The sequence below is a fragment of the Syzygium oleosum genome, unplaced genomic scaffold, assembly GCF_021117445.2.
Source record: "Syzygium oleosum isolate NSW1041296 unplaced genomic scaffold, Sole_v2.1 Sole_v2.08, whole genome shotgun sequence".
NCBI lineage: Eukaryota > Viridiplantae > Streptophyta > Magnoliopsida > Myrtales > Myrtaceae > Syzygium > Syzygium oleosum.
Window position 1 is genome coordinate 3,783,275 of NW_026607492.1, and position 142,712 is coordinate 3,925,986.

General features: G+C 41.5%; 10 protein-coding genes and 2 long non-coding RNA genes across 15 annotated transcripts; 7 read left to right on the plus strand and 5 right to left on the minus strand.

Annotated features, from left to right (window-relative positions):
• Positions 1–14,932: 14,932 nt before the first annotated feature.
• LOC115684589 (putative methylesterase 11, chloroplastic) lies at positions 14,933–18,957 on the plus strand. 2 transcript variants are annotated; one of them, XM_056313917.1, is made up of 5 exons: positions 14,933–15,379; positions 16,202–16,438; positions 17,495–17,638; positions 17,939–18,070; positions 18,274–18,957. In XM_056313917.1, exons 1-5 carry the CDS (start codon positions 14,969–14,971, stop codon positions 18,541–18,543), a joined length of 1,194 nt encoding a protein of 397 aa, XP_056169892.1. In that variant the 5' UTR covers positions 14,933–14,968; the 3' UTR covers positions 18,544–18,957. The 2 variants fall into 2 exon arrangements, with proteins under 2 accessions (XP_056169892.1, XP_056169893.1); XM_056313918.1 differs by having other exon boundaries at positions 14,933–15,334; positions 18,274–18,902.
• LOC115688042 (uncharacterized) lies at positions 15,417–97,252 on the plus strand. Of its 2 annotated transcripts, XM_056313919.1 has the most exons (8): positions 15,417–15,632; positions 95,407–95,490; positions 95,616–95,737; positions 95,877–95,929; positions 96,081–96,144; positions 96,243–96,285; positions 96,397–96,444; positions 96,756–97,252. In XM_056313919.1, exons 2-8 carry the CDS (start codon positions 95,410–95,412, stop codon positions 96,981–96,983), a joined length of 639 nt encoding a protein of 212 aa, XP_056169894.1. In that variant the 5' UTR covers positions 15,417–15,632; positions 95,407–95,409; the 3' UTR covers positions 96,984–97,252. The 2 variants fall into 2 exon arrangements, with proteins under 2 accessions (XP_056169894.1, XP_030469634.1); XM_030613774.2 differs by lacking the exon at positions 15,417–15,632 and having other exon boundaries at positions 95,305–95,490.
• Positions 20,812–25,460, plus strand: LOC115684579 (uncharacterized). Its single transcript, XM_030609365.2, has 10 exons — positions 20,812–21,049; positions 21,498–21,627; positions 22,563–22,701; positions 22,777–22,989; positions 23,083–23,221; positions 24,193–24,343; positions 24,435–24,544; positions 24,621–24,718; positions 24,804–24,873; positions 25,185–25,460. Exons 1-10 carry the CDS (start codon positions 20,957–20,959, stop codon positions 25,272–25,274), a joined length of 1,233 nt encoding a protein of 410 aa, XP_030465225.2. The 5' UTR covers positions 20,812–20,956; the 3' UTR covers positions 25,275–25,460.
• On the minus strand, positions 26,574–32,789 carry LOC115684567 (ABC transporter B family member 27-like). The gene is made up of 17 exons (XM_030609344.2): positions 32,631–32,789; positions 31,822–31,896; positions 31,695–31,730; positions 31,540–31,614; positions 30,698–30,822; positions 30,340–30,439; positions 29,884–30,055; positions 29,678–29,796; positions 29,192–29,302; positions 28,937–29,081; positions 28,604–28,736; positions 28,209–28,284; positions 28,055–28,120; positions 27,808–27,915; positions 27,464–27,571; positions 27,170–27,367; positions 26,574–27,064 (listed from the first exon to the last, which is right to left on the minus strand). The coding sequence occupies exons 1-17, from the start codon at positions 32,712–32,714 to the stop codon at positions 26,858–26,860; spliced, it is 1,938 nt and encodes a 645-aa protein (XP_030465204.2). The 5' UTR covers positions 32,715–32,789; the 3' UTR covers positions 26,574–26,857.
• Positions 52,993–57,702, minus strand: LOC115683685 (ABC transporter G family member 1-like). Its single transcript, XM_030608260.2, has 8 exons — positions 57,399–57,702; positions 55,356–55,435; positions 54,755–55,219; positions 54,569–54,655; positions 54,356–54,481; positions 54,046–54,240; positions 53,844–53,930; positions 52,993–53,754 (listed from the first exon to the last, which is right to left on the minus strand). The coding sequence occupies exons 1-8, from the start codon at positions 57,700–57,702 to the stop codon at positions 52,993–52,995; spliced, it is 2,106 nt and encodes a 701-aa protein (XP_030464120.2).
• Positions 78,239–79,375, minus strand: LOC130138791 (uncharacterized). The gene is made up of 2 exons (XR_008817077.1): positions 78,935–79,375; positions 78,239–78,569 (listed from the first exon to the last, which is right to left on the minus strand). It is a non-coding gene; the product is annotated as an uncharacterized LOC130138791 (long non-coding RNA).
• Positions 88,683–90,039, minus strand: LOC130138792 (uncharacterized). The gene is made up of 2 exons (XR_008817078.1): positions 89,770–90,039; positions 88,683–89,560 (listed from the first exon to the last, which is right to left on the minus strand). It is a non-coding gene; the product is annotated as an uncharacterized LOC130138792 (long non-coding RNA).
• Positions 97,253–97,387: 135 nt separating the features above from the next.
• On the plus strand, positions 97,388–99,794 carry LOC115688036 (probable methyltransferase At1g29790). Its single transcript, XM_030613762.2, has one exon. It carries the CDS (start codon positions 98,163–98,165, stop codon positions 99,585–99,587), a length of 1,425 nt encoding a protein of 474 aa, XP_030469622.2. The 5' UTR covers positions 97,388–98,162; the 3' UTR covers positions 99,588–99,794.
• Positions 99,795–103,195: 3,401 nt separating this feature from the next.
• LOC115687734 (uncharacterized) lies at positions 103,196–104,053 on the plus strand. Of its 2 annotated transcripts, none has more exons than XM_030613397.2 (3): positions 103,196–103,343; positions 103,650–103,738; positions 103,848–104,053. In XM_030613397.2, exons 1-3 carry the CDS (start codon positions 103,320–103,322, stop codon positions 103,993–103,995), a joined length of 261 nt encoding a protein of 86 aa, XP_030469257.1. In that variant the 5' UTR covers positions 103,196–103,319; the 3' UTR covers positions 103,996–104,053. The 2 variants fall into 2 exon arrangements, with proteins under 2 accessions (XP_030469257.1, XP_056170029.1); XM_056314054.1 differs by having other exon boundaries at positions 103,316–103,437.
• Positions 104,054–123,387: 19,334 nt separating this feature from the next.
• LOC115683783 (cytochrome P450 85A) lies at positions 123,388–126,933 on the plus strand. Its single transcript, XM_030608394.2, has 9 exons — positions 123,388–123,673; positions 124,417–124,741; positions 125,177–125,323; positions 125,416–125,661; positions 125,759–125,845; positions 125,947–126,025; positions 126,121–126,227; positions 126,356–126,480; positions 126,606–126,933. The coding sequence occupies exons 1-9, from the start codon at positions 123,483–123,485 to the stop codon at positions 126,694–126,696; spliced, it is 1,398 nt and encodes a 465-aa protein (XP_030464254.2). The 5' UTR covers positions 123,388–123,482; the 3' UTR covers positions 126,697–126,933.
• Positions 126,934–132,598: 5,665 nt separating this feature from the next.
• LOC115688003 (probable UDP-arabinopyranose mutase 2) lies at positions 132,599–135,765 on the plus strand. Its single transcript, XM_030613737.2, has 4 exons — positions 132,599–133,237; positions 134,267–134,517; positions 134,598–134,766; positions 135,255–135,765. Exons 1-4 carry the CDS (start codon positions 132,902–132,904, stop codon positions 135,594–135,596), a joined length of 1,098 nt encoding a protein of 365 aa, XP_030469597.1. The 5' UTR covers positions 132,599–132,901; the 3' UTR covers positions 135,597–135,765.
• A 164-nt stretch (positions 135,766–135,929) lies between these two features.
• Positions 135,930–137,744, minus strand: LOC115683730 (scarecrow-like protein 3). Its single transcript, XM_030608330.2, has 2 exons — positions 136,276–137,744; positions 135,930–136,131 (listed from the first exon to the last, which is right to left on the minus strand). Exon 1 carries the CDS (start codon positions 137,533–137,535, stop codon positions 136,276–136,278), a length of 1,260 nt encoding a protein of 419 aa, XP_030464190.2. The 5' UTR covers positions 137,536–137,744; the 3' UTR covers positions 135,930–136,131.
• Between the last annotated feature and the right edge of the window lie 4,968 nt (positions 137,745–142,712).

A 142,712-nucleotide genomic window follows, 5' to 3' on the forward strand; every position in this document is an offset into this window, starting at 1 on the left:
TGCCACCTTCTTTTTTTCCTGATTAGTGCTAATATCTAGGCTGGCAATCTTGATTAAAACATGGATTATCCGTTGTTAGTGCTGTTGATTTGGTAGGTGGTCCATTAATTAGCTTCATCCAGAATTATCGTCAGAAGGAATGGCTCTATCAAGTACAGGGTGGAGTCAACCAAATATGACGCGGCCTTACTTGAAACTCTACACATAAAGTGAATTTCCAACTCATGTAGAATCAAATTACCTACTCAATATTTGGGCGGTGTACTATGCTCTCGGACGCGCAGTAAGTCTCATTAAGGTTAAGGTCCGAGTCCTAAATGCTTTCTGGCTCCATTTGCTCAACAACTACCGATGACTCAGCCGCATCGCCAGCTCAGTAGGGTCTCCAGCGGTATCCTCGTTTCGCTAAGGTCAAATAATATCTCCAATCGGCTTGCACAGACGCTCGATCGCGACACCCACCGCCTCGATCCGGCCAAACCCGGAGGTCGCGTTCGTAGGACGTAAATGTCTATAAATTTTCATGCTGGCTAGAGGACATACATTGCACTCAGTGGGCAGGACAATTTCACCATTATCTGCGGGGAAATGCCGAGGTCTTTCCTCGGTGCAATTGGGTGGTCTTTAAATGTCTAAATTGCCATGTCGATGTTACTTTCCACCCAACGGACCACGCAACAGCCACGTCCAAATTCGACGGTCCACTTAAATTAGAATTCGTCTCATTTTTTTGCCCTTTTTCCCTGCGTGGCGGATGAAACTTCCTATACTTTAAAATTGACGAATGATTTCTAAATTTTTCCTCTTGGTTTTTGGGCAGAAACGGTGGCAGCATTGATGAAACCAAAGCACAAAAGAAGAAGAAGAAGAAGAAGATGAACATGGACAGCGATGGACATCAACGAAGCCCTAGAGACATAGTACTTCGGACAGCGATCCCACATGGTGCCTGTACCCGTACCCCAATTAACGCGAATGCGATGTGCTTCTCACTTATCTTTAGATCATATGTGATTAAGTACATGCAACCTAGGCCACATGTTCACACGATGTTTTCGATTTTTAGTTTTCTGGGACGCAATCGGTTCTTTTTTCTTGAAAAATTATCTTCGTGCGGTTTGTAGTACTCACCGAATCTCACTTACTCTTGTACCCTCTTCTTCTTGTTTTTTTTCCGTCCAAGAATTTTTATTTCTATCTTTTGGAATCGTGTGCTGGTTTATGGATGATCTCTCGAATTATTCTTTTGTGCTAAACAATGCGAAGTGATCTAGTGTTGGGTCCGGTCCTAAATTCTTTGGAGTGCCAACTACTATTACGTGCTGAATTAGATGCATTGAATGCATATTTTATTATGCCTTGTTTGCGCTACAGTTGCCCCTCGATGGTGATCATAGAATTTCCAGGAAATTCCTTCAGTGTCAGAGGTAATGTGGAGATGGTGGTGGGTGAAGATCGATCTTGTACCATCTTGCCTGGCACAAACAAAAAATATATATGCAAGACAAGGTGAGTATACGAAAGAAGTACGCATGAAATGTATAGCGATATGGTACAATAATTTCTCATCGCCAATTCCACGCCATATCTTTACGGTTTTCAAGCCCGATATATTCTGTTAGCGACTGAACACAACATAAACTTGCTCTAGGCCCTCCGAATACGTGCATTATTAGGTACCAAGAAGAAGGGCGAAATAGTCGTATGGCACATTCATATGAGCCGCTTGATGCTTGTATCGAGCTGCGTTCACATACGGCATACATCGAGAACCTTGATTGGACTTAGAAGGTCCGGAAAAGTTGGAATTGGTAGGCAACAAAGTGTGACCCTACAACCACATTGGGTGTTGGTTCCTTTGTTGACATGGTTATCCGGATGACTTAGGACTCAAAACCCTAGTGGATCCACCGTTTCGAACCTCTTATTCCCTCCCCCAATTTCCATCATGAAATTGGCCAATGATTTTGATTGAGATGGACCGTGGATCTTTGCATTCCCATATGATTATTTGTTATTTATATGCAATTTTGTTTTGTCCTATGGGATTATCACTTCCATTTCCTGTCTTGCCGGAGCGATGCAGCCGAAGAATATTGTATGTGCAATTGTCACATCGCTGCCCTCTCATCTTTACAGAGAATAATTGCAACAATCTTCACCGAAAAAGTTATGTCTAAGCTGGTACGACATTTACTTCAAAACCCACTATCTCCTCCTCCTCCTCCCCATCTTCAGGATCATCAAGAGATATCGACCCCCAAGACCAGAAATCACATCGAATCCGAGATTACAAAAGATGAAAATCTTGAAATATTATAAGAATAATGACACAAATGATCTTTTAACTTTTACTCAATATGCAATGTGATCGCTGATAAGTGCAATTCAAGGTGAGTCTGGTCACATGAAAAGCTATCATAATCGAATCAATAGTTAGATGCTATATATAGGAAGTGCTTTGAGGGAAAATGGATGAAAACGCAATCATCCTATCTTGATGAGGATGGAACATTGAATGGGTTAAACAAGAATTTGCTATCGACGGGCTTGTTCATCCCCTTGTCATGTCGCATTCGATGATGCGTATAATTCCATGAAGACCCCACCATCCCCAATAATCGGGCCGATTAGAGTTGGCGAGCCCCCACTTTTCCTTGACGAGGAAAATCATTTTCACGACTTATGTCTCTCATCTTCAAATAGGAAAAGTCCCACAAGTCCAGTCGTACTCATACGGTCATACTCGTGTAGAATAACGTATTTGTATGTTCTTTATATTTTTCGGGTGGTGTAGTTCGATTACGTATACTATAAATCATTTCGAGCGTATGTTTTTTGCTAGATTTTATTGGGTGTAACTTTTATCAATTAGTGTAGACCACATTATTGTCTGAATTCTCTCAAATCGCCCTCGGTTTGATGATTTGACGACGTGGATCTACAGATTGTTGAAGGAAATGAAACACTACATGCATGCAATTGGACAAATCTAAGAATAAATTGGCAAGTTAGTATGACTTCAATAATATTTTTCCAAAAATCCAGCTTAGGGTTTAGAGTATCCTAGCTAACTCAAGCTTGGCCTACGCCTACATGTTCTCGATCTCATGCATGTTGAACCATTGTGCTAGATTCTTTTCTTTCTTTTGTTCTTCCTCTTAAAATTTCAGTACTTGCGCTAGGCTAGATTTCATGTCTACATGCATGGCTAGAGTCAGACCTAGACAATAGATGGTGAATGAAGTGCTGCATTAGGGTAACATAGGGATATCTGAGAACTTCATTTAAACAAAGGAAGATCGATGAGCAAATTCTATCACATTCCTCGTGCGAAAAAACCCATTGCCGCTTCGCTCGATGGTTTGAATTCGTAATGTACGAAAGCATCCTTCAATACATAGGACATATACACTCATAATTGAGATAGAGATTCGCTGAAAATGATGTGTCCTATCAACATCCACCCCTTCTTTGAACTTGCATAAAGGGTATATCTTCATGCACAACCCAAGTATTTGTACACGAAAAAAATATATACAAACCTAAATCTCAAGGGGGGAACATGCAATATGATAAGAGGGAGTGCGATGGTGATGGTTGAAGATGGAAGGAACGCGGAAAGAGAAAAGGGCGAGGGCACAAGACCACATGGATAAAGTAGGAGCATCACATGAAAGGTTCGCCTTAGCTTCACAAGGCAGGGACCAAAGCCACCCCCACACAACCATCTCTGTCAAATACACTAAGCTAAACCAAAATTAAATAAAATAAGTTTGTGATGTAATCCATGTACATTTTATTGGAAAGGTGTTATATTCCAAGAGCATGTACGAGTGACATTTCATCCAATGAGTCGCCATGATTGGATTGGGCACGTGATATCCCGCATCACCTCCCTCCTCCCCCCCTCAATATGCCATGTGATTTGAGCAATAGAATAACTTGGGGGGAGGGTTTGTGGGTCAAACCCACATCGAGGATTGATAATGCGATCGAATTGAATAACATCCAAAAGAAAATTTTGAATCTCACGCCCATAATAAAAGAAATTCTTGGTCAGAGATGGAGGGAACGAGGGAGCAAGGGTGAAAGTTTGAATGCTAAAATCTCTAGAAATATGAAATTTCAAACTCGATCGTACAATGCGTGATGTGACATACTTTCTCGTAGTCAAAACGTTTGATTAAACTATAAACCAAGGGGGAGTATGGGAAATTTCTTAGGGGGATAAAGGGTACTTGATAACTCTGCAGCTAACAAGGAAGAACGTTGATTCAAATTTGAAGACTCTGAAAATTTTTAATGCATCGAAATCGCAACAAGGAAGAGATTTTGTGGTGCATCAACCATTTATCGGTCAATTTTAGGTACCGAATTGCATGGTACCAAAAGGGTGAAACGTACGCCATAAAGAACGAAGAGATCCTTTGAAGATTTTCTTGTGGAAATAGGAAGCGCAAACGAAGAAGAAAGAGGCAAGTTAGCGCAAGAACCGTATAATATTTCGGCGCTTTTGAAATATTTGAAGCAATTGTTTATAATGGATTTAATGGATATCAAGATAGCGATCAATTTGTAACGGCTATAACGTTGATTTGATTTATTTCTTTATTAAATGCTCATTTATTTGTCTATAATGAGAATTTTCTCATCACGATAAAAACATTCTAAAACTAAGAAAATCTCTTTTTATCTTTTCATCTTAGTTAGGTCTTACGCGACGTTGTTGTTCTTATTCCTTCTATTTATTTTGTGCCGAATATAGAGGAACATCTGTTATATCATAAGAGAATAGCAGCTAAAGCCTTACGCACCAAGTTTAGTACTCCCAAAGGCGGAATTCCTCAAATATTCATTCTTATTTTCTCATCCATTTCAACAAATTTACAACAATTCTTATTTTTCATATTATCTAATATTTTTCCAACACAAACTAAAAAGCACCCAAGTCATGGAAAAGTCCCAGCTAGGAGCGCAATTGGAGGATATTATTGCAAATGACCTTAATATTGTGGAAACCCCATATTATGGCAATGTTAATCGAGACAATTATTTCACGAAAAAAATTAAGATATAGATAGGTCGCCTGTACAAAGTAAATTGAACATTGAAATTTTTTTTACTCGAGTATAACATGTGTTTAATACATTATGTATATGCGTGCAATTTACACATAATATACGAGTGTTCTACCAGTAAAATTGAAGTTTTAAGAAAAGCTTTATCAAAAACTCTGTGGCGGACTCATATCAGGCGTCGAACACGACCGGTTTACTTAAAAGATCTTTCACGGTTTACCAACGTCACCTAGTCTATCAACTTCATAAATGAATTTAGTGAGCCTAGCTAGCATTATATAAATAAGGGATAATGACACAAATAGTCTCTAAACTTTGGCTCAATGTGCAATTTGATCCTTGAACTTTTAATTTGTTCAATGTAGTCTCTGAACTTTTAATTTATCCAATGTGATCCCTGAACTTTTGATACATATTCAGTTTAGTCCCTAAATTATATGAAAATATACAATATAGTCGCTGAACTTGAATGAATGGAAGGACTACATTGACCATTTTTATAAAGTTCAGGGACTATATTGAATATGTACCAAAAGTTCAGGGATCACATTGAACAAATTGAAAGTTCAGGGACCATATTGAACATTGAATTAAAGTTCATGGACTATATTGAATACATTAAAAGTTCAGAAATCAAATTACATATTTAAGTCAACGTTCAGGAGACTTGTTTATGTCATTTTCCGTATAAGAACTTGTAAACACGTAACATCTTGCCTGTATCAATTGGAGCTTCACAAAGAAGTGGTTGTGTGACCATCAACCAAGGGATGATGCTTACCCCCCAAAGATCCACAAACCCATATTAATGAGGGTTAAGAAGTCAAGATTCCATCCTACCCCCTTTTTTCTACCAGTGGAAAAAGATCCTCAAGATCTCACAGATCACAGCTTGGGGTAGAAGAAAACCACGCATTAAATGAAGTTTTCAATGTTCTTTCCCATTTCCCACCCCCTTATCCATCTCGCAAGCCTCGAGCACATTGTAAGCCAACAATTAAACCCTAGTTTTGTGTTTTCTATGGCTAATTCGAGTAAGGACATGGTAATTGCTGATTGGTGGGATGCCCTCAGCTAAGCAATTAGCCCTTCGAAAAAACAACCAAAAAAACCATTATACTAATCGTTCGCTCGAAGTTGAACTGCACACGCAAAGCCTCCAATCATTCAATGGGATGTCACTAAAATATAGCTCCCGTCACGTGTATCAAGAAGCATTTTGGCAGCAAGACAACAGTGGCCCTAATTAATTATAATGAGCTGGACTAAATATTCCCTTCAACCCGATCGACACTTCCACGATCCTCAGGGAACAAACCATGCAACGCAAGCTTGCCTGTTCAACTCATCCGTCACATGCCGACCTGTGGAAATGGTTATGGAGTTTCTGGTGCACTCACTATGTGAGTTGTACCTGGCTAAACAATTAGGCAAACATATATTTACAAACTTTAGAGATATGCAATCTCTCTACATTAATGAGTTTTTTTATGCTTTCCCATACGTTTTACATGCCCTCCTTTTTGTTTTCACTGCTAGCTGGCTAAGAACAAACCCTAGCGAGTGGGTATGTTCTTGATTTGGGTGATGGGTCCAAACTATTTTTGAAACACGTCCTCGTGGTCATCATGTGCTGAGGATCTGTGAGATACCTCGCACCAGATAAAAAGAACCCATCAGCATCTCACCAAACTCCTTTTGAAAAGATTTCAACTTTGCTGAGACAACCCTTTTGAAATCTGGGCACAATCATGTATGCAGCAGTACAACCATACCACGATAGCCCACTTTGGACCTTGTTGTGTTCATGGGGCTTGATTGATCATAGTGGGAAAGGTGCGTGGGGTTCTTCTGTGGTGGTACAATGAGAATATGGGCACTAGGTCCCAGAAAAGGAGTTGCAGAGTCAGAAACACGTCTCTGAGCAGAGCAAGGAAAAATGATGAGGAAATCACATGATGGGACTTTGACAAAGTAGGGAGTTTACAGAGAGTTTTAAAGAATAAAACCCCATTTTTTGCATAGTCAGAACTCAGAGGCCGTGTCAGACGGTAGATAGGACTTTCTTGTGGCGAGGGAGGTGCATTCAATTATTAGCAAGACCTTTCTGGGGTTTTTCGTGTGTCGACGATCCTATGATTTCGTACGTTAACTTGTTCAGAAAAGGGAGGAAGAATCGATCAAGTGGGGGGTTTGCGTGGACCAAGAAGATGATGACGACGATGATGATGCCCAATATGCACAAGGTCGCATTCCAAAGGAAGTGAAGGTGATAACTCGTACTTTATGAACAGATTGTCAATTCTACGTCTTGCCAAAGTCATATAAAAGAAGAAGCAGAACTAATAAATGACGGATGCAATCTTCGACATGGGAATTTGTGAATTAAGGGAAGTTGTCTTTGTTATAAACTAGTAGACGTATTAGGGATGATCGGTTCCCAGATAGTCCGATTTTCACCCAGAAATTGGCCCACTTGATCCTGGAACCGGACCGGACCAATCGGTCCGGTGCTTAGGTGGGCAAATGGAACCGATGATATTTTTGTTGTACAGCTTTTTGATCATAGATATTAATCCTACTTCTCCTACAATGCATGTAGGTAACAGCTATATGGTTTATACTGAGTAACAATCAATTCAGGTACTAAGTATAAGAATACTCCTAAGATTTGTATACACATTTCATTTAGACATTTTAAAGAACACACAGTCAAGGCCGATCTCATCGATCCTCGCCTCTAGCCGATCGCCGAGGCCCAGCAACCGGCTAGAGCAAGAAGGGAAGAAAAAAAAAGAAAATAAAAATAAAATAAAAAATAAATATATTATTAAAAATTATCAACGTCAATACCACCTGTGCCACGTAGGATGGGCTAATATCCATATTAGCAATTTCCGACCAAAATTAGCTGGATGGATTCAATTGACAAAACGGGAAAATGTTTAGAACTTGGCACAACGGAAAGGTTTATGACCGAATTAGCAAAAGTACAATAAGTTTAGGACTTTTTGGATAATTTTCCCAGTACCAATGAATATCTTGTACGTTGGATTCACATGACACTTTTCAGAGGAACATTGGAGATTTTATGAATAACAACACACTAAGGTAAACAAACTAAGTTCAACAAAAGGACTTCAGACAAAATCATGGACAGATTTAATGAACAATCCTCAGAATATTGTTTAGGATATGATATGTGCAAGGAGGGAAAATGAACCCACAAAGAAAGAAGGATAAATACCCTTCATATTTACATAATAATTCAACTAAATAGAGAATTTACATCATTAATGTACTTAAATTAAAAAGCTGTTAAGCTGCAAATAGTCAATATTAGCATGATATATTAGATTATAATCAAGTGACAGAGCAAGAATGGCTTAGTTCCCCTACGAGATAAAGGCATGGCAATTCTATTTCTGATATACACTAAAGTGCTACGTTGCTCATCCTCTTCTTAGCTCATTTAAGAGGTCTTCCCATGTCAACAGAGAGAACTTCTTGAGTGCTCCGATATGACTATAACAGAGATTCGTGGAGAGATCCTCGTCACTAAAAGCAGTATTATCCAGCACGATAATGATTCGATTCTAGGACCACGCGATTTCACCGTGACTATCAACATTCGAGAATTTCAAGCACTGCCGGAAAGAAGTGATGTGGTCGCAGCGACCTTGACGACTATCTACTTTGGAAAACTTATGGTGTGTTGATATGCGTTTTCAGATCAAAATGTTTTCGATACGAAGTACTGCGTGCCAATACTTTGATCTGAAACATCGATTTTGCTTAATAGAAGGCAATATTTCATTTTAGATTGGACACTCAATCCATTGTTTTTTTATAGGGATGTTTATAAATGACCAAAAACCGATGAAGCGAACCGAACCAAATTGGTAAGTTCGATTTATCAGTTTATTAATTTGGTTTTGGTTTTGGTTTTGGTTCTATTTTGTTAGTGGTTTATTGGTTTGACCCTCTCCATCACTGGAAATATATGGGCCTAAATGGGCCATGGGTGGGTTAGGCCCGTTAACATGAGCTGCCTTTTGGGCTTCTTTGAATTCAGCCACCCTTTGGGCCAACGATAATTCAGCCCACAGGCCCAATGCTGTCATTCCAGCACGGAAGAAAATCATTCACAAGTAAACAAACCCAATCCGATCTCATCGGGATGGGTCATCGCTTATCTCCGTTCGTAGACCGTGTTTGGCGGGTCGGACACAATATCGAACTGGATAACCTTCGTCCCGCCCGATGTTCAGGCAGACACTCAAAATCCGGATATAACCAACCGGATAAGAGACTTCCATCGAGGGCAGCAACACAAGCCCGACATGTCCCGAACGACAAAAGGGGTCGTTTTTTTTTTTTATGGTAGATCATACTCAAGCTGTTCTAAATAGTGATGCTTAAGGGTATAAACACTTAGTAATTGGTTTAATTGATTAGAGGATTTGAAGGTGGACCACAAGCCCACTAAACCCTAGACAACCATATATACAATTGAGGGGGGAGATCATCTCTACAATCATCATGGCAAGGAATCGGATGGATCGACCATCTTTTCCATTGGCACGCATGTGACTTCTCCCCTTCCCCCCATCTTTTTCAGCCCGCGAAGCGAAGCGTGCCAAAAGGAGGTTCCCGCCGCCACGTGTCGGTATCGGGGGACAATCAACTTTGGATCATGTGCACATATCACGCATGCCATCATTGTATTCTCCACATGCTTGCAAAGATGGACACGTGTGTAAGGGACCAAAGAACACAGACGTGATGATGCCACACTCAATTCTCTTCACTTAGCAAAAGCCCAATTCAATCATTTTCCTGCTTAAAGCGAAATTTAAATAGGGGAGTGGTACCGGGGCACGTATGTCCACAATCATGTGCGCTCGGAATTGAAAAGGTGTACGTACAAGTTGGAGAGATACGTAGGTAGTATTAGTCGAGAAAGCATGTCATGTAGCGGCGGACAACTCTTATTCGAAATGTGAGTTAGTATCTAAAGTTGAAGTTGAATATGTCGACATGGGGACCGGGCAGTTATGTCGATACTTGATACCGCCATTATGCATGGTACTAGCTTAACTACTCGGGAAGGGTGAAATGCAATGCAACCCTAGTGTGTGCAAGGGCATGCTTCAGTTCCGTCTCTGATTCTTCTTTTATTTTCATCTCGACGTGAAATTCATCTCGTGCTAACTCCCCAAAAGAATCCCCAATTATAAATCCAGTCCCATTTTTGTCCCAACATTTTATAGTCTTAAAACAAGATTGCAAACTTTCACTCTAGTCCCAGATCTGCCCACGTATTCTAAAAACCGCCACCGGTTTCTTTAAAGATGATCAACATGAGCCTATTTATAGGCTTTACGGGGTGTTGATGATGAAGACGGGGGTTCTGATAATGAACCCCTAATCGGCCCTGATGATGATAATTTTGAAGAAATTCGTGGCGATCTTTGGGTGCGTGAGCAGATTTGGAACTGCAATGAAGTTAGGAATTTCTTTTAGACAGAGAAAAGATCGGGACAGAATAAGGATTTGACCCAAAAGTCGACGGTCTTTTAAAGAATTAGGCCGATCCGTCTCTTTCATTCTCTTTTATCTCTGTCCTCGTGGTGCAGGTGGGGAGAGGGAGAGAGAGACGTGGATGGTTGGGAGGGTGGTGATGGTATTGAACACACTATACAGTTTTAAAAGCGTGGACAAGTTCTCGTCCACTGAATCTTGGTGGAAGTTGGGCAACACACATATCTACTTTCTGTCCACCGTCCTCAGGCCGATCCCCTTAAAGATGCAGAGGAGAGAACAGGTCCGGGGCATTTAGACAGCAGGAAAGAACACATTTAGGGCCTGGTTGGTAACCGGCTAAATAATACCTGATTTTATTCTTTTGTTTTTAGGAATAAAAAAAGAACAGAAATCCGTTAGGTAAATTTTTTGTTACTAGTTTTGGAGCAGAATCAAGAATAAAAAAAAAAAGGCTGATTCTTGATTCTAGAAATAATAATCAAAAATAGAAGAAATTTTTTTTTGCTTTCTTGGCTGGTTCTTCTTCTCCTTCCTTGCCCATGGTCGCCAGCCACAAGCCAGGGCCGGCGAGGGCGAGGGCTGGACCCTCGCAACCTGGGCGAGGGCAGCCTTGGCCCAGGCCACAAGCGGCTAGGGCAACCCTTGCCGGCCTCTTCCAGCCCTCGCCCAGGCCGCTAGGGTCCAGTCCTCGCCCTCGTTGGCCCTGGCCTGCGGCCAGCCATCCAGCCATGGACAAGGAAGGAGAAAAAAAGAAAAGGAAAAAAAAGAATAAAAATTTCAAAATATTATTAATAAAAAGAAATTTTGCGCAATTACCAAAAGCATTTTTATTTTTTTTTATTCCAGAAATAGAAATTTTAGGCTTTTACTAAACGCCTTCAAAATGGTCAAAAATTATTTTCGGGAACAGAATAAAAAAAATCATTTCTGAGCAAAAATTATTTTCAGGAACAGGATGATTATCAAACGCATCCTTAAAGAGCATGCTAAAGTCTGGAATCGATGATGCTTCTGTCCAGATTGAATCGGGCCAGGGACCATGACTACTCAGCAAAATTTATGGAACTCATCAACCCACCCTACCCAGAATACAGCAGCCCCAAGCCCCCCCTCTTTATTTGTTAGCCTTTATATCCGTCCCTTGTCATGAGAACCTGAGGATGGAGAAGCGAGAAGGTTATCTGGTAGAAAAGATGCCTTGACCAAGACCGACTGTAAATGGCATTCGGTCCACAGACTCTTTCGAGAGCATTTATTGGGTGACTGCCTAATCGAGGAAGCTTCGCGAGTTTTGGGCACACGCCGGCCGTCTAGTAGTTACTCGTTTAGCGTGCTTAATAAGTGACTCGGGGACTCTCATTGATAACGTGTCGGTTTAGAGTGGAGTTTGCTGCTCTTCTTGTAGTCCTGAGTTCACGTCTTGTTAGGAGTACTTTAGGGGTAAAATCCTAAATACACCCGATCGATACGAGGGAATGTGCCTTTAACATTACTCAGAAAGGTGGACCTGCTAGCCTCGATGCCACCGGATCACTATAAACAACCCAAGAGAAAAATGTACAGTGCCTTTGTTTTGAAACGACAATTTGAAATGAATTTCTTTGTTTTGAAAGAGGAAATGAGTAAGGTCCTAAGTAAGATCTTAAAAGGTTTTTTATCTTTTTTTTTTTTTTTTTTTTTTTTTTTTTTTTTTTTTTTTTTTTTTTTTTTTTTTTTCCTAAAATGTACAGTGCCTTTGTTTTGAAACGACAATTTGAAATGAATTTCTTTGTTTTGAAAGAGGAAATGAGTAAGGTCCTAAGTAAGATCTTAAAAGGTTTTTATCTCGTGTCTCGTCCGAATATCGGAATCTTCGGGATATAAAACTTCCGGAGGCTATTTCCTCTTACTTGGAGAAGATAGACATACATGTAGGAATTGGGGGCAGAGTGTACGGGTAAGAAATGCATTCGCGAAGCCCGCCATCACTACATGCAAACGGACAGGCTGCAGAGGCTTTATCGAAGCTTCGGCTCTCTTCCTTTGGTGAAATTACCTCTTAATCAAACGCCAATGATCTAAGGGAAGCCCCTGATTAAGAGGAGATGAGTTAGACCGAAAGCCAGACTCAGGGATTATGTAAGGATTTCGCAATCAAGCCCTTGCTTTTTAGCTGGAAAACTCCTTTTCCTCTCCACCAAACTAGCCTGTTTTTTAGCAAGATTTTAATCACTTTTGAAGTTGCTTTAAGTAGCTCAAATCTTTTTCCCTCCAATATTTTACGCAGCAAATTAACCTATTAGAATATTTAATAATTACCTTTTTTTTTGTCCCTTGATGGTGGCTTGAAAAGTGAAGGACTTTATGCTTCGTGGTCCCCAATCTTCCTAGCACGTGAGGAGCAAGTTCTTCTGATCTGAGAAAGTCTTAAAGGTCGTAGAATCGATGTGATGCTTTTCGGTCAATTTCTCCTTTTGTTGTCAATTATTATAATTGTCTAACTAATTTAATTCAAATTCAGAAAAAAAGAAAAAAAAGAAAAATACGGTGTGTGTATATATATATATATATCTTGGGTCTTGCTGTTTTTGTGAACTAATGGGTATACACGAGTTGATTTGTTGATTGGTTTTCTCAATCAATTGCTTAAATACACTCAAAAATTGAAATTAATTCATGAGCATATGGAGTTATTATTATGTCCGTCGCCGGTGGAAAATCAAAATTTCACGTAGGGTCGGAGCATCTCATCTCCCGTAAATAAATTTTCAACTTTACAGATGAAAAGCCTCGACATCTTATTACGTAATTCGTCAATTATTGTAAACGTGGCGACCCGTTGGTTCCCTCGAGACACGACGCATCAATCACTTCACTCCCGGTCCCAATCGGTGGAGATGATTGGCATGAATGAAAACATTTCACAGAATTATCAAGTCTTGGGTTGAATTTGGAGAAAACTCTCTCGATGTAAGAACAAAAAAAGATCAGATACTCTCGATGCTCGAAAGAGTTTCGAAAATAACCCCAAACACAAAAACAAAAAATTCAGAAAATAACAATTCATAACAAATGGGATAAAACAATGCAAATTATATATGATATATATACATTATATATATATTCCATGGCTAAAACAAAATTTCTTAAATTAATAATGACAGATTAAAAGCCTGTGGGGCTATTGCATTCAACGCCGAATATGCTAAAGTTTGCCAATATCGCTTATAATCACAATCAATCATAAAAACCCCCAATATTATTCTGTCTAGTGTTATGTCACCCGTCGCATTAATCATTATAACCAAACGTTATTGCTCCTAGTGTCGTGTTGGTTGGAAGAATTATGTGGACGGATAGGTCAAATCGAATGAAACGGATCGAAACAAAGCAAAAAAGAAAAACCAACCAAAAGCTCACTTCAGAAGCCGAATTGATCTCTCATTTTTTTTTTTCTTTCAACGACAAGGTGATATGGATTTCGCCCGACTAATCTTCCGGGACTACTAAATCCCCTAGCCAGCACATGGCCCGATTAAATCGGCAGATTTCTTTTGGCTAGATGGCCTGCGAGCTATTAGTAGCACTCCACGGGTATAAAGGATTGTACTCGTTTGCAGCGGCCCGTTCCCACATTCAATCGAGCCGAGCCCCCCCGAAGTTACTCGATCCCTCTCCTCAGATTGGATGAACTGATCGATTTCAGCCCGGTTTATTAAAAACATCTTATTTAAAAGAAGATATGCGATAATTATTTATAGGGAAAACATCACTAAAAATTCCAAACTATGTCACTTGCGACAAATTTACCCTGAACTTTTTTTCGTGACATGAAAAACTCCAAACTATGCCATTTGTGACACATTTACCACATAACACTTTGGCCCAAGGGCGTTTTCGTCTTTTTCCTCTTTCTGTTCCGGCGGAGGGAAGAGAGAAGAAAGAAAAAAAAGAAAAAAAAAAGAAAAAGGAAAAAACGAAAATGCCATTGGGCCAAAGTATTGTGGAGTAAATGTGTCACAAGTGGCATAGTTTAGGGTTTTTCGTGTCATAAAAAAAAAGTTCAGGGTAAATTTGGCATAATTTAAAGTTTTTTGTGGTATTTTCTCTTATTTATAACCGAATTAAAATTTTTATCAAACTGACTTTTCATAATATATATTATTTTTTCCCGAAGCAGAAACTATAAATACCTCCCCCATCCTTTCTCTCTCATTCTCTCTCTCTCCCCAACTTTCCCTCCTCTCGCCACTTTTTCTCTCGCTTTACCACACGTTGCCGCATTTTCTCGCGCTTTCTCACCCACCCACCCACCTTTTTCCTCCTTCTCCTTCTCCTCCTCCTCTCTACATGCAACGAGCATGGGCAACCTCTGCACCTGCTTCTCCCGCAAACCGGTGAAGAAGAGGCGCCCCGCGGCGGCGGCGAAGCGCATCCCCCACCACGGCCACCCGCCCCCGCCGCTCCCCGGCCCGGCCGGCCGGTGGAGCCGCGCCCGATCGTCGCGCCGGGACAGGGTGGAGGCCCTGACGCAAGAGCAGGCCGCCGCCGCCGCGGTCCTCCTCCGGCGGCACCAGCAGAACGGCGGCCCCGCGCCGTTCGATCGCTCGGCCTCGCTCAGGTACCCGAGCTCGGGCGCCAAGAAGCAGGAGCTGCCCAGGAGCTCGAGCTCCCGCCCGCGGTCGCTCACCGATCCCCTGTTGCAGCCTCACCAGATCGTCAGCCAGGTTTGGGCCCGATGCCTTGGCGCGCCTCGTGGAGTGTTCTTGGTGGTGCGATGACGTTGTTGCTTTCTGGGTTTTGCTAATGTGCAGTTTGAGGGGTGAGATTGGTCGGGGGCGGCTGGATTGTGTGCTTTCTGATGTGAACTTGTCTTATATGTAGTTAAGTGAGTTGCATCATGAAGTTTACATGCTTTGATTGGTGGTAGAGATCTTTCCCCACATCATTTCTCTTTTTCTGATGATTTGGATGAAGCCTGGTTAATGCGTCCCCTTACTTGGGCTCGAAGAAGAAGAAGAAGAAGTATTAGAATCTGCCCAGTTTGGTTAATGCGTCCTCTTATCAATGGTTGCTATAATTGGGGGATTTGGTTGCTTCATTAATGAGCTCGATGTCATTGACTTGCTACATAAAGGAGGTGAAAAGTGAGTTGATACTCTTCACAGCTTTTTACGGGAAGCGCAATGGTGTAAAACTACTTTTTTCGTCCATATTGAAATGTGGTTGAATTCATGATCAATCAATTCTGGGATGGTTGAGGCATGGAAATTTTTGAGCTTGGTGTTTCAAGTCGTGCCATAACAAGTGTTCTGGCTTTAGAGAGGTTGTCTGTGACATCATCCAGCTGTGGGATTCCAACAGTAGTCCTTGAGAGGGCCGTCTTGAATATTAAGTTCGAGTATTCAGTTATATTTTCATTGGGTACCTGTTCGCGAGCTTTTGTCCTGTTGCATGAATTAATGAACTTGAAAGAGTAATTTTTCATTTATCTTGTCAATTTTTCTGTAAGCAGATCAGAGAAAGGGGATATTTTTTTTAGTCATTTATAAATTGTTGGGAGAATGATTCCTGAGAAGTTCTTTGTTTTACAGGAAATAAAGATTGATGATCTAGAAACAGACCATTTCATCCTTGTTCATGGAGGTGGTTTTGGCGCCTGGTGTTGGTACAAAACTATAGCACTCCTAGAGGAAGGGGGTTTTAAGGTTACTGCCATAGACTTAACCGGTTCTGGGATTCACTCGTTCGATACAAATGGTGTCACTAGTCTATCGCAGTATGTGAAGCCATTGACTGATTTCCTCGAAAAGCTTGCAGATGGGGAGAAGGTTTAGCTCTAATCTGATTCTCTGCTTTCTGCGACAATGATGACTTACCTAACATTACATATTCTTGGGACGTATGGGGTGATTGTGGGGACATCCTTTTACATGGTTCCATTCTGTTCACTTCTATTATCTTCCTTTTATGTGGCTTAATTCTGTTCAATGCTATCGTCCTTTTACATGGTGCCATTCTGTTCTACGCTGTTACATATTCTTGAGATGTACAGGGTGATTGTGGGGACATCCTTTCACATGATTTCCTCAGGCTGGCTGACATTGTAATGATGCCTGCTAGATTTCACTGCTATTATCCTCCTGGTGCTGAAATAATTCTTGTTTTACTTGGACTTGCATATTGAGTACCATATCAAGATATTTTTTAGCAACATGGCAATGATACATTGTAGGCCAGTTCTCTGAGTTCCGACAGCTTAAGTTTTTGGAGGAAACATTATGGTTTAACATTTTATCAGAAAACAAGTCGACAGTTCGAATCTTAACACTCCCCCTTACTGTTATTCTGACTTGTTTCATGCTGTCATGTCTTCGTCCTCCACTGTCTGTTTATGTTGGTCACTTCTACTTACACATCCTCAAACTATATGATGCATGCAAGGTCTGACTTACGCGCGAGGAGTGTTAAGAAATGTGTTAGAAATAAAAAAGCAGACTCGTTTCTTAATAGCTTAAACTTTCAGAAGAGAAATGGTTGTCGCACTGATGTAATAAAGTACCAATTATGATCGCTTATGACTCAGGAGTTCACCTTTTTAGGACCCTTTATTTGGGTTGAATTTGCATAAGGGAAGGGAGAGAGTTAAGAAGAGGAGAAGGAGAACAGTTAGATGTGACAGTAACGCATGAATATATGTGGTCTTGTATCTGAAAATAGGATAGGAGTCGGTGTGGAGGTCTTGTTTCAAATGCTTGATGATTTAACTCGTAAATCGAGTTTAGTATTTGTTTGTTCTTCTTTGGAAATTATGAGGTGCTCCACAAAATTGACTAAACTCTGTAAAAATAGTGGATGCTTACTTTCTTATTTTGAATATCATGCAGGTAATCCTGGTGGGACATGATTTTGGGGGTGCATGCATATCATACGCAATGGAATTGCTTCCCTCTAAAATTTCAAAAGCCATTTTTGTAGCAGCTGCCATGTTAACCGATGGTCAAAGTACTTTGGACATGTTTGCAAAGCAGGTGTGGTTTTAATTGGATCTTTACTTTGATTTACACATATGCCATGTTATTTGTTTTCCCTTTCCTTTTCTCTAGTTAGTTAGGGGAGTGAGATGTTAGGGGCTTGAAAACAGGGAAGTTTTGGTCTTGATAAGGCTGCCCACCGTTGGGAAGAAAATGCTGTGCATGGAGAGACTTCAGTAACCTCAGTCATAGATATAGACTCGAATTTGCATCTTTTATGGTTAATTGTGATATGAAGTTGAAGAAGCTTGGACAGTCTCTGTTCAATGAGCCTGAATTATGCTTAAATACATGCAGGCTGGCACAAATGATCTAATGCAACAAACTCAGGTATTTTTGTATGCCAATGGGAATGACAACCCTCCGACTGCTATTGACCTGGACAAGTCACTGTTGAGAGACTTGCTGTATAACAGGAGCCCTGCCAAGGTTTTTCTTCATTCCTAATACATGAAACTTTGGCATCTAACATTGTTCTGCTTCAGAAATTGTAAACAGATTTTGGTTTTGGAAGCTATATAGTAAAATCATGTTAGTTTTTGTGCAGACGTTTTTCTAATATGTCTATTGGTGTGCTAAGTCTGACTCCACACTGATTCTGATAATCACCTTTTTGCTTTTGTTTGTTCCAGGATGTCGCATTAGCATCTGTTTCGATGAGACCTATTCCCTTTGCGCCAGTGCTTGAGAAGCTCTCCCTTTCAAACAAGTATAGCATCGTGAGGCGGTTTTACGTAGAGACTTCTGAAGATAATGCCATTACTCTTGAACTCCAGGAGAGCATGGTGAAGGCAGACCCCCCAGAACGCATATTTCTTCTGAGAGGTGCTGATCACTCGCCTTTCTTCTCGAAGCCTCAAGGCCTGCACAAGATTTTGGTAGAGATTTCGAGAACTTCCTGAACTCGGATAGACTTGTGAGTTGATCTTAGATTAATCCGGTCCACGTAGACCCTGCTAAAATGCTCACATGGGGTAGCCGCTCGAGCCGAATGCAGAACTTGCCAATTCAGAAGGAGATCATGCACACATATGTACACGCTCCGGATTTTTCCCAGAATCCTCCTGAACAAAGCTTGGGCATCGTGTCAGGGGCCAACACGCTCCTCCGGTCCGTGACAACTGAGCATCGGCACATGGCACAGTTCTGTGCCTTTCAAGGTGTAAGAGATGTTTATATGAATGTTGCAGTTCTGAAGGTTCACAGAAACAGGTCATGGGAATTTTTTATCCAAATAGCAGAAAATGTATGGTTTGCTCCATATTCTGGCAACATTGCCGGTCGATAAAACACGTACACGGCTATGACCAACGATCTATGATCTGACTGAAGCAGAAACAAAACTGTGACGGTGAACCTGAGTCACAATCACTTTTGTGATTTCTCAAAGGAGCCTGAAGAGAGTTGGCTGGAGAATTTCATGTCAATCTCCTTCCCTGCTTCTACAACATAAACTTTAATGTGCGTAGTTATGTCTCCTCATAGAGTGGGCCATGAAGGAAATGAAATAAACCAGAAAGCATCCTTTAGGATGGGGCTGGGGGTTTACGGGACTGACCTACCATCCTAAAATCGTCGTACATCGCGTGCATTTTGTCTTTTGTCGTACCTCCTAAATAAAATGCCAAACGACTCGTACCTAATAAACACTTAAAGTGTGTTAAAATGTTTCCAATGAACGATTGCAAATTGTTCTCTTGACGATCTCCGAGCATCCGATCCTCAGGTTTGCAGAAGTGCCCTAGTTCATAAAGCATTTCACAGAAACAGAGCAACACAAAGACCCGATTTCCGAGCTTCCTCTGTGTTATTGGCCCTGGCTCTTCGTGGCGTGCCATCGAAACACAGCGAATGACCAACATGCACGTATTCAGTAGTGTATAATTCAAGCTTCTTTGCAGGTAAGTTTTTATTTATGGAATAAATCATGTTCATGCAACACAATAAATGATCACAATCAATTTTTTGGATGAAAAATCTGAAAATATCAATTCTTTTAGCACAAATTTAAGTCAGTAAATTGAATAGAATAATAGAAAACTGAACTGTACTAGCGGTTGAACTCTTGCAAAGATTAGACAACAATTTGTAGCGTGTTGAGTTTCTAGAATATTTCCTATTCAAGGTTTAAGTATACTCAACCAAATGTTCGGCTTTTTCTTTACACATGTAAAAATGGGCCATTAACGCATTTCTTAACCCGTATTGGATGGACTGAGTTGTTATATGTGTAAGTTATATTTACTTTCTGACAAAAAAAAAAGTTATATTCACTAAATAGGTTATAAATAAGTTTTGAATGGTAAAATATAATATAATATAAGTGTTAAATGAGTTCACAACTTACATCTAACAACACTCTCGTGCTTTCTTCACCCTTTTCTCACCCTCATTTGATCTCAAACTCTTTTGCTCACTGTGTGCTCTTACCTTAGTCTTGGTATGAATTGTCTTGGCTTGGGTTAAATATGAAAATGTTTTAGCAATATAGATCGATCAGATGTGTTGGGTCGAATATGAATCACTATATTTATAGTGCATGGAATTGGGTTAAAACGGATTTAATAGGTCAATTTGGGTCGGGCCTTTTTCAACCCAACCCAAATCACCCATTTGACAGGTCTAATCACCAGGTCAATCGGAAACTTAATGCTAAGCATTATGGGAAATTGACAATTCACTTAGGTTGAAGTGAAAACTACTTGAATATATACGTGAAACCTTGAAGCATTAGATTTCGGTGCTCGATTATATGTGAGGTACACTTAACAATTCCATGATACTTTTCTGATAACCTCGCCATTTCATTTGTAATGCTTAAATTGGGAAAGTATTACAAAAAAAGTCATAAATCTATTGTACATTAATCAATTCAATCCTAAACTTTTCAATTTTACCATTTTAACTCTAAACTATTTTGATGATTTGCCAATATAGTCATTCTGGCAAATTTTTGATCGGAAATTACTGACGTGAATGCCAACCATTTTATCTGGCATGGTCGGCTTTGGCGCGTTTTTACCATAATTTTTTTTTTGGTCGAAACGTTTTTACCATAATTTGAAAAGTTTCAATTTTTGGCCTTTTTTTAAGGTAAAAAAAGATCTGTTATTTCTTTTTTCCCTTGGGGTGAAAAAACACCATCTTCCGATAAAACGCACGCCGTATCTTCACGGGCAATCCCCCCACCACCCTCGCATCCAGATCACCTCGCTAGGGTTTATCGCGCGCGCTCTCTCTCTTACCCACCGCTACGCTCCTCGACCGCGAAAACGCTCCCGGAGACTGCAGATTCGCGGCGGCGATCGAGGGAAGATGACGACGGTGGTCCCGACTTCCGAAGACGACCTCTCCCTCTCGGTCGTCCGCTTCACCTCCGAGCTCGCTTGGGCCGACGCCGGTCCCGAGGTACGACGCGCGAGATTCGCGCGCGGGCCGACCCGCCTTCCTCCGTTCTCGATTTCTTTCCGCGTCTCCTTCGTGGATTGCCGAATCTGAATGCACCCGGTGACCGTAGGAGTAGGCAGCGTTCGTCTCTCGATTAGGCTTAGGCTGTGTGAATCGAGTGATTGGCGGAGCTAGAAGGAGCTTCCAATCGTTGTTCTGATAGGTGCTGCATTAGCCGTCTGATTTTCGAGCGAGAGAGAGGATGAAGGTGGAAGAGCTTGGTGTTTTCGTTAGGTTTAAATTGTTCATCGGGAAGCAAATCTGAGAGGAGGGCTATGAGGGTTTATAATGGCGGTATTTATTTGTACATGGCTTCTGCTTTTGATGTGGTCTGTGTTTCGGCTGATTGAATTGGGTGATGGGGAATTGGTTTTAATCCCGTGTTTAATGTTCTTCTTGGTATGTTCAGGTTGCGGAGCCTCAAGTCGAGAGATTGTGTGTGGAAGCACAGGAATGCATGGTGAGGGGCAGATGGTTGGACTTGGTCTCGCTGATGCTCACATCTGCCGACTTGATATTCTCAAAGGTCTCAGATAAGGGTAAAACTTATTCATGTTTCTGTAGTCTCCCTTTCTTTTCCCTTAATCATGCGGAAGATATGGCATAGTATTCTCAGTTTTCTTATGAACATCTTGCTTGTTTAATTCCTTGGACATGTATGTAGTTCCTACGCCTTGAGTTTCTTCCTCTCAACTCATTTGCGGAATACCCTTTTCAACCCTTTTGGCTAGGACCTAGTATAAGACTGCTTGTCTTGGATAGACAACTTGAAACTGGAAGACTGGAGACAGAAGTGTCGGCAACATATAATGTAGTGTATTTATGGAGTTCATCTAGGAAATCAAATTTCAGGGGTGGACTTTTTTGTTAATCAGCCTTTGCATTGTTCCTACTCATTTTTGTCCTTTCCTGTGGGCACCATTCCAATGGCTGCCAAGTTTTTTGCCATCAACCATGGACAGTGTAATTGGATGGCAGATACCAGAATTCACTCTTGTCTATTTTACCTGTGCTTATTGCAGCTTGTTATGGTCATGATTTCAATAAAAATTGCGGCAGTACTTGATAGACTGTGTTCTGGGGCCTTGGTCTTCTCGAAGAATCAGAAATAACATGAGACGCCTTTGTTTGCTGTATAATATAGAATGCGCTCATTTCCAAGCATATTGCACATATCTTTCAGCATGTGCGAATCTGCCAAAGGTGGTACCAAGAGTTGGGAACATTAAAAGGACCAGAAATGCATATTGTAATCCAATGATATTGCACAGTGGGAAATCTGGTTAAAGAAATACATTATACTTTCATTTATATATTCATAGTAGACTCTGAACTTGACTTTTTTTTATCATCCTCTACTTGGCTTCATTGTCGTATGGTGGTGTTTCATGTTGTGTGCGCTTATGCTATGTAAATGATAGTGACTAATACATATATGGCATTTTTATGCTGACTTCGCTGTCTTATATTCTAGATCTTGAGTGTGTCTTTACCGTCATCTGCAATGCTGTGACAACATCTGAAAATCCGGATGAAATACTTGAGATGGCAAAACTTATATCTGCAAAGATTGTTCAGCAACCGAACGACAGGCCTGCACTGCGTTTGAAGATGTAATTGAATGTGATGGTCAGTTAAGATTATTTGCAACTTTATTCCTGTCTCATTCTCGTGCCTTTTGTTTCCAGCCTGTTCAATCTATACAACCTCCTGAGCATTCCGGATGGCCGATTTCATGTATATATGAAATCCCTCAATTTGGCTATTAATGGGAAAGTTGCTGAGCACGTTGTACCTTCTTTCAAGAAGATTGATAGTTTTTTAAAAGAGTGGAGTATTGGCATCAAGGATCAGAGAGAACTCTTTCTTACCATCTCCAATGCGTTGAGAGAAAATAAAAGGCATGAGTCATCTTCTCGTAGCTCTATTTTATCCATTTGCCTTGTCTTCTTTTCAGTCGGTATGCTTAAGTTTTTTCATATTTTAAAATCCAGTTCGGCGAAGGATTCTTTCAAGTTCCTGACGAAATACTTGGCCACCTTTTATGGTGAAGATGCGCATGAAATGGATGAGGCCAAGGAGGAAGCTGTGCGAGCAGTTGTGGAATTTGTGAAGGCACCCGACATGTTCCAGGTATTTTCTGCTCGCTGTTGGAAATTGTCTTTGATTATGTCTGCGAGCACTCCTCCCAGGCATCTCAAGTTGTATTTGGTTGTGACTTGTGAGCTTTACTTTCAGAGTCCTTTATTTCACTTGGTTTCCCCATGCTTGCTACTTCAGTTTGCATCATGATGCGCAACTGTTTTTAGTTTTTTCTTTTCCATGTGTCTTGGTGACTTTGTACCCCAACATTCCCCCTTCCCCCTGTTGATGATTTATTTACGGCATATTTATATTATTGCTAGAATGAGAAATGGTAATTAGCCATTGTTTTATTGGTGCCATCCAACTGAATCCTAGTCATTTTCTTTACTTATTCCATTAGTCATTTCATGGAGGGAATTCTCATGGTTGACCAACCCTTTTCAAAGTGCCAGGTGGATCAATAAAAATCTTGAGCTTGAGAAAATCATTTCCATATTGTCTATGGAATTCAAACACAACTCTATTTACAGCTAATTATTTTTATACTCATTCTGCCTTATATTAGCGATGAATGAGTTGTTTCTTAGAATTTCTAAACTAGATCTAAACTGCTCAGGATGGTGGACCCTCAGTGAATGTCAATTGAGGTCAAATAGGGGTTTTTTTGTGTGTTATTAATTTGGTAAGAAGGTGACTGTCACCATGGCAATACTTTGTTCGTTGACTCGATTGTAGTGATCCATATTTTTTTGCCTTACCTGAGAAACAGGTTATATTGTTGTACTACCTTGTTGTGACACTGAGAGCCACTACTACTGAACATTTGAGTGGCCTCTAATTAAGCTGTTCTGTAGAACCGTTTCCTTTGGGTAATAGGTCTCTGGGAAAATCTTTGCTCTGGTGCTTTCCATGCGTGAATATATGATATCTTGACCTATCATATTGCTAATTTGCATGTGCATATTGGTTTCTTTCTTTCTTTTTCTCCCATATTTTTAATGGTAGTTTCTGTATTGCAGTGTGATTTGCTGGAGATGCCTGCCGTAGGGCAACTAGAGAAGGGTGCTAAGTATGATTTGGTTTATCAGCTTCTGAAGATATTTATGACCCAGAGGCTGGATGCCTACTTGGAATTTCACGCTGCAAACTCTGCATCATTGAAAAGCTATGGTGCAACATTTGCTTCACTTTTTTGTTTCTCGAGTTAACTTTGAACTAAAATTACATATACTAAATTTAATATACATCTTAAACTGTCTAGGCCTTGTCCATGAAGACTGCATAACGAAGATGCGACTAATGTCATTGGTGGATCTTGGTTCCAGTGATTCGGGACAGATTCCATATGCTCTTATCAGAGATACCCTCCAGGTAGATTTGCTGTTCCATAATGTTTGTTCATCTTTTCCTTTGGAACAATTGGTTATCCTTTTAGTCTCCCTTGCAGATTAATGACGATGAGGTTGAATCATGGATTGTCAAGGCAATATCTGCCAAGTTAATGGATTGTAAAATGGACCAGATGAATGAAGTTGTTGTAGTGAGGTGAGTACTGCTTTCTATTGTTTTGATGATTTGATTGCCATGCTACCATTAACTCCTGGGTTAACAAGTATCGATTGATATGTAGCCGTTGTACTGAGAGGGTGTTTGGAAAGCAACAGTGGGTAGCACTTAGAGGGAAACTAGCGACGTGGAAGGTACATACTCATTGAACCTTCTTGGTTTTCCAACTTCTATTTGCTCCCCAAATATTTTAGAGAAGAATTGTTTACATGACATTTAGTTGATATAACCACAGTAGACGATTTCCCATTTATGTCATTTTTTTGGGAAAGACATTGAGTTATCAATTCAAAGCCTCCAGACTTATTTCTCGGGAAGCAGGGAACTCCTATCATTCACCTGATTTTGCTTATTGACTACTACTTAATGAAGAAACGTCAATTAGTCCACCATGCAACTAGTCTTTTTGAGGCTAAGTTCATATTTCTGTGATGTCATTCTCCAGGAAAATATTGCAAACGTAATCACCACTATTCAAGCAAACAAAATTACCGAAGATGCTTCTCAGGCGATGCAAGGGGTGATGTTCCGCTGAAGATATTTTTGGGACTAGGGTTAGCTTTTTGGTCTCGAGCAATACTTTTATGTCGAGACGAGTAACATCATGTGGAGATAAATCATAGTAACTGTAATACCGATCGGTTTTTGGTGGGGATGGTTGGCTCATGTGTTGGACTTTTTGGCCAAGCAATTCAAATTGGAGAGTGAATGTTTGTTTTTTCGTTTCCTCCCTCCAGCTGCTCTGGTATTTCGATTGAATTTATGGTGGATGCATTCACACGAGACAGGTCCTTAAAAGTAGTTGGCAGAACTGAATCAGCATAGCAGACAGGCTCTCTACTGATTCTTTAAAACAAGGAGTTCAAATTAGAATTAGGGTGATCGGTTCCAAGTGGGTTGGTGCCCACCCTGGAACTGAACTGGATAGGGTCGGTTTTCAGTTTGTGGAACTGAAAAACGACCTTGTTGATCCTGAACCGGACCAGACTGGCCGGTCCTGGGCTGATTAGCTGGTCTCGAGTTGTTTTTTGGTTTATTTTATCTTAACACCTGCCACGATATGTTGTGTTGAACTCATAATAGCTGGCACTCGAACTCCACTCCCCCAAAAGGATCCAAATGAGCTGCTTAGCCTGTAATCGGGTGACTCATGCTACAAGGTAATAAACCTGGCACTTGAACTCCACAAAAGGATCCAAATGCTCTGTATAGCATGAGAGCGGAATCGAGCACGAGGATGAGGGCAAACCTTAGAAGAGAAACAGAAACAGACTTGAGCACGGCATAGTTAGGGTGGTGGACGGCGAGTGCAAGGGAGGGAGGACTGAGAGTAAGAGGCCGAGAGTGAACTGAGGATGAGAGCTGAAGGTGGGTGAGTCCAAAAGAGAGTCGGAGGCGCAAAAGTGATTGAGGGAGGTGGGTGAGTATACTTGAACTTTCCACCATCACCGCCATTGTTGTCTGAACTTTTAACCATCACCGCCGCCATTGTTGTCAACACACCACCACGGCAGTCATTTTTGCCACCAACACCACCATTGCCACCACTTCTGCCATCACCATTACCATCACCTCCATGACGGCCTCCGATGCTACTGCTATTCCCTCCAAACAAGAAACTTTCGTCTTCATAGACAACTAGCATAGAATAGTATAATGGTGGACTGTTTTGATCGGAAATGGCACTCTGGGTAGAATCCCTTTTCATTTTCAGGACAATAACGCACCCTGATCTCGGTTGGGATTGTAATACTGTTTGGACAATGAACATTGGAAAAAAGAAGAATGCCTAAAGGTACTTGTAAGACTCGTTGATCGTGCTTTACAAAAACAATTGTTCCTCCCGAAAGCGGGTAACTTTCTAGATTAAAAACAAAGAAGTGCTCTCAGTAAGTCGGATACATTTCCAGATAAAACTTAGCTGTTGAACCTCCTAATCACATCAAGAAGTAGTTTCAACGCAAGTGATTTGTTGCCCAAGAGGCGTTTTGACAGCAGGAATTGGGATCCTGTGATTCCCAGTTGATCACATCGGATCAAGTAACATTAGGGAACTCAGAACAGAGGGCGATTCATAAAGAAGAGGACCTCTTACATGGATAACACAAAAAGAGCACACTAAACTTCGGTTCTGGGACCTTCCTGTAGTTGTCGTCTTACGAGGGCGGAATAGATACCATCCTGGCGAAGAAGCTCTTCATGAGTGCCGCTTTCGGCTATCTGCCCATCAGATATCACTGCCACACTATCCGCACTCTTCACCGTCGAAAGCCTGTGAGCTATGACGAGTACCGTCCTTCCCCTCATTAGAGAATCCATGGCATCCTGAAGTTTTTTAACAAAAGATGAGGCACCAAAGGAGAAAGTTAGACAGCAGTACAGAACACTCTCGGAGTAATGCATCTCTAAAACATGTGAAAGATCTATAACCTGAACAAGGAACTCGCTCTCAGCATCCAGAGCGCTCGTGGCTTCGTCCAACAGCAAGACTCTCGGATCCATCAATAGCGCTCTCGCGATAGCTACCCTCTGCTTCTGGCCTCCCGACAACCTCAGTCCGCGTTCTCCTACCACGGTTTTGTACTTGTCGGGGAAACTTTCTATGAAATCATGGGCATTGGCCATTTTCTGCAATCATCATTAAACTCCGCGTGAGGAACATCTTTTTGTGAGGATGAAAAAGCAAATACATAGGAAAACCGCTAGGATCCATAGAGAGCTTACTGCTGCATTCTCGATGTCAGAAAAGCTAGCTCTCCCATTTAACCCATAGGCGATGTTTTCTTCTATCGAACAATTGAAAAGAACAGGCTCCTGGCTTACTATACTGACCTGTTGTTTGTTCCAATATTTCAGGCTGTTATCTTTCAATGATTTAAACAAGAAAACTGAAATAACAATTCTCAGACATCCTAAGCATTCATGGGTACGCCAACGTGCTAACACAAGGCGGACTATGAAACTGCTAGCAATCTCTTCATGTCCACAATGGAGGCCATCTTCACAGGGACAATTGCACATCCTAAGAGCACAAGAGTAGGAAGTGGGTATGGGTGTAAAATGATTACCTTTCTGTGGAGGTATTCATGTGATATTTCGACAAGGGGAATCCCATTAAGCATAACCTTCCCTTTCAGAGGATCATAAAATCGTTCTATCAGGTTTGCTATAGTAGTCTGCAAAAATGCAAAAGTCCGTCACATTTCAAATGAACTAATGAGTGCATAGTATGTTTAAGAAAAACCATCCATAGAAAGTAACAGGAAGAGAAGGGGACAAAGGCAAACTTAGACAGGAATAGATGTTAAAAATTACTTTTCCGCCACCACTTGGACCGACAAGTGCTACTTTGGAGCCTGGTCTCATTTTCAAAGTTATTCCCTGCAGTACAAAGCAGTTGTGATGATGACACGAGCAAAGAAGCGTTAATAAACTCGGGGAATTCCAGCACCATGAGATTTTGCATTACCTTGAGTACCATATGACTTGGACGAGACGGATAAGCAAACCAAACATCATCTAATTCCACATCTCCGTCTGGATTTCTGAAATAGAAGACCAAACCTCACTCAGATGTATAAAATCAAATGTTTAATAAGAAAGCTTAAACTGACCTATGTTTGCCCCTAATTGCCAGTGCTAGAGTTAACTAGCATATCAAGATTTTTAAGGTAAAACATAGAATTAGAATTTACAAAAGAGGACATCATGCACTGATCCCTCAGATGAGGGTTCAGGCCACCTGATGGTGGTGGTAAGGAACATGTGCACGTCAAATGCGGAGAGAGAGAGAGAGAGAGAGAGAGAGAGAGAGAGAGAGAGAGAGAGAGAGAGAGAGAGAGAGAGAGAGAGAGAGAGAGAGACCCAATAGGGCATTTATCTCCTGATTTTGGCATGGTTGAAACACGATCCAGGAGCTGAAAGACTCTCCTACTTGCACCTGCAGCTTTCATGGCGGTCGTGTATAGTCCCGATAAAGAGGAGACTGAGGATCCAACTGCAGGCAAAGAAATTAAACAAGCGAAAACTTAGATTAGCGAGTGTAAATACTTTTTTTCCTTCCAAAGCAATAAGCAAATACTTTGATAGACACTCCAACAGGAGTGTCAGTTCACATAATGGAAGAACATTTGAAGCCAATGAAAAGTCTGATGCTTTCAATTAACCAGTAGTTTGCAGGAAGCAACAGATATTTACCTGTCAAGCTGTAAAGGATGAAGGATGTAAGTGAGCCTGCAGTCATAGTGCCCGTTATTGTCAAGTATGCTCCATATACGACCACAATGATGACGGATAAGGTTGATGCTGCATTTAGACCTCCGAAAAATAGACCAATTAATCTCTGCAAAGACAAAAATGTAACTTTACAGATGACAAACTACCTTAGGATTGGCAATAGTGCCGTCTTATAGCCCACAGACGGTGGAAGGGAGGGAGGAAGAGAGGACTTACAGCTTGTTTGAGCCCAAGTTTTAATGTTTCATCTACTTTTTCTGCATAATATGAAGTTGCATAACTTTCTTGAGCAAAGGATCTCACTGTCCGAATGGCTCCAAATGATTCCTGAAGACAAAATTTTGTAAAGGCGTGCTGTTAATTGTAGAAGCCGCGCAATCGACCAATAAAGCCTCTCTGTTATACTAATGCTGATGGTCAACTTGTTAAAAAAAAAAAGGCAAACATGTTTGAATTATTTGTCTACTAGAGCTGCAGATTTTACTCATTTATTTTTCCAAGCATGATCATGTAAAGATTTGGCAGTTTAGGACGTAAACTATAAAGTAAAGGTTGACAGGGAAAGAAGCTTCTTGAGGGGCAAAGAACTCAATTCCCTCATTTAAAATAAATACAGGAAAAAAAACGAAAGACAAATCCATGACCCAAAAGCTTCCCAGACAGGGAAACAAGTAAAATATGCAAGAGTATATAGAGAGAAACCTCAGCAATTGATGAAGCAACTGCAGCGGCAGCTTGAGTTGCATGTGAAAGTTCACGAAGATAGCGCCCAAATTTACGTACAGCAACTGAGATGACTGGAACTACTGCTAGTGCCAGCACTGAACAAGCATGGTAAACTTCAATGAGCCCATACACGACTCTACTTGGCCTCAGCAACTCAAACCACTAGTCCAAGAAGTACTTACATGCCAACTTCCATGATGACGTGAACATGAAGGAAATACCAATTAATGCGGTTGTTAAGTTCCTGAGTGCCTCTGAAAGATTGTTTGTCGCAGCATTTTTTATGACTTGGGTATCTTCTGATAGCCTGCTCAAGAGTTCTCCTGTCCGGGTGACATCAAAAAAGGCTATTTCCTGATGGGTTGACAAAGAAAGGGTCAAAACATGTCCTCAGGGATTCATGCTCATAAAAAAATCAGGCATAAAATATCATAAAGTCATATTTGTCTCCAACACCACTGAACCAGCAGTCCTGCGTGTTTCAGTCTCACACTTAGTGAGAAAACCAAAATGCCAGAACAAGATTTAAATACAGTATGATGCTAGTTTAACCAATAATTCCAGATGCTAGACGAAACGTCTCCAGGTGTTGGATACTAGCACTTCAGTATGTCATCAAAGAAAGAAGCATGCCTTACCTGATTGATAAGGTGACTGAACAAATCTTTTCTTAAACGAGCCACCACCCTTTCACTAGCTGAAGTGAACAACCACGTTCGAAGAGCAGTGCAGAGAGCTCTGACAAAAAATCAGCTGATTAATTCCTCTTAAATGACCTCACACATAAGGGGAAAAGCAGAGCACATATTCTGCATCTCAGAAGCCTATATGAAGCAAAAGCAACGGCATCAGGAAGATTCTTCCTATGCCTCAAACCAAGCAAGATCAACAAGAGAAATGTTTTACTCAGCATGAGAAATAAGAACAGCCAAGAGGCAGAAACTAAAGCAAACACACAACAAGAAACACGTACAAAAACTTAAAATTTTGACCTACCCGATTACAACTATGAGCACTATTTCTAATATAGTGTTCTTGACAGCATTTAAGGCCTCAACTTGATCTTCTGGGCTCTTAATCTCTCTGGACACAATGTCTATTATCATGCCTCCAAATCTGGGCTGCATTGAAATTAATGCCTTTCATAAAATTTCGAAAGATAATGATGATACGGAGGCCACAGCGCTGCCACAATTTCAGTATTTATTGCACAGCTACAGTCCCACTGCAATTATGTCTTATCTTTCAGAATATTGGATGAGAGAATGGAACTTTGCATCAAAAGGAATCTCCATTGCCTAGTGCGCACAAAGAAGAGAGGAATCTAATCCTCTCCGTTAACATCCTGCTTAAGTTTAAAAAACTTGTGCCATAAGCCTCGACTGCCACAATTTAATGCTCTTTGACAGGGAGCTATGAGATCTGCCACGTATCCGGATCAAGATGTCGAGTAAATTTAAAATTTTCCACCTCCTCAACATTTAGAAGGTAACAGGTTTTATAGTCTCATGTTTATCAATGGAACTACCAATTTAGTCACTATAGCATCATTCTCTTTCCATTGCTAATGACAGAGTTCGATGTACTATGAAGTCATGTGACCGGGAATCATTGCAGAGCCAACAGAGGAAGATGAATCATCCACAGTCAAGTGATGCTTAGGAAGCACCGTCTTTTTTAGGCTCTTTGTAGCAGAATCATACACAGATGATATTTGAATGTAGAACCAGATGACAAGCTAGTCCCCCAAAAGCAAGAGCACTTAAATAATAGAAAGATTTGTGTAGAATGTGAGATCAAGATGTGCTTGTAGAGCCGCATATAAATGGAATACATACAATGAGAACGCTCGAAGTTGATGCTATCAGTAGGGCAATGGTGCCAATAATCAGCTTTCCTGCCTCGGGTTTTGCCTGCAAGGTAAAGATAGAGTCAAACAGCATCAAAATTGGAAAATTTCTTTGGAACCTTAAATGACCACAAGTCCACTTACAAGTGAAAATACCCGAAAGAATCCAACATTAGCTGCCTGAGATTTCCAAAACAGAATTAGATTTATCAGAAGAGTGTCTCAAGAGAAAGAACAGTTAACCAAATGAAATTGCATGAATATCCCTCACCTCTACTGCATCCCCGAGCTCAAGGTCTGACACAGGACCCTCAGCCGCCTGGTCTTCATTTGCCTTCTTTTTAGCCTACATGAATAAGACTTTAGAAGTGAAGAACAATCCTCAAAATTTAGAAGCGCAGATTGCATTAGCATCGCGACAAATTTGACCTATGAATCCCTAGGTTACTAGTCTGACCACGACTGAAGAAGATCAAACAGGCTTGAAATCCCAACCAACTCCAAGAATCAGAAAAAGCAACAATTTCAAGATTTTCGAAGAAAGATTAAGCAAATGCATGCCTGATAGGGCACACAAGCACTCTCGGCTATTAACGCATTTCGAGAGTTGGATTTAATTCATATTTCTTTCTCTTGGTAACTAGTAATCATGTCAATGGTCCACGCCCAAAGTTCCATTTCCAACCATAACAAGAAGAAGGGCAAAAAGAAAAAAGAAATAAAGAAAGGAAAGCAATCACAGAGCACAACACATCCAGGCACACAAGTATAAGATCAACACAATTTCGTCCTCCACAACCAGCATACACACAAGGAGCTCAACAGTTCGAATTTCCTAACTAGCCCGAGCAGAATCTACAGAAGAAAAGAAACCTGGGACAAGCGGAGGTGACCATGAAAAACAACAAGAACAACAACAAGAACCTAAACCTCAGACGTGCAAGGAAAAAGGAACAAAAGGGTATCCCTGAAAAGGCCCGAAACCGCTAGAAACCATTCACCGGGCTCAAATCAAGAAACCACAGAGACACAGAGAGAGAGAGAGAGAGAGAGAGAGAGAGAGAGATTGGCGCGGCGTACGTTTTTGTTGAGGAGCGAGACTCTCTCGCTGCCGGCGCTCATGATGGAGCCGGAGGTCCAATCCATGTGCCGCTTCTTCCCCATATCGGATGCAACGCTCCACGATCAGACAAAAGATGACAAGAAAGAAGCGCCTTCGCGGGAAATGAACGGAAAGAGAGAGATCGGTTGGAAGATTATATGGGCGAACCAACCGAACTTGGCTCAGTCGATATTTCCTGGTTGCGCCTCCTCGAAGTCAGCTCTCGCCACGTGGCCACGTTCCTCGTACACTTTTCCTCTTCATCACTCCGTACCATGGTGTGCTGCTTTCGGGTATTGGGGTGCACACGGTCCATACGCGCCTAACAAGTTTACCGTCGGATCACATGAGCCCCTGTATCTCATCCGGCGGTACGTACGACCTCCTCGTCTATTCGAATTAATTAATGAGTGTCGAATTCGGACGAAAAAATATCCCCATCTCCTACCATGTATCCGTGTCCGTTGAGCTTTATATACCATATTCCAAAAGATTATGATCTTTCTTTTTATAGGGTCAAGTTTTTCGACGGTTACTCTGGTCGACGAATTGTGAACACGAGTATCGCCCAATTTTAGTTTTAGCTAAGACCGAACTTGAACAGTGTATCTTACGAACTCAATCAGACGTACGGTCGAAGGAAATTTCTTTTGATCTAATAAGGGATGGAGCAAGACACGGTCCTCTTTAATATTCCAGACGCATAAGCGCAAATGTCCGACCGCTTGGACCCTTCTGTCCCGTGCATGCGAACCCGACTCGGAATAATTTGTTGTGAATACCTAACTTTAGATCGAAAATCTCCCGACGCCCTAATCAACTGCGACCGCGTTCTTTTTGTTCACGGATGACATAATGCTCGCTCCCCCACAAATCACTCGGCCCAAATTTTTATTATTAAATACTGAAAGAAAATTAAAAAAAAAAAATTTCCTTCTCTTCCATCTGCCTCAGACTATATAGACCAGGTGAGACCTCCACCGGACAAATCGAAACCAAATTTTGGGGATCTGAAAGAGACGAACGAATCCCGCCTTCCTGGCTATCAAACGCCACTCGCTGCCACTCGCTACCCAACAATTTATCCTCTCCATGTACTTTCCAATGAAACAAACATTATGATATAATAATATTAATGATAATAATACCACAATAATAATAATATTTTTAAAACGTGTCGTGGTGGGATGCATTCCATATCAAATCAAGAGATTGAATTCAGTAGACACCAAATATAAAGGACAATTTAAGCTAATTTCAATGCCATGCATGTAATGACTGTTATAGAAAAAAATTATATTTGGCGTAACTTGAACTTGATATATATATAATGACGGTATTGTTCAAATTATATAGGAAAAATAAAAAGATTCTAGATATGAAATGGCAATCGTGCCCTCCATCTAAATATATATGATGACCCAGTATGTTTTGAGAGCAGTTAATAGTTATTCGGCATGTCGATCCCCGGGCAGGATGATGCCTTGCTTAGTTTGCACGACCTAGCGTAATAACTTCCATACGAAGTGTAGGCATCGACAGAAAAAGGGACGGTTCCGAAGATTCAAATCGATCTTGTGCAGTAGGTTGACGATGGATGGAAAACATTTTCCCCCGAGTTCGAGCTTGTGCAGTAGCAAGTCGACCTAACCTTATCTTTTCCAAAACCGACCTATGCGAGAAAGAGACATGTTTATTTTTTTAAACGAATAAGGAAGCAATTTCTTGTGGACAACAACAAACGAGAGAGGCAATCCGTAGAAATTGCCCCCCGTCGTTATCACTCGCAAGCAAACAACAATGTTTCTGCAGACAGACTTCAGCAAAATGCAGGAGTGAGTGCATCCACAATCTCCCACTGCATTTGCCGATGTAGAAGGGAGAGTTTTACTTTCTCGATAAGATGTTTGAGTGATCAGCTTCGCACCCAATAGGGATGAGAAAAGAGATTAAAAAGTAAAAACGCACCCGGGATGCAAAGTATGGATTTTTACCAAAAAAAAAATGGAAGAATGGAAAAGGACCCCTTGGAAATTCAAGATTCTTTAACCTAAAAGTGGGGGAGAAAGGAACTGCTGCGAAGTTTTGTGTTTTTATTTTTGTTATTTCAGTGGCGGTCGAGCGATACCTTGTGTCGGTCTTGACGCTATCTAAAGTATTAATCGGAGTTCCTGTAGGTAAACGCTCACGTGATCGTGCTCTTTCGAAAAGGACCGTGGCGTGTTACATCCTTTTGCATCACAAAAAAAGTGACATAAATGGCCCCGGAGCTTTGGCCAAATATGCAACGTGGTTCATAAACTTTTAATTTGTTCAATATGATCTTTAAACTTTAGTCAAATGTGCAATGTGATCCCTTAAACTTTTAATTTGTTCAATAAAGTCCATATATTTTTAGTATTGTTCAATTTAGTCACTGGATTATATGAAATTTACAATATAGTCCCTGAACTTAAATTAATGTAAGGATATCATTGATCATTTTCATATACTTCGAGGATTAAATTGAACATGTATTAAAAGTTCAGGGACTATATTGAACAACTTAAAGTTTTGAAACTATATTGCATATTTGATTAAAGTTCAAAGATCATACCGAATAATTTAAAAGTTCAGGGATTACATTGCATATTTGGCCTAAGCTCAGGGACCCTTTATGTCATTATCCCAAAAATAATTTTGATTTTGCCATTGGGGTCTTTCTTATTCCTTTTAGAAATCTTGATTTTGTGAGTAAAATATTCAGTTTTTTTCCATGTGCGTAAAAAACTCTTCAAGAATGCAATTTATGTTCATCATTGCTACATTCCCCGTGGGGGAGGGCGAGAGGACTAAATCTTCATTGAAAAATAGAACATGCACGTTCTTTTTATAACAATTCAGGGCATTTATCTGGAGGCCCATGAAACACCCTGTAAATACTACGAATCAGTTAAGTCTTTGTGTTAACTAAGGCTGCGAATGACAATTATTCTGTTTCAGAAATTAATTTCTGGCCAGAAATTGATTTTTCTATTTCTGTTCCTAGAGGAGTTTCTGAGCAAAAAAACACGTTTGATAATAATACAAAATTTATGTTCCAGAAATAGAAATTTGTTTGATAGCAATATAAAATTTCTCTCTCGAGTGGCCGGAGAATGGATGGCGGGTAGCGGACGGTGGTAACGGACGGCGGATGGCGGGGGGAGGCGGCGGCGGACAGCGATGAGGCCAGTGCGGAGGATGGCGGCCAACGACGGGAGGCGAGCAAAGGCGAGACGAGGGCGACCAGTAGTGGGAGACTATGGCTGGCGGCCCACGGTAGCCGGCGGTGAGAGGTGGACGGTGGTTGAAGGTGGGAGGTGGGCGGTAGCTGAAGGTGGGAGGTGGGCGGGCGGTGGCCGGCGGTGGGCGGCCGGAGGCGGGTAGCGGTGGGAGGAGTGAGGCCGGCGCCGGGAGACGGTGGCAAGCGGTGGGAGGCAGGCAGCGGCGGAAGGAGGGTGGCTGGTGGCGGGAAACGGTGGCCGGCAGTGGGAGGCGGGCAACGGCGGGAGGAGGGCGGCCGGTGGCGGGAGATGGTGGCCGGTGGACGGCCGTGGGAGACGGTGGACGGCGGTGGGAGACGGTACCCGGTGGTGGGAGGTGAGCGGCGGGATGAGAGCGGCCGACGGCGGAGACAGTGGCCGGTGGAAGGCGGCCCACGACGGGCGACAGTGGGAGGTGGGCGGCGGCGGTGGGTGGCGGTGACCGACGGCGGGGGGTGGCGGTGATCGGCGGCGGCGGACAAGTGGGCGGCGATGGGCGGCGGGTGGGCAACCGGCTAGTAATGAGGACGAGGGATGAAAAGAATTTATCTCATTTCTGTTCCAGAAATAAAAAAGCAAAAATTTTAACTTCTGATTTCTGTTTCAAACCTATTTCTTGAACAAAAATTTGTTCCAGAAATAGAAAATGGAATTGCATTACCAAACGGATTTATGTTCCAAACCTATTTCTAGAACAGAAATAGAGAAACATAATGGTTATCATTCGCAGCCTAAGAATGTTACGTAAGAATACATTTGTTGTGGAAAATGCGGAAAATGAATGATTTGAAAAATATTTTCCTAAAAATCATCAATGTATCACTTACCAAATAAATAAACAAAAATTATTTACATCATATATGAAAATTAGATATAAATTGTTATCGATAATGAAAACATTTTCATTGATTAATTATTTCAAAAAATATAAATAATTATTTTTAGGAAAATATTTTCCAAACCAATAATTTTTCGCGAAACAAATGAATCCTAACTATTATTTGAAAGTATTGGCCCTCAAGTGCACATTGTATCTGACCAAAAAAAAGTGCACATTGTGCATTGGATAGGCCTGATTATATTTAATCTATATCGGACATTGGTTTTCTATGAAATCTTTCATTTATACAGAAATTTCAAATCCATGAAAAATTGTGATTAAACGATTCGAAATCTGTTTTTAATGAATGTCCACTTTTACATATGTTGAAAGTTCACGATATAGAGTACTTTGTTGTTCTTATATGAACATATTCCCTCGTTTTGAGCAGCTACTCCAGTTTTTGCATGCTTATGTTGAGAGAGATTGAGAATTTAAGTTGTATTCCGATGACATTATCGCCTTGAGAAAGCGATTCAACATGCCTCTAGCCAAACAATTCTGTTGCCCGGCATCATTTTTCCCGACAGAGCAGTTTACACGTAACTTGTATATTTGAACAAGCGACCTCCAATTCTGGAGCTGAAAATCCCTGCACTCCAACCGACTGCGTCGACACCGTGGGTATAAATTTGTCTTTTGTCACTGTTTTTGATCAATTCATTCATCTTTACCATCATAGTTATTGTGCATCCGTATCATCCTCCAGTCTGGTATTTTCTTTTTATGAGTATAGAATATAATCTAGTGCAATATAAACAATCAAGCAATAATTGGTCGATTCATATATTCTGAATTATCTAATCATGTTCACTCATCTTTTGGGATTTAAAGCATGAGGAATAAGTCCAAGGGTATTGGTTTCGATAAGTCTCGATTCCCCACCGATCAGACAGAGGCAGAGACAAAATCTTGGCAGGTCACGCTCCCTCTTTCAAAGCATGATACCATTTGCATCAATAATTTTTATTTTTCTTGTCTGCTTATCATCAAAACAAAGCTTCACATGAAGCCCAAAAAGCCAGATGATAAGTAGCCTTTAATATGAAATTCTCTTCTTTTGTACACACTGTAAACCTAGGAAAGAAAGGATGATCTGGGGGGGGGGGGGGGGGGGATCAGTACCGAGCTTATCTTAATTAATCACTCATCTGAGTACGAATATACATTTTAGCAAGAAAAAAATATTGAAAATGCCACGTATTTAACTATTATGCTCGATAAGTCCTCGAACATATTGTTAATTATGTTGCTGCCATGACCTAGGTTTTCTTTTTGTTTAAAAGCATCCCTGGAAAAATATGTCTTTTTGTTCAACTTGCAGATAATCATGTGCGCTCCACGCGAGGACACGGCGTATTTTCTTCGAAGCATGTACGAGAACCACGTGCTTCCTTCGGCAACTAAATTTGTCTTAGTGTGGTATGATGATTCTACTGCAGCAGCCTCGTTGCTCCTGGTTCTCCGCTAAGAACGAAACCTTTAGTTGCTGCTTGTTACACTTTTGCTGCTCATTTCGGAAAACCAACACACCACCATTAGACTCGCCGCTCTTAGATGAGCCAAATCCTAAAATTTTGTAGCCAACAGACACTGGACGTCGCTACACGCGCCGCAGCGTCTTGGGCCTGGGGAGTCCGCTGCTGTTTAGTGTTGATTTGGATACCTTTCGCTGCGCATTTCGAAAAACTAACACCAACCCAACCCACGACTCATTGCCCTTTGCCAAGGCATCTCGTGAATTTTTGCCGCCAACCGCCGCCGAACATGCCTCCACAGCGCGCGCCAACCGTCCTCCGCGCTTCTAACGTCATTTTCCATGTCATCTTTGACCGTTCCTAGCATTGACGAAACGTCTTGTAATTCCAAACTTTTTCGGCCGTGCATGCGACCCTAGCCCGAAATAATTCGCGCACGATTAGTGAAATGTGTGGAAACATAACTTTAGATCGGAAATCTCCTGACGCCATAATTAATTGAGCCGAGGACGCATTCTTTTTGTTCACGCATGACGTAAAGCTCACTCCCCCACAAAGCACTCACCCCAAAATTAAAAAAAAAAAATGTTCTTCTCTTCCATTTGCCTCAGCTTATAGACCAGGTGAGACCCGCACCGGACATATCGCGACCAAATTTGGGGATCTGAAAGACGCTAACGAATCCCGCCTACCTGGCTATCAAACGCCACTCGCTGCCACTCGCTACCCAACAATTTATCCTCTTAATGTACTTTTCCAATAAAACAAAGATTATGATATAATAATAATAATAATAAAACATGTCGTGGTGGGATGCATAATCAAGAGATTGAAATCAGTAGACACCAAATATGAAGGACAATATAAGCTAATTCCAATGCAATGCATGTCATGAAAACTTATATTTGGTGTAACCTAAGCTTGATATATATAAAAAAAAACGACACCGTTAGAATTAAATTGGAAAAATAAAAAGATTCTAGATATTAATTGACAATTGTGCCTTTGGTCTAACTATCGCTTATGACGATCCGGTATGTTCTAAGGACAACTCATAGTTATTCAGCATGTCGACCGCTGGTGGGATGATGCTTTGCTTAGTCAGCACGAGCTGGCATAACAACTTCCATACGAAGTGTCGACATCGACAGAAAGAGAGGCAGTTCCGAAGATTCACGAATCGCGGAGGTTGACGATGCATGGAAAACATTTTCCCCCGAGTTCGAGCCTGTGCAGTAGCACATCGATCTAACCTTATCTTTCTCAAAGCCGACCTATGCAAGAAAGAGACATGATTGTTTGTAAATGAAACGAAGGAATTTCTTGTAGACATCAACAAACAAGAGAGGCAATTCGTAGAAATTGCCTCCGTCTTCATCAGATCGTAAACAACAAGCTCTATGCAGACAAACGGACGATTAAATCTGCCGTTATAAAATCAATACGAATAACGGACGATTAAATCTGCCGTTATATTATCAATACGAATAACGGCCGATTAATTCTGCCGTTATAAGATCAATACGAATAACGAACGATTAATTCTGCCGTTATAAGATCAATACGTACGGGAATAACGGCTGATAATCTATCGCACGTTATGAAATTCGTAACTATTTGAGTTGAAAGAAAAATAAATCAGAAGGCAAAATTGGGGAGGCCCACTTTTCGGTCCTGCAATCGTGTACGCGGGATGTGCGCTCGCGCCCAAGTTTCAACTTGTCGGGCGTTGGATTTGCACCCCCCCTGCACCTGCGCGCGAGGCAGAGAGTTTGTGCTATGATAATTACCACTTCAAATAAGTGTAACTGTATATAAAGCACTCCATAGCCTTCTTTCATTTCCAATGTGGGAATAGTATTTTTCCACTTCCCACTTCCAACTCAATGGTGTTCTTTGAGCATCAATTTCTCATTCATTCACCCATCAATTTATCCCATATTTCCAACAATCCCCCACATGAATGAAAATTGTTTTAGTTTTGACTCTGTGATAGTGTTCAACAATTGAAACCTGCATAGGATAGGTAGGTGTTACCCTTTGAACCTTTCCTTGTGAAAGTATATTTACTTTACTAGTTGTCCAGTAGACATGATGTCCTTGAACTGTCCAGCTTTCTTATGTAAATGAACCATACACTTCACACAGGAATCATCTAAACGTTTGTTCAGTTCTCATAGTTATGTTCGTTTTGGCCATGAACATCAACCTGGTTCTGCAAGAGTTTCTAAAGAATTTAGCCCTTAAATAATTCTCCTTTGAAGCGGCCCCACTTCTCTCTCACATAGGTGATTACTTAATTTTGAGTAATTTGTTTACTCCACTTAAGAATCATTAAAGCAAAATGCTATCCTTTCCATTACAATATCACTGTTATTTTTATATAGGAATGGTTTTAGGGATAACCCCCACAGTGACATCACTAAGTTTATATAATTAGGTTGTCCCTTTGAACCTAGATCTTGGGATCTCCAGTCAACTAGGTTGGGTTTCCTTTATACTAACTTATTCTTTCATGGGCTTCAGTCCCATTCCTCTTGTCGATTTCTCAACTAACTCTCTGTTTAACCCTTTGGTTAGCGGATCCGCAATATTATCCCTTGACTTTACGTAGTCAATAGAGATAATTCCTGTTGAGAGTAGTTGTCTAATGGTATTATGTTTACGACGTATATGTCTAGACTTACCATTATACATATTACTCTGTGCTCTTCCAATCGAAGATTGACTATCACAATGTATACTTATTGGTGGCACAGGTTTTTGCCATTTTGGAATATCCTCTAAGAAATGGCGTAGCCATTCAGCCTCTTCACCACATTTATCTAATGCTATAAATTCAGATTCCATTGTGGATCTGGCTATAACAGTTTGTTTACAGGATTTCCAAGATATGGCTGCTCCTGCTAGTGTAAATACATATCCACTAGTAGATTTTGAGTCTTTTATATTAGATATCCAGTTCGCATCACTATATCCTTCCAGAACAGCTGGGTATCTGGTATAATGCAGGCCATAATTCCGAGTATATCGTAAGTACCTGAATACTCTCACTATTGCTTTCCAATGGTCAGCACTCGGATTGCTTGTATATCTACTTAATTTACCAACCGTATAGGCAATGTCTGGTCTAGTACAACTCATTAAGTACATTAGACTTCCAACAACTCTAGAGTACTCTACTTGAGAAATACCCTCTCCTCTATTCTTGGAAAGATGAAGACTATTGTCTAATGGTGTTCTAGCAATACCAAAATCATTCATGTTGAATTTTTCAAGAATCTTGTCCACATAGTGTGACTGGTTTAAAATAAGACCTTCTGATGTTCTTGTGATTTTAATTCCTAAAATCATATCAGTAGGTCCCATATCTTTCATGTCAAATCTTGAATTCAACATATACTTGGTAGATTTGATCATTTTATCATCACTACCAACAATTAGTATGTCATCTATGTAAAGACACAAAATGACATAGCCATTTGTTGTCTCTTTAATGTAGACACATTTATCACATTCATTGATCTTAAAACCATTGGTAATCATTGCATTATCAAACTTTTCATGCCACTGCTTTGGTGCTTGTTTTAGGCCATACAATGATTTCACCAATTTACAGACTTTCCTTTCTTGTCCTGGAACTATAAAACCCTCAGGTTGTTCCATGTAGATTTCTTCATCCAAATCACCATTTAGGAAAGCTGTTTTTACATCCATTTGATGTATTTCGAGATTTCGCAATGCTGCAATTGCAAGTATCATCCTAATGGAAGTTATTCTCGTCACAGGATAATAAGTATCGAAGTAATCTAAGCCTTCTCGTTGTTTGTATCCTTTGATCACAAGTCTGGCTTTGTACTTATCAACAGAGCCATCTGCTTTCATTTTCTTTTTAAAAATCCATTTGGACTTTAAAGGCTTACAACCAGGAGGAAGATTCACTAGCTCCCAAGTATGATTCTGCAAAATAGAATCAACTTCACTTTTTATTGCTTCTTTCCATAGAAGTCCCTCAGAGGAATTCACAGCTTCTGCATAATTTAATGGTTCCTTTTCTAACAAATAAGTTAGAAAATCATTTCCAAAAGATTTTTCCACTCTTGCTCTTTTGCTACGTCTCGGTTCTAGTTCATGATCTGAGTCATGAATTTCATGAGCCGAATCGTGACTTTCTTCATTCATAGTTTCATTCTTTCGTTTAGATGAACTTGATCCATCATTGGATTTATAAGGAAATACATTTTCAAAGAATGATGCATTCCTAGATTCCATGATCGTATTCTTGTGTATATCTGAAATTTTTGATTCATGCACAAGAAATCGATATGCATTACTGTTATGTGCATAGCCTATAAAGATACAGTCCACCGTTTTAGGACCTATCTTTGTCTTCTTTGGTGTTGGAATCGCCACTTTTGCAAGATACCCCCACACTCGTAAGTGTTTGTAGGATGGTCTCCTACCTTTCCATAACTCATAAGGGGTTTTATCCTCTTTCTTTCGAGGTACCTTATTTAAAAGGTAATTGCTTGACAATATAACTTATCCCCACATATTTTGAGGCAAACCTGAATTTAGTAATATCGCGTTCATCATTTCTTTCAATGTGCGATTTTTACGTTCAGCAACACCATTTGATTGAGGAGAGTAAGGCGCAGTTATTTCATGTATAATTCCGTGTTGTGCACAGAATTCACCAATTGGTACTTCGTACTCGCCACCTCTATCACTTCTCAATCTTTTAATTCTCTTATTAAGTTGATTTTCAACTTCATTCTTATAGAGAATAAATTTCTCTAAGGCTTCATCTTTGCTTTTAAGCAAATACACATAACAGTATTTAGTGTTATCATCGATAAAGGTAATAAAATATTTATTACCACCTCTCGTTTGTACGAATTTCAAATCGCAAACATCACTATGAATTAATTCAAGGGGTTCGGTGTTTCTTTCAATTGTTTGAAATGATGATCTCGTTAATTTTGCCTCAACACAAATTTCACATTTATGTTTTGAATCAATTTGAAATGAAGGTATATGTTCCAAGTTAATTAATCTACGCAATGTATCATAATTAACGTGTCCTAGTCTACCATGCCATAAATTGGAAGACTCAAGCAAATAAACGGAAGACTTATTATCTTTATTGATAATTGTCATTACATTGAGCTTAAAAAGCCCATCAGTTACATATCCCTTCCCCACATACATTCCGGATTTAGACAAAATAACTTTATCTGACTCAAATACCATACGAAATCCATGCTTGTTCAACAGAGACCCAGAAATCAGGTTCTTTCGGATTTCTGGTACATAAAGAACATTGTTTAGAGTCAGCTCTTTTCCTGAGGTCATCTTTAGCAACACCTTCCTTTGGCCTTCGACAGCAGAAGAGGCAGAGTTTTCCATAAAAACCTTTTCCCCATTAATTGGTTCAAGATTTGTGAATAGGTCCTTATTGGAGCATATGTGCCTAGTAGCACCAGTGTCAATCCACCATTTCTTCGGATTGGACCCAACTAAGTTTACTTCAGAAACCATTGCAGAAAGGTTTATGTTTGACACGTCTTGAGCGATGCCACTCACCATATTTGTCTCATAATTCTTCTTCTTCGGAAGTCTGCATTCCATAGACCTATGCCCCATTTTACCACAGTTGAAGCATTTTCCTTGAAACTTGTTCTTGGAAACTCCTCCTTTTGGTCCCAACTTTGGCTTGGCAATCTTCTTGTTCTTGTGGCCTTGTCTAAGCTCCACAACATTTGCCTTAGCTGTAGTAGGATTGAACCCTTTGCGTTCAAATCCTCTATTGTCTTCTTCAATTCGAAGTCTAACAATTAGCTCTTCCAGGTTCATTTCCTTTCGCTTATGCTTGAGATAGTTTTTGAAATCCTTCCACCCAGGTAGCTTTTCAATAATAGCAGCCACTTGGAAGGTTTCACTCAAGATCATTCCTTCAGCCTGAATTTCATGCAAGATCACTTGAATTTCTTGCACTTGACTGATCACAGTCTTAAAATCCACCATCTTATAATCAAGGAATCGACCGACAACAAATTTCTTTGCTCCGGCATCCTCTGTTTTATATTTTCGGTCCAAGGCTTCCCATAACTCCTTTGCCGTCGTTTTTGCACAATAGACATTGTACAATGAGTCATGTAGGCCATTCATGACATAGTTCCGACACAGGAAGTCAGAGTGCTTCCATGCTTCAACAGCGTTGAAGACTTGCTTATCCGTTTCTCCACTGGAAAACTTAGGAGCTTCCTCAGTCAAGAATCTCGCAAGATTCAAGGTTGTTAAATAAAACAGCATCTTTTGCTGCCACCTTTTAAAGTTCGATCCGTCGAACTTTTCAGGTTTCTCATCATGGTGGACAGAAACAGAGGATGAGCTAGGCAGTTGGACAGCTGAGGCATAGGCAGATTTTTTGGCGATGTTGTCTGCAGCTACATCGACACCATCGTTTCCAGCAACTACATCCACGACTTCTTTACCCGTAGCCATTTGAATTTCTAAAAGCACGAATCTGTTTTAAGATTGTTACGAATTCAAAATAAATCAGAAGGCAAAATTGGGCTCGTCGCGAGGCCCACTTTTCGGTCCTGCAATCGTGTACGCGGGATGTGCGCTCGCGCCCAAGTTTCAACTTGTCGGGCGTCGGATTTGCACCCCCCCTGCGCCTGCGCGTGAGGCAGAGAGTTTGTGCTATGATAATTACTACTTCAAATAAGTGTAACTGTATATAAAGCACTCCATAGCCTTTTTTCATTTCCGATGTGGGAATAGTATTTTTCCACTTCCCACTTCCAACTCAAGGTTGTTCTTTGAGCATCAATTTCTCATTCATTCACCCATCAATTTATCCCATATTTCCAACACAATTTTCCACTGCATTTGCTGTTGCAGACGGCAGAGTTTCCTTTCTCGATAAGACGTTTGAGTGTATTAGCTTGAAGGTTTCACCGCACCCAATAGGGACGAAAGAGTTTAAAAAACTTACCCGTGATGCAAGTACCGATTTGACAGAAAGAGATAACGAAAAGGACCCCTTTGAAATTCAAGATCCTTTGCTCTAACGATGGCGAGAAAGGAACTGCCGAGGACTCTGTTTTTATTTTGTTATTTCTCTTGTCGAGGCGGTCGAGCGATATCTCGTGTCGGTTTCGATGCATTAAGCTATCTAAAATTATTAACCAAAAGTTCGTGTGGATAAACGTTTACATGATTGAGCTCTTTCGAAAATGACCGTGGCGTGTTACATCCTTTTGCGTAGCTAAAAATGATTTACTTCGCCATAGAGATCTTCTTATTCCTTTTAGAAATCTCGATTTTGCGAGAAAAATTAATCAGTTTTTTCCTTTGCAATTTACGGTTATCATTCCTACATTTCCTGAAGTTATTTATTTATTTTTATAACATTTCAGGACATTTACGTGAAAACCCATGAAACACCTTGCAAATACCATGAATTAATTAAGTCTATGCCTTAACGAAGGGCGTTATGTAAAGTGTATTTGTTTCGCGAAAAATAAATGATTTGGAAATCATTTTCTTAAAAATAATTACTTGTATCACTTACCAAAACAAATGAACAAAAAATATCTTCATTGTTCACGAAAATATTTAGACATAAATTGATATTGATAATGAAATTTTTTATTGACTTATTTCAAGAAATATATGCGATCATGTTTAGGAAAATATTTGCCAAACCAATCATTTTTCGCGAAATGAACGGACCCTAAGTATTGTTTGAAAGTATTGGCCCTCAAGTGCACATTGTGCATTGGATAGGCCTAATTATATTAAATCTTAATTGGGCACTTGGTTATCTATGAAATCTTTCATTTATGCAGAAATTCCAAATACACGAAAAATCGTGATTAAACAATTTCGAAATTTCTTTTTAACGAATGTCAACTTTTAGACATGTTGAAACTTAACTTGTGTATCCATTTGATCATGCCTGTTCACAAAATACAGTACTTCGTTGTTCTTATATGAACATATTCCACCGTTCAGAATGGCTATTCCAATTTTCGTGTGTTTATGTTGAGAGAGATTGAGAATTTAAGTTGTATTCCGATGACATTATCGCCTTGAGAAAGTGATTCGACATGCCTCTAGCTGAGTAATTCTGTCGTCCAGCATAATTTTTTTCGTAATAGAGCAGTTTACACGTAACTTGTATATTCGAACAAGCGACCTAAAATTTTGGAGCCGAAAATTCCTGCACTTCAACCAACTGCACTGATCCCGTGGGTATAGATCTATCTTTCATCATTGCTTTTGATCGATTCATTCATCCTTATCATCATAATTATTGTGAATCCGTATCATCCACTAGTTTGGTATTTTCTTTTTAAGAGTATAGAATATAATCCAGTGCACTATAAACAACTAAGCAATAAATGGTAGATTCCTATATGCCCAATTATCTAATCATGCTCACTCATCTTTTTGGATTTTATCCAATGAGGAATAGTCCAAGTATATTGGTTTCAGCCATCAAGATTCCCCACCAATCAGACAAAGGCAGAGACAAAATCTTGGTAGGTCACGCTCCCATTTTCATAGCATAATACCATTTGCAACAGTAATTCTTATCATTTTGTCTGCTTCTCATCAAAACAAAGCTTCACACGAAGCCCTAAACCCCAGATGATAAGTAGCCTTTACTGTAGAATTCTCTCCTTTCCGTGACAATAAGTACTCTTTGCACACACTGTAAACCTAGGAAAGAATGGATGATCTGGGGGGGATCAGTACTGAGCTTATCTTAATTAATCACTCATCTGAGTACGAATACACATTTTAGCAAGAAGAAAATATTGAAAATGCCACGCATTTAACTTTTATGCTCAATAAGTCCTCGAACTTATTGTTAATTCTGTTGATGTCATGGCCTAGGTTTTCTTTTTGTTTAAAAGCATACCTGGAAAAAGAATGTCTTTTTGTTCAACTTGCAGATAATCATGTGCGCTCCATGCGAGAACACGGCGTATTTTCTTCGAAGCATGTACAAACCATGTGCTTTCTTCGGCAACTAAATTTGTCTTGTTGTAATCCGAGGATTCTACTATAAAATGTTTTTTTAAGTAAAAGGATATAGTTCATTATAGTTTAGTGGAGAACCGTGAATAAATTGAAAAATTACATGTTATGATCATAAATATATTGATAATCACACAAAAAGTGACGACGATTCTGTTAGGAATTTATCAAATCATTTGCTAGAGATATATTTAGGATATTATGTGATTCTGTATATTTTCCTTAATTGGTTCTCATTTATTGTATTTAATAGTTTCTTAATCTATATAGTTGTCATGTAAAGCCTATAAATAGGCTTATGTACTCTTTACTTAACTAGCATGAAATATACGCAAATTTCAAATTCTCTCTTCTGCTTTATCATCCTCAACTTGAAATCAAAGTCATTGTTTTATGAGAAAGTGCCCATTGAGTCTATTTAGTAACGCCAGCTGCATCGGCCGCATTTCTTGACAATGGTCGTCACAATGCTAGCCGCACCGGCCTCGTTGCTCCCGGTTCTCCTCTAAGAACGAAACCTTTAGTTGCTGTTTGTCACACTTTCGCTGCTCATTTTGGAAAACCAACACCATCATTAGACTCGCCGCCCTTAGATGAGCCAAATCCTAAAATTTTGTAGCCAACAGACACTGGACATCGCTACACGCGCCGCAGTGTCTTGGACTTGGGGAGTTTGCCGCTGTTTAGTGGTGATTTGGATACCTTTTGCCGCATATTTCGAAAAACTAACACCAACCCACGACTCATTGCCCTCCGCTGAGGCATCTCATGAATTTTTGCCGCCAAGTGCTGCCAAATGTGCCTCGTACTGCTGACGTCATCTACCATGTCATCTTTGACTATTCCTAGCATTGACCGGTTTAGGTCAGACCGGTTCGGTTGTATTTCTGACCGGTTTGATCGTCTTCTGACCGATTTTTGGTGATTTCTAACCGGTTTCTAAGGTATTTTGGCGTGCCAAGTTCATTTTTGGCTTTATGTATCTATGTCTATCAAGCTTTATTGGTGCATGATTGATTTGATGATCTTGTCATACTCCACCATATTCCAAATGATTACAAAATCCTTCTTTTATGGGGTCATGTTTTTCGACGGTTACTCTGATCGACGAATTATAACATGGATATCACCAAATTTTTTATTTTAGCTAAGATTGCTCGCAACTAGTGTCCATATCTTACAGACCCAATTAGAGGCACGGTGAATGGAAATTTCTTCCGATCCAATCAAGGACGGAAAAAGACATTGCCCTCTTAAATAATCCGGACGCACAAGCCTAGATACTCGACTGCTCTGAGCCCCATGAAACATCTTGTAATTCCAAACGTTTTCGGCCGTGCATGCGACCTTGACCCAAAATAATTCGCGCATGATAAGTGAAATGTGGATACAAAACTTCAGATCGGAAATCTCCCGACACCCTAATTAATTGCGCCGACTACACATTCTTTTTTTTCATGCATAACTTAAAGCTCACTCCCCCACAAAGCACTCACCCCAATTTTTTTTTTCATTAAATAATGAAAAAAATTTCTTCCCTTCATATGCCTCTGCTTAGACCAGGTGAGACCGTGAGACCTCCACTGGATAATTCACGACCAATTTTGGGGATCTGAAAGAGACTAACGAATCCTGCCTTCCTGGCTATCAAACGCCAGTAGCTGCAATTCGTTACCCAACAATTTATCCTCTCTATGTACTTTCGAATAGAACAAACATTATGAAATAATAATAATAATAATAATAATAATAACAATAATAACAATAATAATAAATAAATAAAAACATGTCGTGGTGGGATGCATTTCATATCAAATCAAGAGATTGAATTCAGTAGACACCAAATAGAAAGGACAATTTAAGCTAATTCCAATGCAATGCATGTCATGAAAACTTATATTCGGTATAACCTGAGCTTGATATATATATATAACGACACCGTTCAAAATTAAATAGGAAAAATGAAAAGATTCTAGATATTAAATGGCAATTGTGCCTTTGGTCTAACTATCGCTCATGACGATCCGGTATGTTCTAAGGGCAACTCATAGTTATTCCGCAAATCAACCCCTGGCGGGATGATGTTTTGCTTAGTCTGCACGAGCTGGCGTGATAACTTCCATACGAAGTGTTTGACATCGACAGAAAAAGGGACAGTTCCGAATATTCACGGATGGCGGACGTGGACGATGCATGGAAAACAGTTTCCCCCGAGTTCGAGCTTGTTCAGTAGCACATCGATCTAACATTATCTTTCTCAAAGCCGACCTATGCAAGAAAAAGACGTGATTTTTTTCAAATTAAATGAAGGAATTTCTTGTGGACAACAACAAGCAAGAGAGGCAATTCTTAGAAATTGCCCCCGTCGTCATCAAATCGTAAACAGCAAGCTTTATGCAGACAAACTTCAGCAAAATTGAGGGAGTGCATCCACAATTTTCCACTGCATTTGCTGATGCTGAAGAGTGAGTTAAGGAAATCTGGAAAAGGACCACTTCGATATTCAAGATTCTTTACCCTAAAGATGGAGAGAAAGGAACTGCTGCTGCGAACTTTGTGTTTTTTATTTTATTATTTCTGTAGCGGTCGGGCGATATCTTGTGTCAGTTTTGAGTTTTTTTTTTACGCATTGGGCTATCTGAAATATTAACCAAAGTTCGTGTGGATAAATGTTTACATGTTCGTGCTCTTTCGAAAATGACCGTGGCGTGCTACATCCTTTTGCATAACAAAATATGATTGATTTTTGCCAGAGAGGTCTTCTTCTTATTCCTTTTAGAAATCTTGATTTTGTGAGGAAAATATTGAGTTTTTTTTTTCCTTTTGCGAAAGAACAAACCTCTTCAAGAATGCAATTTACGTATATCATTGCTACATTCGCTTAAAAAAAAATTTTGGGGGAGGGCGGGAGGACTAAATCTTCTTTAGAAAACGAAAGTGGATGTTATTTTTATAACAATTCAGGGCATTTATCTGGAGGCCTACAGAACACCCTGTAAATACCACGAATCAGTTAAGTCTATGCCTTAACTAAGAGTGTTATGTAAGAGTACATTTGTTTCGTGGAAAATAAATGAATTGGATAACATTTTCTTAAAATTGATTACTTGTATCACTTACCAAAATAAATGAATGAAAAATATTTTCATCGTCCACGAAAGTATTTATACATGAATTGTTAATGATAATGAAAACATTTTCATTGACTAATTATTTCAAGAAATATAAGTTATCATTTTCAGAAAAATATTTTCCGTGAAACAAACCGACCCTAAATATTGTTTGACCCTCGAGTGCGCTGCATTGGATAGGCCTGATTATATTTAATCTATATTGGGCACTTGGTTTTCTATGAAATCTTTCATCATTGCAGAAATTCCAAATCCATGAAAAATCGTGATTAAACGATTTTGAAATTTCTTTTTGATGAATGTCAACTTTTATGCATGTTGAAAGTCAACTCTTCTATCGATCTAATGATCGTTCTTGTTCAATTCGCGAGATACAGTACTTTGTTGTTCTTATATGAACATATTTCTACATTCAGAACAGCTATTCCAATTTTCGCGCGTTTATATTGAAATAGATTGAGAATTTAATTTGTATTTAGATGACATTATCGCCTTGACAAAGTGATTTAACATGCCTCTGGCCGAATAATTTTGTCGTTCAGCATTATTTTTCCGTGACAGCTCAGTTTACACGCAATTTGTATAGTCGAACAAGCGACCTCTATGGAGCTGAAAATCCCAACACTGCAACTGACTGCACCTACCCCGTGGGTATACATCTGTCTTTCGTCATTGCTTTTGATCAATTCATTCACCCTTATCATTATAATTATTGAGCATCCGAATCATCCCCTAGTCTGGTATCTTCTTTTATGAGTATAGAATATAATCTAGGGCAATATAAACTATTAAACAATAATTGGTAGAGCCCTTTATGCCCAATTATCTAATCATGCTTACTCATCTTTTTGGGTTTAAAGCATGAGGAATAGTCCAAGGTTGTTGGTTTCAATAAGTCCAAGATACCCCACCAATCAGACAAAGGGAGAGACAAAATCTTGGTAGGTCACGCTCCTCTTTTCCATAGCATAATCCCAATTGCAACAATATATATATATATATGTGTGTGTGTGTGTGTGTGTGTGTGTGTGTGTGTGTGTATACGAAGCCCAAAACCCCAGATGATAGGTAGCCTTCATTATAGGATTTTCTTCTTTCCTGACAATAAGTACACTTTGCAACTCTTCGCAAACCGAGGAAAGTGATGAATGATCTGGTGCGATCTGTACTGAATTCATTGTTAATCAATCACTCATGTGAATACCGATATATCTTAACAGAAAATGTTGAAATTGCCATGGAGCTAATAATCATGATCACGACACCACGAGTGCTCGAACTTTTGTCAATTATATCAAAGCCGTAACCCAAGTTATCTTTTTCTGTTTTCTTTTTATGTGTGTGGCACATGAGATCATAACATGTTTCTTGGAATCATATGAAAACCACATGTTTTCTTCTGCAACTAAATTTGTTTGAGTGTGGTACTAGGATTCTCCCGTAAATGTTATTAGGTGTAAGGATAAATATTCATTCAAGTTAGAAGAGAACCATGAAAAAAAGAAGAAAATGAAATTTGACATCTTGTGATCATAAATATATTGGTCATCACATAGAAATTAACAATTAGGTTAGGTATCTATCCGATCATTCATGAAATGATTTAGGCCTTTTTCAGGGTCATATGAGAGCTAAAAGAAGAAGAAAAAAACACAATGATAAACAAGAAAAATTGCAATAACACTAAACGTCACATTTGTGTCAAGTGCCTTTGATGCTTTGTAAAGTTTTGCCAAACACTCCCTTAGCACGCTAGTCGAGCAAGAATCACATAGATTTTTAGTAAATCGGGAAGGGGGCGAGTCGAAAATAGTTCAAATTATCAAATCGAACCAAACTAATCCGATCTAGTGTAATCTAATCTCTCTGAAACCCTATATAAAAACACAAGCTTCTCGAACTTTTCTAGATTTCCACACTACTCCTTAATCATCAAAATCACAGAGGGTTCTCTTTCACAGCTTTCATATTTGGGCCACTCTACATGGTGACATTGGCGGCTCAAAACCTACGAAATGCTACAGCGCATTGCCAAATGCTATGTACTTACTCATACTATTTATTTTCCCTAATTCCATGCCCTGATTGCAGTTCACAAGCACTCCATGTATGGTCATGTACTGATCAGATGAGATTAAGAGCAAAAATGTTGCTAACTCGATCGACCCGGAGCATCAAGATTTCACTGACGCAGAGCAGTGAAACTTCTTCAACCCCTTGCATCAAGAAGCCAGCTGAACTCAAGTCAGTTCATCCAAAACCAAACTCATTAGAATGTACTTCTACACAACACCACTCTTTGATGGATATGAATCGCTCTTGATTTAAAAACGGTGAATCAACTCAACTTACCACCGCCGCATATTACAAAACACAAGCGGGATGGTTGTATGTCATGACTCGTGATCTTAAACGGAGTCGAAAAGTCTAGTCGATTATGGGATTATCATAATCTTGGCAACGAATTAGACACCAAAAAGCATACACAAATCATCAAAACCCAACTCCTATCAGCATAGATTCAATTGCAGATGCCCTGTACTTGTTTTCCTAGCCCCCACCCAGCCTTGTGCCACTGCATTGTTGCCCTCCGACTCTGGTGACGACGCCTGTAACGGATTCACTGAGTCTCGGCCCTTTTGCTGCCATGCCGACATGATCTCTTTGACGACTGGCTTCAAAGTCTCGGTCATCTTCAGGACACCGAAGAGAATGAGCCGGTACACGACCACCATCTCAAACAATATGGCGAGATCGGTCCACTTGGTGTAACGCATCTCCACTTGCCATATACCCCTCAGCACATCTTCACCGCTGATCAAGCCGCTCCCTGCCGAAGAGGCCGGATTCCTGGGAAGCATTAGGCCCTCGAACTCGTTCTTGAACAAACCGTGAAACGCGTACCTGTTGAAGGACAAGTAGTAGAGTGGATATCTCCAGAATACCTTGGGAAGGTCATTCGGCAGGCGAAAGAAACCGCCCCCAAGGATCATTAGTCCCTGGATTCCCGAACCGGCAGTTAGCCCCATGAGGAAGCTTGGGACGACACTTGCCACAATCATCATCAGGCTCTCCACCAGCATCATACAGGCGAAAAGAGTTGTGGCGAAGTATAGGAAGTGACCAAGTTCTTTCTGGAGGCCCACGAGATAGTACGTGATAGCTCCGGGAATTAGGGATATCATAAGCAAGAAGGGCACGGAAGAGAGCATATTGGCGAGAACGAATGCGCCAGATCCATAGTGTCCGTTTAATCTTTCCCTTTCGAATACCTGATGGAAAATGATCAAAAGTGAAGTAAGCGAGATTTGGATCAAAGAAATCCTTTTGCCAAGTGACTGAGTAATCCTGATTGACGCACCTTCAAATCTTCGACAAACGAAGGGAAGCCACCGATTGCCATTATTGTCAAGAAAGAAGCGACGAACGTTATCAGTGAACCTCTAGCCTGGATTAAGTACATAAATGGCCATGTTTAATTTCTAGTGCTATGGAAAATTGATGGGAAAGCAATCAAAAGACTCAAAAAGATAAGGAACAGATTCGGCGTGTACAGAGCTTACCTGAATAGAATCATAGTCAGAGCCGATGTGGTAGAAAACCGTTCCCAAACTCAAAGCTATGGCGACGTACATGAGGAGGCGCATCCAATAGTATCCCAGGTCACGGTACATGTTCATGAATGACCTTGTCGTGAGGACAAGGAATTGGGTAAAGAAACGAGCTCGGCTCTCTTTCTCGTGTCCTTCCTTGTCCACCTAGGACAATGATCGATGCCATCATAATAAACATGTTCATTCATTCGCTAATGCCGATATTGCTCCTTTCAGATCCCGGAGTATACTGCTTTAGTATAGTTCAGTTATGACTTACCATTTCATGAATGTCAGCGATCTGTTGTTGGATGTGCCTATAGCAGTCGGATGATTTGTAAGATTCCACGAGCACTTTAATCACTTCCTGTGTCCTTGGCTTTCCTCCTAAACCTGGGTCAATGTCCTGGTCATTATAAAAGACAAGTTCTAGTCATTGAGGCTAAGCAAGATTGTTGTAATGATGATTGAAAATGGAAGACTTCCCGCATACCTCGTCAAAGTCTGTGTTGATGTTTCTGAGGTAGTGATCCGACGGATTTTGCATACTTGGACATGGGAAACCGTTCAGAGAAAAGAACTACAAAATTTCAAATGAAGAGCTTCAGTCCACCCATTAGCTTAGTATAGAACTATGGAGTCTTACTGTTTATGCAAGGTTTTTCCCTAATAACAATACCTCTGGTGCTTTACTAGAAGGACCGAAATAGACGGTTCGTCCCTGAGAGAGGAGGCACAAGTTGTGGAAAAGCCCAAACACCTCACTGCTTGGCTGGTGGACCGATGCGAGGACGGTCATGTCATGCTGCTTCGCAAGGCTGACAATGCGCCGCATGACGTAGTAGGACGCGGCGCTGTCGAGGCCACTCGTGGGCTCGTCGAGGAAGAGGAGCTTGGGGCGGGTCAGGATCTCCATGCAGATGCTGACCCTCCTCCGCTGGCCGTTGCTCAGGCCCTTGCTCCCCCAGCCGCCGATCCTCGTGCCCGCCGCATCATGGAGACCCATCTCCTTGATGGTGACCTCTGCTCTCCGCTTCTTCTCCGGCGGCGGCATCGTGTCGGGCAGCTGAAGCTGAGCCGAGAAGTAGACGGCCTCTTTCACGGTGAGGGTCGACGTTAGCACGTCGTCTTGTGTCACATAAGCCTGCGTTAGGGAAAATCATTCGATCTCCACGAAACTCTCCCAAGAATCTCGTCACAAAACATGATAAGAGGCGATGAGAACAATTTGAGACAAATGATGAGAGACACGCGTCACTTTCGGCCTTCGATTTGCTTACCGACGTCCCATAAGCCAGGGGCTCTTTCCGGCCATTAACAAGGATTTGACCACCTAGCCTTCTCTTGGAATCCAGCCTCCCTGCAATGAGGTCATTTTTCGTTTAGGGATATAAAAAACTATCATCTCCTCGTTATAACAGTGTAGAACTGAACAATAGATGAAATGATCCTACAGGGGCAAACATCAATATCATCAGATTTTTTACACAACTTAGATTCATTTTATGGATTTTTGGGAAGATTTTAATCCTTATTTTGGTGTCCATTCTAAGTTGAGTCTCCCATCTTCTGAGCCTCCAGTTCCACCTTGAGTAGAACTCGAATTGCACCTACCATCACTGAATATTGAGTGGTTTCATTTATCAAATTGCCATTCTTTGGCCGACCTCACATTTGGGTTATGAGTCATGACATTGGAAATGAGGTCAACAATATCATAGGCCTCAGTTTGACTACCTTAAATTGAGAGAGAGAGAGAGAGAGAGAGAGAGAGAGTTGTGGCCAAAATGATTGAGATCATCGAAACGTCCTAAACCAATTGTAATTTTGTCAATTCACTCATAAACCTTTTTATATTCAGTTCAATCTATCAAAGAGAGAGAGAGAGAGAGAGAGAGTGAGTTGTGGCCAAAATAATTGAGATCATCGAAAAGTCCTAAACTAATTGTAATTGTGTCAATTCACTCATAAATCTTTTATATTCATAATCTAGAAGAGAGAGAGAGAGAGAGAGAGAGAGAGAGAGAGAGAGAGAGAGTGTGAGTTGTGGCAAAATAATTGAGATCATCGAAAAGAGAGAGAGAGAGAGAGAGAGAGAGAGAGAGAGAGAGAGAGAGAGAGAGAGAGAGTTGTGGCCAAATTGATTGAGATCATTGAAAAGTTCTAAACCAATTGTAATTGTGTCGATTTACTTCTAAACTTTTTGTATTTGTGCCAGTTTAGTCCATTCGAATAATTTTGGCCGGCCGGCGCTGACATAGCACTGACGACATTGACGTGGACATTTTTTTTAATAATATTTTACAATTTTTTTCTTTTTTTCCTTTTCTTCTCTTTAGGTTTTGTTTCCCTCTATGAGGGCCAAGACGCCCTTGCTCGTGGCCCTTACCTTGCTAGATTTGGCGAGGGCATCCCGGCCCTTGCCTATGGCTGGCGAACCTCGCTAGCCTTAAGTGGAGGGAAAAAAATTAAAGAAAAGAAAAGAAAAAAATAAAAAAGAATTTTTTTTAAAAAATTTACGTTAGCGCCGACCGGCCAAAATTGGTCGAATTGACTCAATTGACACAAATGCAAAAGGTTTATGACTCAATTGCAATAAATTTAGAACTTTTTTGATAATTTTTCAGACCGTGGTTCTTAAATCCAAGGTTTGATCACTTTAGGGGCGAGGCCAGTTGTGGCACACATATGTGTCTGCTTTTACTATAATCTACAATAAGACCTCAAACTTCTTGAGACCTCACTCATTTTTCCCCCTTCCCCCAGTATCCTCAACTGCTTCTTTTACAAATACTCAATCCATGGGCAACTGCTTCCTATATAATTGTGTTTAGCTTGACACATGTTACAATATTAAATTTGAAATTTTTTAATTCTACAACAACACTCTCAGAAGAAACTCAAATAGTAGAATATATTTATCTTTCCCTACGTGCTTATACAATTTCTTCATATTGTGCATTTTATCGAGAATTTCTTTTCATTGTTCAATGATTCAAATATTCTGCGATGAAGTGGTTTTAATTTTCTTTTTCAAATGTCAATTTTGGTGCACACGAAATGCGCAGTGCACATTTGCCAGTTATAATAAGAGGGATGTTCCTCTCTTTTCTTCTCTTATTAAGAGTAAAAAGTGGTTTTTACTCTTGACGCCATGTAGTCCATAATGCTAGACATGATGAACTCAAACGACATTAGCGCATCGCAAATCATAATGTAAAAGCCCGAATTGAAGAAGATGCTACACGCTTAATCATGAATCGGCACGTTTCGTTCATGGATCAATCACGTAGGGATAGTAGTGTATCTATATGATATATTACCAGCCAATGCATCGAGTAGAGTGGACTTGCCACATCCGGACGGCCCCATGATCGCCAACACCTCGCCGGGTCGGGAGAAGCCCGTGAGCCCCTGGAGGATGGGTACGCACGCGTTCTCGTCATCTCCCACGGTCACCCACATGTCTTGCCACGTCAGCGAGATCGCCCTCCTGTTCAACCTCGAATTTCGCCTGACATGCATTGAATCCCGCACGTGAGGATCAAGAGCAACTCCATGACGATCGCGTTCTGGGTCGACGAGTTTCTCCGCCTTCTGCGAACCGAGACCCGGCGATGAATCCATGCAACGTAGTGCGTTTGTTCAAAAGAGAGCGAGAGTTTGACGGGTTAAGGCCATTTTGGCCGAGCACCGAGGGCATGTATATATGATAGATCGCTAACATAGGTATCCAAATATCTCGGGAACGATGACAATTATCTCATCATTTTGTATCGTTTCGTTTGGGCGAACATATGAAGGTGGTGAGAGAGAAAGGCATAGTCCAAAATTCAATGATTATTACTAGAAATACAAGTTGGCCGAGCATTGATCAACAAGAAAATTAGCATCTTCTCAACGGCGAGTTGTCTTGCTCAGCGGTGCCACGATAGGTAGATCCACCCCGGTAAAAAAAAAAATTATTAGCGTCATTGATGTTAAGGTTTTACCAATGAATTCGAGTCTAATCTTAAGCCTCTTTCTCTCTCTCTCAAGTCGAGTGATTCCGAGAGAGAATCATTTCCAGAGAGCCTATCTCAGCCCTTACTTTGTTGTCTGCCGCCGACAAGATGTCCTAATAAAAAATAACAACGTAACACTAAGGGTGCGTATGGTAACGTTTCTATTTCTGGGAATAATTTTTTTTTTCAGAAATAGCTTTTTCTATTTCTATTTCCTGGAAGAGTTTCGAGCAAAATAACGTTGCGTTTGGTAACTCGCATGACAAAATTTCTATTTCTAGAAAGAAATGTGTGTAGTAAGCACAAAATTTCTATTCCCGGAATAGAAAAAGAATGTAAATGCGCTTTAGAATCGCACAAAATTTCTATTCCTAATTTTTTGCATTCAAATCTATATCTTTTATTTAACTATAAGTACAAGTTATAAGTGAAAAAATCAATAAGCATGATTTATTGGTTTGTCTAATCCTTTTAGGGGTTTAAAACCCCTTTTAATCCCTAAACTAAGGAATCTTCAAAAATACCACTTGGGTACCTCAAAAATTTAAATTTCACTCAAACTGGGTGGCCACAATGTATTCTAAGCCATTATGTGAATTTTTTATATTTTTTGGGGTAAAATTTATTAAAATTTTTTACTTTCCCTAAATCTATTTCTTTTTATTTTTCCGAAAATTTTTTGTGAAATTTTTTTAATTTTTTCAATTTTGGAATTTTGCAAATATTTAAGGGTTTTCTGAGTTTTTCTGATTTTTATGGATTTTCTGAGAATTTTTCTGATTTATATGAATTTTGGGAATTTTTAAATTTTTAAATTTTTTATGGGATTTTTCTGAAATTTTTCTAATTTTTATGAATTTTCGGAATTTTTTAATTTATTCTATGCCAATATGTGAATTTTTTATTTTTATTTTTTTGGGAAAAGTTTATTAAAATTTTTTACTTTTCCGAAATTTGTCTCTTTTTATTTTCCAAAAAGCTTTTTATGAATTTTTTTTAAATTTTTTCAATTTCGGAATTTTGCAAATTTTTATGGGTTTTCTGAGTTTTTCTGATTTTTATGGATTTTCTGAGAATTTTTCTGATTTTTATGAATTTTTAGAATTTTTTAATTTTTTAATAATTTAATTACTTTTTTTATTATTTTTATTATTTTCGCCGAGAATGGACGGATCGGTGCTTTGAGATGGTTTGCAAATGATGGAGGATGGAGGAGGAGCTGAGGTCGCGACTTGAGGACTGGACCTTTCTATTTCTATTTCTAGGAACAAAGAAGTAGATTTTTATACTTAGCATTTATATTTCGCTCCAAATCATTTTGTAGCCACTTTTACATTAAAGTAGAAAAATAAAATGCGTTCTTAAAGCAATTTACGTTGCTTTTTGTTCGGGAATAGAAGAAACGAGGAAAAATAGAAACGAAGCGTTCTACTAAACGCTTTCTAAAGCATGACACGGCCAAAGAAAAAAAAACATTTGGCATGTCGAAAGGTAACTCAATTTATTGGAAAAAATAATGTGTTTGTTTCGCGAAAAATGAGACATTTCTAAAAGAACAAGTCATTTTCAATATTTTTCGGTGTTTGGTGGTAACTTGAAAAGGAATAGGAAAATATTTTCTGCCGTATGATATGTAAAATTTGATTTGGTGTTCATTCAAGTCTTAAATTTGGCACATATTAACATGCTGTCTAACAATGCCATTAATGTGTGACGTGTCAATTGCTCGTCACATTCTTTTTCCACATCAGAATTATATATGATTTTTCCAACTTTTCCTTCTTTTTCTTTTTGTTCTTTTTTTTTTCCTTTCTTCATTCTTACTTTCACTCCCCCGTCAACAAGAAGTCAACTCAGTCTCGCGATCAACTCACCCCGCCACTCGCCTTCCACCACCACCTCACCGCCGTTGCAGCCGTTCGTCCATCACCGCCTCGCCGCCTTCCACCACCACCGCCACAGCTGATCATCCTCATTCCGCCCTCGACAGCCGCAGAGATCTCCGTTTTCCCCAACCCCTCAGCCATAAATCTCCACCATTAAACCCTCCACTTGCGGTTGATTGCCCTTCGTCTCCGATCTCAACCAGCCTGCTGGGGCCTCGTCCTCGCCGTCATCGATCTTGAGCTCGGTCGGCGCTCTCGAGTCTCAGATGTTGGATCTAAACTCGAGAGAGTGCCAGACCTTGGATCTCGGTTGATTCGAGGTCGAGCAGAGTATATGGTAGCCATATTTGGATATTTGGAGGTCAACGGCCATTGTCAACCCCCAAGTGGATGAGTTATCACGGCAAGGAGGCGATGGAAGAGAGACTTGGGGGTTGGGGCAGTCAGGGAGTGAGGGGGCCTGCTGGGAGTCATCCTCGCTTGGAGGGGAGCTGTTGGATCACCGGCGACGTCCTGGCATTCGGATGGAGGCGGGGCTGTGTTGACGGAGGAGGAAGTCCGGAGGCGGAGAGGCAGAGGAGAAACTCTGGAGCCTGAGAGCGATGAGGAGTGCACAGGTGAGAAGAGGAAGGTGAAGGAGTGCATGACGGAGAACGTGCTTGGTCCGGGCGAAAGCAAGAGGAGGGAAAATATTTTTCTCTTCAAAAAAGAGAAAATCATTTTCTTCACTTTTTAAGAGTCTTTTTTTCAATATTGATGAAAAATATTTTCCTTGAGTAGTTTATTTTCTTCGAACCAAATGTCGAAAAATCCAAAAAAAAAATTTCAAAATTGTTTTCTATGAAGTAAATGAAGCCTCAATTTATCTTTGACCTATATTTGGTGGAGATGATTAGAAAGGAAAAGAAAGGGATTCGAATTTTTTACGAGAAAAAAGAAGAAAAGGAAAGAATTCGAAATGATTGAGTTATGATACTATTGGGTAGATGTTAACGAGAGAAAAAGAAAGTAAAAGAATGCATTGTGATGTAAATGTTCTTTTGTGTATTTAGAAATAATATATAAAACAAGGGTACAAGTGAGAGAGAATGAAGGAATTTGTTTATTAATATACAAATCCCTTGAAATCCATTTGGAGATTAACAATGCTCGTGGATATGAGCATGTCCTTAAACTATTTCTTCTGAACTCTAGAATGTTAAATTTCGGGAGTATTCTCTAGGAGAGAGAAAAGAAACAATCTCTCCAATTAGGGGGATTGGACGTGCGGGCACCAATACGTTAAAATAAGAAACGTAGTCCTGATAGTTCTACTAAGGATCCGTTCGTTTGACGGAAAATATTTTCTCGATTTTCCGGTGTTCGGAGGGCGGAAAACGTTTTCCGTGGGAAAATATTTTTCTTCCCCTTTCACAAAATAGCCTAAGTCATGGAAAATGACTTCCGCTTCTTCAAAAGCGAAAATCATTTTCCGAGCTTCTTCTTCTTCTTCTTTACTAAGGTCGCCGCCGCGCCGTCTTGCCGGCCCGCCGCGCGCTCGCGCCGCCGCGCCGGCGCCGCCGCCACCGCCGCCGCCGGAGCCGCCGCGCCGCGCCGCCGCCGCGCCGGAGCCGCCGGCGCCCCCGGCCCGCCTTGCCGCTGCCGCCGGCTGCGTGCTGCCGCCGGACGCGGGACGTTGCTCCGCCTGCTGCGGCCTGCTGCAGCTGCCGTGCCGCGCGCGCCGCCGTGCCGGTCGCCATGCGCCCGGACGCGCCTGCGATCGCCGCGCGCGCCGCCCGGCGGCCAGTGCGCCGGTGAAAAATATTTTCGAAACTTTTTCATATTGGTGGCCGAACATCGGAAAATTATGTTCGGAAAACATTTTCCAGGAAAATGACTTGGAAAATATTTTCCAAAAGGAGAATATTTTCCGCCAAACGAACGGAGCAGTTAGGCTATTTTGCGGTCGCCCGCCACCGGACGCCGCCGCCGCCGCCCGCGCGCCGCCCGCCGTTGGCGCTCGCCGCCGCTCGGTGCGCCGCCGCCGCGCGCCGCCGGATCGCTCAGCGCTGAGCCGGCTGCCGGCCGCCGCCGCCGGGCCGCCGCTGCGCGCCGCCGCCGGCCGCGCCGCCGACGCTGCCGGCGGCTGCGCCGGACGCGCGCTGCCGGACGCCGCTGCCGGACGCCGCCGCCGGACGCGCCGCCGACGCCGCTGCCGGCGCCGCCCGGCGCCGCGCCGACCGGCGCCGCAGGCCGCCGCCGCTTATCGCCGCCGGTGCGTCGCGCGCTGAGCTCGCTGCCGCGCCACCGGTCGCCGCCGCCGGCGAAAAATATTTTCCGAAACTTTTTCATATTGATTGCCAAACACCGGAAAATTATGTTTCGAAAAAACATTTTTCAGGAAAATGACTTCCGGGAAAATATTTTTCAAAAGGAGAATATTTTCTGTCAAACGAACGGAGCCTAAGTGTATATATCTAGATAGGTGGGGGTAGTCTCAATCGGAGATTTCGGCTTCTCCTGCTTTGATGAGGTATCCTCGATAACCTCACCAAAGATCCAAGCCATACAAATCCCTTTAAATCCCTCCGGAGATTAACAACGCCCGTAAAAATGACTTTACCAATCCATCGCCTCCTTCTCTTTCCTTCCCATTCGAACAAGTCTATACTTTTTTAAAATTCCTTTTTTCCCTTTCCTCCTAATCCCTCCAATAAAATCAAGCGCCAGAGATTGCGAACTAGTATAGGATAATGAAGGATTTTATTTATAGCAAGTTGCATCTCGACCCTCGACCGCCACCTAGCAATGTGTCCTCATCTTGGGAAACCAAATAACAAGTCGAATTAATTTATGTAATCTAGGTCGAAAATACCAGCATATCCCTATCACAAATCGCTTGGAATGGGGACGGAAGTCGCACGAACTTAGATCAGCGACGAAAACCTTAGCTGTTCTAGGTGACATTTCAAAGACATTAAATATCTTGGGACTTCATCCACGTTGGCTATTTCATTTTTTTAATCTTTATGCAAGCTATGTAGGAAGGACCTTAGATTTGCCAAATGCAAATGCATGATCCACATGTCAATACAGCAAATCGGCACTTGCTAGGAGGAGCTGCGCGGGCGAGTGCATTGCAGAATATCCTCTGATTAATTTGAAGGTATTCTGATAGGAGAGTTGGCGAAACATGTGCGAGTGAAAACAATCTTATCCATCGCACGTTCGATTACGTCGAGGGAGTAGAAATCGAACTGTTCTATGCCTGGCTATTTGTTGTCACTAGTAGATGCGGGTACTAGTGAAATGACAAGGAAAATTTGCCATTTTTCGTTCAACTTATAGTCAAAAGTCGGAGATGGAAATGGGCGAGTCCTTGATCTGAAACGGTGTTTTCTTGTTATACATTCGAGTCCCGACGCATCCGATTTAGTCAAATTCAAGAATTCTCGATCGAGATCAAATTGGAAAGATCACTTTCACTTGTCCGTCACTTCCCATATCAAAATAAAATTGATAGATCGACTAATATATATCTGAGAAGTTTCAATTCGATCAAGACTGACGGAGATGCAATGGTGTTCTTAAAGCATGTAATTAGGTCCATTAATCGCTGCAGTCAATTTTTACGTAGAAAAATGGAACTACTCACATGTCATGTTCTCCTATGGGCTCGAACAAAGAGCCTGTGTCCGAAAGAGGAAGATATGTGATACGGGAACATCCGACTTAATTCCATCGATGAATTCAGCACAGTCGATGTTTGTTCAAGTCAAGGCAAAATTCGGTCATAACTTGCTTCGATGGGTCGAGGATGAAGTTGTCGATAAGAAGACTATCGACCAGGTTGCCGATTAAGGAGTTGTCGATTCTTCCCTTACCGTTCAAGTATTAAGTTACTGATTTACCGTATTAGTTGCCGATTTCGAAGCCAATTAACAACATAACGATGGGAGGCCATTCTGAGCAATTGCCTTGGATATTTGTTGATCTCCTAAGATGGTTATTTTTTTTTTGTCAAGGTTGGTGGACGAATTTTGGAAGATGAATCACAAGGTTGAAGAGTCAAGATTTCAAGTCTTCATGTTATTATTTACATTTCTTAGTTCCTAAGTATTTATGAGTCTTTATTGTGACGTGGGTTCCAAGAGTCAAAGTTCTAAGTTCTTAGGACTTTAATTGCTTTCTAGTTCCCATGTCTTTAATATATGGGGAGTACCCATGTCTCTTTTAACTATGTCTATTTCCTATGTCAAAGTCCCTCTACAACTAGAGGAGAATTCTCCATTGTAACGCAGATTTTGATGAATATATGAGAATTCCTCTACGTGAGTTGAATTATTTATCCAATTCGTTATCCAACGTCATTGGTGATGAATCAAACAGTTCTTTCTCCTTGGCCGGCGCAGAAATCATTTACGCCTTGGTGTTAAGCTGCCATATATCTCGGTTCTTTATCCTTTACTGGTGGCCCGTGCCTTTAAGCATTGGTGGTGAACCCTCTATATCCTTCGTCATTTACGCATTTTCCCATTATCACTCCACACACCAATACATACACTTAACCCGTCAGATCCCAAATTTCGGAATCACTCACTCGAGCACGCATCAACGAAAGAAAATGATGGGGGGTGAAATTGAGAGTGGAAAGTGAAGAACATGAAAAGTACGAATAATGATATGACGCATGATCTCGCCACAATGACAATAATATATTTAAGTGAAAGTGAATATAATTACTTGTTTGAAATTTTCATTTTGATATTTTTATATGTCAAATTTCATGGGATCGCAATTAACTGTTCAAAGAGTTTAAGCTCATAAATGAAGGCGTGATTTCATAATTGAACATTCCTACTAGCTCTCTCAAGCGTAAGTTGGCCATTGACTCAAAACTAAAGCATGAAGATATTTAATAAGAGTGGCGAATTAGGGGTCTAGAAAGTTTTGAACTCGGGATATTCACTTCTGATACCATGTGAAAGTTTGTGAGATCAGGCCGATTATTTTAAAAGAATAAATTGATAATCAAGGTTTGATTTAATATTCAAACATTTTAATACCACAATTAATTTAGGAAAAAAAAGATGGTCATTTTACCGTGAAAATACACATGGTTAATAAGGAAATATCAACACTTTAGGCATTTACCTCCAATTATTTTCTTTCTTTGCAAACATAAAGAGTGGAACTAGCTGTTTTTCTCCTCCTCTCCTTTTTTCTTTAATACTTTTTCCTCTCAAATCCCTAACTTCTGATTCAAACTTGAAGATTTTAGGCCAAAATCTAATAAAAATTCTTTCATATCTCTATGAATTTTCTTAACGGCCACCTATAAATCATAGTAGCGACCTATTAGGAAATGATTGAAGATAACAACGTGCATATTGCGTTGAAGAAAAATAATCAATCCAATTTCATTACGAATCCTCATGCACAATATAAGAACATGGTTCGAAGTACTATAGTATTATAATATCTCCGTTCATTTGAAATTATTCAATTTTTAAGCTACTCCACGTAACACGAGAGCAATCAATATATTCAAAATTGAAAAATTTCTAACAAATTTCGCTACAAAAAAACAAGGATTTAGCTACGAAAAATTAGCGACAAAAAATTAGTCGTTGCTAATTTGCGACGGAATTTGCGACAGAATTTGCGACGAAAACTAAATTTGTCGCTAATTTGCGATGGAATTTGCAACGAAAATTAAATTCATCGCTAATTTGCGATGAAAAAAAAATTCGTCTCAAATTAGCGACGGAATTTGTGATGAAAATTAAATTTGTCGCTAATTTGCAACAAAAAAAAATTCGTCTCAAATTAGCAACGAAAAAAAAATACTCAAATTCCCATGAAATCAAGAGCCGGGGAAAGGCCACACGCATCGTTCCGCAGAACCTAGAAAAGAAAAAACACCCCCCATTGCCTCAACACATCAAAAACAACACAATGAGCAGAACCATCACAAACGAAAACCCGAGCACGAGGGAACAACAAATGGCGATTCAAACCTGACGCCCCCGCGAGACCCGGAATGAAAACCCGAGCTTGTCGCGAAGAACACGACGGTGTCCGGCGCCGAAAGGGGGAGGAACCGAGCAAGATTCTAGGGTTGGAGTCAAGCTACCAGTGCTGCGTACCTCGATGGATGATGGATCAGTGGGAGATTGCGAGGGCGACCACAGCACTTTCTCTCTCTTCTTTCTCTCTTTCTGCGCCTTTGCTCTTCGCCACAGATTTGAGCGACGGCGAGGTCGAGCGGTGGCCATGGCGAGGCCGCTCGGCCTCCCCCAGATCTGGGCGAGGTCGAGCGACCTCACCAGTACCGGCGAGGTCGAACTCGCTGGCCTCAGCCAGCCGCCAGTCCGGCAACTAGCGAAGAATATAGGGAAAAAAAGAAAAAGAAAAATATAAAAAAAAATTTTGAAAAAAAATTATTAAAAAATTAGTGACGAATTTTGCCACGAATAATTAGCTACGAATTTTGCCACGAATATAGTTCGTGGCTAATTAACGATGAATTTTGCCACGATTAATTAGCGACGAATTTTGCCACAAATAATTAGCAACGAATTTTGTCACGAATATATTTCGTCACAATTTAGCGACGAAAATTGAAATTTTTCGTCGCTAAATTTTGCGAAGCCTAATTGGCGACGAAATATTTTTCGTCACAAATTCGTTTAGCGACGAATTTTGCCAAATTTTTCGTGGCAAAACTCGTCGCTAAAACTTACTTTTTTTTTTGGCAAAAGGACACTACAAATACCATAAGTTATGTACGGAGGACACTTTGGTGCCATAACTTTTTTCGGAACACTTTGGTGCCAAGTCGGAGGAAAAGAGATCACTTAAGTGCCAATTTGGCCAGAAATCCGATGTGGCATTTTTTATTAATTTTTTACCCCGACGTGGCTCGTCGGAGGATGAGTGTGCGTGTACAGTCAGTATTTTTTATTTTAAATAATTTTTTTCCATTTTTTTTCCTCTTCTTTCCTTTTTTCTTTCTTTTCTTTTTTTTCTTTTCTCCCCTCGCCGGCCGGTTGCCGGTGGCCGGCCCGGCCACCGGCGAAGCCCGGGAAGGGCTGGGCAAGGGCGACCTTGCCCATGGCCGGCGAGGGGCGGCCTCGCCAGATCTGGGAGAGGTGACCCTCGCCGGCGACAGGCGAGGCCGCCCCTTGCCGGCCCAGGCGAGGGCTGCCCTCGCCGGATCTAGTGAGGGCGACCCTCGCCGGCGTCGGGCGAGGGTCTCCCACGCTCGACTCAGGCGAGGGCGACCCTCGCCCGCCCAGGCGAGGGCTTCCCTCGCCCGACGCCGGCGAGGGCAACCCTCGCCTGAGTCGGGCGACGGAAGCCCTTGCCCGGCCGGTGGTGGTGGGGCGGCGGCAAGCCCTCGCCTGCTGCTTCCCCTCGCCCAGCCAGGGGCCGGCGAGGGAAGTCCTCGCCTGGGCGAGCGAGGGTCGCCCATGCCCGACTCAGGCGAGGACGACCCTAGCCGGAGAAGAAAGAAAAAAAAAACAGAAAAAGGAAAAAGACGAAAATACCCTTGGGTTAAAGTGTTGTGAGGTAAATGTATTACAATGAGTATAATTTGGAGTTTTTAATATCACAAAAAAAAGTTCAGAGTAAACTTATCACAAATGACATAGTTTGGGATTTTTCGTGTAAAAAAAAAGTTCAGGGTAAATTATCACAAGTGTCATAATTTAGGATTTTTTGTGGTATTTTCCTTTTTTTTAAATTATATTAATATAATTTAAATTTTATTTTTTTAAAAAAGTACACGTCAGCGGCCTAAACGGCGTCGTTTTTTGTTTTTAATGCTGACTGGACCTCTCCGGCGAGCCATAGACCTCTCCGGCGAGTCATGTCAGGGCCACGTAGGATTTCCGGCAAGCCATGTCAGCATTGGCACTAAAGTGATCGTTTTTCAAAAAAGTTAGCACAAAGTGTTCCGAAAAAAAGTTATGACACCAAAGTGTTCGTCGTACATAACTTATGAGACTTATGATGTCCTTTTGCCCTTTTTTTTTATAGTGTTTGTTTGTTCTTTTAATGTATCGTGGGAGCACAGTAAAGAATTTGTCAGGTTGCCCATTTGCATTATTGTCCGACAGATGAGCAGGTGGTCCTCCTCCACATGCACAGGACCAAGACTTGAAAAGGTCCATCTTCTGCATCCATTTTACATGCAAATTCATGTGGATGAACAGTACACACCAAAAAGAAAAAGAGACAATAAAGTTCTCTCCTCAGTGTCTTTAAGATGCGCAGATAGATACAGATAAATTTTCTTTTCCGCTTCTTTAGGGTCGATGGTCCCGCATGTCTCCACATAAAGTCGGTCGTTGATTCCCTTAATCCCTGGGCAATGTGAACTTTAAGTGCGATGTGGATTGTTCACGGTTCGGACGGGAGTGTCGGCAATGTTTCACGTATTTGCAAGGCCGACCTCATCCGTGAGTCCATGATGCTGCAGACAATAAGAGAAGAGCAATGCTTCATTCGTACTCTCTTGGGAAAGTAAGATGAATTGTAGACTAAGGGTCAGTATCATGTGACTCCCGTGAGATGACTATCCAACTTCACAGAGAGGTCCCTTGGTCGAGGATTTCAGACCTCGATCGACCGACCTCCCGGCCGACCGGATGCCATGCACACTTGGCACCACCACCACCACCGACGGCAATCGTCACGCCAACAGCAATCCTTATCTCGACACCTCTTCTCTAGTAGATGGAGCTTAACAGCGTACGTAGAGCTGTGACGGCAGCGAGAGAAAGAGACCCGCATGAATTCCATCAGATTCGATGGTCCAAATTTAGTTTGGTAATATATATTGAATTCACTGGATAATTTTTTGCTCGATCGAGAGAGAGAGAAAGAGAGTCAGTGAATTGCGTCTTGTTTCCGAGTGTGTTTTGCCTAGAGAGCGAAAAATCCTTCACCAAGAAGATAGACTTTGAATTTTTTTTTGTGGGAAGGGGTTCTGTGTTGATCACGGACATGAAAAATCTGTCTTGTTTCGAAATGTTCCGGCTAAAATCGGCACTCTCCTCATCCTTCAACACTCCGGCAAAATTCTGAAATGAAATGATAACCTCCATCCACCAATTGACGGCGCTTTTCGAGATAATTTTCAAGTCAACCGCCTTAATAATTACTGCAATCGACCGAATTTATTGTCCGTCGATCATAAAAGTTGGTTATTTTTCAGTGTAAACAGAGCGCTAACGTCAATTATTCGAGAGAGCGAAAGAAGAGAATATCTCGTGTAACACAATAAACAATCAAGTCGCGGGCCTCCAATTGCTGAATAATTCAACGATTTTAGGACGCAGAACTTCTTTCGCTAGAGGCAGCGCTTCTGCACATGCATTAGACCCTTATTTTCCAAGAGTAATCACATGATGACAATATCTCTGCATAGAAAATCCACCAAATCGATATTGAGTACTAACAAGCTTTTCCACGACCCATGTTCTTACTATTTACGGGGATAAGGGTTGGGGCGAGGCTTGGGATTTCCAGGGGGAGTGCAAGGCGTGTAGCGTCCCGGTGCGGAGCGGCCACAACGGGCGGGACCATTCTGATTACCGGTCGCTTTCGAGATGTCTATGGGTCTGCCGGGGGCCAGTATGCTGCCCAGGGTGTGCTCCGGGTCCAGCACCGCCATCAGCTCCACCTCCGGTTGCCGGTAGGCGATGAGGCACTCGCCGCCGTGGCACCGCCGAGTGACGGTGGCGTTGCCGGCTTCCGGAGAGGCTCCTGCTCCGCGACAGCCGGCCAGAGCAATCGCCGCGGTCGCGAGCAGGCACCACGCAAGGAAGAAACGAACCGTCGCGACCTTATCGACTTCCATATACTCTCTCTCTCTCTCTCTCTCTCTCTCAAAGAAGAGTTATGGAGGATTGGCTCTCTGGTTATGGTAGTTCTTTATCAAATGGACGGGACATGCACATTAATAGGAGGAGAGGACGTACAGACAAAGGTCACAGGGTGACATTGCATCACCATCATACTTCAGTTGGCCGTGCGATGTAACAAATTTTTTTTTTTCGGTTAACAAATTATTTCGACGTAAGTATCTTTCTTTTAAACGAAAAATTTTAGTCATAATTCAATCATGTATCATGAAAATTATGATTCATCGTACCATTTGCCAATAAAATCGTGACATTCCAATTTCTCATCATAAATTTGAATTTCATATTATGAATTCACAAATGGTACTTTGATGCATTGATTTGAAAAAAAGAACTAAAACTTTTATGCTTAAAATGTAAGCTGAAAATCAATTAAGTATTTTTCAGTTTTAGATTTAGCAAGTAATAGAACAAAGAGGTAAAAAAAAGGAAAAGATTGAGCGATATAAAATCTCATTTTTGTTTAGGAACAAGAGGAGAGAGAATTTTTTTTTCTTAAATATTTTATTTTCGCATCACAACCATTGGACTACTGATATCTCCAACCCCGCCGTGGGCAACGACAAAGACGCCCCGACTCGTCGTCACTGCAGGTCTGCCCCCTCTCCCTCCCTCGCCCATGTTCCACTATCTCTTGCTCTCTCTCTCTCCTCTACAGTCTACACCTCGCTACAACTATGACCAACGTTGAGCTCGAGCCCAATATAATTGGGGCTCATTTGTCACAACGTGACGTTCTTATTTCCAATCTAACTAATCATTATCGATTCACGCAAAACATCTCATTCATGTACATCATATAAGACTCCACTCACAGAACAATATTCCCGACTCCTAAGATCGCTCCGAATCGATATATAAGATCTACTAAATTCAAATCAAAGCGCCGCTCCAGCCGACCGACACCTTGGGGGGTCGGGACTTTGGTTTTCATGTTGTTGATGAGTCGTGTCTGCTTCAGCCAATTGCAAAGAAGTTTGTTTTTACTTTGCGTGAGCTGACAATGAGAGCACTCAAAAGTCAGTATCCGCTTGCGGAATCTCACGCATTAGCGGAGATGGCCTGAAGCCATGTGCGTGGGGCACTGTTGTTTTGGACTTAAGTAGACCGGGCACAAATCTAAACCTACATTTGTTTTGCGAAAATGATTAAGTTAGAAAATATTTTCTTAAAAATAAAAGTTTGTAACGCTTAAAATAATTAGTCTATAGAAAATATTTTTATTATCAATAACAATTTATTTCTAAATATTTTCGTAAACGGTGAAAATTTTTATTATTCGTTCATTTTTGTAAGTGATATAAGTGACCGTTTTTAGGAAAATATTTTTCAGATCATTATTTTTTTGCGAAACAACTGAGCCTAATAAGTTCTTGGGAGTTCTCCAAATAAGTATGGAGATGTGTAATGGAAGTCCTAAGTTTTGTGTACGAAATGTAATCAAGTCCTATTTTTTTTTTAATTGGTCCAGTTAAGTCCCGAATCTCTTTTAAGAAGTGTAATTATAGTCCATTCTAGGAACAAAAACCTAAAACTGCTTACATAACATCCTTAAATTACTATTTCCATTTGAGTTTTAAGGCTTCATTGCATTTCTCAATAAAGTTCTAGGACTTAACCGAATCAACTAAAAATTTTAAGACTCAAATACATTTCCCAGTAAAGTTTTAGGACTTGATTAAACTTGTTTAGGACTAGATCGCATGTCTTACATAAGGTTTAGGAATTAAGCAATAGTTTTCCCAGATATGTACATTGGAAATGTGCATTATTATTATGTAAATATATTGAAAACGTTTTCAAAAAACGTTACATTTTCTGCGAAATAAATAGAGTCTTTGTTTTTCTTGAACAATAGGATGGTGGTGCGCGAGGGGTAGTTAGCTATTTATCTTAGATTATTTGCGATATTACAGATATCTATAATATTCTGGATATCTTGTGATATCTTCGCGATATTAAGTGAACTTCTGAGCATCAGCATCAGCTTCCCATTGCGGCTCTGATAAAGCCAATTGATCCCAAACAGCATGCATAGAGGACAAAAAATCGTTAATAGACTGATCTGTCTATTGATGCATGCGATGCAAATTGCCTAACATCTGATACTGATGAGCAATGTTCGAGGTGGAGTAACGGCCAGCAAGCAAATCCCACGCGCTAGACAATTCTCACACTTGGGAATTGGTTGATTTGCCTCCTAGAAAGTCAGCTATAGGTTGTAGATGGGTGTATAAGATCAAGACTAAGGCAGATGGTACGGTGGAATGCTACGAAGCTAGACTAGTAGCAGAAGGCTTCACTCAAGAGTATGGAATTGACTATGATGAGACATTTGCTCTAGTTGCACGTCTTACTTTTGTTAGAAGTCTTCTTCCTGTTGCAGCTATTAAGAAATGACCTCTATTCCATATGGATGTTAAAAATGCCTTTCTTAATGACAATCTTGCTGAAAAAGTATATATGGAGCTTCCTCTTGGATATACTATTGCTTCTAATAAAGTATGTTGTTTACGTAAAGCTTTATATGGACTGAAACAGGCTCCTCGTGCATGGTATTCTAAGTCCAGTTCCACCATGGAATATCTTGGCTTTAGATGCAATCCCCATGACAACGCACTATTCGTTCAAAAAACATCTCGTGGGTATATCCTATTGCTATTATACGTGGATGACATGGTTATTACCGGCGATGATCACATCGGTATTACAAAGCTCCAGCAATATCTCAGTCAGATGTTTGAAATGAAAGATCTTGGGCGACTAAGTTACTTTTTAGGCTTAGAGGTTACCTCAAATTCCTTGAGCTATTATCTTTCTCAAGCAAAATACGCCACCGATCTTCTTTCTCGTGCAGGACTCACTGATACTAAGACTGCTACAACTCCAATTGAGGCAAATCCCAAATTTAATGCTAACGATGGAACTGCTCTTTCAAATCCTACACTTTATCGACGGTTAGTTGGTAGTATTGTATCTCTCACTGTTACTCGTCTTGACATTGCTTATGCTGTTCACGTAGTCGGTCGAGTTCATGACTACACCACGTATGATTTACTTTGCCGTTGTCCTTTGTATTCTTCGCTATGTGAAGGGTACCTTATTTCATGGTCTTCATTTTTCCGCTGATTCTACTTTGAAGTTGAAGGCTTATTCTGACCCTAATTGGGTTGGTGATCCTCTTGATCATCGCTCTACTACAGACTACTACTTCTTTCTGGGTACCTCACTTATATCATGGCGTAGCAAGAAACAGACCGTTGTAGCTCGATTTAGCACCGAAGCGGAATATCGTACTCTTGCTGATACGACATCAGAATTACTTTGGTTACGATGATTATTAGATAACATGGGAGTCCATCATAACGGTGGAACAATAATTTATTGTGACAACTGGAGTGCTATTCAAATAGCTCATAATGATGTTTCCATGAGCGCACCAAGCATATTGAAATTGACTGTCATTTCATATGATCTCATGTGCTTCATGGTACTCTACGAGTTGTATCAGACTGCTCATATATCCACAAAAGAACATCCACTTGGGTGTTTTCGAGATCTTTTCTTCAAACTCCAATTGACTTCTTCGATGTCACATTGAGTATGAGGGGACTGGAGTTTGAAGGGGGATGTTAGATATATTTAGATTATCTTAGATTATTGACGATATTACAGATATCTATAATATTCTGGATATCTTCATGATGTCCTAAATATCTATAATATATCTTGTGATATCTTCATGATATTTTGGGTATCTATAATATTCTAGATATCTTTGTGATTGATTGTAATTGATTGTGTAATATTTTGTTACCGTAGATAGTTGACTTGTAAAGCCTATAAATAGGCTCATGTACTCCTTATCTTTTCATCATCGAATATACAGAAAATTCTATATTCCTCTCTTTAGCATTATTCTTAACTTGTACAAACAAAATGTTGATACTCCTACAGTCCAATAGGGGATAGAGAAGAAAATAGTTATTATTTTTTGGTAATTTGAAAACTGCTCAAGTTATTGGGAAAGGGAATGAAACCAACACCTTTTATGTATCGTGATTGCCAAGTGGCAATCGTCATTGCAAAGCTATAATACCATTGCAAAGAATGAAACTTTCAATGGTAAAAATAGTCACATCCGATTGAGACGTGATGTCTTACAACAATTGCTTAAATATGGAATTATGTCCACCGATTGATTTTGGCCGATCCTCTGACTATACATCAAGGGGAATGAAACTTAAGCCAGTGGAAGAAAAATAGCAGTGATGATAACCCAACCTATGTGATTGGCGATCCCATGAATTAGATTCATATTGGTAATAACAAGTCACTTGTTGATCTAATGATGCACTATTAAAATTTTTGCCCCTCCTAAGGTGAAAATAATGTCAGACTGCAATGAAAAAGAGATTGAGCTAAGCTCTTAATGAATCGATAGCCATTATTGGCGGTGTATTAAATTGTCAAATGCACTAGATGGAATGTGAAGTAGTGCCGCTCCTATAAGAATTATTGGCAATAATTTAGAGCACTTATAAATAAGGGAAAAGACCATAAAAAACCCCAAACTATGCCACATGTGACACATTTACCCTGAACTTTTTTTTGTAAGACCAAAAACCCCAAACTATGCTATTTGTAACAAATTTACCCCAATGTACTTTAGTCCATGGGCATTTTCATCTTTTTTGCTTTTTCTTTTTTTTTTCCTTTCCGGCGAGGGCCGCCCTCGCCGGCGTCGGGCGAGGGTCGCCTCGCCTGGGCGAGCGAGGGCGGCCCTTGCCCGACTCGAGGCGAGGGCGACCCTCACCGGCGTCGGGCAAGGGTCACCTTCGCTTGAGCCTCGGGCGAGGGCCGCCCTCGCTCGCCGGCGAGGCGCCCTCGCCCGGACGCCGGGCGAGGGCGACCCTCGCCCGAGCCGGCGCGCGGGCCGCCCTCGCTAGACGCCGGCGAGGGCCGCCCTCGCCGACGCCGGCGAGGGCCACCCTCGTCGGAAAGGAAAAAAAAGCAAAAGAAAAAAAGAAAAAGCAAAAAGACAAAAATGTCCATGGACTAAAGTACATTGGGGTAAATGTGTCACAAATAGCATAGTTTGGGGTTTTTGGTGTCACAAAAAAAAGTTCAGGGTAAATGTGTCGCAGGTGGCATAGTTTGGAGTTTTTGGTAGTCTTTTCCCTATAAATAAAACAAACACATGCATGGCTTATTAGCGCAAAACCGAGTTGAACAACGAAATTTGTGGGAGTGTAATGTGATTGGTGAAATTTATAATTCATAAAAAGAAATTCTTGATTTATAGAAGTTTCAAACTTCTCCAATGATTTCGTTATATTTCATTCTTTCTAGGTCTGGTTTATAGCCTAACAAGCACTAGTTTCGATGCATTACATTCCAATAACCCAACATTATTCTTTCATTTCTTTTCAAAGCCTTTTGAAATATGTGGGGAATTGTTGTATTTATTAAAATGTATTGTTATTGTAACAGTTTTTTACCGTCATCCGCCATTAATTTATAATGGTTTCGTAACATATTATAATGGTTTAGTAACGTTTTTGTAACAATCTTGACTGCTATCAATTTGCAAATGATTTGTAAGGTTTTTCAATTAAATGCAAGAATTGCTGATGAAAAACGGCTATTTTTTTTTAACTTACAAATTGTTACTCCGAACGTAATTGAAATGTGAGATATATATCAAAACAAGAATATTCTTTTTTTCTTTTTACATATCTTTCCTTTCTTCACTTGGTTATACACATAACATAACGTCGTTCCTAGTTATTCTACTATTCTAAGTGGAATAAAGAAAGCACCAAGTTTCGTACTTCAAGAGACAAAATTATCCTTAAGGACGGTGCATGCATGACTCAAATAATTGATCTTATTTTCTCATCTTTTTCAACAGATTTCTAACGATTCTTATTTTTCATATCATCTAATTTTTTTCCAACACAACATTCCTGAGCCCCTAAAGATCACTCCGAGTCGATGCGATTAGAACACGATATATGATCTACTACATTCACAAATTGGTACACCTGTAACAATTTTACTCCGAACTGATTTTTTGACCACAAAAACCCTAAATCGGTATACCCCGAACTAATTTTTTGACCACCAAAAATCCCAAACTGGTACACTTATGAAAAATTTACCCTCCGTTTGTTTCCATTAAATTTTATTGTCAAATTGTTAAGTTTGATGACACGTGATAGTTGACAGGTGTACTAGTTTGGGGTTTTACCCCTCTGTTTGTCACAAGTTTATCAATTTGTGATTTTTCGTGATATTAATTCAATTTAACGGCCCCTAACGGAGGGCAAATTTATCACAAATATATCAGTTTGGAGTTTTTAGTGGTCAAAAAATTAGGTTTGGGTAAAATTATCATTAGTGTACAAGTTTGGGATTTTTAGTGGTCAAAAAATTAGTTCAGAGTAAAATTATCACAGATGTACCCGTTTGGGATTTTTGGTGATATTAACCCTTTTCTTTTCCTCTTCTTTAGGGTCGATGGTCCCGCATGTCTCCACGCAAGCAAGGTCAGTCATTGATTCCCTAATCCCTATTTATCTCTAACTTTCCTGATGAAAATCACAAAAAAAAAATGATTGTGGTCTGCAAAAAGTAGAGTAAAAATACGAGAGAGGAGAGTTAGAGGAGTATAGATAAAAAAAGAAAAAGAAAAAGTAACATTCTGATGATCAATGTTCTGTTTATTTCGCAAAAAATTTCAGGAATTCATTTTCTAAGATAATAACAATATTTTTCGATATTTAGCTGAAAATAAAAAAATGTACTAGAAAATATTTTCCGTTATTTAATATAAAAAATCCGATTTGATTTTTCTAAACAGGCATGTATTATTTAAGTGCTAGTAACTTGCGTATATGCAGCCGGGGAGCCGGGTAAGAGCACTAGAGTCCTGGGTTTGACCTCAATGGACCAACCAAGGCGCCAAGTATCGGAGCACGATGGACCTAATCTCGGGCACCGGGGTCCCGGACTAGGCCTCAATGGATCCATGTACTGCCTTTGTGGACCCACGCTCGGGCGTTGGGGATTTGGGCTCGAATACTGGGATCCAGCACTCGGCCTTTATGGACTCGGGCTCCGGTGTCGATGCATCATGCATGAGCACCGAGGATTTAGGCCCGGCCTAGATGAACTTGGGCGCGAGCGCCAGGGCCCTAGGTACGGGCGCTAACGTCTCGGGCTCGGCCTCGATGGACTCAGGCGTAAGCACCGAGGATCCGTGCATTGGCACCAAGGTCACGGCCTAGATTCCATGAAACCGGTCCCGGGTGCCAGAGATTTGGTTCCGAACGCCGTAAACCAGCATTGGGATTTCCATGCCTAAGCGTAGAGTTGCGGGTCAAGCATTGATATTAATCATATTTTGGAAAATGATTTTCGATTTTTTAAAGAAGAAATCATTTTCCTAAATTTAAACATAAATTTTCCATTGAATAATTTTCCTAAGCGAACCAAATACCAAAAAATGAGAAAAATGTTTTCCGTGATATAAATGGTGCCTAAATGAAACCGAGAATTTGGCAATGTGAACTTTAAGTACGATGTGGATGGCTCACGGTTTGGATGGGAGCGTCGGCAATGGTTTGCATATCTACGAGGTGGACCTCATTCGTGGATCCATGACGCTGCAAGCAATCCGAGAAGAAGAAGGATACTTGATTATCGCATTGACCTACTATGAATAATGTGATGGAACTTTGTTAAACGTGACCTTATTCAATACGTATACGCAGCGATGCTCTCTCGAGAAAGTAACATAACCGATATACTAAGCGTTGGTATCGTGGGACTCTCGTGAGATGACTGTCTAACTTTATGGAGAGGTCCTTTTGTCAAAGTTTTGAGACCCCTAATCGGGCCGACCTCCCCATCGATAGGACATCGTGCACATTGGCACCGCCAACGTCAATGCCGACCATCACGCCAACCATATCTGTTGTCGACACTTTCCTCTCTAGTAAATGGAGCTTGATAATGTGTTGCGACTAGGGGTGAGCAAAAGAAATTGCTCATATGGGAAACCGCTTGGATCAAATCAGATCGGCTTGTTCTGGGTGATTCTCGGGGGCATCAGTCCGGTTCTCAGTTTTATAAAATTAAAATTGGTGAATTTTGGTATGGTTCTTAGTTCCAAGTGTGGAATTGCTCCTCAAGACCACCTGGACCGGACTTATTTATTTTTTAATTTTTTTAATTTTTAAAAATCTATAAAAGAAAAAATCCAAATTTATCTCCTATTGCACAAAGAAAGGCCATTCAAGGATAGAGTGACTACCTTTACTTATGCATATGAGTAAGATGACAAGAACAAATCAAAACACAATAGTAATTGCTCATTCCAACTAAATTTTGCCACAAATTGAAAAAAATCTATGCGAAACCTACAATGTTTCACGTAACTCACTGATTGTAGATACGCATTGATCATCAAGAACATTTTCAATTGCATCTTGAACATTAACGACAAATAAAAAAACTAAATATGCCATGGGTTCCATCGGCCCACCGGGGACCGGTCGGCCCGATCAAGTCCGGTTTTAGGGGGCACCAGTCCGATTCCCGTTTTTAGAAATTGAGAATCGGTCCCTCTGTTCGGTTTTCCAGTTCTTGGGTGGAAAGTTGGACCGTCCGAAAATCGATCATCCCTAGTTGCAACCACGTGAGTTCCATTAGATTTGCCGGTTTCGTTGAATATTTTGTCGAGAGAGAGAGAGAGAGAGCGCGCGACGTGTGCATTACTTGGGAGCGGTAATGTCTAATTATCGGGGAGCGAAAAGAGGGAGCATCTCGCCTAACACCATGAGCAAACAATAACAATCGAATGGAAGAAGCTGTAAGCCTCGAGTTGCATAATAATTCTATTTTCAGGACGCAGAATAGAACTAATTTTGGCACATGCATTAGACCCTATTTTCGAAAAGCAATCACGGTGATGACAATATCTTTGAAAAGAAGATCCACCAACTGATAAGGAGAATTAACAAAGCATTTCCACAATCCATGATCTTACCTAATACCCTTTACGGTAATAAGGGCTGTAGCGAGGGTTGGGACCTTTCCTGGTAGTGCAGGACGTGTAGCGTCCCGGTGCGAAGCGGCCACAACGGGCGGGGCCATACTGATTAGCGGTCGCTTTCAAGATGTCTATGGGTTTGCCGTCGGCCAGTATGCTGCCCAGGGTGCGCTCCGGGTCCAGCACCGCCATCAGCTCCACCTCCGGTTGCCGGTAGGCGATGAGGCACTCGCCGCCGTGGCACCGCCGAGTGACGGTGGCGTTGCTGGCTTCCGGAGAGGCTCCCGCTCCGCGACAGCCGGCCAGAGCAATCGCCGTGGTCGCGAGCAGGCACCACGCAAGGAAGAAACGAACCGTCGTGACCTTATCGACTTCCATACACTCTCTCTCTCTCTCTCTCTATCTCTCAAAGAAGAGTTACGGAGGATTGGCTCTCTGTTTATGGTAGTTCTTTATCAAATGGACGGGACATGCATATTAATAGGAGGAGAGACGGAACAGACAAAGGTCACAGGGTGACATTGCACCACCATCATACTTCAGTTGGCCGTGCGATGTAACAATTTTTTTTTTTCGGTTAACAAATTATTTCGACGTAAGTATCTTTCTTTTAAACGAAAAATTTTGGTCATAATTTAATCATGTATCATGAAAATTATGATTCATCGTACCATTTGCCAATAATATCGTGATATTCCAATTTCTCATCATAAATTTGAATTTCATATTATGAATTCACAAATGGCACTTTGATGCATTGATTTGAAAAAAAAAACTAAAACTTCTATGCTTAAAATGTAAGCTGAAAAATCATATTAAGTATTTTTCAGTTTTAGATTTAGCAAGTAATGGAACAAAGAGGTAAATAAAGGAAAAGATTGAGCGATATAAAATCTCATTTTTGTTTAGGAACAAAAGGAAAGAGAATTTTTTTTTCTTAAATATTTTATTTTCGCATCACAACCATTGGACTACTGATACCTCCAACCCCGCCGTGGGCAAGGACAAAGACGCCCCGACTCGTCGTCACTGCAGGTCCGCCCCCTCTCCCTCCCTCGCCCATGTTCCACTATCTCTTGCTCTCTCTCTCTCTCCTCTACAGTCTACACCTCGCTACAACTATGACCAACGTTGAGCTCGAACCCAATATAATTGGGGCTCATTTGTCACAACGTGACGTTTTTATTTTCAATCTAACTAATCAGTGTCGATTTACCCAAAACATCTCATTCATGTACATCATATAAGACTCCACTCACAGGACGATATTCCCGACCCCTAAGATCGCTCCGAATCGATATATAAGATCTACTAAATTCAAATCAGAGCGCCGCTCCAGCCGACCGACACCTTGGGGGGTTGGGACTTTGGCTTTCATGTTGTTGATGAGTCGTGTCCGCTTCAGCCAATTGCAAAGAAGTTTGTTTTTACTTTGCGTGAGCTGACAATGAGAGCACTCAAAAGTCAGTATCCGCTTGCGGAATCTCACGCATTAGCGGCGATGGCCTGAAGCCATGTGCGTGGGGCACTGTTGTTTTGGACTTAAGAAGACTGGGCACAAATCTAAACCTACATTTGTTTCGCGAAAATGATTAATTTAGAAAATATTTTTTTAAAAATAAAAGTTTGTAATGCTTGAAATAATTAGTCTATGGAAAATATTTCATTATTGATAATAATTTATATCTAAATATTTTCGTAAACGGTGAAATTTTTTATCATTCGTTTATTTTTGTAAGTGATATAAATGATCGTTTTTAGGAAAATATTTTTCAAATGATTCATTTTCTGCGAAACAACGGAGCCTAATAAGTTCTTGGGAGTTCTCCAAATAAGTATGGAGATGTGTAATGGAAGTCCTAAATTTTGTGTACGAAATGTAATCAAGCCCTAAATTTTTTTAATTGGTCCAGTTAAGTCCCGAATCTCTTTTAAGAAGTGTAATCAGAGTCCATTCTATGAACAATAACCTAAAGCTGCTTACATAACATCCTTAAATTACTATTTCCATTTGAGTTTTAAGGCTTCATTGCATTTCTCAATAATAAAGTTCTAGGACTTAACCGAATGAACTAAAAATTTTAAGACTCGGTTACATTTCCCAGTAAAGTTTTACGACTTGATTAAACTTGTTTAGGACTAGATCGCATGTCTTACATAAGGTTTAGGAATTAAGCAATAGTTTTCCTAGTTATGTACATTGGAAATGTGCATTATTATTACGTAAATATATTGAAAACGTTTTCAAAAAACGTTATATTTTCTGTGAAATAAACAGAGTCTTAGTTTTTCTTGAACGATAGGATGGTGGTGCGCGAGGGGTAGTTAGCTATTTATCTTAGATTATTTACGATATTACAGATATCTATAATATTCTGAATATTTTGTGATATTTTCGCAATATTCGGTGAACTTCCGAGCATCAGCATCAGCTTCCCATTGCGGCTCTGATAAAGCCAATTGATCCCAAACAGCATGCATAGCGGACAAAAAATCGTTAATAGATTGACTTGTCTATTGATGCATGCGATGCAAATTGCCTAACAGCTGATACTGATGAGCAATGTTCGAGGTGAAGTAACGGCCAGCAAGCAAATCCCATGCGCTAAACAATTCTCACACTTGGGAATTTGTTGATTTGACTCCTGGAAAGTCAGCTATAGGTTGTAGATGGGTGTATAAGATCAAGACTAAGGCAGATGGTACGGTGGCATGCTACAAAGCTAGACTAGTAGGAAAAGGCTTCACTCAAGAGTATGCAATTGACTATGTTGAGACATTTGCTCTAGTTGCACGTCTTACTTTTGTTAGAAGTTTTCTTGCTGTTGCAACTATTAAGAAATGACCTCTATTCTAGATAGATGTTAAAAATGCCTTTCTTAATGGCGATCTTGCTGAGGAAGTATTTATAGAGCTTCCTCCAGAATATACTACTACTTCTAATAAAGTGTGTTGTTTACGTAAAGCTTTATATGGACTGAAACAAGCTCTTCGTGCATGGTATTCTAAGTCCAGTTCCACCATGGAATATCTTGGTTTTAGATGCAATCCCTATAACAATGCACTATTCGTTCAGAAAACATCTCGTGGGTATATCCCACTGCTATTATACGTGGATGACATGGTTATTATCAGCGATGATCATATCGGTATTACAAAGCTCCAGCAATATCTCAGTCAGAAGTTTGAAATGAAAGATCTCAGGCGACTCAATTACTTTTTAGGCTTTGAGGTTACCTCAAACTCCTTGAGCTATTATCTTTCTCAAGCAAAATAAGCCACCGATCTTCTTTCTCGCGCAGGACTCACTGATACTAAGACTGCTACAACTCCAATTGAGGCAAATGCCAAATTTAATGCTAACGATGGAACTGCTCTTTCAAATCCTACACTTTATCGACAGTTAGTTGGTAGTATTGTATCTCTCACTGTTACTCGTCTTGACATTGCTTATGCTGTTCACGTAGTCAGTCAGTTCATGACTACACCACGTATGATTTACTTTGCCGTTGTCCTTCGTATTCTTCGCTATGTGAAGGGTACCTTATTTCATGATCTTCATTTTTCCGTTGATTCTATTTTGGAGTTGAAGGTTTATTTAGATGCTGATTGGGTTGGTGATCCTCTTGATCGTCGCTCTACTACATGCTACTACTTCTTTCTTGGTACCTCACTTATATCATGGCGTAGCAAGAAACAGACCGTTGTAGCTCGATCTAGCACTGAAGCGGAATATCGTGCTCTTGCTAATACGACATCATAATTACTTGGGTACGATGATTATTAGAAGACATGGGACTCCGTCATAACAGTGGAACAATAATTTATTGTGACAACTGGAGTGCTATTCAAATAGCTCATAATGATATTTCCATGAGCGCACCAAGCATATTGAAATTGACTGTCATTTCATACGATCTCATGTGCTTCATGGTACTGTACGACTTGTATCAGACTGCTAATATATCCACAAAAGAACATCCACCTGGGCATTTTCGAGATCTTTTCTTCAAACTCCAATTGACTTCTTCGATGTCACATTGAGTTTGAGGGGACTGGAGTTTGAAGGGGGATGTTAGATATATTTAGATTATCTTAGATTATTTACGATATTACAGATATCTATAATATTCTAGATATCTTCATGATGTCCTAAATATATAATATATCTTGTGATATCTTTACGATATTTTGGATATCTATAATATTCTAGATATCTTTGTGATTCATTGTGTAATATTTTGTTATCGTAGATAGTTGACTTGTAAAGCCTATAAATGGGCTCATGTACTCCTTATCTTTTCGTCATCGAATATACAAAAAGTTCTATATTCCTCTCTTTAGCATTATTCTTAACTTGTACAAACAAAATGTTGATACTCCTACGGTCCAATAGGGGATAGAGAAGAAAATAGTTATTATTTTTTGGTAATTTGAAAACTGCTCAAGTTATTGGGAAAGGGAATGAAACCAACACCTTTTATGTATCATGATTGCCAAGTGGCAATTGCCATTGCAAAGCTATAATACCATTGCAAAGAATGAAACTTTCAATGGTAAAAAGAGTCACGTCCGATTGAGACGTGATGTGGTAAAACAATTGCTTAAAGATGAAATTATGTCCACCGATTGTTTTGGCCGATCCTCTGACTATACATCAAGGGGAATGAAACTCAAGCCAGTGGAAGAAAAATAGCAGTGATGATAACCCAACCTATGTGATTGGCGATCCCATGATTAGATTCATATTGGTAATAATAAGTCACTTGTTGATCTAATGATGCGCTATTAAAATTTTTGCCCCTCCTAAGGTGAAATAATGCTAGACTGCAAGGAAAAAGAGGTTGAGCTAAGCTCTTAATGAATCGATAGCCATTATTGGTGGTGTATTAAATTGTCGAATGCACTAGATGGAATCACCCATACAGGTGTGAAGTAGGGCCGCTCCTATAAGAATTATTGGCAATAATCTAGAGCACTTATAAATAAAACAAACACGTGCATGGCTTATTAGCGCAAAACCGCGTTGAACAACGAAATTTGTGGGAGTGTAATGTGATTGGTGAAATTTATAATTCATAAAAAGAAATTCTTGATTTATAGAAGTTTCAAACTTCTCCAATGATTTCGTTATATTTCATTCTTTCTAGGTCTGATTTATAGCCTAACAAGCACCAGTTTCGATGCATTACATTCCAATAACCCAACATTATTCTTTCATTTCTTTTCAAAGCCTTTTGAAATATGTGGGGAATTGTTGTATATATTGAAATGTATTGTTATTGTAACAGTTTTTTACCGTCATCCGCCATTAATTTATAATGGTTTCGTAACATTTTATAATGGTTTAGTAATGTTTTTGTAACAATCTTGACTGCTATCAATTTGCAAATGATTTGTAAGGTTTTTCAATTAAATGCAAGAATTGCTGATGAAAAACGGCTCTCTTTTTTTTTTACTTACAAATTGTTACTCCGAACGTAATTGAAAAGTGAGATATATATCAAAACAAGTATATTATTTTTTAGATGTCTTTCCTTTCTTCACTTGGTTATACACATAACGTCGTTCCTCGTTATTCTACTATTTTATGTAGAATAAAGAAAGAACCAAGTTTCGTACTCCAAGGGACAAAATTATCTTTAAGGACGGTGCTTGCATGACTCAAATAATTAATCTTATTTTCTCATCTTTTTCAACATATTTCAAACGATTCTTATTTTTCATATCATCTAATTTTTTTCCAACACAACATTCCTGAGCCCCTAAAGATCACTCCGAGTTGATGTGATTAGAACACGATATATGATCTACTACATTCAAATCAAAGCGCCGCTTCGGCCGACGGATGCCTCGGGTGGTTGGGACTTGGCTTTCATGGTGACTAATCGCAAGAACGGGCACAAACGAAACATCCAAATTGGACAAGTTGTTTGCTCTGCGTGAACTGGAAATGAGGGCGCACTCAAAATCGTGTCTGCTTGCGAATCTCAGGCTTTAGCGGAGATGGTCTGAAGCCATGTGCGTGGGGGACAGTAGTTTTGGACTTAAGCAGACCATCACATGGAAATGATGGACACTTTCCGTTTTCGAAATAATTACGAAAAAGTGCATCGTAAATTCTAAATCTTGTATATATGTCGTGACCTCCCCGAACCGGCCCCGCCGCCTAAGGGGTTAGGCTAATGGATTACTAAGTTAAACCTAGCTCGAGCTCTCCCAAGCCCATACCAATTCGCGATTTAAGTTTAAGTTGTTAACATGCAAATCAATTTCATCTAGGAGTCGCCACTAATCAGTTTTTGGTGGGTCGACTAGACACTCAAGTAAAACACGGGAGAAATGCTTTACTTCTACGAACCAGAGATTCAATAGGTACGGGGACTTGATTACACTAATTAAACAACTAGTGCCCTTTCGGTACCTAATCTTGCTCAATTCACCACCCAACGTGTTCACACTAATTGAGAGTCTCAAAAATTCATTCCTAACCAAGTTAAGAGAAGCAACAATCAATGCCTGAACTTAACGTGCATAATCAGCCACATGCAAGATTAAATTGAATGCGCAATTCAAAGTGTGTGAATCAGGCAATGTGCGATTAAACATGACGCTAATCACGCAAAAGGGGCAAGAAAAGCCAATTCCAAAGCCCAAATAACATTTTTTTAATTTTCGATTTTTTTTTTTAAATTAAATAATTTTTTAAAAAAAAATTTAAAAATTGTTTTTTGAACTTCTTTTTAAATATTAAAATAATATAAAACAGACCGGGTCGGATCTCCACATCCGACCCGGGTAAAATATATATATTTTTTGCAATTTTTCTTTTTAATTTTTTTAATATTAAAATAATAAAAATAATATTAAAATATTATAAAAATCGGATCCGGGTCGGATCTCCACATCCGAACCGGATCGGGACTGACCCGGGCGTGCTGGCCCGGGTCCGCCGCGAGGCGGGCGCGGCGAAGGCCCACTTCGGAATAAAAAAACTACAACCCAAAAACAATTAATTAAAAACACCTAGGTCCAGCCCACTATAAATGAAAACCTAAATAACACTTCAGCCCAAATTGACCAAATCAGCCCATTCACGAAACGAACCAAGAAGAGCCCAAAGCCATTAAAACACAATAAACCTAAAGTCAGCCCAAGCACAAAACCCTACCCGGTTTCGACCCGTCCGCCCGGCCCGGTTCTCTCTGACCTGCTCGGAACCCCCCTTTAGCAATTTCTTTTCTATTTTTTTTTCTTTTGTTTTTCTCTTTATTCTTTTTTTCTCTTTTGTCTTTTCTGGTCTCTCTCCCCACGAGCATTTCCTTGCTGGAGTCTTCTTCTTCTTCGGTGGCCCTTCACCGAGACTTCCTCACGCCTGCATGTATTCCACGTGACTCTCACCTCGGCACTCCGACCGCCGGCACGGGCCGCCAATGCCAACGACCGCCACTGGGCTCACGCCCTAACCGTTGGCCACCGCAGCTGTCACTGAATCACCCCCATCGGCCACCTCTCCGGCCACCAAACCACTAACATCGGCGGCCGATTTTCGACACTAACTAAGACCACACCAACAGCAAACAAACCAACAAACAAAACAAGAATTCCTGTGCAGGAGCGGGAAGGCCAGGGAGCTAACAAGGACGGCTTTCAACCGTAGGCTTTATTGGCAAGGGAGTGGCTCCTCCGCGAAGGAACGCGTACACACGGCCGACTCGGACGAAGTGCATGTCGCAACAAAGCCACGTAACAACACAGATTGCAGTCACCATTCAACATATATGAGAACTAATCAAGCGTAAAAAAACAAGTTCCAAGCATGGATTCGCGAAAATCGATTTGGTTCCTCGTTTGGACACTTCATCGAACATGTGTGGTGCAACCCGAAAATGGAGCCACAGATCCGATTTTGACGGATTTTATGGTCGATTCTCAACATATAACGTTTAGACCATCCTCACTGGTTGCCAAAAAAATGTTTGCCTCGGTCGACAGGGCCGGACGACCACTGAATAAGCTCGGTGTGCCCGGCACCCGAGAGGCAGGGGAAGGAGATCGAAACAGGGGAAGGCCGAGAGAGACCCACCTGGTTCGCAGCCGACCGGAGCGAAGCGTTACGGTTGGGGGGATTCGGCGACGGTTCGGGCGAACCTCCGGCGAGCGGGCAAGCCTCGGACCTCTCCGGTTCTTCTTCAACTCCCTCTCCGTTTCTTCTTTCCCTCCGAATCTCTCTCTGTTCTCCCCCTAGTCAAACTCTCCTCGTCTCCAGAAAACTCTCTCCCTCTCGGTCTTTTTTCTGTGTATGCAGACCCCATTTTCTCTTTTTGTGACATGTACTGCGGCAACCCAAAAAGAGAGAGAGCGTGACAGTCCATTTTTGGGTTTCTTTTGTCTTTCTCTGCATTGGACGTCCCACTTTCTCCTTTAGTGATACACCCTAAAACTCTCCATTCTTTTGTCCTTTCCTTCCATTTGCCTCTCTTCAATGCGCGTGCGAAGGGTGAGCTGCCCGTGGGGAAAAGCTCCTCTTTTGTCTTCTCTCTCTCTTTTTTTAATCCCTCCTGGACGTGTGTTGACCGAGAGGAAGAAGAAGAGCTTCTGCCTATTTTGTCTCTTCTGATCAGCTTTACTTTTTTTTTTTTTTCATGAAAACACGCCGAGCCCTTTCTTCTGTATCCTTTCTTCCTTTTTGCTTCTTTTGTGAAAGCGTGGGTAGAGTGTCCGGAGGGAGAGGGAAGAGATCACGTTTCTGTCTTTCTCTCTTTTCTTTTTTTTTTATAATTTTTATAATGATGATTTTTTTTTCATAAAATAAAAAATGAAATAAAATAAAAGGAAAATATGTTTCACTAAATTCTACTAATGCAAATGCGCCTAACATCTATATGCCATGTAATTTAACGAAAATATTTTTGTTTAGGGGTTAAAAATCAATCCCTAATTTTCTATACAATTAAACCCTAAATGAATAGGCAAAATTTAGGTGTCAACAATATACAAAAAACAATTCTTAAAATCTTTCAATTGATTCAATCAAGTCCTGAATCTTTTTTAAAAAGTGCAATCAAAGTCTTTTGGATGAGAAATACTAAATTACAATTTCGATACGAGGTTTAGGGCTCGATTGCATTTTTTTAACAATGTTTTAAGACTTAATCAAATCAATTGAAAATTTTAGGACTCGATTGTATTTTCTAATCAAGTTTTAGGACTCGATTGAACTGGTTTAGGACTAGATTGATGTCTTACATAAGGTTTAGGATTTAAAGTTGCAATCTTCCCAAATAAATACATAGGAAATGCGCATTATTGCCGCTTCGTCACGACAGATACTCTTGTCTTTATTATTATGTAAATTCATTTATCTTTTTGTTTATCTTGAACGATAGGCTGATGGAGCGCGAGGGGTAGTCATCTATTGACCTTAGAAATAATTACACAAATGGTCCTCAAACTTTGGCCAAATTTACAATGTTGTCCCTGAACTTGTAATTTGTTCAAAATGATCACAGAAATTTAGTCCAATGTGCAATATCGTCCCTGGACTTTTAATTTGTTCAATGTGATCCATGAATTTTTGGTACATGTTTAATTTAGTCCCTGGACTATATGAAAATGTTCAATATTGTCCCTAAAATTGAATTAATGAAAGAACTATATCGAACATTTTCCTATAGTCCATAGGCTAAATTGAATATGTACCAAAAGTTTAGGAATCACATCGGATAAATTAAACGTTTCGGGATGCCAATGAACACTGGACTAAAGTTCAGGATAATATTGCATATTGGACCAAAGTTTAACAATTATTTATGTCATTTTTCCTTGATCTCATTTTCCCTCACCGTCCTCTATTTATATCCACACACGCACGAACACAGGCACAAACAGAGGCTCATCATCTTTGAGAGCTCTTCCAGTCCTTAGGGAACACTGAAAAGGACGGGCCAAAGTCACCACCATGCAACTCAATTTGAAGAAAAAAGCTCTCTTCCTTTCGTATCTGTTGACAGTTGGCCTCTCCTGCGAAGCCGCACCTGGAGACCTCAACGCCACCGCCACTCCCCCGCCGTGCAATGGCATCAGCGGCGCAGCCGAGTGCCTCATCGCTTACCAGCAACCGGAGTTGGAGCTCGTCGCGGGCTCGAACGGTTTCGACCTCCACACGACTCTAGTCCAAGGCCCCGCCAGATGTGGCAGAGGCGGCGGCCAGCAACGGTACACGCGCTGTGTTCCACTGCCGAACCGGAAACCACGTTGTGACATTTTCAACAGGAACTACCCTCACTGTTGATGAACGTTCCAAATTGCGTCTGCTAGTGTCCGCTTCCTTCTGTTCCAACCTGGTGGTCCCCAAACTGTCAACTGTAAGAATTTGCACGTAGATCTGTATTTGTTGAGGATTTTAGTAACCGCAAACTGCAATTGTAATTGGACTTATCGGTTTAATGTATGCATCCCGCATACGTCTTCTAAGGTCAACGCATTCGATTAGAGTGTACGTACGATAGCATCTTCAAGTGTCACGATTTCTCACTTCTCACACAGATCCCGAACACTTGAGCAACGACCATTCTCCTTCACATCACTGACAAAGCCAGAAGGCCATCTTGAATCCTTCACCTGAGACGCAAAGTTCAGCTACATCAAGCACAAAGCTTTAACATCTAATCCTCCGATTGCTACATGTATGAGCCTTGATATCTGCAGGTACTGGATTCCTTCTACCATATATCATGCTTTTAGAAACAATCCAAACATAGAAGGATATTTCAGCGGTCACTTTGCCGATGTGGGGAGCACTAGGACAAAAGTAGTTCATAGCATCTTACCAGTCGCATTAGAAGGTATCTGCCCGGCGGCATACCGATCCCGTCCGGGTTCGGGCTCGAAGGACGAAATGAGTGAGTCCGGGCGAGCAATTACGTTCTTGGACACCGCGCGCCCACCCGATTTCAATCAACTTTATATGCAATAATTGAATACATCTCCAATAATGGTGGTCCTACGTGATGAATTATTTCGATTAATCTAACTTTAGGTCGCTTTCCTCGAGGACCCAGGTAGGCACGACCCGTGAACACCTTTTTTAAAGTCTAATCCCATCGTTTCCAGTACGCTGTCGGTGACCTCCGTTTCATCCCTTCCCCATCATAAACCCACCGCAACTGATTCGACATCCTGTCGCTATGGAGCTCGACCTGAACAAGGCTCTCCTCCTCTCGTTTCTGTCCATCCTTGCCCTCTCCTTCCCATGTCGAGCCGCGACATGGCCTCATGACCGCAACCTCTCTGTCGCCGCCGCCGCCTTGCCGCCATGCAGCGTCAGGGAGGCCCGGTGCCACATACCCGACCTGCAGCCGGAGCTGGAGGGGATAGCGGATCCGAGCATGCTGGGTGCTAGCCTGGCGGCTGCCGGGACCGGGTCTGCTCTGAACTCGAACAGCGCCGCAACTTGCCAAATGGACGGTACACGCCTTGCACACCAGAAGAAAACCCACCGCCACGCTGCAGCCCGTATTGCCGCCCCAGTTGTCCTTGTTGATGGTCTCCTGCGCCTTTGGACCCTCCACGATCCAGACGATTCGATGCACGCAATAATGTGTTTTTTATTTTTTGTTTTTCTCGTTGCAAAGGCAGTCAGCTAGTGCAGATCGATCTTCCGAGACACGGGATGTTCCGAGTTCGGAGGCATCGATCAAGCAATTGCGATTCTGCATCGTTGTCGAATAACATCTGTCGAATGTATCGTACATTTGTCTAATAAATGTTGCATCGGTTTGACATGTGTTATAACAAGCATTCCCTTTATTTTATTTTATTTTTTGGAATGATGATCCGCCACCATTCCGGGACGAGTCACAGTGAATCAGACTATACTTAGAGATTCAAGAACTCAGCTGAGTTCCACTTAAATTACGAAACCGAGCGGGGATTCGAACCCAGAACCTCTCTGAGGGAAGGAAAGCGCCCACCAACTCGGCCATGCGCAGGTGGGTGCATTCCTGTTATTTTCATCCACGTTAGATAGGAGAATGAAGGGCTTTCTATCTTTCTCGAAGAACGATTTTTTGGAATGTTATGTGTCAAAGAGCCTTCAAATTTTGCATTAGGACTGCAGTACTTACTGTATTAGAACTATTTGGATAATGCAGTTGAGTTATAAAATTTGTGAGCGGCGTCTAATTAAGTATCTTCGCTAGGTTCGTTAGTTTTTGAGCGACAGGGAAGAATTTTTCGATGGCGTTCGATACGAATTTCTTGATCCTATGACCATATAAAAATCTACAGATCCAGCGAAAATACTTGATTACATGATGTTTGTAAGTTTTGGGATTTAATTTCACGATGAGAAAAATTTAAAAGTAAATCGCCTCCCGGATATAAGTTTTGACCTGTGACGCACTTATACCACATTTTATCGATATGCATTGAAGTAAACGCAAGAATGTATGCGCAGAAATTTCAAATTAGCTTGTAAATCTTCTTGTATCTGAAATTTGGAGAAAAACTAGAACAATGACATGGAAATGTCACGTGAGTTCACTAAAAGGCGATTTTGGACTAAGGGTTAGTGGGGGGGCAGATTTAGGATTCAAGTAAAACTTGATGACTTTTTATGAGACAAAAAAAATTTAGGATAGAATTGAAACTAAACCTAAATCTGGGGATTTTTTATGAGAAAAAAAAATTTAGGGTAAAATTTGGATCGGACATAAAGTTGGGGGTTTTTCATGTGACAAAAAAAGTTTAGAATAGAATTGAGATTTCATCTAAAGTTGAGGGTTTTTTTTATGAGACAAGTAAAAAAAGTTTAGGGTGGAATTGAGATTGGGGCGAAAGTTGGAGGTTTTTTAAGGTAATGGGTTTAAAGTTATATTTTGGTAGACCTGGGCTTGGCTTAGTTTGTGGATGTTTGGATTGGGCTCGAATTGCTTTGAAATTGGGTTTCATATAAAAGCCCAAACGTGTCCTCATGTAGCCCAAATTTGGCTATTGCATGTGGGCTGAGCCCGGAAACTTGGCCCACTTCCATGGACTCCAATTTGTCCTTTTACGTAGGGACCGGGCCCAAGGGCCCAGTCCCCATTTTGGAATAACAAAATTTAATTAAAAGCTCAAAAAAAAAATTCCAAAATAGTTTAGAAGCAAGTTTGATTAGGTTGTTTTATTTTAAGGCTAGGTGCGGCTCAGTTTTATTTAGTTAGCATGCCTTTAGTTTTTGGGATTTTAGGGAGCACCTTTGATGATAGTTTAGCTTTAGTACAGCGATCTTTTAGGTAAGAAGTTGGACTCAATTTGAACTTAATTCATAGGGGTTGCTGTCCTAGGGCTTAATAATAGTGCCATGTATATTTTTTATTCGATACTTTGTTGAATTTACTTCCGTACACTTTACTTTTATCGTATTGATTGTGTTTGTTTATTTTTCCTTGATTGCGCACTCATGCACGAACGCTGTTTAGTGGCACGGGTCAATAAAATGGTCGAAGGCATCATTTTGGTAACAAACCAACCAATTTAGGGTACCAAAAGGATATTAGTTAGACAATTAGTGTAATCAAGTCACCGACCCTAAATCTCTGATTGCCTAGGAAGTGTATCCTCCACTCACTTGGCTTTTGGCCGGCCCAATAGGCTAGTGGTGACTTCCATTTAGGTTGGACTTCATAGAAAAATAAATTTCAACCACTACCCTAACGTCCCGCAAGGTAAGGGTTTGGAAAAATCCGTGCCGATTGATGACCGTTAGTCCTCAACTCGACATTACCTCTAAACCCGTCTTTTTCCCGACATGCCTGTCGGGATGATCGCAATAATGACAATGGAAAAATAGTGTGCCTGGAAGTTCGCACCACAACCGTCGAACTACTAATGCCTCCAACCCTCCTCGGGAGCGACGATAAAGACGTGCCGACTCGTTCTTGTAGTTCCGCCCTCTCTCCCTCCCTTGCCCCTCTCAGTTCCAACTATCTCTTACTCTCTCTATCTTCTGTGCCTCATTCAGTTATGACCAACGTTGAGATCGAGCCCAACATGCATGGGGCTCATTTGCCGTAAGGAGACATTCAGATTTCCAATCCACCTCATCACCGTCGATCCATGCAAAGCATCTCATCCATGTACACCAGATAAGACTCCACCCACGAGACGACATTCCTGAGCCCTAAGATCATTCCGGGTCGATGCGATATGGAACACGATATACGATTTGCTACATTGAAACCCACACCTTGGGGGGGGTCGGGACTTGGCTTTCATGTTGATGAATCGCGTCTGCTTCAGCCAATTGGCAAAAGAAGTTAGTTTTTGCTTCGCGTGAGCTGAAAATGAGAGCACTCGAAATCGTGCCCGCTTGCGAAGTTCGCGCATTAGCGGTAGTGGAGATGGTCTGAAGCCATGTGCGCGGGGGGGATCGTGGGGTTGGACTGGAACCCAATATACGCGATCTGCTGCATTCAAATCAAAGCGCTGCCCCAGCCGGCCGACACCTGGGGGTGTGTTGGGACCTTGGCTCTCGCATCGATGAATCGTGCATGCTTCAGCCATGTGCGTGGTTGGTGGGGCAATTATTGTTCTGGGACTTAAAGCAGACTAGCCACGAATCTTTACAAGTCGTTTGCGAGTTCTTCACACGGACTGGTTGTTCGCGAACCCTTTTAAAGAGTCTATAAATCCCCCATCGTTTCCAGCACGCGTGCCTCCCCCACATTGAACCCCACGGCAGCCGGATTTCGATATCCTCTCCCCCTATGGCGGCGCTCGACCTGAACAAGGCTCTCCTCCTTCCGTTCCTGTCGGTCCTCGCCCTCTCCTTCCCGTGTCGAGCCGCCGCCGCGGCGTGGCCGCCCGGGCGCAACCTCTCCTCCGTCGTCCCATCCGCAGCCCCGCCGCCGCCGTGCGACGCCGGCGCGGCCGGCTGCCGGATAGCCGACCTGCGGCAGGAGCTGGAGTGGATGGCGGATCCGGGCGTGCTGGGCGCCGGCCTGGCGGCCGCCGGGGGCGGGTCTCCTCTGGTCCGGAACATCGCCGGCTGCGGCCGTCTGTTGAAGAGTGGACGGTACACGCCTTGCCCTCCACGTAAAAACCCGCCGCCACGCTGTGACCGGTATTGCCGCACCAAGTGTCCTTGTTGATGGTCTCCTGCGCCTTTGGACCCTTCAATCCATGATCCAAAATGATTCGATGCACGCAAATGATGTCTCTTCTCGTTACAAAGGCAGTCAGCTAAGTGCAGATCGATCTTCGGAGACATGGAGGCTACGAGTTCGGAGGGATCAAGCAATGGCGATTCCACATCGTTGTCGAAGTAAATCTGTCGAATGTATCGTACGTTTGTCTAATGAATGTGTGTCGTACGTTATGAAGGTATCAAAGAGCCTTCAAATTTGCATCAGGACTGCAATACTCATAAACTGTATTAGAACTTTTGGGATAACGCGGTCGAGTTCTAAAATTTGTGGGCGGCGGGTAACAACTTAAGTATTTTTACTAGGTTCGATACGTTCGAGTGATGGGAAGCATTTTTCCGTGGCACTCGATACGAATTTCTTGATTCTATGACCGTATAAAATCTACGGATCCCGTGAAAATACTTGATGATACAATGTTTGTAAGTTTTGGAATTTAATTTCATGATGAGAAAACTTTAAAACTAAATCGCCTCTCAGATATAAGTTTGGCTTATGACGCACTTATATCACGTTTTATCGATATGCATTGACTTACACGCAAGAATGCATGCACAATAACTTTAAATTAGCTTATAAATTGGGACGAATTTATTGAGTAGAAACTTATGAATTTCATAAAATCACTGAAAGGATGCCCAAATTTGTAATTTGAACATCGACTTTCTCTTATACAACGTAATGAATGTGGCATACGATGAATGATGGTTACGAAGGTAATTTGTACCGCCAGATCTACAAAACGAGGAGAGCAACTCATGTGCTATTGAGCTCATCAAATATACAAAACCTCAACTCATATACATTCTTATCAAGTTCGAACACTATTCAAATCTTAGGATTGGGCGAGCCCGAATTTGATAGTACTCGATTCGTTCCGCTCGTAAACTCAATCAAATATAATAGCCGACTTTACCCAAATAAATTAATATCGAATAAAGCCGAACTCGAATTTTCCCCATCGATTAAAGTACGACATCGAGACTCGAGTTATGCAGCTCGGATCTGAGAAAATCTGGATACTTAAATCGTGTTAACACGATCCGACTCGATCGAAACCTATACATTATTGACGTCATTAAATTAAAAAGTTCCTAAGTTGCTAAGTTCAAAAAAAAAAAAATGTTGTACGAATATGAAGGTGCATAGAACATGTGCTTTGACCTAAAAAATGCTTCAGCAGCCTCCATGCACTGTGCAGTTTGAGCGCTCATAGCCGGAGCCGCCCTGCAGAACGAGCTCATCGCAGAAGGAGGAGGAGGAGGAGGAGGAGGAGAGGAGATGAGCAGTCGGCGTGGCCCGCCGAAGCACCGGAACGCCTACGCCTGGAAGCCCAACGCCGGCGTCAAGATCAATGAGACGGTAAATCGGAAACCCTAGCTCCTTCGTCCGTCCGATGGTCAATTCGCGCCATTCGGATCCCTAATTTGTTGAATCGAGAGGGATGGGGGGGTGAGGCTTAGCTTTGATTGCCGGTTGCGATTCAGGAAGTCGGAGGGAGGTTCCGGCCCTACTCCGAGGTCACCGGAGTTTGCCCTCGGTGCAAGGAGCAGATCGAGTGGAAACGCCGCTACGGCAAGTATAAGCCCCTCACTGAACCTGCGAAGTGGTAAAAATCGTTTCTTTGGCGTGTTTGCTCGTGTTAGTTTGCTGCGAAGTGTTAAAAATCGTTTCTTTGGCGTGTTTGCTCGTGTTGGTTTGCTGCGAAGTGGTTAAAAATCGTTTCTTTGTCCTGAATGTTGTTGTAGTCAGAAGTGCTGTAGGAGGGCTGTTCGTCAAGCGTACCACAATCTTTGCTCTGGTTAGTTTCGGCTCCGTTTGTGTGCATTTGTGCCAGTTTCTTTGAACTTGAATGGCCATCGGTTCGCCAAAACTTGTCGATCAGCGAATTTATCGGTGTAGAAAGGTTGTGTTGTTTTACTTGCATTCATGGAGGTTTGATGCTGATTTAGGATGTGCCAAGGAGCAGAATGTGTGCGCTAAGTGTCGTTGCCGAGTCGACAATTTAGTTGGCAGGTGGTTTGTCTTTTGAAACTCAATTGAGGATTGTGTTTTGTTTTTCGAGCTTCGCCCTCTTTGAAATGGAACTGAATTTATTTTCTATGTTCCTTCAGAGACTCTTCCGAAGTGGAAGCAGAGCAAAAAGCACTTGAGGAGGTCGGTTCACAAAACCCTTTTCATTTCTTGTTCGAGATCCGAGAGAACCTTTTTGCATTTTCTTTTGCCAATCAACTTTCACTTCTAAAGAGATAGCTACCATTTTTACAGGCAATTAAGAATGCTCGAGAAAGGGATAGAAGAACTCTACTTCGTGCTGTAAGTTTCCCTAGCTGATTTATTTTGGCAATTATTGTGGCTTTGCGATGCATTTAGGAGGCATTACTTGAAATTTCTTCTGGCATGCTCCTTGTATTGGTTTGCAAGCGTTAGGAATAGTCCAACATCATTGCCTACTTAAGAGTGTAAGTCTCGAAAACAGTCAAATTTCTGAATAGTGACTTCGGGTTTAGACTAGTACTGTTCCTTCTATTGTGTTCCTTTATACTCTGCTTATACTTGCATTTGCATTTATTTTTTTTTTTCGCCACAACCATCCTCAGTGTTGTTTTCTTTCATCCCTTTAACAGATGAACAAGTCAAAAGATAATAGTTCAGGGAAAGATGATAATTCAGAGAAATCTGCCACTGAGAAAGCAAACAAGGTGGGAGATATATTTCCCTCTTCATCACTTGAGGATTATGCCAGATCACGCCAAAGAGGCAGGGTGGGTTGTCGTAATGAGGAAGAAGAAGTGGAGGGTGAGGAGGAAGTGGAGGACAATACCGAGGAAGACGACACTGATGACGAGGAATAAGTCTGTAAAGCATATAAAGGTTTAGACTGCTCCCCTATTTATGCTGTCCTTGACAGTAAATATGCGAGCAATTTTGAGAGAGTTGTGAATGGGTTTTAGACGAATGAATTGAGATATCTAGATGGAAGACAGATGTGCCTTCTGTCATTTGCAAGGATAGATGACAGATACATATTTTTTTTCCTGCCCATCCGAAAGAAAAGCAATGTGTTGTTTTTTCGCGGCGCTGCTGAGATATTGAATATGAAAACGATGAAGAGTTCTGTATAGACTCCTTTATGGGCTTCTCTTTTGATCTTGTGCTATGCTCAAAAGGATGCTTCACAACATTAGCGCTCTCTATTTTCAGACCAGACGAATCACTTGAGGTGCTTCCTCGAATTCAAATGGTTCACTGGTTCTTGATTTTGTCCTAAACTTCCATTTCAGGTGCCTTCTGTTGCCCACTTTCTGGGGACAATGCATGTGTCTCACTTTTTTGAGGAATATGATTTTGCAAGTTTTCTGTACTGGCGCTGGATTGCAAGATTTCTCGCCCCGCTTTTTAAAAATCAAGTCAAAGTCACAGTTGCTACCTTGCACATCTTTTGGGGGAACTGGTTGGCTGGCAGTGCAAAAGGTCACATCTGGGGGTGTATAACCATGGTATCCCAAATAGGACGCTCAACTAGGCAAGCAGAAAACAGAGAGGGTTGAATCAAATCAATTCCTCTTCTTGCGTTATGTTTCCATCAATGGACAATGTGAATGTTTCGACGTCAAACATCCAGCGGAGTCTCGTCCCTTCCAATGTTATATATTCCTGTTAGTGAGCTGTTGTAATAGAGGAGGAAGCAAGGGAAGAATTTTCTGGACTTCACTTCGACATAAGTTAAAAGCTTTCATCGATGTCGTTGGCGTCAGTCCGTTGGTTCATCTACTTCAATTTTGATCTCCAATCCAGAAATTTGCTTACGGCTCCGGTAAAGGAACCCTTGGAAAACATTAATTATTGCTCTAGCGCCGTGCAGAAGAAGAAGCTTTGCCTAGCTTTGTGGTCCAAAGAATCGCGTGTTAGGCTGAAAATCAGGCGTCTTGGAAAGATCAAACGTAAAATATTCACCTATGGTATCTACATAGTCAACATCTGAAATAGGAACACTACTGAGTTGCAGTAAAGGAAAAAACTTGGGTTCAAAAATGCTGAAACAAAATTTAGGCAAGCCATTGAAATGGCTTCCAGGAACCAATCTTCCCAGGCTACTGTTGTGCCTTCTCTTCTTCATCAGCCTCCTTACACTGATCGTCCTAGGTTCGACAATCTACTTCCCGCGGAACGTCTTCCCTACCACGACCGTAATCTACCAGGAACAACCTCCTTTACCTCTTTCCTTCCACGGCAAAATCTTCGACTTGCAAACGCAAGTCGGCGTGTTGCTAGAGCAGATTCACTCCGACACCAAGGAAGCGAAATCCCTGGCCAAGTTTTCCGATCAAGTCATCCGCATCGCCGTGGCTTTGGACAAGCTCGCCACTCGCCTATCACATCACGTGAGCAATCTGCCAGCTAATGCCACCGAAATGAGCAATGTTGATGAAGATTCAAGCGATCCAGAGGAATCCAAAGCAGATGCATCGGAGGAATTCATCAGCAATCATGTCTTCATGGCAGGGGAGCTCAAGAATTACACTTCACCTAAACCGAACAGGGTCGCAGGCAAAAAGACGTTTCTCGGCGTCGAAGCAGTTAATCCATCGATAGGAATGGCCTGCGCAGCCATGGCTTCTAACTTAGACCGGTTCATGAGTTACAAGTTATTCGGGACGTGCCCAGACGATTGGGACTTGGCTCAGAGGCTCATCATCAGTGGCTGTGACCCATTGCCCAGAAGGAGATGCTTCTCAAGAACACCACCAAACTACACAATGCCAATGCCCTCAAGCAACTCTCTGTGGACTCAGCCTAGGGATGTCAACATATTGTGGAGCAACTACAAGTGCAAGGACTATCAATGCCTCCTCTCCAATCAAACAGTGAACAAAAGGGGCTTCTTCAAGTGCTCGGACTGCTTTGACCTCTCGAAGCGAAGGTGGGAAGTGCCAGCCAACAAGACGGAATTGGCCGAGTTCACCATCGACCAGGTCCTTGCGCTGAAGCCCGGGGAGATCCGGGTTGGGCTGGACTTTGGCCCGACAACAGGGAGCTTTGCCGCCCTCATGAGGGAGAAGAACGTGACGGTCGCCACAGCCACACTGAACCTCGGGGCGCCCTTCAACGAGGTGATCGCGCTGAGGGGTCTGCTTCCGCTCTACATCTCGGTCGGCTCGAGATTGCCCTTCTTCGACAACACGCTCGACATCGTGCACTCGAGCCTGTTCCTGGACGGGTGGGTCGGCGCCGAGCTGCTTCAGTTTGTGCTGTTCGATTGGGACCGGGTCCTGAGACCGAGGGGGTTGCTCTGGGTGGACCGGTTCTTCTGCAAGAAGGAAGACGTGAAGATGTATGTGAACGAGTTCGAGAGGCTGAGGTACAGGAAGCTGCTGTGGAGGGTTGTGCCCAAGAGTGATAAGTCGGAGGATGAGTTTTTCTTCTCTGCAGTTCTTGAGAAGCCCCTTAGGCCTTGAATCTCAAGAACTTCTTGGTGTAAATAAGTCAGAAAGTGGGATTATGTCGTGGAAAGATTGTTGTTTCGGTGCAAACGTTTATCAGAAATTGTAGACTTTCTCGGAGTAGTATGCATAGAGTTTTCCAGGCGTATTACGAAGGGTTTGAGGCAGGGAAACATTTTCACGAAGTCTTTCAGTGTTTAAATTAAGAGAAGCATTTTGTTGTGTCGACTGTGTACTTTTTCCTTATCCTCCCCGAATTTCTCACAAGACAACTTTTGGATTGAGACCGTATCCACCGTACAGTGTCTCCTCTTCATAATCAGTCAGTCCGAGGGTTGGTTTTGGCAACAGCACAGCAGCAATGGAAGTTTCCCTGCCGGTTGCAGCAGATGCTCAACTGTCAACGACCTCTTGAAGACCATCTCCGGGCGCTCGTTAACGGGGGCTTGCTTAGAAAAGTCATCAGATGGATCCGAATCATCCGATGCATCTTGCATGTATCTAAACCGTCGGACTTAGATGGATTTCACATGTATAATATTTTTGTAAAGCAAATAAAAATTAAGGAAAGCAACAAAAGGGATCTGTCACGTTTCGATCTTACATCAATTTGCATCTTGAGTTTTGAAAACTTACCATTCACATTCCAAGTTGCATCTAACATATGATCCTATTTACGAATTTTCCATTTTCCTTTCAATTTTGCCTCTCTCCCCAATTCAAAACCACCATAAAAGCCCACTTGCCGAAAATCCAAACACAGTCGCCCCTCCCTCCCCGCGTTGCCGAACCCGTTGCACCGCCGTTCACTTTGAACCGCCACCCCAATTTGGGCCGCAACTTGTCGAGCTCCACTAACATCAAGTTCGACTCGAGTCAAGCTCCACTTGACGTCGACAAAGCTCGAGACAAGCTCGATCCAGATCCCTCGAGCTCGACCGGAGCTTAAAGCCGACCATGGTTGAAAAGAGGGAGATGAAGAGAGCCAAGCGTGGGTGTGAGAGAGAGAGAAGAGGGAATGGTTTAAAATTTGGATGAGTTTGAGGGTTGATTGGTCATTTTGAATTTAAGGATTTCGTTTGGAAAAGTATATTGTAGATTTACAAAACTCAGGGCTCAATTTGATATTGGAATAAAAAGTGTATATATGTTTTTGAAATTATCCCGAAAGATTATATACACGTCGAGGAAATGCCATTGGGATACAGCCGCGTATAGCAAATAGTGATTTGGGTCGTACCCACCGGCCATAATCTGGTGAACAATTTCTCTTTCTTTCTTTTCCTAAAGAAAAGGGTCTTTGGACAATCCATTACAAACCTAAGCCCAAAGGCCCTTGTGAAGTGGAAAAGAATCGAATCGAGGCCCACACGACTTGTTGTCTCCGAGCCGAACCTCCTTCAAAGCGGCGGCCCAATTGGCGGTGGGCGTGGCGACGGCGCCGGTGGTCGGCCGGACAGGCGAGAAGCAGGATGTCGGCAACAAGACCCACGAAACTGCGGAATCGATGTAAGGATTCAAGGGTGGAGCCTCAAACGAAGATCGGAGCAAAGCGCACGCCAGAATGCAGAAGCAGCGAAAATGCAAAGACGTCAAAGAACTTTTTGAACGATATATGTGACCACTATTTTGAAATTCCGACCCGTCCCGTCTGATATGCTTAACAAATACGACTATCTCGATCAACCTCACTCGCTTATGAAAAGTTAATATAATGTTTTATCCATCCAACTAGACGCTTAAACTATGTGGTTAGACTGGCATTTCTGCCTAATACGCCGAAATGTTTCGTGCGTTCTTCCTTAGGTTTAATTTGCAATTGTCGCGATCTTTTCTGCCACGTCCTCATCACGTCAAATCGATAAACATAGCAGAATCATTCAAGTTTCAGTACGAAGGAATATGCTCCACGAAACCCTAATTATCTTTAATGGATAAACCCGCAGCCAACTTGGCTTGTCGTCGCCAACGCAAGCTGCAAATTCCTGCTGAATCTCACGTCCGCAAATTATAAAAAATATGGGAAATGCATTCACGCTCAAACGGCTGCCCACTCAATTTCAAGTTAGTATTGATTTCGATTTCTCACGTCCCGTTTGGTTCATGCTATGTATGGATTTCTCTCTATCATATGTGACGTGTTTCAACAACCCTTTTAGATTATCGAGAAAAAATGAAATGCGTTGAACTCTTTGGTATTATATTCAATTAATATTTTAAAGATCAAGTTGTTCTATTTAAGCATGGTTTACAAATATTTTGGATATGCTAGTTAATATTGACTCTTAATATTAGTCAATGAATAGAAAAAAAAATATATGGACACTTGATACATATGTGCTAATTGAGGAAAATTACCAAAATAGTCATAAACCTATTGCAATTGTGCCAATTTTGTCATAAAATCTTTGTGTTTTTTGCCAATTCAGTTGTAAACATTTGGCATATGTGTCAATTCAGTCCATCCGGCCAATTTTGTCCAATCAATGCTAACGTGGATGCCGGCTGGCTAGCATACGCTAACGATAACAATTTTTAATAATATTTTATTTTACTCAATTTTTTTTATTAATTTTCTTTTCTTCCTTCTTTTTTTTTAGGGCTCCGACAAGGGCCGCGAAGCCCTTGCTGGTTGGGGGCGAAGTCAGCCTCGCCTGCGGTTGGCGATGCCTTAGCCGCCTTCGCTCACATCACCAGGGCCTCGCCGACCGAAGGCAAAGGTGGAAAAAGAAAAAAAAAGAAAAGAAAAATATATTAATAAAAAATCGAAAAAAAATAAAATATTATTAAAAAATTGTCCACGTCAGTGTCGGCCGACCAGCCGACGTCCACATCAACGCCGGCCGGGTAAAATTGGCCAAATGGGCTGAATTGGCCAAAAAAAAAGATTTATGACTGAATTAGTACAATTACAACAGGTTTAAGACTTTTTGGTAATTTTTCCTTGTTAATTTAATGTAATATTCCGTCTATTATGTGTTGCTCGAGTGAGCTTTCATCGACCAATCCATTACACATTTTCTCTTCTCCTGTTGTAATTATTGGTTATCTTAATAAGCAACTAATACTTTTTTATGGCTAAGTATCTGTTCGTTCGACTTAGAAAAAAAAATGCAAAGGAGCTAAGCAACCAACTTGATAAATGCTCATAAAATATAGATATTGCACTAATATTATTTAGGGGTTCTTCTTCTTCTTCTTTTCTTATCAAGAGACATGTTGGAACTCGAAAGCGATCCTCAAACAAAACCGATAAGTTACATACCGGCACATGGAAGGTCAGCAGAAGACAAAATATAAAATTTAGTGATGGAGGATGTTGGACTCCATGCAGCCATAGCTTCGACAGCAAATTGAAACCCTAACAATGGTGTCACATTCATCACGGTCACTCGTTGCCTTGACGAGCACGGCCAGACGCGAAAACCATATAAGGAAAGAAGGAAAAACAAAAGAAAACAGGAGGCTCAGCCCCTGGTATTTAGTGCTGGAGTCAAAGGTTAGACTTCGAGCCCACTGGAATGGCGAGAAGAGCCCAGCATCGAACCTTCCTCTCTCGCCAAGTCATTCGATACTTTTCCAATTCCTGGCTGTTCTGTTCTTTCTTCCCTCTCAAGAGACACTGTATAAATAAACATTCGAACCCTCCCTAATCCCACGTACACAACCTTTGAAAGTCTCATATCTTTTTGGCATACGAGGCAGAGAGAGAGAGAGAGAGAGCGCAAAGAGGAGATCGCCTTTGCAATGGCACGTTGGGTGAGGCCAGAGGTACGATGATGTTGGTCATCTTGTTTTGCTTGATTGAGTAAACTACATGTCACGCTCTTAAAAGATACGTTAGAAGATACGTTGTTTTGAGTAAGTTCATGGTTGCTTTTTACATTGATACGCATGTCCGTGTCCGTGTCCGTGTCGGTTTTACTCATTCTTTACATGTAGGTGTCTTTGCCTATACGAGCTATTACACCTGTCGAGTGCATGTCTATGTCATGTCGGATGAAGCTGGTTTTGAAGGCGAGGGCGATTTGCATCTTGGGTTGACAAGTTTTCTTTCTCCCGCCTTTGCGTTGTCAGGTGTATCCGTTGATGGCAGCGATGGCCTTTGTGACCGGTATGTGCGTATTTCAGCTCACAAGGAACGTTGTTCTGAACCCCGATGTTAGGTATGTGTCATGATCTGTACATTCGGATACTTCGCTGACAAATTTGTCTGTAATAATTGAATTTGATTCACCGACGCTAATGAGAAAATTTGTCGAATGTTATGCGCAGGATCAACAAGCTTCATCGGAGGTCGGGGGTGCTAGACAACGGCGAAGAAGGAGAGAAATACTCTGAGCATGGCCTCCGCAAGTTCCTCCGTACTCGCCCACCGGAGATCATGCCCGCCATCAACCACTTCTTCTCCGAAGATAAATGAAGAATGAAAAGCAGAAAATGAGAAATTTCAACAATGATCATGCATGCATTCTCTTTTTCTTTTTCCCTTTTTATTATACTGAGACTGTTGAATTCTGGATTTTTCTCTATGTAATCAACTGCATCTTTTTCTTGGTTACATCCATCTACTGAATTGTAATCTCTGGACAACAGCCAATTACTTAAATTCTTATGTAACTTTGAACAATGTAACCACGACGAAGAAAGCCTCTTAAGAAAATAATTTGGCATTTGATTGAAAACAAAGAAATTTTCTATAAGAAATTAATGGAGGATCACTTCTAAATTGTGGAGCTTCCATTACGTAAAGAGGAATGATTACATGACTCGCTACAGGATCATTTGTACAGTAATAATTGATATGATTTACCCTTTTATACTCTTTTTTTCGGAAGATATATGGTTTGTTATCATGCCTCTCCCAAGCTAGTGCTGTTTGTTTTCTGATCTCCAATTCTATCTCCCTGTCATCCTCCCCCCCTTATGACATCATCCTGCAATGGAGTCAAAATTCACCATTGCGAGGGAAAGATGTTTTGCTCCATCGGGCAAGAGCAACCGGGCATCTCCCAATCTTATTAATCACAGCTTCCACGGATGCATTTGGGAGAGTTTTTGGGAGATGCCTTTGCGTAAATGCAAAGGACTTCAGGTTAAAGGGTTTTGATGTAATGCAAATAGCATTTGGTAAACACTAATTGCTTTTAAGCTAAAGGGTTTTCACGAAATGTATATAGTGTTTGATAAACAATGTTTGCATAAAAGACTTTGATTTAAAAAAAAGAGAAAAAGCAAAACTTGCAATAGCGACACAACTTACACGAAGCCAGATGGTCCGGCCATGGCCATCACCAAGGTCACGCAACCCAAGACGACCGGCCGCTAAGGTCATGCAACCCAGCGCAACCTCAAGCAACCCAAATTTGGCCCTTAGAGAGTCGCCAAGGTCGCGTGACCCTAGACAAAGCAACGTTGAGGTTGTGTGACCTCAAACAAGTCACTTCTGACAAGGACGATGAGGCTCGAGTCTCGAACTCGGCCGCGATCGACTAGGGCTTGCTCGACTTCATTGATTAGGCTCGAAAGTGAGCATGAGCGTCGTTGGCAACCGTCGACAAGCCTCGACTCTTCAAATCTCACATCGACCTTCTACATTTGGCTGACTGACCATCGATCGTCAACCCTCGGTGACTGTCCCTTGATGATTAGAATTGGTTCACACCGTGCCCTTAGTTCAGAGAGAGACAATGAGTAGAGGGAGAGAGATGAACAATGCCAATATTTTAGGGTAAAAGAGGAATACAAAAAATTGGCGAGGGCAAAATTGGCATAAAAAATTTCATTAGTTATGGGCTCTAGCATTTTGAAAATGCCGAATGCCCAATGTTGATGAGTAGTGGCCACAAGAAAAAGGCCTTTGGAGGACTTTATCTAAGGAATTCGTTTTCCCAATGGGTTCCCAAAATTGTTTACCAAACACTTTTAACATTTGCCCATGGGCCTTTTAAGGACTTTGGGAATTTGTTCCCAGGCGCATCCTATGCCCTCGCCCCTCACTCGAGTCATTCCAGGCTTTCTCAATTACTACTTTACATTGCTCACGTGCAGTCCACATCTACCCAAATTTCAATAACCTGGTGCTCTTTATGTCACGAAAATAAGTATCTAGCAATAAAGGAGAGTGATTTGAGCCCACAGCACGTTCACGGAAGACTAGTGCTCTTGAAAACAATATTGTCCACTTATTTGAAGCTAGAGCCGTATCAATTCTTTCCTAAACTCCGCCCTTCTTCTCTCTATCGATACGCCAAGTGAATCTCTCGCCATCAAAGCCAAGATCCTGCGGCCGATCTAAAGGAGCATTTCATTGAACCCATTCAAGTTCCTCCTAGCCTTCGACCTTCCTCCAGGCTTCTCAATATCTGAATCAATATCATCAAAATCTCCAATACAGAGCCAGGGGCTATGCTGCAAATCTGCCATCCCCTGGAACATATCCTAGAGTTGTTGTCTATTAGAAAATTCCAGGACTGGAATAGCTCCAGGAAACAGAAATGGACCCTCCAAGTTCAAGATGAATTATTGTTGTCATCAGATAGTTGCTTGAAACAACATCAGAATGAACAATTGCATCACTCTTGCACCACAGGGCTAGGCCCCTTGAAAGACCCACAGGATCCACATAAAAACTTTTATCCATCTGCAACTGTCCCTTAAAACTTTCCAGCCTCCATTAAGGACATGAGGCAGGATTTGTATATTCAATTGAGGCTTTTCAGCTCTCGAACTGTCACGGGGGACTTCCACCCTTGACAGTTAGAAGTCAAAAGAATCATAATGACTTGGTGGCTAGTTCTGGCCAGCCACCATTGCCATTGACAGAAGTGAGCTCATCCAGTACGTCCTCCAAACCCACAGCTTCAGTTATTTTAACATTCATCAACACATCCATCTATCATTCAAGTTGTGCCTCCCTCACCCTCACCACTCTCCTAGCTCGAGCTCCAACTTTCTTCCTGCCTCTCATTTTGATTTTCTTCACACTCTCCCCTACCCAATACCTCGATAATCTCTTTCCCTACTTTTTTTAACTGCCATACCAACCTCCACGTCCTGATTGGCCTTCCTCTTCAAAGACAGTTCCATCATTGCCTGAGTTAAATGGAGTGGAACTAGAGCACCGTCATTCTCATTTCCACCCATAGAAGCCACACGCCCCGCTCCTTCTTTAGAAAATTCCACTTTGTAACCCTCCTTTGCACCCTCCTTCTCAATACCATCCTGAAAAAGAGTACATCGAATAGTCACCTTAGGAAGAAAGCTGTGAAATATCAGTCTTGAGATATGTAGAGTGAGCTCAACAGGTAAATCAGATGAGGGATTGCAGGGATTAGTTAGCTTGGAAGGTGTGTTATCAGGTTCGGAGCAGAAATGTAGTGTAATATTGTTATAATAAGTAGGGGAAGGCTCAAAGCAGGAATCAGATGAGGGCATGCAAAGATTAGAGGACTTGGAAAATATAGGATCAGGTTCAGGGCAGAACAGCGGTGTAACATTGTCAAAACAAGAGGGTTGAGGCTGAGAAGGGACATCAAATGAGGGAATAAATGAAGATGCGAAATATGCTGAATAGAAAATTGTGTAATTTCTGTATTTTTTTTTTTCTAATGAAGAGTACACGGGTCTATCTATATGCTTTATCAGATGATTATCTAAGGTAACTAGATTAATCAAGAATATGCACAATCAAAGAGAGATATGTGTTGGAGTTGACGAATACTTCGGGGACCCTTGTTTATCATACCGGGCACGCCCACATGAGCTTAGGGAAATCGAAGTATGATCCGACGACATGTGACACCTGCGCACGGAATGCGGGGGTTCGGGGGTAGCGCCCCCGACACGGGGGTTCCGCTGACCGGATAGTGGGCAGGGGTTTCGCTCAAACAACATCGGATTTGTTGGCCCGTTTGTTGTGGGATCAAAGGGATTTTGATAGGCTTGGGCTTTTGGCTCATTTAAGTCCTATATATATTGTACTCGTATGAGAGATCATAGTAACGAGTTGTTGTGATTGTAAGCCCTAAAAATCATAGTGGAATCCCTTTGCAGGTCGTAGCTCTATTCGGGGGTGAACCTGGGTAAACTCGTACATCATTTAATTTTCTTCTATTCTCTGCGTGATCGTTCTGATTCGATTAGCGATACACCCTATCAAAATGGAGAATCACCTACACATATACAAAGTTATGAGGGATATGAAGTATTAAGGGAAATATCCTAATCATCTTTAACACAAGGTTTGGGAATGCATTCAGAAAGCTTAGAATGTTGTTTATATCGAAAAAATTATTAGGATGAGAGTTTGCAGGAGGCTTTAAAGGGTTTAAAGATTGATTTTAAACATTGGAAAGTCTGATAGGTTGCTTAGGAACTTTGGACAGAGGACCGTCCACATCTACCACCAAATTCTCCTTCCCCATCTCAGGTGGTCTCATTACTGGCCATCCTATAATTCTTACCAGTTTGCCCAATAACATCCCAAATACAACAGAAATCAGGGACACACTCTTACTTCAGATCCACCCAATACTTCTCACTGATCGTGCAGAAAACCCATGTTCCAGCAACAAGGGCAAGGTGCACGATCAGGGCGATCCTGACTCTCAGAAAACCCCATCGACCCCTAGATTTCAGATTCACTGGTTCAGTCACCAATACTCTCCCCGCCAATCTGGCTATTTATCCAGCATTATTTTCAGTCGCCTGGTCATAAGCAAGACCATAAATCTGCAACCAAACTTCCGGTTCATCAAAACGTACGTCCTCAATCCTCATACGAGCCTCCCACTTCTGCAGCTTAAGACAGTTCCCCATGATCGACCAGGGGCCCGCTTCCAGGACTCGAACTGGGCACAAGCAATTTATAGGAAAACAAGAAAAACAGAGTTCAGAGAAAAGCGGTTGAGACCTATTGTTGTAACGGCTAAAGGACGGAAATGTGAAGATGAAATAAGATAGGGAAACGCATACAACAAAAATTACAGTGGTGACGGGATGGATATGAAAATAGAAACAGCGACAACATCATGCGACAGAAATGGATGAGGAAATTACATCGACTATGAAAAAAAAGGAAACATGGTGTAAAGAGGATCATGTTTGCAATGTAAAAGGTGGAGTCGCACAATCGAAGATGGAGAAAGATGGGCTACGAACATGGCGGAGAAAGGAAATCAGAGGGCTGAAAATAGACATCGTGCCGAGGTGGCTAGCTCTCCAAAGTAGAGGGAGAGGACTCTCGCAGGAGGAGAGAGGCCACTCGGTTCTCTCATTGTGAAGACACATAACCTCCATTAACGTAATGTTAGAAAGCAACGGTCGATATATTCAACGGCTATTGCACTTGTTCAACGAGGCATAGATCATGGGCTAGCCATCATGGGCTTCTGTTGAATCCAGCTCCTTCCTAGTAATTCCTCAATCGCAATGTTATTGGGCTGAAGACTACTCTTCAACTGACCAAAAACAAAAATTGGAGATTGGAGATTGCGATCAATCTCATTATTTGCGTAATCAATGCCAAACCAAATATCTCATTTCTCTATACTTAAGGGCTTTGCTAGCATAACAGTTTTTGGGCTACCGTGACGGTAACAGCATGTTTTGAGCCACAAATCCTCGAGCACTCTCAACGCTGCCTCGTTTCCGAACCTTCGTCCTAGGTTCTATAGCCTATGAAATTAATAGGCAATACACATGATTAGGTAGCTAATGATTTAACCGTAACATGTAATGATCACCTTCGGATAAGAGATTCATTTAGATCTATTGGGCCAACAAGGTTTAGGAGTTTCTTGGGTTTGGAATTTGGACATCGGTTTGATTGATCCCCAGTTTCAGCACCTAAAGCCGATTAGGAATTATTGTCCAGCATGTGCGCAGGTAGATTAGGAGGCATCTAACACGTGCAAACGATTTCGAGATGGATGATGACGATGATTTTATTAAAGAATAATGACATGCATGATTGGATTTAGTGCACGAAGCAGAATAACATACAAAACACATCAGAATCTGCATCTATTCTTCCACCAACCAAACCATAAAACAATAAACTCTACGGCTAAAAAGGCGCGATAAATTAGAATTCTTTTTTTTTTTTGGTCGAAACGATAAATTAGAATTCGAACTGGAGTTTCCATCATCTACCACCGATTCTTGATAATGTTTCGTGCGGGTGTGAAATGGGTCGCACGTTATTGGTGCATGCTGCATCACAAATGTCCATAAAGAAAAAGAAAGATGGTAATATGATTCTATTTATATGGTTTGATTGGTGTGCCTGTGATATGTTCCGCGGGCTTGGAGCGCTGATGTTCTGGATACAACTTTGACTAATAGGATCATGGAAGTTTCTTCTTCTTACAGCAGATGATGTCGGCGCATGCGTTGTTGGTCAGTAATGACTGTACTAAAGCGCGGAAAGTAATTTGGACTTTGGAGGCTTTATTACAGATTACGATTTGGCTGAAGGAAAAAGTACAGCTTAAACCCTCGTTCACACAAGAAGCAATCCGAGAAACATGTGCATCCCCTAAAAGATTCAAATATTTATTTTTGCACCCGTACACACATGCAAAAGGTCCGTCTCGAACCAAAATTTGAATTTATTCCAGAAAAACTCTCTTTATGAAAGAGCTTCTCTCTATCATTATGGTGGTAGCTGCGGCCTTGATAACTCTATAAAAATAGAGTTATTTTATCTACTCTAGGCAATAACTAATGCAATATTTGTTAGAATATATTTGGATTTCCTTTTATTTACTTAATTTTTCCTTGTTTATGCAGAATATTGAGATATGGAGAAAATAAGGAAAATATGGCAAAAGAAGGAAAGGAATATGCAACCCAGAGAAGAAGTTAGAAGGTGGATATCACATTGGGAATTCTGCGATTTATTCCTAATTTTATACGAAAAGAAGTAATTCGCGCTTGTGGAGGAGTGCTTGGATGTTATCATATAAATAGGATAACTTGGGGAACATGGAGTTTTTTTAGATCGTTTTTGTTTTGGTGTTTCGAGAGTTTTTCAAGTATTTTGGAGAGAAGACAAAAGTGGTGACAGAATTCTTGTTCTTTGATTCAAGATGTTTGGTTTAATTTATATTTTCGTTTTTTCTTCTATTATGTTCTAACATATTTTACCTGATTGATTATCTGCCTTTAGTTTATAAAATTTCGTTTTTAAAAATTGTCAATTTTTATTTGTTCTCAATTATATTTCGATCAGTTAGATAAATTTTAGAATTAGTCCATTTTTAATATTTAATTGGTTTATTATCATCAATCTCTGTGGGACGATACTCTTCTCATCATTATATTACTTGTTCAATACGTTCGTTGACATGTGCAGAATTTTACGAACAGGCCTCTTCGGCCTCCCTCATCCCCATTCTCTCAACCTGTTGGTTTTCTTCCTTAATCGAAGCTTTCTGGTCTCTGTCCTCTTCGGGATTTCAGTGGTTTCTGGTTGCAGGATTTCAATGGACGAGGATGCTGATGCAGATGCTACACACACATGTATGAGAAGTTCATATATAGTTGCCTAGCTACTAACTATACTATATATCTCACTAAACATACTGTATGTCTCACATCATTGCAATGAAACATGATGTTGAATTCGAAGGATTTTGGCTTTCTATTTAGCAACATTTTTCCGGAGGGCATGGAATAGAAAGATAATTTGAAACGATACTGTCTATAATCCGTAACTTGTTTCAATGCAATATACATTTCGGACATGTGAAATGTGGTACATGTTCAAACGCAAATGTTGGTATCAATATCAATAACTTGTGTGAGATTTTGTGGAACCACTACCAACTGTTCTAAAAACTTAAGCCGTTAGATGAAGGCGTGATTTAAAATTTTAATTATTCTATCACTCCCACTCACGCTTAGTCTAGTCTTTTTACCTAGTATTAAGCATGGACATAATTAATTGGGAAGGCAAATGGGCCTGGAAAGATTTGAACTCAAGACCTCCAACTCTGATATCATGTGAGATTTTGTGGAACAACTACCAACTGTTCTAAAAGTTTAAGCTGTTAGATGAAGGCGTGGTTTAATATTTTAATTATTCTATCAACTTGCTTGATATTGGCATGCCAGGTATCGTGTATAAATCTTGCGCTTGCACGAGTGATGTAGGGCTGATTATTCATGCCTTAATGGAACTTTGAAATTACTCATTTTGCTAATGGATAACAACACCCTTTCCATAATGCGGTGAACTATCAAGACTAACTTATCATACGCAAAAGATAGCAAGCAGTGTCATTTGATATGTCAATTTGAAGAAAACTGTTCAATTCAGAGTAACTAACTAGGGACGCTTTCATGGACTCTGTCAAATTAAGAAACCAAACCATCACTTCTTCGAACATGATTCATGCAATTCACAAGTCATCTCACTAAATACCATGTCGATCAATGTAATATTGAAGCAGATTCTTTTGAAAAAGTGTAAAAATTGGAGATACAAGGACGAGGACGACGGCGATATCATAGGTAAGATTAAACCTTCTAACTCTGAAAAGGGTCTGCACAACCTTACCAATTTGTACAAACAGTCGTCTGTGGAAATTCATTGTAGCAACACATTACAATAAAGCGGCTTAACATGACAAAAAAGGAAAGGATCGAGTTGTTCAGATCTTCGGTCCCCGCTTTGAAGGCTTTAATCAGAACAGCCAGGCATTAAGATCTTGGAATCGAGAAATGGGCGAGCAGATGGACATGTATCTGTTTGCTCTTTGTCCTTTTTGCTATTCCAAAATAGCATATACATTTATCCAACCTAATTTTCAAAAATCGAACATCAGCACATGAAAACACGGACTTACGCAGTTCGATCCCATCGCGGCGTCATCTCAAACACGAAGGAGAGAACAAGGATATCGCCCGCGCGATCGAGAGGGTTCGAGGAAAAGCAAGGGAACCCCCACGAGGGGGGAAGGATTCATCGCAATAGTAGTGCAAAAAATTGGCCAACGTCTCTTTCAGCCGTGTATTTTAGCTGTACCGAACTCACGGTTGGGCCTCCCGCGGGCGAACAGATCGGTACTTGTCAAGTAATGGGGTCGTACCAAAGTGCCGATCGCGATATACCCCCACGAGGGGAGGGGTAACATGCAAGGGTTTGGACGCTATTTCGCAAATGGGGTCTTGTTTCTTTCAAGGACGAAATGGTGGTCGTGCCCTACCGCACAACAAAAGGATTGGGGGGGGGCGGGCGGGCTAAGCCTCAAAACGCCCTTTTCTCTCGAAATTTCGTGGGCAATCCCCATTAGGGCCAAGCAGTCAACCGAATCACATGGCTATGGTACCACCCCTCCTTCTTTGCGCAATGAAGTTTTCCTAAAATGAGGGCTAAAATGAGAGAGAAAAGAGACAATAGCTTGGAATTGAATGGAATTATTAATAGTATAAAGTTGGAGGGGGCGGGATGATGAAAGGAACAAGGGCAAGGACAAAGGCATGTTGGGCATCGGTACTATCTGTAATGGGGACCTTAACACATGGGTGGGGGTGAGCTTGGCAAGTACCTGTCGGAGCCAAACACCACCCAACTTGAAAAAAAAAAACCATAAAATTTTCCAAAATTTAAAGAGTAAAAGGAGGAAAAAGAAATGGTGGTTGGAATATGCACACGATTGGGAGCAAAATAATTGTAAATTTTTAATGGTGTGCTGGGGTGTGGTTTAATAATTATTAATTTCCATCTTTTGAAGCAAACTCAATCTTTTTTTGTCTTTTTTCCGCATTCTCTACATTATTGTTTCTGCTTTCTCGCTATCAATTATTGGGGAGATGATACCATCACCTTAATCTAATGTTTACATATGGTTATCGGATTCGCGCAATGTTCATAGGGGTCGTTAGAAGTGATAGTCGATCGACAGTGTCATCTTTGATGAGGTTTCGTTTTTTGGTATGGTCGGATTGTGCAGAAGTAAGTGAGACGTGTGGATTATTCGTTTACGCGCAGTTTTAGGCACATCTGGAAGGTAAGAACCGTATTTGACCAACATGCACGGACGAGAATCTGTAACGAGATGAAAGAAATTGGCAGCACATTGATCAGCATAAATTTGAGTTTTGACTTATATTTGTGAAGTTAAGTTCCACGTACCATGAGAAAACCCTTAGTTATTGCAACCCCTTGCCATGGTACCTTAGTTGCTGACTAGAGGACTCAATGCATCATGAAGAAACCCTAATTAATCGACTTTAGCAAACCAAGACTCGTTGCACATGCCCTCCAAACTAGAGGTATCTATATTACACTGTGCTCTAAATCATCGTAGTTGCTCGGACCAATCCATTTTAATCCCTATAGTTAACACATCCACGGTGTTGCAATGACAAGTTTGGCCATCTCGAAGTTCCCTCGGGGATTCATCCACGAAGATTTCGGCAGACCGAAGTTATGGCTCAATCTGAGCATTTGGTAACGGCAATAAAACTCCTCAAGTTATGCTTAAGGAGGGTACACCATCTCAATAATCACTTCCAAGTGTTCTCCCAAACTAAAAGTGGGAAATGTCGAAGGGTTTTCTGTCTACTATAAATGCTTAAATTGTTTTCACTTGGCAGAGTTCGAAGGGTTTTCTTTAGGCCTAATCAAACCCCCTCACCTCTCCAAAAGAAAAAAAGCTATCATATGCACTTGAAGTTAGCAGGAGAGAAATGTATAGGTACTTTCGACACGCATATAAGCTTGATACGTCAGCTTAAGTAGTCATCAAAAGAGAGTCTAAGCCTGATACTATTAGCACGTCAAGTTGGATCACCTTCACTTAAAATACTATTAGACTATTTATACTTCACATCACATCAAATTTTCGATGCGAAACTTATCTAATACCCCCTCACATGCAAAAACTCGAAATTGAAGCGTCATTAACCTTAATAAAAAAATTAATTTAACAAAACAATACATAATGTCAGTGAACTTAGTCCTCCAATTGTTTTTATATACTGTAAAAGTCACGTTAACGAGTATCTTCCAGGCGTTCAATATGAAGTAATTTAATTTTAAAAATAATTAATATGTAAAATCAAATATATATGTACGTATATAGTCGTTTAAATAATGAATCTGACAAGTCTGATGGGGAATGAGTTCTTTAACTGGAAGTCATGAAAGTGTACGTCCCAGACAACAAGCAAAAAGGTATGGACCAGCCACACGTGACTTCGTCTCTGCCACATTTTGCAATGTTTGAAGGCAGCAACTCCTCTCGTGCAATTTGCAGACTCCTGATGAGTGATGACGTCCTTTCTCCTGTTTCTCTCTGAATCGAAACTTTTCATAATTTTGCTAAATTTTGATTTATGTTCGAAGTTTAGATTATAAAAGCCAAAAAAAGAAGAAAAAAACATTTTTTTTTACTTATTCTCAAATTGAACAAACGCGCCCAATGGACATGTATAACTTATTATGTTGACGATGATGAATTAAGTAATATATGGATTACATAATGGAAAAAGTATTTTGCGATGTTTAAGGTAAGCAAGAAAGTTATTATATGCGACCTGTCAAACCCTTGTTAGAAAGATGATTAATTACGGGCGAACACGAGATTAAGAATGTTGGTATGATGAGCATAAGATGGACTCAATTAGTCTCGACCGTATGCAAATTCACCATCCATCCAAAATGGAATCCTAACAAATTTTCGATTCATAACGATGACAAATCTAAACTGTCGAAGCACATCGGGATCAGAATCCAACTAATCCCAACTTTTAGCAGGAATGCTTCAATATTAAATGAACATCTTCCATCTTTTTTGTCAATCCTTTCACAGGTAAGGATTTCTCTCAAGAGTTCGAATCTGTGGGAGAGAGCTGCCGTCCCGAGGTGTGGAGCCACGGCCGATGGCGGAAGCTGGAATGGGTCCATCATTAGCACTGAAGGCGACCTTACACAGGGATCGACGATTGGGGGAAGGAAGAAATAAAGAAATATCAGGGGAAAGAGCAGAAAAGAAAGAAGCAGACAAAGTCAAATGCATCAATCAATCTCACTGAATACGAACAGACGAACGTGGATAGCCTCCCCACACGTGCAGCTGAAATCAATCATCACCTAGTCGTGTACCATCTCTTCATCTCTATCTATCTTTTTCTCATAATGATAAGATTCAACAAAAATAAAAAAATTATTAAATTATAGATAGCAAATACCCAGAAGAAAAAAAATATAAAAATTGGGCCCGACATGTTTTAATCAGTTCTTGCTCTAGCAGATTTGAATAGCTGGGTTCAATTTTTTACCTTTTTTTTATATTTATCTTACCATAAAACATGTTGAAATATTGATACCGATGAGAAGATGAAACGAGAATTATATTTTAAATGCATCTCGAGAAACTCGTCAAACCATTTACGAATCACATGCCGTCCATTATTAATAATCTCTACCCGAGTCAAATCGGGTGAATGGAAATCGCTGGTGCTCACATGCATGGCAAGGAAAATAAGAAAAAGACACTTTTGGATATTTGAGAAAAGGAAATTAAAAGTAACAATGCGAGGAGGAGTGAGTAAATGAGTGCACTATCGCTAACAGTAAAGCGAAATAGTAAAATTCTAGGGACAACATTTCGCTCTGTCATATGCTGACCTTTTTATATTTCTACAACATGTCTAATTTATATTACCTTAATAGAGCAAAGATGAGAGCAAACATAGGTGTAAGTGGGTAAATTCCTGATGTGACATTTAAGAAAACATCCCACTGGGCATCAGTTTTCCTTTTGAGGGTCTTAATTGAACAATACATTTTCCAAACAAATGATTAAATCTCCCGAGCCTTCTTTACGAGGATATAGTAGTCGAGTATCCGAAGAGTCTCGAATATCCCAAATACCCAGCGAGACGAGAGAAATGTCGAGACGCACTGATGCATTGTATGTCTAGTGAATTCATTTTTGATTGGTGATGAATTGAATTCGAAAAAAAAAAAAAGATAAGGGAAGAAAAAAGAGAAAAAGGTATGATGAGCGAGTGAATGTACGATAGAGAAAAGTGCCAATTGCACGAGGGCCTCTTTCTTGTCCTCTTATGCTTTTCTGCCACAATTTGGCCTCTCCCCCCAACAATTATTTCCTTGTACTTACTCTCTCTCTCTCTCTCTCTCTCTCTCTCTCTCCCTTCCTGCCCAACATTGATTGTTTTCTCTGTGCAACAATTTCATTCACATCCAATCTTTCGACAGAACACACCCCATCTTCAATTAATGAAAGAATTCAATCCCCTCCCTCTCTCTCTGTCTCTCTCTATCTCTCTCCATAAAATCTCTTGATGAAATTCTCTTTGTTCATTCCATTCCATTGCACGCCTGCAATGACTGTTCCATTGGGTGTCGGCAATGCAACCATCAAATCATAATTGCAGAGCAACCACCACCAGAAAACAGAAGAAAGTTTGTCGAAGAGCAAAGTCCTAATCAACTAAATGATCCTCCCGAAAAATTTCCTCATACATAGAACAAACAATAAACTTCAAAAGGTGCTGCTTGCTCCACCTGTCAAAGACAATGAAATTCCCATGCCCGGAAGCAAGGTTCAAGATAAGTGTGTGGGTGTGCGGGCGCGTGGAATATTCAATCCTCATATGGAGGTATTGATGTGTTTGCTCATATCTTTGTCATCGATGTTTATCCATCGAGAAATGAATTCATCAAGAAAAAACGAACTTAAAAAGGATAATCTCCCGAACCCATCTCATTTCACGCTGCTAAATCGGGCAACTCGGTAAACTTTCTCTCAACGAAGAGAGATGCCTTCGACCCCGATCGAAAAACTTCGGCAAGCTGCTTCACGAGAATAGACACGTACCCTTGTTTTTCCTACTTTGTTCTAGGGTCAATTTAATGCGCTCTTGCACAACCATGAATATGAATGGCTAAAAGAATGGCAACATGACATCAAAAGGGTGAAGAAAAGCAATGGGGCTCCCATCTTTTTTGTGTCAAGTCCCTTTCCGAGGATCTGCTCTTGGATCTACACTTACCTTCAAGTCCCCATCAACCCCCCAACCTTTTATGCCCAGAGCTCCGGACAAAGCCATCGGTTTCAGCGCAAAATCAAAAGTCAAAAGCAAAATGAGAGTTTTGCAGCTAAGGGGGCAGACTGAAGAAAATAATGGAATGCAAGACGGGGGAAAATCTAAATTACACGACAAAGCAGATTGTCCCGATTGTGTAAATCCCATGGAACAAAGTTCTTGGACGAGACTGGTGAATGATTCACACCCCCTACATGTACACCTACTGTACGGAGCGGCCCCACACCCCCCCCCCCCAAAAGAAAGATGCGAACCTCGTTGGATGCAATGACACTGCAACCCATTGGGATGAATGTCTTGAGCGCTTGGAAGATTTGGAATTCATGGTCTCTTCTGATGCCCCCCCCCCCCCCCCCCCCCAACCATGCCCCGATCCCTCGAATACATGCCCGCTGCATCTATGTGCGTACGCATACGGCGTAGATACGACGTTTCTTTTCGCAATTGGAACCATTGCGAAGAAATCGTACCGAGTAGGCTATTGATATCCTCAAATAGGATATAGGGAGAGTTCCATAACTTAAAGTATTGGATTTTAGTGGGTTGTAATTATTCTTTGGCTCGCTATCCTGAAAACACTTCGACATTTACTTTAGATTGCGAGTTGAATCCATCTTGCCCATTTAAAAAGTGTCTCGTCTTTTGATCTTGTTTTAATTTTAGCCGGCTATCTTAAATGGCTGTCAACGTCACGTTTGTGCAACGAACTTTGTTATAGAAAATTTTCGAAAAGGTTAAAGAGCAAAAATTTCGAATAATCAAGAAAAAAAATAGAGGGAACTGAATGGACTCACGTGGTTATATGATACAATATGCAATCTGATGCTTTGTTCCAAAAAAAATGAACGGACGAGCAAAGCTGCATTTTTTAAAATAGATGATGGAAAAAATGATATTTGAGATGGAAACCATAGATGGTTTCTTATTTGGAATTTTCCTTAATTTATCAATATTTTGTTAATTCATGTGTTTTATTTTTTTGGGTTAATTCAAGTGTTGGTGTTATTCTTTTGGTTGTGAACATAAAGCTTAAGCTCTTCAATCAATCACCTTCTTCCCCGCTAATCTCGGCGCACAGAGCCTAACATCTGGCGATTTTTGGAGGTCCAGAGAAATTGGCTACATCAACTTTTGTCATCTAATCATTGAAAAGGATTAGGGCAAACTTGAATAAATGAGAAACTATCATGATGCATATGATTGAGATGGAGGGGTAGGATAGACATCTAGGGCAACCCACTGTAAAATGTTCTCGGACAGATCAATTCGATTTGATTAGTCGAAACCTACGTTTTTGTCCCTTTGATACTGAAGTTCAATGCTCCAGGTAAAGTATCGTAGGTCGAGTCCATTGTTTCTTTTTCCCCGTTTTCGTGTTAAGAGTGCTCAAAACACCAATCAAATCCCCACTCTTCTTCTGATGTGTTGAATTGGAGTGATCAGAAAAAGCAGAGTTTTCAAGTGAGATTGTAACTTGCGTAAGTACAAGAAAGAGAATCGTCTTCTTGGCGAAAACAAGTAAAGTGACATAAGGGTATTATGTGACGTGTGAAAAGAGAATCACTTTTTTATTTGCTCATCCTTTAAGTAAGTACGTATGCATCGTTCCATCTCTTATTTTGATATGTGGAGAGGGAATCACTTGCCGTCGCGGTTCGGTTCAAAAGGAGACCATGGTTAAAAGGTGAGTTTGCACTGGTTGGCAATGATTGGAGATTTGTTGGTGCATAAGAATATCAGGCTTGGATTAAGGGGGGAGCTGACCCAATGCGGTAGCAACTCACTTATGAGGAGGAGAATGTTGAGCACACACGTGAGTGATATGAAAGAGAAGACCTCCCACATTAGATGTTTAGAACTAAACCTAGTTAACCCATGTCTCCATGATTTAAACTTTTGGGTGAAAGGTTGGTTCGATTAGGGTGTCAATGGCTCAAGTTACAAGCACCATCTAGGATCTCTTCATTATGAATGAAATAGATTTTTACGGTGCTTTTCTCAATAATGGCAAACTGCTATTGAATTTTGAAAATGATACGTCTATCTAAATATTCGCTTATAATCTATCATATCACTCAATATATCTATTTTGTATTTAAAAGAATACAATACAATACAATGCTCTCTCTCTCCTCACTTATTCAAAAAAGATGTGGCAGCCAAGGCAGTGTCTTGTAGTGGATTTAGTAGTTCCACGAGCGGATCTTCTTGACAGACATGTGAAGGACTCGGGCTGTGAATGAATGAACGAATGTCCCTTTTTCTTTTCTTTCCTTCTGGTCCAGCGAGGTGGTGTCCATGTGCCTCTCTCTTGACTCTTTCCAGGAGCACCCCTCTCTTCCTCTAATACTTTTATTATACATAAACTTGACAAACAAACACAACATGCATGTTCATTTATCTATTTTCGCACAATCCTATCGAATTACACATTATTTATACCTGTAACCTAATACACCTGTCCCGATGAAAGTGTTGAGAACCTACGCAAGCATAATACATAAAATAATTTCTAACTCCAGCATCCATCATTAATCATGATATGAGATTGATCTTTCGCGACGTTTCTACTACTGAGAAAGGTCATGTTATACCAACACAAGCAAAAAACTTTTGATTCAATTTCTTAACCCTCCTTTTAATCCGTCATTATCGCCAAATCTTATCCCTTTTATTCCACGTGTGCCCTAACATTGTGTGTGATTATGGTTTTCATATATATAACACAGGTTTTATCTCACCAATATTTAATAAGAACACAACATAATTTCCACAAAAAAAATGTCAAGATGTTGACGTTTATGATATATATACTGAAATTAATCTTTGCAGCACATATGCCAATATCTTCAATACTGCCTCTTGAAGATGATTTTTCCACCGCTTACCTATGTTCTGATTTTCCCCCTTTTCATAAAAAGAAGGGTTAATATCACAAAAAAACCCAATATGGTATACCTATGATAAATTACCTTTTGTTAATTTTCGTTAAGTTTTACTGTCAAATTGCTGAGCTGGATGACATGTGATAGTTGACAAGTGTACTAATTTAAGGTTTTATCCCTCTGTTTGTCACAAGTTTACCAATTTGTGATTTTTCGTACTATTAATCTAATTTAATGAGGGATAAATTTATTACAAGTTTACCAATTTGGGATTTTTGATGGTCAAAAAGTTAGTTTGAAGGTAAATTTATCATAAGTGTACCATTTTGGATTTTTTTGTGGTATTAGCCTAATGTTTAAAAGACAAAAAAGAAAGAAGAAAAAAAGGACATAATCATCTTGAAAGCGACCAAACCCTAATAAAGAATTTATGCCGTAAATAGTCCACACTACCTTTCAAAATAAGGGCTAATTCCTTTAAAAAGCACCAACTTTAAGCAAGTCCCAATTTTGGCCCCAATTTTTCTAGTCTCTTGAAAAATCAACAACTTTCGCTTCTTGTCCAAATCTAGCCTCCGTTGACCAACCACCCAAAGTCACCGTTAGATGTCTGAGGTGACAATTCCATGTCAGCGATGAATCCATGTCAGCTGTTCATTGCCCCAACCTCGCCATGCAACACGAGGATCTGGTCCAACTCCACCCACGACAACCGCCCAGCCAACTCCATGGCTGTCGAATCGAGCTCCATGGCTGTCCCCACCTCACCATGTCCATGGCTATCCCTGTCCAGATCTCAACAGCAAACTCCATGATTGTCAATTCGAGCTCCAGATGTAGCCATGGAGCTCCTTCAAGGTCGAGTCATGCTTGAGATGGAGGAGCTCCAGATCTGGTAGTGAAGCAACTCCGTGGCTGCCACCATGGCCGACCCCAACCTCATCGTTCCATGGCTATTCAGATCTCAGGCGAGCTCTGTGACTGTCGAGTCGAGCTCCTTCCTGTGCAGTCGAGCTTCGCTGCCCACTCGTCGATCAAAGGTCCTTTGATTGTGTCCCCCACCAGCTCCATGGCGAGGATTAGAACCGTCAGCTGCGCGGTTCAGCTCGAGGAGTCCCGCGACACCGTCGCGATGACGAGCAACTGAGGTGCAGAGCGGTTGTCGGAGGTCGTGGCGTGGAGTCAAAGGTCTGAGTGGCGATGGGTGAGCGCCGGTGAAGCTGCAGCCGAGTGAGATCATGCGAAGAAGGTGAATAGTGAAAGTTGGGGCCTTGAATCTACAAAGAAGGCGAAGAAAAAGATGAACAGTGGAGTTGTGCCTCGAATCTGTCAAGAAGAAGATGAATAGTGAAAATTGTTGGTGCTTTTAATCCATATCAGCAGGTGACATGGATTTATTGTACACGTGGGATTGCCAGTGCGGCAATATTGGATGGCAAGTTGACTGAGGCTAGAGTTGCGCCGGTGGTGAAAATCGGTGATTTTTTAAGGGACAGAAAAATTGTGGCTAAAATTAAAATTCGACCAAAAGTTTATGGGTTTTTTTTGTCAGAATTGGGCCCCAATATAACTATCAACGTCTGCTCACAGCCGACCCTTTTACCCTTTGCTCATTAAATGTTCAATCATACAAAAAAAAGTATTTTAAAAAGAGAGGGTGCAAACAAACATTCATGGCTGAGATCTTGAGAAATCCAGTTGGTAGTCGAGTGCACGTTTAACTTTTTCAATTCACTTTCTTGATTAGAATAAGCCATGCTCATAACTTCTCTGTCCAATCACACCGTGTGCTTGGTTAAAAACTGCCAAAAAGTTACATTTTCTGGGCATTATATTTCATTATTTTTTGGGGTGCCTTTGAACCTATTATGGGAGGTCCTCTGGTAGTGCACGAGATTGCGTTTATATTTATGTACTTATGTAACCATCTAAACCGAATGTATCGCAAAAGGATTGCAGATAATACAATTCTTTTACTAAAATTCATCAATTAGTGATCATCAAAGTAATTTTAAGTTCGGCGTGTACAGACACTTGGACTCTCCTAGATGGTTATAATGAACTCTTGAAAGAGAGAATCCATGAAAACAAGCGAATGAATGTGTTTGGACTATTATTATTAACAAGGGTATCATTTTGAATTTCTTGAATGATTAGGTGAATGGATCTAATCTGTTGTTTAGGTATTAGAGAGTTGATTAACCGTGATGGGAAGGGTTGCTCATTGGGATTGATTTCAAACTTGATTTTGAAAATCAGAATGATTAACGTTCGGATGAGAACAAGAAGCCCCAAATTTGTATATTATGAATTTGGTGATTGGAAGGGTTGCTCAATGATCGATTTCATTCAAACTTGATTTTGGAAATCAAAATGATTGACATTCGGATGAGAACAAGAAGCCTTAAATTTGGATACTACGAGTTTAGGGGTGATTGATTCGGTCTACCATGTTATTTCGGGATAGAATAAGTAATCTATTAAAACAATTATAGTTGAAAATAATAATGCGGAAGAGAGAGTTTATGAATTTTATGTATATTTCAATATATCATAATAAAGAGTACATCCGATTTATGAGAGACAAGGCTTTATAGGAAACTATTGAATGTAACATATATCAATCAAAATATGCACAATTAAATGAGATAATGTGCAATCTTGAGAGATTTGGAAACCCAATAAAATTGTTCTAATTATCTCTAATATAGGGAAATATCATAATTATCTCTCTAATATAGGAAGAAATCCTAATTTTCTCTGACAATTATAGCTGTGGTCCCCTCTCTCCCTCCCCCCCCACCACGAGGCGCTGTGAGCTATATATGCTCGCACTCGTAGATCAAACCAGACAAAGCCTCATCACATTTACAGCTCTGAGAAGGAGGTAGGAAAGTGAGCGTGGTGGGCTTTTCTGAGCTTCTGGGGAGCAGCAACAATGGCGGTTTACGTCTTCTTGGCTCTTGGGGTGGTGTTGGTGCTCTGTGTGTGCACTGCCCTGTTGAGATGGAACGAGGTGAGGTACATGAAGAAAGGCCTGCCTCCTGGCACAATGGGTTGGCCAGTCTTTGGTGAGACTACTGAGTTCCTCAAGCAAGGCCCTAGCTTCATGAAAAACCAGAGTGCAAGGTCATCTCTCTCTCTTTCCCTCCACTGAGTCGATTTTCATTTTACTAGTTTTGAGGGGTCACTGGTGAGTGGTCACTGGGTGAGCTGCACATCAATGGTCTTGTGGAGATTGAAATCTAGTTCTAAAATGGGTTAAGCTTTTCTGTCCCTGAGAGCGAGAGGACTTTGTATAGACTCGTCTGTGAGTGATGTGGCGGCCAGAATCAATCGAGGCACCGAGAAAAAGCACGTGTTTTTATAGTGGGACCGAGCGAGATTCCCGCATATTCTTGAAATACGATTGATTTTGGCCGCAATGAACTTACTGTATGCAAAGTTTGCCCGAAGCAGCCCCGGTGCTGCTCTCATGTGTTTCTGAAATGGTGGTTGATTGGTCTATGTTCTTTTTTAGTTTGAGGTACCTTTATGGGGATAAAAAAAAGGCTTGCATGGACAGAAAATAATGTAAAGAAGTAGTAACCTTTGTGGGATCTATCGTTGTCACCCTGTGACTGATCCCGTTCACGATGGGTCGAGTCCAGATAAGTGCGGGTTCGCCTTCTTTTTTGCACGACAGAAAAGACTTCTGTCAAAGGAAAATGCCCTTTGATAACATAAGATATTACCTCATTTTTCCTCGGCAAACATCAGTGGTCATTCAGTCCGGCAGATTAAATATGATATGGTTCTTCTCCGGCGAAGTGTTGGTTCGGTGTCGTCGTTCCGTTTTTGCTCGGTTCGCTTGCTGATCGGAAACACTGCAGGTATGGGAGCTTCTTCAAGTCCCACATACTGGGGTGCCCCACCATAGTGTCCATGGACCCGGAGGTGAACCGGTACATCCTGATGAACGAGGCCAAGGGGCTCGTCCCGGGTTACCCGCAGTCCATGCTCGATATACTGGGCAAGTGCAACATAGCGGCGGTTCACGGCGCGACCCACAAGCACATGAGGGGGGCTCTGCTCTCCCTGGTCAGCCCCACCATGATCAGAGACCAGCTCCTGCCCAAGATTGATTGGTTCATGCGATCCCACCTCGCCCACTGGGACGATGGCTCCATTATTGACCTCCAGGACAAGACCAAACAGGTACCATGAAAAAGAAATTTTTTTAGTTTTGGAAAGGTTCGGGCGGAAATGACATCGCAGCCCCCCGCGGCACGGTTGAATCGCGGCTACTACCCTCTAAAAAGAATGCCAAGAGCGGAGAGTACTTCATCAATCTACTTTTAGATTTTTCCTTTCAATGAAACCCATATCGGATATCTAGTAAGAGTCGGTGAACAAAGATAAGTTGAATCATTACTTAAATAGATTTCAATTGTTCATGAGGTCAGATCTTTAGAGCACTGACTGAAGTACTTCTTTTTCGGGCATGATCTTTGATCAGAGGGTCTTCCCATGGATATCTTTGGTTGGGATATTGACAGTTTAATGGCTCATAGTTCGTGACGTGTGCCTACAGCATCTCAAGATTCGGTTCCTCTGTTTCTTATGTGCATCCTGTTTCATCAATCTGTACAGATGGCGCTTCTCTCGTCACTAAGGCAAATCGGAATCGACTCTAGCTCCATTTCTCAAGAATTCATACCTGAGTTCTTCAACTTGGTCCTGGGCACTATCTCCCTGCCCATAGACCTCCCCGGCGCGAACTACCGTCGTGGTTTCCAGGTAAATCAGTGAATCCGTGTACTTGCTTGCCAGTGTTTTCGATCTATTCTTTAAGGTTATCGTCTAAATTTGAGTCTCATTTTTTTTTGCAGGCTAGGAAAAGTATAGTCCGAATGCTGAGGGAACTGATAGAAGAGAGGAGGGCCTCCCAGGAAGCCCACAATGACATGCTTGGTTGCCTCATGAGGAGTGATGATAACAAATACAAGTTAAATGATGAAGAGATCATTGACCAGATAATCACCATCATGTATTCCGGGTACGAGACCGTTTCGACCACGTCCATGATGGCCGTCAAGTATCTCCACGACAACCCAAATGTTCTTCATGAATTAAGGGTATGTAGGGAAAGAAAGGCAATGTGTTAAGTATATAAGCGCTAAATATTTTTTATCTTATCATGGGAATTGCTAACTTTGATCTTGGATTATTCAGAAAGAACACTTGGGAATTAGAGCGAAGAAAAGGCCGGAGGATCCTATCAAGTGGGATGACCTCAAAGCAATGCAGTTCACTCGTGCGGTGAGAGTACCTACATTCAACTTTCGTGCGAAATTTTATTTCCGCAAATTCGCCGAACTCTACTAACTCGTGATTGCATAATGTCGTTCCTCATTCTTCAGGTCATCTTTGAGACTTCCAGATTAGCCACAGTTGTCAATGGGGTCTTGAGAAAAACCACCAAAGACATGGTGCTCAACGGTATGTTCAAGGTCAAGTCTCTAATCGTGCAACAACATTTCTGGGGAGTGTCAAGCGAATAACTCAATGCCTTCCTCTCCGTGTTTCGTTTTCAGGGTTCTTAATCCCGAAAGGATGGAGGATATACGTCTACACAAGAGAAATAAATTACAATCCGCGATTATATCCCGATCCGCTAGTTTTCAATCCATGGAGATGGCTGGTAATTGTGTGACCCTTCAAATCTGTTCATAGCAGAACTGCACTACTTAGAAACATTCAAAGACCTTCTGTTCTGTACTATAGACGGACAATACCGCTCTAACCGTTTGAAACTCACCAATTTTTCAGGACAAAAGCGTGGAGTGTCATAACTACAACCTCATTTTTGGTGGGGGCACAAGGCTATGCCCTGGAAAGGAACTTGGGATTGCTGAGATCTCTACATTTCTTCACTACCTTGTGACCAGATACAGGTACCAATTACAGAGAACTCTGGCCCTTTTGGTGCATTATTGGACATGGGCAATGGATTCCTTTTTTTTCTCCTCGAAAGACATTGATATTAATAACTTATGGATCTTTTTTTGGCCCTTTGCAGATGGGAAGAAATTGGGGGAGACAAGCTAATGAAATTTCCAAGAGTAGAAGCACCAAATGGGCTGCACATAAGGGTTTCCCCTTTTTGCTGACTGACTCCAATATTCTTATGTACAGAAGAAACCAAAGACAAGAAACAAAGAAGCAAGACAAGCACAGATATATATTAATGATTTTGATAGATTTAAGTAGGAAAGTGAATCAGATTAAAGTTTTGCAGTTTGAGCCAGATGTTATTAGTGCTAATCCTTTGTGTAACAAACTGCTGATTTGATCAGTAGGCTGGACCACAGCTCCCCAATATTGCAACCAGAGTATCATTTTCTTTATATGAATGTGGCCATTGACAAACACTTGTGTACCTAACATCATGTGAGTGCACGTTGAAGGCCTCTATTGAAAGATTAGACAGTAGATACTACGGCAAAGGAAACACAAAGGTGGTGGAGGAGACAACCAATGCAAAATGATTAACCAGCCCACAATTTTCCAATCCAACTGAGTGAGACCCCATGGAGATCACATCGACGCGAAGGTTTGACACCTCGATATGTCGGCTCTTTGCTAACTAGGCCTGTGTCATGCGAAGAGTTGCTGAGTAGTCCAGAGGAAGAACTGGAGCTTCCCGGTCAAGGTCCGAATCTGTTCCATAGACTGGTCGCAAGGTGATCCTAAGTAGGTTCGGGTCGGACCTCTGGTCGTACGAATGGCAGCTTGCCAGCTTGCGAGACCAGCCTAGGCACACTTGAGCCAACCAGGCCCGGAGCAATTTTTAGCTCCATATTAGGCTTAATCCGCCCTGTTTACAAATTCTACCACTTGATTTGCTGTCGAATTGGATTTACTAGTTTATCGATCTCTCATCGCGGACATAGGCTCGATGGATCGAACGGCATAAATTTCTTTCTCCATGAATTTGTTAAGTTTATTGACATGGAGTGGATGTTCCGAGCTTCTTGATCACCAAACCAATACTCGCCGGGTGAGGTAAGGCTCTGTGCTGACGCGCACCAGACAACTATCATACAAATCTGTACGATGTTTTGTGCATCCTCCACTTCCCTCGTTGCTGTTCTTGTGGTCCTAACCCTTTATGGGCCAACATCCACAATTTTATGCCATGTGGGCTAAAGACATTACGAGATTAGTGAATGCTACATCAATTGAAATTGGCATGACCTTCCTTTACACCATCGCTGCACGAAGACAGCCAAAACAGGTTGAATAAACACAAATCTAGCTTTTGAAGGAACATATCCTTCAGCGAGATGCCAGAGCCCGCGATTTTAGTGGCAGCATAAGACCTGTACACGAATAGAGCACGAGCTATCGAATCCCCAAAAACAATTATTAAACTTTCAAATCTAAATTGGGAGAGAATAATTCCTAGATTTAGAACTATATCAGAAGAGTAGATATAGAACTAGACCGAGAAAAAAAAGTTCCCACATCTAAATCGGGAGAGAAGAAAAAATAAGAAAATAAGAAGAAAACTCGAACAAAATCAACAAGAGAGAGAGAGGGGAGGGTGCCCATGGCTGAAGATTGAATCTAGGCGTGCACCACCAACTCGCAATGCCGTAGTTATTGGAAAAGGAATTTCCGGCGTGTGCTCATCACTGAATATGAGATCCAATGATCAGCCGCCGATTATTTTGCTAGACAGATCCGTTCTTATGGTACGAGTGTGTGCTTAACTCTATCGATGCTCCGTTGATCCTTCCTATTTTCTAGATTTGGCTTTGTTTTGGCATATTCAGAGCTTTGCTGTGCTTAGATTTTCTTTGCCATGAAAGTTTTATGTACTTTTCATGTATCTTTTTGAACAAGAAATACAATTTTCTTTCGACAAAAAAAATTGACAACAAAATTGCAGTATTCCTCAGCCTTCTTGGTGTCCTCCTTACCTTTTTACAATAGATTTCAAGTTGCATCTCTCGTCCGCACAAAATTTATCAGATGGCCGTTTTATCCACCAAAAAGAAAATTTCAGTATCCAACCCAAACCCTCTCCACTAGCTCAAGAGGCTTGCTCGATCCGACACCCCCACCACCACGTCTCTCTTCCTCCACCGTTTCCGCGCCTCTATAGTTCCTTTCAGAGGCCGCTGCCAACCTCAGATCTAAGGCCAATGACGGTCGCCGGGCCAGCTCAAGGCTAGATTGACCTCGATCTAGAGGCCATGGTTAAGATCTATTAGAGGGCTCATTGAAAGAGCTGTACTGAAAGGTGTGAAAACAAGCAAAGTGTTACGAAAATCAGCCGTGGAAGAGGTGGAATGGATCTACAGGAAACGTGCGAAGGAGCTAAAAATAAAGAGAGAACGCATGTGCAATGTCCAATACATCATTTGGCACGATCTCCTTAATAGCAGCAAAGATCAGGCAACACATTTGACTTTAAGCACTCCATTTTCCATGGGTCAACCATCATGGCCTGCATGCATTTTCTCCTTTTGCATTCCACACGCCATCATACGTTGGGAAGGATGTTATCTAATTGCATAATGCCCCGATCCTACCTTTGGAGTGTTGACCATGAAAAGGGTTTCATCGTTCTGAAATATGAATTCTGAAATATTGAACCTCACGTTCTTTCGGTATTTTAAACTTCAAAACAATCGATAGAGATTCCATGAAAATTCTTAGATCTTAAAAGTTAAGCAAAGTTTTAGATTATTAGAAGAATCCTCTCAGATGTTTCATTCATTATTTCCTTTTTTAATTGGGATGAAAAGAAGCTTAGTTCCCATTTTCGATACCATTCCCAGTTCACCGTACCATCACAACGGAAATTCACGACGAGAATGACTACTTCTTGCGAACTAATCTAGTCGTCTTAACTCTACGTCCCCCCGATCCCGGTTGAAGACACACCGCCCGCACTAGGGAGTATAGGGCTAGGAGAACGACGATTACATCCGCTCTTTACCCAGTAAGAAAGGGATTCCTTCCCGTAGGAGCAGTTACGAGGATCTCCACCGAGATTCACCCGGTCCTTATGAAGCTAACACTCGAGATGCTCGATGTTATTAGGTTGTTAGTCTGCAAGGGAAGGCAAATCAAGTCAATGAGAATTTGCCATTGCAATCAAGGCTCTCCCTAACTAAAAGCTTCGACGATGGCCACGATCCGTTCTCGGGGGATCGCATGGTGTGTGGAGAGGCACGAACCGATGTAAGAACGCAACGGACCGGCGATGCATAACGCGAGGATTAAGACGCACTCTTCTCCAAAAGCCCTTTCATTTACTCGATTCGTACGTTCGCTAATTGCCGTACGCGAGACCCAAAGTTGCTCCATTCAATTCTTGATCAGACTTCGAACTCGAGAGCCAGTCAACTCGTCCACCACGTGAAAAACCCTCCGACAGCATCATCTTCCCCACGCAACCTCCACGATTTTGTAAGAATATTCTTCAATCGGAGTGGATTTTTAATTTCATTACCTACACAGTCCTAATTTTTATAGAGGTGGAGTTGGTATGCATGGCAATATTGTCTTCTTCGATTGTATTTTTAGAACATGGAACATTATACTTTTTCTGAATTCGGAAAATATAATGTGATCTCGATATGAGATGTAAAAACTAATTAATGGTATCATTTGGATGAGATACGAAAGAAGGAACGGACCCTTGGGTAATCATGGAATTCGGGCTCTTCCAATTGGCCCATCCCCATAATGTGGGGTGTCAGACCCCGACCAAGGGACTAATGAGATGTGCAATGCTCATGCTATGCCCATCCCGGACCGTTCGTCATGCCTTGAATGAACAGCTTTCTTATCGTCATTCCGGTGACATTTTTATAGTGTATTTAATATCTTAAAAGATAATAAAATGTACCGATTGAACAAAGTCAAAAAGTTTTTCTCTCCCTCTCTCTTCTCTCTCTATTGCTTTCTTCAAGTTTCAGCTATAGGGGAGGGTTTGAGCTAATCTCACCATCCTCTCCTGTTGATTTTGTTTGAGTCTTTTTGTTCTTTTCTTGTTTTCCTAATCTATATTTGGGAGCTCTCTTCTTCCGATTTAATTCTAGATCTAAGAGTTTGAACTCTTCTGATTTAGTTATAGAATTATGAGCTTTTCTCTCCCGATTTAGATTTAAGAGTTTAATAATATTTTATGGGATTCGATAGCTCGCGTTTTGTCCGTGTACATGTCTTCTACCACCAGTTTCAACGATGATCGGAAGAGTTTTGGTGTCTTGATGAACCACGAAGATTTGCTCTTCAAAAAGTCGCATATGTATTTTTTCAAACCGTTTTGGTTGTCTCCGTATAGCGTAGTGTAGAGAAAGCCGAACCTAAGCGTACGCCGTCAATTGACAATGCCAAATATCTTAAGGTTAATACCACGAAAAACCCTAAACTGATACAACTGTGACAATTTTACCCCAAACTATTTTTTTTACCAGAAAAAATCCAAAACTGGTACACCTGTGATAAATTTACCCCGAATTATTTTTTTGACTATAAAAAATCCCAAACTGGTATACTTGTGACAATTTTACCCCGAGCAAATTTTTTAATACTATTTTTTCGAATTTTTTAAATAATTTTTTTTATTTTTTCTTTTATTTTCTTTTTTTTTCTTTTTTTCCTTCATCTTCAATCTCTGACCGGTCGCCGAATCGGCGATTGGCCAGAGGCGGAAGCCGGCGAGGTCGACCTCGTCGGCCGCTGGCGAGGCTCGACCTTGCCGTTGTAGGGCGAGGCCGACCTCGCCGTTGCAGGGCGAGGCTGACCTCACCAGATCTAGCGAGGGCTTTGCCCCACCGGCCGCTGGTGAGGCCGATCTCACCGGCGCTGGGCGAAACCGACCTCGCTAGTTGCCGGCGAGTTCGAGCCTCACCAGATCTGGCGAGGGCTCGGTCCCTCCGGCAACTGGCGAGGTCGGCCTCGCCCAGCAACGACGAGGTCGAGCCTCGCCAGCAGCCAGTGGGGCCGACCTCGCCGGCTTCAGCCTCTGGCCAGTAGCCGGTCCGGCAACCGGCCAGAGGTTGAAGATGAAGGAAAAAAAAGAAAATAAAAAATAAAAAAATTTAGTAAAAAAATTCGAAAAAATAATATTAAAAATTTAGTTCGAGGTAAAATTGTCACAAGTATACCAGTTTGGGATTTTTGGTGGTCAAAAAAATATTTCGGGATAAATTTATCACAGGTGTACCAGTTTGAGGCTTTTTGTGGTTAAAAAAATAGTTTGGGGTAAAATAGTCACGGCCATACCAGTTTGGGGTTTTTCGTGGTATTAACCCAATATCTTACATGTTCTCATCACTGATGATGATACAAGTTCCAATGATTGGCCGCTGATTATTTTGCTTGATAGATCTGTTTTTATGGAACAAGTGTGAGCTTAACTCTACAGGTGCTCTATTAATCATTCTTGTTATTTGGATTTTAGCCTTATTTTGTTGCATTCTAGGCTTTGCTCTGCTTCGATTTGCTTTCTCATGAAAGTTTATGTACTTCTCATATATCTTTTTAAGCAATGAATACAATTATCAAGAAAGTGCGAGAATGTAAATCATACTTTCCGGTAGAAATTAGAGAACAAGAGAGGGTTTAAATAAGGGCTCGCGAATTTCCCGAGGTAATGAAATTAGAAAACCTCCATGTCGACAATATTAACCGCGAATGTTATGAGATTTAAAATTTTAATGAAAGTTACTATTGGGAAGGTAGGCCGATGACCTAACGCGTACGAGCCATTAAACAGGCCATATTGAAGACCGAATTAAAGAGAAAAAAAGGGAGATTAGGCGAGCCGTGTTGTGGTAGCCCTTAGGCTGACCCGACGGCGACTCGTAACGGGGATCGTCACGTGTCGGCCCACAGCGCGCGACACGAAGAGTCCACTGCCATGTTTCAAAACTCGCAAAGCTTGATCAATTTCATGGGACCAATCTCTATTCCCTAGTCCAAAGCCCCGCAAACGAGAGCACGATCGGACGGATGGCGCATGAGTACGGAAAAAATAAAAAAGGCGCAAAAGGCAAAATAGAAGTTGGAAAGAATGGGAAGGAAGGAGAGGCTGCTGCTTTTCGAAGGGTTTTTTGAGTTGAACGGGTCGTCTTCCCCATACAACTTCAGACACGTTCGCCATTTAAAGCCACCACTCATGCCGATCTCTGCGCCCCTCCCTCACATGCCCTTCCCCATTTAAATTCCCCCGCACACGCCCTCTCTCTCATTCGCGGACGCACACACACGTTCTGCCCCTGCCTCTTCCCCTGCCTCGGCCTCCTGCCTCTGTTCCCCTGCCTCTGATCCTCTGCATCGAGATCGACACAAATGGCGGGCTCAGCAGCAGCCGCGGCAGCGAAGCCCACCCCGCTGCTCAAGGACGAGCTGGACATCGTGATCCCCACCATCAGGAACCTCGACTTCCTGGAGATGTGGAGGCCCTTCTTCGAGCCGTACCACCTCATCATCGTCCAGGACGGCGACCCCTCCAAGATCATCAAGGTCCCCGACGGCTTCGACTACGAGCTCTACAACCGCAACGACATCAACAAGATCCTGGGCCCCAAGGCCTCCTGCATCTCCTTCAAGGACTCCGCCTGCCGCTGCTTCGGCTACATGGTCTCCAAGAAGAAGTACATCTACACCATCGACGACGATTGCTTCGTGAGTGACCCTCCCTCTTCTTTTCTCTGCCCGTTCCAATCTGAATTTCCTTACCCTTTTTTGCGGTTGCTGTTGGGTTTCCTTCTCCTTCGACTGTGTTGGCTGCATTGTTGCGATTCTCGGTCTTGTGATTGTTTGGGCTTCGCCTGTTACTTGTGTGTGTGTGTGTGTGGAGATGAAGCCGTGTACTTGATCTGCATTGCAGTCCATCACTTGGCGGACTTTTGTTTAAGACTAGATTTTGATCTTCACTAGGCGACAATTTTTTCCTAGACTCGGTTTGCAGCAATCGGAACTAGTGGGTCCGATGTCGTCAGATGGCTGGGATCCCTCGATCAATCTGAATTATCATTACTCTGCACACTCTAGGCATTCTAATTGTATATGCAAGACTAGAGATCTGAATCCTTCTCTTTTCAGAACATGAATCATAGTTCCCTAACCTTGTTCCCCAGGCCTTTGGAAGCAGAACCGTGTCTCTCTTGACTTTCCTTATGAAACTTTAGTCGTGGCATCTCGATTATGCAGTCTCATTGCTTGTCATATGATGAATTAAATTAAGGAGTTGACTTGTGGAAGCCACCATTCACTGATTTAGGGAGTCGGCCTTTTTCCGAGGAGTTTGAATTTAATATCCCATAAGTCGTTGTAACTCGCACATTATATCTTCTCTCTGTTCCGATGCAAGATGACAAATATTTAAGAATCTTTCCCCTAATTATACCTGCTCGATGCCCTGTTGCTTCTGAGTTGTGACTGTAGGATCAAAGTAAGATGCCTTCTGATTATTGTCTTGGTCAAGATTGATTATGAAGGCTTGGTCCTATCTGCTTTATTTGTCCCGTGGTCAATCTAGTCAACCCTAGAGCGGTTCAGTGGTGTGATGTTCTTGCACTCATGATTAGGTACCTATCTGCACATTGAGTAAGAAAGCCTCTATGTGTCGGTACACATTATAGTTTGAACAGGAGGTCACTCTTTCAATGTGAAGATGACATTTTTTTTTCCTGGTCTTGTTTGTTATATCAGGTCGCTAAGGACCCATCAGGCAAAATGATCAATGCCCTCCAGCAGCATATCAAGAACCTCCTCTGTCCATCCACTCCCTTTTTCTTCAACACGCTGTATGACCCTTACACGGAAGGTGCAGATTTCGTCCGTGGATACCCTTTCAGTCTGCGTGAGGGTGTACCGACTGCGGTCTCTCATGGCCTCTGGCTCAACATCCCGGATTATGATGCACCTACACAGCTCGTGAAGCCTCTTGAAAGGAACCAAAGGTATATACGAATCCTCCAGCTCGTTCTGCCGGCTTGTTCATGAATCTTTGTTAATAACAACTAAGAGAATGTTCCACTAGGTATGTTGATGCGGTCTTGACAATACCGAAGGGCACTCTTTTCCCTATGTGTGGCATGAATTTGGCATTCGACCGTGAGCTTATTGGCCCTGCAATGTACTTTGGACTGATGGGTGACGGCCAGCCAATTGGCCGATATGATGATATGTGGGCTGGCTGGTGCGTCAAGGTAAGCTTCCCTTTCTTTGCTCCATCAGTTTTAGATTCCTTTGTATTTGAATTGATCCTGTTATATGATTGAGGCTTGATGGCCCAATGCAATGCTTATGATTGGCACTAGATGTTAAGCACAATTTGCCCAAACCATGGGATGAAGCACCTCTTCATGAGATTATCATAACAAACTTGCAGCCAGATCTCATAATATGAACCCCTATTGCTCTGTATTAAATAGGTTGCTGATTTGACTAACTTGCACTTGCTCAATGTCGTTATTTCTTCGTCAAAATTCATAACATGCTCATTAAGAGGCTCTCTACTGTTTAACTGCGACCCTGTAGATTTCCCATAGAATTTACAATGCCACAGGCGTCAATCCTTCGATAATTACTGAAGTATCTGCTCAATGTCATCACTTTTTATGTAATGGTCCTCATTTGGATCAGGAGAGGACCTCACCGATTCGGAGTTAACATGATGCAACGGTACTTTTCACAGGTCATCTGTGATCATCTGGGACTGGGAGTGAAGACCGGCCTGCCCTACATATGGCACAGCAAAGCCAGCAACCCATTTGTGAACCTGAGGAAGGAGTACAAAGGCATCTTCTGGCAGGAAGAGATCATCCCGTTCTTCCAGTCTGCGGCTCTTCCCAAGGACTGTACCACGGTCCAGAAATGCTATATCGAGCTCTCCAAGCAAGTCAAGGACAAGCTCAGCAAGGTCGATCCTTACTTCGACAAGCTCGCAGATGCTATGGTCACTTGGATTGAGGCCTGGGACGAGCTCAACCCGCCAGCTGGAGCCGCCGCCAAGGCGCCGAGCGGCAAGGCCAAATGAGGAAGTTTCGTACTTCGAGGGATACATTAGCTCCTTAAATTTTCCAATCTGAGAATTCACTCCGAAGAGCCATTACCATTACAGCTCTTTGTTCCTTCTTTTTCTCTCTTTAAACTTAATTTCCGAGACTATCACATATATTAGGCTTGTTTCCCGGGCTTTCCTTCTACTTGTCGGATGTTGTACAACAATAAAACAATGAATCTTCTAATGGAAATAGCCATTCTCTTGGCTCTTTGCCTATTGAGTTTTGGTGTGCATCAAATGAAAGATTGGATAGCAAACTACCAAACGGACAAAAGGGTCTTCAATCATGGCCTTTCTCACGGGGGAAAAAGTAAAGAACAATTGGATCTTGAATTGACTTTTGTGCTTATCTTTTCGAAATTCTGAGGCATAAAATAAAATTGGCGTTTGCTTCTAGACTTGCCTGCTTTGGCCTACTTTGGCCTACTTTGGTTGTCCTATTCCTCGACTTTAGTATTAGCTTGGCTTCATGTGATTGAGCTCCATCGCAAACGGAATGCGTTAGGGGCTGCCAATTTTGAGATCAAGTTAACAAGAAAATTCGTTAGGAAATCAATTAAAAACCATCCCAAATTGTCTTAGCTATTCTCATAATTACACACAACTTCAAAAGTAACAGGACAAAAAGAATTATAGAAATAGAGTCATGGACCTAACAACTCCATGCAGACACCGCCAGAAGCGGTCGTTCATGCCAACAGATCATGGTACAAGCCCTCTCGGTCACGGCTTTGTAGCCATCTCGAAGATGGGGCTCGACCATGCCGTTGGCATCCTCCATGGCGTTCAGCCACAGCCGGACCGGCCTGAACCCGGCTCGGGTGAGCCTCACCTTCCACCTCTCGTGCCTCTCGTGCCTCTCCTCCCTCTCCAAGCCCTCGCACGAGATGATGTTCCCGATCTCCCTCCCGAACATCTCCTCCAGGGCGAGCCGCTCCTCTGAGCAGCTGCCTCCGAAGGCGGCATCTATCGAATCGAACACTGCGCTGTAATAGTGTAGGCCCTCGACGAACCGGTCGACCAAGCGGGTTGTGTTGTGGTTGGCTTCTTGCTCGACCAGGAAGAAGACTCTCGGCGACACCGACCGGACCATGCTTAGGAACTCGCCGAGTCGCTTGCAATCCTTGACGGAATCACTCTTGATCATGCCAAAGTGTGCATCTACTCTATCATCTTCGGCTAATAGAGCATGGAGGCCCAACATTGACACCATTGCCAATGCCTCTCCTGATCTCAGTTGGAGCATTTCTTCGGTCAGCTCTCTTAAAGACACGTTCACAGGGTTGAATTGAAAGGGCATGCGCATGGTCTCAGCCTCTTTGACAAGGGCATGACCCAAAATGTCCAAAACATCTCTTTTAGCGGACACACAAGTCAACCTCAATTGAGCAGGCCCATCTGGCCCTTGGTTTAGGCTCCTGAGGAAAGGAACCCACAATTTAGGGTCGCCGGAGCCCAGATCCATGACGTGAACCACTCGTTCCCCGGCCAGGACTCGGAGCAAGGCTCGGGCTATGATGACGTGGGCGAAAGCGAGGCATGGGAAGGCCGGCATGAGGATGGGTTGGGCCCGAGGGGCTATGAGCCTATCCGGTTTGGTGTGGTTCAACGCTCTGTAGAGGCCCGGCCAGCGCTTGACGACGCGGACCGCGAGGGCATAGGCGAACCGGGCGGCGAGGCGCTGCATGGAGTCGCCAGTCACTGAGGAGAGGTCCGATATCTGCCGGAGGTGGGCGTCGGCCCGGTGGAGGTTGCTCGACGACGCGTTCTTGGCGCACGATAGGAGGAGCCGGATGAGATGCAAGCCTCTCTCTTCGGGCTTGAAGGTCTCGTGGGTTGGGGATGGCAAGGTGAGGCTCAAGGTCACATCAGGCTTCGCTGAGGATGAAGAAGAACTCATCTGGCTAAGCATTGTATGTGAAGTAGCTAGGTCTAGATGCCAATGTACAGCTCGTAGAAGGAACTTAAGATGGTGCTAAGGATCTTTGAAAACTTATAGAGGAATCAAATGTGAAGGAGGGCCAAGTGGGCATGAGACAAAAGGAGGATGCATTTGGAGGTTCGCTAGTATCTCCAAGTGAATCAAACAAAATAAATTTCCATTTAAATGCGGTCCTTTGGCTCTATTATATGGTTGTAGGCCAAAACAATATGAAGTGGGGTTTGAATAGTACGTGCCCAATTACGTGCAAATTACGTGAATGCTTTCTAAGCACGCACGATTGTGTACTTTGCATCAGATAGTCACATATGTCACCTGTTACCGCAAACTGAGAACAAAAATTTAATTAGATGATCGAGCGCTGTAACCCACATCTGCGGAACGAAAGAAATTTTGTTCGATTGCGAGTTGTCGGCTCTAAGCCATTCCTTCGATCTCCGGAAGTCGAGAGCACAGGATTCGACTCAATTGACTACACAAATGCGATATGATCCGAATTCGCTACGAATCATCGAATCGTCTTATTAACCGTTCGTAACGACATCCCTCTCTCTATTTAAAATAGTGGACCTTGATTTAGTAATGTAGTATTCCGGTGGAAAATGTTGTCACACCACATGGTCGCACGCAATTGATGTCTCGAATGGTTTTCATTTTTTGTGAATGTCGTAGGTTCGACCGGGTCGGTTCCATCCCCCATTGCAAGCCCCGTCAGCCTCAACCGCTGAGGTGGCGTCCGACTCGTTTGTCCTCGGCGATGCTTCTCGCGAGATAAACCTTGGCCGATCGAGCCAAACTCCACGTGACTAACTAAAAAGAATACAGAATTAGGTGATTGTTGACCCAAAAAAAGGGGCAAAAGAATACTATGAAATGGCTCCAAGATTGTGAAAGGAGGAGCATGAAATCAAAGCCCTATTGGAAAAGTCGGAGGAGAATGCGAGCAAGAAGTCACCGTCGTACATGGAGCACGAACGAGACCCGCGTGATCCGGAGCCCAGATATGTCGCGTGCGCATGCATCTATCTAATACCCGTGATATGGGTATTCAATTTTAGGCGGATCAATCTAGTGTCGCGGCCCAAGTTGGCTTATCAGACCGTCGGCTATGAATTTCTGTACCATGTTTTGGCACAAGTAATATAACCTTTGGACCAAACTTTACACAAAACAGTGAATGCATAGTTACGCTGAGTACGACTCAATGGCTTTCTTTGGTTAATCCATGGGTGCTTTGAGCTTAGAGCCCGTTCTGAAGCCCGGCCTTTCACTTGGACTTTTGCCAGTGGACTCCAAATTGCTAAGCTCCCAAGCAAGCCTGAGAAATGTAAAAGGACGTGCACGAGCAAAGTTTTCTAGGTGTGATACTCTGATCTTCATCTCGATAGGATGCCTATTGATCAAGTATGGCGCGCTCCATCTAAAACCGAAAAGATAGAGACATCACCGATCATAAGGCTACGTTTGATCGTCGGGACAAGAATTGGGATAAGATAGGATAATATGGGATATAAAAGTCTTTGGATAGTAGAGTGAACATATCTAATTCTATCAAGTCTTTGGTATGCCTCGGGAGAAGATGGAAATTTATGGCCTTCACCACTCTCATCTTCAAGAGCCTCCATTTCGTCTTCTGTCTCTCTCATTTGATCGATCATCCGACCACATGCTTATATTGTTTGATGTGATTGTAATGTTGAGATCACTAGAGAACCCTAATCGCAGTAGAAGGATGTTGATTTGAGGGATAAAAAATGAAGGACATGGGGATTCTTTCCCAAAGATAGTGATTTCTTTTTCCTTTCTGGGTTTCTTTCTCTGAAACTAGAACAAGCAAGACACCCATAACCTTGAAACTCTCGAAATTCCAATTCCAAATGATGCTCGTTCTCTCCTCCTTTCTCTTTTCACCTGCACATACTTCATTTCATCATCCCCACAAAAGTCAGTCATCATCCTTCACCTGCTAGCCCCAACCAACCAGCTCTCACCATCCAAATCACCAGCACCACATCAAACGACCCTTGCCTGCGACCGACGAAGGTTGCCAGCCCTTGCCCAGGCCGCATCGGCTCTCCCCGGCACCGTCGAGGGTTCCCGACCTTTACCTAGGCCCAGTGGCCCTCACCAGCCTTTGCCAAGCCCTTGGCCATTTTCTCTCTCATTTCACCACCGTTGAATGAAGGTGGAATGTCGCACTAGTTTTCTATTGTGGAGCACATATTCTATCTGGCTTTATCCCAACCTCTAGGTGGAATTTTTTTTATCCGATTCATATCCGGACACATCCGGATTTCGTGGTACCCCGAACACCGGATAGGATAAAAGTAATCATATCCAGAATTATATCCAGCCCACCAAACACAACCCTAAAGAGGCTGTATTTTGATGAAAAAACATGAGTGCACCCAAAATGCACGCACTGCATACATTAAGATAGTGTCATGTGAGTTACACTTGCGACCCGCAAAAGTTCAAGTATTGATCTTGTGACGGGTGCCGATCTACGTTGTACACCTAATAATCTCTCATTTTGATAGAGTTATGTCTTCCTACTCTAATCTCATCTATCATCTTTGTGATAAGATCGAATACACGTCCGACTGCTGACTCTACTCTCACCTCACCTTATCCATCTGACGCCGACAAACATCGACGGTATGCAATGGATCAACCTCAAATCACATTTATGTCGTTAGTAATCTTTATCGTCGCGGTCATCAATGCTGTACTCCCAAATGAAAATGAGAATTGTTAGGGATATTAAGGTTAATAACTTAGTCTAAATCAAGTACGAGATAAATGCGTCAAACATCTGCCTCTATCTACCGTGACTAGACAAGGACAAACGCCACGCATAGACAAAAGAAAAATCACGAAAAAAGTTAAGATTGTGGGGTGTTGAGTGTGTTTGTGCTGGCTTGTTTAGACCAGGGAAAGCCACGATCGTGAACCAGAAAGATACGCAAAAAAGTTTGGACTAATTTTTGCGGTTGAACACATCCCACGTAACTTGTCTTGTTATATGATTTTTAATGCCAAATGGGTCTTCATTCTTGATGGTCGCACATTGCCTAGAGAAATCAATTAAATAAAATGCGCAGGTGTGCACGAGTGAGAGGTATGAGTGCAAAGGGAAAAGGAAAAAAGAGAGAATGCTGAGAACATACCCGTTTCAGAGTTAAATAATATCTTTTTTGTCAAAACTATCCGACTGTAATAAAAGCTTAAACTATTAGGTGGAGGGACACCACATATATATAAAGATCTATTAGGTAGAGGGACACCACATGTATATAAAGAGCATATAAGACCAGTTGTCAAGCGATGTGGAATAATTTAACACCTCCTCTCACATGCAAGCCAAATTAGGAGTGACATGTGGAATTTAATTAATGGGGGTGGGCACACATGCAAACCCGATAGCTCGAATCTCTGATACCACTACCAACTATTCTAAAAACTTAATCTTTTGGATTAGGCTTTCTAACGTGGGGTTGAGATGAGAAGAGTGCATAAAATATCAAAGATGTGCCTATATTTACGCTCTAATCGATCATTTTGTTGAGTAATTCCTGGAGATGAATAATAATACCATTTTGAAAAAGAACTCCGAGAAACTTTGTATCTTGATATTCCACAGCGTTATCAGTATAAAAAATATTCATAAGAAAGTTGTGTTTTGATCATAGCAACAAAATGATGATAACTATGAGCAAGTTCATATATGTTTTTCATAAGATAAAGCCAAATATAACGAGAATGATCATCAACAAAAATCACAAAATAGCGAGATCCTCCCATAGTTGAAGTAGGAGATGGTCTCCGAATATTAGAATGAATTAGAGCAAGGGGAGCATAAGAGACGGATTCACTAAGATCAAATAGTAAAGTCTGATGTTTTCCCAACTTAAATGGCAAGCAATCAAAATGTTTATTGCCAACGGAACCCAAATAACCACTTGAAATGAGAGGGCTTAACGTAGAAAAAGAAGCATGACTCAGTCGAGAATGCCAATTTTCAAATCATACTATGACAACACTACTGACAAAGGAGTTCGGAAGTTTTAAAGAGATAAGGTCGAATCGGGTGTCCCACTTTACGACATGTCCCAATTATCTATCCCGCCCATGAATCCTGCTCACAACAACCATTAGAGACCACGTGTATATATTCTTTCACACTAACTCACAGTCGAATCCTAATCTACAAAGCACAAACCCCCCCAACCACTAGTTTAACCGCCACAACCCCCACTAATGCCACCAAGGTCTCCGACCACTCGCCTCACCGTCAAGGTCTCTAGCTACTTGCCCCACTGCCCTCGCCGCCTCCCATGCCCTGAAGAAGCCATCCGACCGATTAGTCATCCATGTGCTCCGTCGACCACTCTCGTTCTCTCGCACAGAGGCGTGGCGCCACGCCTGGGGGCCTCCATTCAAGTTCGCCTATGGTGTCGCCTCGATTTCATGTGGCGATGGCCGCGACGACCTCGATCGAAGGTCGCAATGGCTACATCGTTGACAGGCCATCACTCACTAGGAGAGAGCGAAAGAGAGATGGCTTGAAGGAAGAGAGAAGGGGGGCTAAGACAGTGAAATGGGTTTTGCCAACGGAGGAATCCGAGATGGCGAGGGCAGTGCATGGCAGAGGGAAAGCATGGTGGCAGGCTTGTTTTGAGAGTTCAGGTCTGTGGGTGGTGTATGGTAAGGGTTTGGGGAATTTTTACTCCAAGGAGAGAGGGTATTTCACTCCTTTTAGTTGGACTAAGGTTTCATTTCTAAAACAGAGAGAAATGTTTTTGGCATCGGGCTAAAAGGTCGTGTACGTTTTTGGTAATTTTTCCCCGAAAAGAAAAAATACCAACCCATAGAATTGGAAAACTGTGCAACTAAAATGATCAATTAGTAAATTCGATTGATTCGTGAAAGTTTTGAGACTTTGGAGCGAAACTGAATTGATTAGATTTGTTATTTGTTTGTTAGTTGATCTACCATTCGTGCTTCCCTCTCGTGATCGATAATCTCCCATTGTGAATAATCGTGCGTACTCCAACACCGTGCCCTAGTGCGCATGCACGTGTGGTGGTCTCAATGTCATTTATCTGCTGACCATATTGATTGATTCTTGATTGCTCTTGTATCTC

Coding starts and splice junctions, on each gene's coding strand:
- LOC115688036 (XM_030613762.2), top strand. CDS start 98,163: ATGCTGAAACAAAATTTAGGCAAGCCATTGAAATGGCTTCCAGGAACC.
- LOC115688003 (XM_030613737.2), top strand. CDS start 132,902: ATGGCGGGCTCAGCAGCAGCCGCGGCAGCGAAGCCCACCCCGCTGCTC. Junction 134,518..134,597: donor CCTCTTGAAAGGAACCAAAG/GTATATACGAAT, acceptor ATGTTCCACTAG/GTATGTTGATGCGGTCTTGA. Junction 134,767..135,254: donor GGGCTGGCTGGTGCGTCAAG/GTAAGCTTCCCT, acceptor TACTTTTCACAG/GTCATCTGTGATCATCTGGG.
- LOC115684567 (XM_030609344.2), bottom strand. CDS start 32,714: ATGGGGAAGAAGCGGCACATGGATTGGACCTCCGGCTCCATCATGAGC. Junction 30,440..30,697: donor GTGCTCATAGTTGTAATCGG/GTAGGTCAAAAT, acceptor ATTTTTTGTCAG/AGCTCTCTGCACTGCTCTTC. Junction 30,056..30,339: donor TCAGTCACCTTATCAATCAG/GTAAGGCATGCT, acceptor TCAACCCATCAG/GAAATAGCCTTTTTTGATGT.
- LOC115687734 (XM_030613397.2), top strand. CDS start 103,320: ATGGCACGTTGGGTGAGGCCAGAG. Junction 103,344..103,649: donor CACGTTGGGTGAGGCCAGAG/GTACGATGATGT, acceptor TTGCGTTGTCAG/GTGTATCCGTTGATGGCAGC. Junction 103,739..103,847: donor GTTCTGAACCCCGATGTTAG/GTATGTGTCATG, acceptor TGTTATGCGCAG/GATCAACAAGCTTCATCGGA.
- LOC115684579 (XM_030609365.2), top strand. CDS start 20,957: ATGACGACGGTGGTCCCGACTTCCGAAGACGACCTCTCCCTCTCGGTC. Junction 23,222..24,192: donor AGGCACCCGACATGTTCCAG/GTATTTTCTGCT, acceptor TCTGTATTGCAG/TGTGATTTGCTGGAGATGCC. Junction 24,545..24,620: donor TTATCAGAGATACCCTCCAG/GTAGATTTGCTG, acceptor TCTCCCTTGCAG/ATTAATGACGATGAGGTTGA.
- LOC115683730 (XM_030608330.2), bottom strand. CDS start 137,535: ATGCTTAGCCAGATGAGTTCTTCTTCATCCTCAGCGAAGCCTGATGTG.
- LOC115683685 (XM_030608260.2), bottom strand. CDS start 57,702: ATGGATTCATCGCCGGGTCTCGGTTCGCAGAAGGCGGAGAAACTCGTC. Junction 54,656..54,754: donor CTTCTAGTAAAGCACCAGAG/GTATTGTTATTA, acceptor GAAATTTTGTAG/TTCTTTTCTCTGAACGGTTT. Junction 53,755..53,843: donor CGTTTGTCGAAGATTTGAAG/GTGCGTCAATCA, acceptor ATTTTCCATCAG/GTATTCGAAAGGGAAAGATT.
- LOC115684589 (XM_056313917.1), top strand. CDS start 14,969: ATGGGCAACCTCTGCACCTGCTTCTCCCGCAAACCGGTGAAGAAGAGG. Junction 15,380..16,201: donor CTCGTGGAGTGTTCTTGGTG/GTGCGATGACGT, acceptor TTTGTTTTACAG/GAAATAAAGATTGATGATCT. Junction 17,639..17,938: donor TGGACATGTTTGCAAAGCAG/GTGTGGTTTTAA, acceptor AAATACATGCAG/GCTGGCACAAATGATCTAAT.
- LOC115688042 (XM_056313919.1), top strand. CDS start 95,410: ATGAGCAGTCGGCGTGGCCCGCCGAAGCACCGGAACGCCTACGCCTGG. Junction 95,491..95,615: donor GCGTCAAGATCAATGAGACG/GTAAATCGGAAA, acceptor GTTGCGATTCAG/GAAGTCGGAGGGAGGTTCCG. Junction 96,445..96,755: donor GAAGAACTCTACTTCGTGCT/GTAAGTTTCCCT, acceptor TCCCTTTAACAG/ATGAACAAGTCAAAAGATAA.
- LOC115683783 (XM_030608394.2), top strand. CDS start 123,483: ATGGCGGTTTACGTCTTCTTGGCTCTTGGGGTGGTGTTGGTGCTCTGT. Junction 123,674..124,416: donor ATGAAAAACCAGAGTGCAAG/GTCATCTCTCTC, acceptor GAAACACTGCAG/GTATGGGAGCTTCTTCAAGT. Junction 126,481..126,605: donor TACCTTGTGACCAGATACAG/GTACCAATTACA, acceptor GGCCCTTTGCAG/ATGGGAAGAAATTGGGGGAG.